This window comes from Thalassophryne amazonica, chromosome 3, assembly GCF_902500255.1.
Source record: "Thalassophryne amazonica chromosome 3, fThaAma1.1, whole genome shotgun sequence".
Lineage (NCBI taxonomy): Eukaryota > Metazoa > Chordata > Actinopteri > Batrachoidiformes > Batrachoididae > Thalassophryne > Thalassophryne amazonica.
In genome coordinates, this window is record NC_047105.1 from 77,363,415 (window position 1) to 77,493,714 (window position 130,300).

The following is a 130,300-nucleotide window of genomic DNA, read 5'->3' on the forward strand; positions in this document are numbered from 1 at the left end:
TGGAATGGAAGCGACTTCATCATCAAAGCTTTGAGAGGTAAATTTATTGTTCAGTTAAACCGTTGTCGTATAAACCAGATATTTGCAGTCACTGGACAAAAAAGTCCCAAAGTTATTGTATTGTTTTCCATGTAATAAACACCATATATACTGTATATATATAGAGGGGAGACGACACATGGAACAGATTTAACAATATTTATTTAAACAAAATAATGTGTACGTGTGAGTCAGTATGTGCATGTGGTGTGTGGAAGTGTAAATTAATCAAATAAACAGAAAAATTTCAAAGTCTATGGCTGGCTTCAGCAAGGCTCCGACTGACCTTACTCTCCCAAGTGGAATCTACGCTACACCACCAAGTCACCTGTATATAGTGATGTTGGCAAGCAGACGGGGGAGATAAGTCAGAGAAAAACCAGCTGCAGCAGAAAAAAAGAGCACTCTAACTGTGTAATCAGTATCAATATTTTTATCTGTATACGTTTTCAATGCATTTTCTCAATTGATAAAGAATGTGGCAGTCATCCACAATTAACAAATGTGACAAGTTTAAGAATCTGTGATGGTGCCTGGAGAAACAGGGCAGAGTCCAGAGGTGTCAAGTAACGAAGTACAAATACTTCGTTACTGTACTTAAGTACACTTTTTAGGTATCTATACTTTACTCCATTACTTATTTTTCTGCCTACTTCTGACTTCTACTCATTACATTTTCACACAAGTATCTGTACTTTCTATTCCTTACATTTTTAAAACAAACAGCCTCGTTACTCTTGGCTTCAGTTTAATGTTTATATATATATATATATATTTCACGTCATGTGCGCCTGTAATCAACTTCTCTGCAGCACGGCTTTGCTTTTAACCGTGAACCAATCGAAGCAGTGGTTCGCAGATTGAAGCAATGCTTCGACCTATTGCTTCGTTTATTCTTTCTTTTGCTTAATTTTCCCCCGCTAAAACCCTAAAGAGCATACTTCTGTGAGTATTATTTACCTTTTCTGTGTTAAACCGACCTGTTATGGCCTTCTGAAACAGTTGATAGATGTATTTTATAACTTAAAAACGGGAGCGACGCTAACGCGTTAGCATGTCTATGGCATTTTCAATGTTAAAAGTTAGCATTAAGCAATTGCAGCTCTCATCACGTTCGGGTGCATTTGTTTTCAAATTGTAATATTTCTTACATTTATTTTTGTTTATATATTAATAATCTAATGATTATTATATACAATTTTAGAGAGGCAAAAAGAACCTGAATAGAAACACAATAGAAAATATAAAAGCAACTAACAATGAACATACATAAATAAATACATACATAAATGTTTCCCCTATGGTGTGACTCTTACACCTCCATTTCATCCCTGTCTTATTTAATGAGTTTGTTTCGGTCAAACCATATTTTCAATGTGTTAATTTCTTCAGTGATTTTCTCCAGAACTATCTGCCAAACTAGAAAACTGCTGCATCCTAGTAAGAGCAGAATACTACTGGAATGAATTTGAATAAGGAAAGTTGTGTTTTTTGTTTTTTTCCTTCACTAAATGGATGCTGCACTCACTGCAGTTTATTGTCTGGAATAGTCCCAGATTGCATTTCAGAGCTTCTAGAATTGAAACATTTCCGTGCAGGTGGTGTTGGGGGGTAATTTTGGGTTTTGGGTCTTGGGCCACATGTAGAACGAATCAGTTTTTAAATTAAGCTTTCAATTCATATAGTGGCATCTACCTTTTTTTTTTTTCTTTAAAGGTTACTTTATACTTTTATACTTTAAGTAGGTTTTGGAGCACATACTTTTTCACTTTTACTTGAGTAAAGAGGTCAAGTTGATAATTCAACTTTTATCAGAATGTTTTTAAACTGCAGTATCTATACTTCTACTTAAGTAACAAATGTGTGTACTTTTGACACCACTGGCAGAGTCCAACTTTTATGTTTCTTCACCAGTTACAATTTAATGGCAGAGTGCCAATTAAAAAATTGGTTGAAAAGATGATGTGAAATTTAAGCTGCAGTTTTAGGTGGTTTTGTTTCAGAAATTATACATGAATTTAAATTCAGGGAAAAAAAATCTTACAATCAAAAACAGAAGCTGAGAATTTAGACAATGTGAAAAAAAAAATTACAATCTTCAGAGCAGTGTACTCCTACAGCAAAATTACACCAGTCCCTTAAAAATACGAGTAGTAGAGCAAAACAAAGCTGTGCCAGATGTTCCTGAGCTTCTCACTGATGGACTGACCAGTGTAGATTGAGTACACTTACAATCTTAAACTGCTGCTGAGACTACTTTACTGTCCTTATTCACAGTCACTTTGTGGTTTTCATCCCAGAGGCAGAATTTATTTCACCACCTCCTCTTAGATTACTTTCCAAAAAACCTAAGATCCTCTTCCATGAGTTTTCTTGTGCAGCGGCGTGCGGTGCAGGGTAGCCTCCCCACACAGCAAAGACTGCAGGAGAAAAAAAATGCACACAAATACAAATAAATACGTACGGTGCATCTGGAAAGTATTCACAGCACTTCACTTTTTCCACATTTTGTTATGTTACAGCCTAAATGAAGTAAATTTATTTCCCTCCCTCAAAATTCTACTCACAACACTCCATAATGACAACATGAAAAGTTTTTTTTTTAAATTTATTAAAAATAAAGAAGTAAGAAATCACATCTACTTAAGTATTCACACCTTTTGCTCAGTACTTTGTTGATGCACCTTTGGCAGCAATTACAGCCCCAAGTCTTCTTGAATATGATGCCACAAGCACCACTATCTTTGGGCAGTTTGCCCATTCCTCTATGCGGCACCCCTCAAGCTCCATCAGGTTGGATGGGGAGTGCAGGTGCACAGCCAATTTCAGATCTCTCCAAGAGATGTTCAATCAGATTCAGGTCTAGGCTCTGGCTGGGCCACTCAAGGACATTCACAGAGTTGTCCTAAAGCCACTGCTTTTGATATTTTGGCTTAGGGTCATTGTCCTGCTGAAAGATGAACCGGTGACCCAGTCTGAGGTCAAGAGTGCTCTGGAGCAGGTTTTCATCCAGGATGTCTCTGCACATTGCTGCATTCATCTTTCCCTTAATCCTGACTAGGGATGGGTATCGAGAACCGGTTCTTTTCGGGTATCGTTAAGAAATTATTCGATCCACCGACATCAATAAGCTTTTTGCTTAACGATTCTGTTATCAGTCCTTCAGAGTGGCCGTTGTTTTGGGGGGTGTTTGTCAGGAAAATGATAATTTCTCTACATTGATTACAGACTCTGCAGCGGGTACATAATCAACTTTTCTGCAGCGCGGCTTTGCTTTGAACCTTGAACCAATCGAAGCAGTGGTTCGCAGATTGAAGCAGTGCTTCGATCTATTGCTTCGTTTATTCGTTCTTTCTTTCGCTTAATTTTCCCATGCTAAAACCCTAAAGAGCATACGTCTGTGAGTATTATTTACCTTTTTTTATGTTAAACCGACCTGTTATGGTCTTCTGAAACAGTTGATAGATGTATTTTATAACTTAAAAACGGGAGCGATGCTAACGCATTAGCATGTCTGTGGCATTTTCAATGTTAAAAGTTAGCATTAAGCAGTTGCAGCTGTCATCACGTTCGGGTGCATTTGTTTTCAAATTGTAATATTTTTTAAATTTATTTTTGTTTATATATTAATAATCTAATGATTATTATATACAATATATACTTCATTCATTCACTCATTCATCTTCTACTGCTTAGTCCAATTAAGGGTCGCGGGGGGCTGGAGCCTATCCCAGCAGTCATAGGGCGTGAGGACACCCAGGACAGGACGCCAGTCTGTCGCAGGGCACAATATATACTTATTATATACAATTTTAGAGAAAGAGACAAAAAGAACCTGAATAGAAACACAACAGAAAATATAAAAGCGACTAACAATGAACATAAATAAATAAATACATACAGAAATAAATGTTTCCTGTGAACACCTAGTGACTCTTACACCTCCATTTCATCCCTGTCTTAAGTTTAATGACAGTTTGTTTCAGTCAAACTATATTTTCAATGTGTTAATTTCTTCAGTGATTTCCTCCAGAACTATCTGCCAAACTAGAAAACTGCTGCATCCTAGTAAGAGCAGAATACTACTGGAATGAATTTGAATAAGAAAAGTTTTTTTTTTTTTCTCACCTAAATGGATGCTGCACTCACTCCAATTTATTTTCTGGAATAGTCCCAGATTGCATTTCAGAGCTTCTAGAATTGAAACATTTTCGTGCACGTGGTGGTGGGGGTAATTTTGGGTTTCAGCTTTTTTGTTTTTCTCCACTTTCGTCCCTGAATATGTCAATCGTGTGCGGATTAAAGTTACTAACTGGGACTCCTGTCTTGCTGCGAGAAAGAAACGAGAATCGTCCTCCGTTCTGTTCACACAGCTCCAAACGCTACGCAGCTCTCTGCCGAGTCAAGTTAGAACGATAGAGTCCAGTCGGAATTAATAACTTCAAAGTGAAACACCGTTTTGTTTATTTTTATGTCCAGAGATCAAGGATACAGTGACTAATTTCATATTTATTTACTTTAAGACTCAATGAAATACATAGAAAACCTGTAAAGCCTACTTTTAGTACAAAATTCATGAGGTATCGATAAGGGAATCGATAAGGAATCGGATCGATAAGCAGAATCGATAATGGCATCGATATCGATAAAATCTTATCAATACCCATCCCTAATCCTGACTAGTCTCCTGGTTCCTGCTGCTGAAAAACATCCCGCAGCATGGTAGTGACAGCATCATGCTGCGGAGATGTTTTTATTGAACATTATAACACACATTCTGATTACAGCTGGTACACAATCTTATTCCCCCAAAAGCAATATTTTTAAATTAAACATGGCATTCAAAAAAATAAAAAGTAAAAATAAAAAATAAATAATTAAAACAAACAACAACAAAAAAGAAATAACATTTGCCTGTCTTTTAATTTAAATCAAACAGAATGGCTATACCGTTTCATGTACACAGATAAAATTAGGTCTAGTGATTATTTACATTCCACCAAAAAGTTTTACTATATTACCAGTGTAGTGATGTCAGGGCTGGTGATGGTTTGATGCAAGAAACAGTAGGAGATCAATGCAAACTCGTAGACATGGTTGGTTGTGGAGAATAAGTAGCTTTATCTGATGACCAGGCAGTGGATTTGGTACACATGAAGTCAGACATACAGGCAGAGGTATCAGACATGGAACAGGCAGGGTTGTGGCCAAGAAATGAGCAGGGTTCGTACCAACGGCGTCAAGGAGTATAGCAGGCAGAACAAAGGTAGAGTCAAAAAACAGGCAGAGTTCAGGGCTACGGCGAGGTGGAGGACAGAGTACACAAGCAAGGTCAAAAATACTAGAGCGCACACTGGACAAGACGAGAGGCGAGAAAGTGACCAGAGTCAACAATCAGGCAGTGAGTTGTGGAACTGTGAGGGTTTTAATAGAAGCAGACTAATCAGGGTAATGTGGAGCAGGTGTGTGGAAGGTTCTGGAAGGAGGTGTTGTTTAGTGAACAAAGAAGAGGGAAGAAAGGCAAGAAAGTGCAGGAGGGCAAAGCAAAGCGGTGCAAAGCAAGATAAGTAGGTGACAGAAAAACTAACTGAATAACGTGAAGTGTTCTAGACAAAGAATAATGCATGAGTGAAACAAAAAGGGGAAGAACTAAGAAATATGGTGACAAGTCTAAAGAGAGAAAAAACAAGGAACTTTATATTAAACAAAACTAGGATGAAACAGATACTGGCCGAGACAAGAGAATACAATAAATGATGAAGGCAAAATGACTATGGATTAAACTGCAAATAACCAAAACCCGGAGAATACAGAATAATGCAATAAATAAAACAAGATAACTGATAAACAGAAAATGTCATGAATGACAAATGGAAGATAATCTGATGAGCAACACCAATGATAAAAAATAAGAAGAACATGTGACTAATCATATACAATAAATGTGATGAACTCATGATAAAAAACACAAACTGGCAGGACATAACTAGAATGGAACTGAATCATGACAAAGGAATACAAAGTGACAAAGAGACAAAGTGACAAAGCAAAATGGAACACAGAATAAACACATGATGAAAATAATCCACTAATAAAACAAAGCAGGAGCCGAAGGGGAGGAAAAGAAAGAAGGAATCAAAGCCTTGAACAGGGCCAAACCATGACAATTGAATACAATAAGATACCTTAAAAATAAAAGAAACAAAATGCCAACTGCTGTAGCTATGAACTATGGTTTTTCCCCTACAATGTACGTCTCAGATAAAATCAGACCTAATGGGTTTTATGTACTCTATCCAGTTTTCCCAAATTCCTTTAAAGCTATCCACCACCAGTCTCAAAGAAAATGTTAGCTTTCACATATATAGTGTATTACCTCCACCCAATACTAAACCTTAGGTGCTTCATTCGTCATCCATTTCCTGGTAATTCCTTTGTTGCTTGAAATCAACACTATTATGTAAATGTGTTTGTAACCAAGTCTTGTAAAAGTTATGTCCACTTTACCCAACTATAGTACCTCAAATGTACTTCAGTATTTTTTCCACACTTCTTAAGCTCCTGCCAGTAGCTGCCAATGGAGGGACAGCTCCAGAACATGTGGAAATGGTTTGCTTTATCAGCTCCACATAATCTCCAACACTTTGTGTCATAATATTTTATCTGCGCTGATGTTCTAAAGAATCTTATTATGTTCTTCCAGCCGTGTTCTCTCCGTGATATGGAGCAAGTTGTTCTCCATTGCTGTTCATTTATTTTTTCCCATTCATCCACTGATATGACAATACCTGTTGTGTGGGCCGCTGAAGAGGAGGTACTGCTGGCCCACCACCACCAGAGGGCGCCCTGCCTGGAGTGCGGGCTCCAGGCACCAGAGGGCGCTACCGCATCATGGGAGTAATCTGGGTGACAGCTGTCACCCATCACCAAACACAGCTGTTTCTACTCAGCACCGAGGTATATCAGGAGGACGGCGTCTCCACCTCAGTGCCGAGATATCGCCTAAGACCAAGGTAACATTCTCTGCAGCATATTCTGTGATTGATAAACTTGTTAAACCTTTCAGGACTGGTGACTACTGAGACCCTCCTTCTTTGGATAAGTACTCACCTTCCTGCTGAACTTTGCCAAGAGGTGGGGGCGGCTTCTCCCCTCTCTGTACTGGGTGCGTTCATCCACTCCTGTGTGTTCTTGCTCTCTCCTGCCAGCAGTACCGGATCCGACGAGCGGAGGCAGTGGCCACCTGGGAATTCGGGACTTGGCGGTTCCAGTATTTCCGGGGTTCGGTGGCAGTGGAGATCTGGGTGGTTCCGGTTTGACTGAGACGGACGTCTCCTATCTTCGAGCCTGCCCACACGACACCAGCGGATTCGACCCTAAACATTGTGTTTGTTATACTACTCGTGCTTGTTTCAGTAGTAAATCTTGTTTTTTACTTCCTCCATTGTCCATTCATTGCGCCCCCTGTTGTGGGTCCGTGTTCCTACACTTTCACAACAGGATATCTCGGCCAGCGTCATGGATCCCGAGGGGCGTCAACCGGCTGTTGAACGGCCAATGGAAGACCAAGGCGCAGCGGAGGCTTCGGGAGGGGTAATCGGTGAGTTGCAGCGGATCCTCACCGCTTTCACCTCTCGGATCGATTTAATGACCGAGCAGCACGTTCTCCTAAACCGCAGGGTGGAGGCTCTCGCCGCACAAGTGGAGGCACGCCCTTCGGGCGCCGCTGCGGCTCTCCCTCCCGAGGACCCTGCGCGTGAAAGTGACGTTCCACTGGTCGTTCAACGGTCCCTTCCTCCGTCCCCAGAAGCATACATAAGCCCTCCAGAACCGTACGGAGGCTGTGTGGAGACGTGCGCGGACTTTCTTATGCAGTGTTCGCTCGTCTTCGCTCAGCGTCCCGTGATGTACGCGACTGACGCTAGCAGAGTAGCTTATGTGATAAATCTGCTTCGTGGGGAGGCACGCGCTTGGGCTACAGCGCTCTGGGAGCAGAACTCACGGCTCCTTCATACTTACGATGGGTTTGTACGGGAGCTCAGAACGGTGTTCGATCATCCCAACAGAGGAGAGTCCGCTTCAACCGCACTACTGTCCATTCGACAGGGACGCCGGAGCGCAGCTGCCTATGCAGTCGCCTTCCGCATCGCGGCGGCGAGATCCGGCTGGAATAGCACTGCCCTCCGCGCTGCCTTTATAAACGGACTGTCACTGGTCCTAAAAGAGCACCTGGTGGCTAAGGACGAACCGCGGGATTTAGATGGGCTTATCGATCTAGTCATACGACTCGACAACCGGTTAGAAGAACGCCGTCGGGAACGAGGCGAAGGGCGTGGCCAGGCACGCGTCGTCCCTCTCCCTTCCGGGTCCGATCGAGCTCCGCCCTCCCCACGCTCCTCTGTTCCTGCGCTCCGTGCGCCTATGGCTCCCCCTGCTGACGAAGCTATGGACACGAGCAGGGCAACATTTAGGGCACCTGGAGCACAAAGGAGGCGGGCCCACGGAGCTTGTTATGTTTGTGGCTCGAGTGAGCATATGGCAAACGACTGCCCCGAGCGGTTAAACTCCAACGCCCGCCCCTAGAGACTGGGCCAGGGGTGGGCCAAAACATTCACGTGGGACACACCCACATTGCTACACGACTCCCAGTCACGATCCTGTTCGAGGACTCAACCCTGAAGGCCCCAGCACTGGTGGACACGGGCTCTGAGGGGAATCTGCTTGACAGTAGATGGGCCAGGGAGATAGGGCTTCCTCTGGTGGCTCTTACCTCGCCTGTGCAGGTTCGGGCACTAGATGGCTCCCTACTCCCACCAATCACGCACAAGACACCTCCAGTAACTCTGGTGGTGTCAGGTAACCACCGGGAGGTGATCGAGTTCTTTGTGACTCAGGCCACCTCCCGTGTGGTTTTAGGGTTTCCATGGATGCTTAAGCACAATCCCCGGATTGATTGGCCGTCCGGGGTAGTGGTTCAGTGGAGCGAAACCTGCCATCGGGAGTGTCTCGGTTCCTCGGTTCCTCCCGGCTCCCAAGCTAAGGAGGAGGTCCGAGTCCCGCCCAATCTGAAGGCGGTGCCAGCGGAGTATCATGACCTCGCTGACGTGTTCAGCAAGGATCTGGCTCTCACGCTTCCTCCCCACCGTCCGTACGATTGTGCCATTGATTTGGTTCCAGGCAGTGAGTTCCCGTCCAGTAGGCTGTACAACCTCTCACGGCCGGAACGCGAATCAATGGAGACCTATATCCGGGACTCATTAGCTGCCGGATTGATCCGGAATTCCACCTCACCGATGGGCGCAGGTTTCTTTTTTGTGGGTAAAAAAGATGGCGGGCTTCGTCCATGCATTGATTACAGGGGGTTGAACGAGATCACGGTTCGCAACCGATACCCGTTGCCCTTGTTGGATTCAGTGTTCACTCCCTTGCATGGAGCCAAAATCTTCACCAAGCTGGATCTTAGAAATGCGTATCATTTGGTTCAGATTCGGAAGGGAGACGAATGGAAGACGGCATTTAACACCCCCTTAGGTCATTTTGAGTACCTGGTCATGCCGTTCGGTCTCACTAATGCTCCCGCGACTTTTCAAGCGTTGGTAAACGATGTCTTGCGGGACTTCCTGCACCGGTTCGTCTTCGTATATCTAGACGATATACTCATCTTTTCCCCGGATCCTGAGACTCATGTCCGGCATGTCCGTCAGGTTCTGCAGCGGTTGTTGGAGAACCGTCTGTTTGTGAAGGGCGAGAAGTGTGAGTTCCACCGCACTTCTTTGTCCTTCCTGGGGTTTATCATCTCCTCCAACTCCATCGCCCCGGACCCGGCCAAGGTTGCGGCGGTGAGAGATTGGCCCCAACCAACAAGCCGTAGGAAGCTGCAACAGTTCCTCGGTTTTGCTAATTTCTATAGGAGGTTCATCAAGGGCTACAGTCAGGTAGTTAGCCCCCTGACAGCCCTGACCTCTCCAAAAGTTCCCTTCACCTGGTCGGACCGGTGCGAGGCCGCGTTCAAGGAGTTGAAACGGCGCTTCTCGTCTGCACCAGTTCTGGTGCAGCCCGATCCTAGCCGCCAGTTAGTGGTTGAAGTGGATGCCTCGGACTCAGGGATAGGAGCGGTGCTCTCCCAGAGCGGGAAGACCGATAAGGTCCTTCACCCGTGTGCCTATTTTTCTCGCAGGTTGACCCCCGCTGAACGGAATTATGACGTCGGCAATCGGGAACTCCTTGCTGTGAAAGAGGCCCTCGAAGAGTGGAGACATCTGTTGGAGGGAACAGCCGTGCCATTCACGGTTTTCACTGACCATCGGAACCTGGAGTACATCAGAACCGCCAAGCGTCTGAACCCCAGGCAAGCCCGCTGGTCACTGTTCTTTGGCCGTTTTGACTTCCGGATTACCTACCGCCCCGGGACCAAGAATCAGAGATCGGATACATTGTCCCGGGTGCACGAAGATGAGGTCAAAACGGAACCGTCGGATCCCCCGGATCCCATCATCCCGGAGTCCGCTATCGTGGCCGCCCTCACCTGGGACGTGGAGAAGACCGTCCGGGAGGCCCTGACCCGTGTCCCGGACCCCGGAAACGGACCAAAGAACAGACTGTACGTCCCACCAGAAGCTAGGGCCGCAGTCCTGGACTTCTGTCACGGTTCTAAGCTCTCCTGTCACCCAGGGGTGCGAAGGACCGTGGCAGTCGTCCGGCAACGCTTCTGGTGGGCATCCCTGGAGACCGACGTCCGGGACTACGTCCAGGCCTGTACCACCTGTGCCAGGGGCAAGGCCGATCATAGAAAGACCTCAGGGCAACTACAGCCATTGCCTGTGCCTCATCGCCCCTGGTCCCACATCGGCCTGGATTTCGTCACGGGTCTCCCGCCGTCCCAGGGAAACACTGTTATCTTCACGATAGTGGACCATTTCTCCAAGGCGGCCCACTTCGTGGCCCTCCCGAAGCTCCCTACGGCCCAGGAGACAGCGGACCTCCTGGTCCACCACGTCGTCCGTCTGCAAGGCATACCATCAGACATCGTCTCCGATCGCGGTCCCCAGTTCACCTCGCATGTCTGGAGGAGCTTCTGCCGGGAACTGGGGGCCACGGTCAGCCTCTCGTCTGGGTACCATCCCCAGACCAACGGGCAGGCAGAGCGGGCGAATCAAGAACTGGAGCAGACACTTCGCTGTGTGACAGCCGCGCACCCGACGGCCTGGAGTACCCACCTGGCCTGGATCGAGTACGCCCACAACAGTCAAGTGTCATCAGCCACCGGCCTCTCCCCGTTTGAGGTGTGCTTGGGGTATCAGCCCCCCTTGTTTCCGGTGGTTGAGGGAGAGGTCGGTGTGCCCTCGGTCCAGGCCCACCTATGGAAGTGCCGTCGGGTGTGGCGGGCCGCCCGCTCTGCCTTGTTGCAGGCCCGGACGAGGGCGAAGAAACATGCAGACCGGCGACGAGCCCCGGCCCCCAAGTATCGTCCTGGGCAGGAGGTCTGGTTATCCACCAAGGACATTCCCCTACAGGTTGACTCACCTAAACTGCAAGAACGATACATCGGACCGTATAAAATCCTCAAGGTCATCAACCCCGCCGCAGTGAGGCTCCAGCTTCCGGCCTCACTGCGGATCCATCCAGTTTTCCATGTTTCCCGGATCAAGCCTCTTCGCACCTCACCCCTCTGCACCCCGGGTCCGGCACCGCCTCCTGCCCGGATCATCGACGGAGCACCGGCTTGGACTGTCCGCCGGCTCCTTGACGTCCGTCGGATGGGCCGGGGTTTTCAGTATCTGGTGGACTGGGAGGGGTACGGCCCCGAGGAGCGCTCCTGGGTGAAGCAGGGCTTCATCCTGGACCCGGCCCTCCTGGCCGACTTCTACCGACGCCATCCGGACAAGCCCGGTCGTGCGCCAGGAGGCGCCCGTTGAGGGGGGGGTCCTGTTGTGTGGGCCGCTGAAGAGGAGGTACTGCTGGCCCACCACCACCAGAGGGCGCCCTGCCTGGAGTGCGGGCTCCAGGCACCAGAGGGCGCTACCGCATCATGGGAGTAATCTGGGTGACAGCTGTCACCCATCACCAAACACAGCTGTTTCTACTCAGCACCGAGGTATATCAGGAGGACGGCGTCTCCACCTCAGTGCCGAGATATCGCCTAAGACCAAGGTAACATTCTCTGCAGCATATTCTGTGATTGATAAACTTGTTAAACCTTTCAGGACTGGTGACTACTGAGACCCTCCTTCTTTGGATAAGTACTCACCTTCCTGCTGAACTTTGCCAAGAGGTGGAGGCGGCTTCTCCCCTCTCTGTACTGGGTGCGTTCATCCACTCCTGTGTGTTCTTGCTCTCTCCTGCCAGCAGTACCGGATCCGACGAGCGGAGGCAGTGGCCACCTGGGAATTCGGGACTTGGCGGTTCCAGTATTTCCGGGGTTCGGTGGCAGTGGAGATCTGGGTGGTTCCGGTTCGACTGAGACGGACGTCTCCTATCTTCGAGCCTGCCCACACGACACCAGCGGATTCGACCCTAAACATTGTGTTTGTTATACTACTCGTGCTTGTTTCAGTAGTAAATCTTGTTTTTTACTTCCTCCATTGTCCATTCATTGCGCCCCCTGTTGTGGGTCCGTGTTCCTACACTTTCACAACAATATCTGCCTTCCTCTCCCACCTATTTTTTACATACACCATGTTATTTCCCTTTAAGTCTTCCACTCCCTTATATAGTTTTGAAATTAGCTTTTCCCCAGTTTTGATTCATATACTGAAGTGAACTTCTTAATGACTATCCCCCTCCCCTCCATGGTTCCCCATCTTGTTTGCTCTAGATAATGCCTTAATTGCACATACCTGTATTGATCTTGATTTGTTAGACTATATTGGTGTTTTATCTCTTGACAACTTTTATTCGCCTTCTTTCTTAAGAGCTCCCAAAATATAGTAGGTCCCCTGACCCAATTCTTAAAACTCTTAAATGTTCTAGTTGGAATGAATTCAGATGGTACCTAATCCATCTTAATAGTCTACTTTGTATTCTGAAGTAATTTTTCACAAATAATTCAAACCAAATCTCCAGTGATGTATCCAACCATGGGTTTGTCCCTTCTCTAATGTGTTTTCTCAAGTTGATGTTGTCAGGGAGTGTGTTTGATCTGCTTTTATTTCTTTGCTTTGATCTGTTTTTGTCTGTTTGGTTGCTTTCCCATTTGTTTTTTTTCTTGCTTGGGTCTTTCTGTCTTGGTGGTGAGCATTTCTCTCTCTCTCTCTCTCTCTCTCTCTCTCTCTCTCTCTCTCTCTCTCTCTCTCTCTCTCTCTCTCTCTCTCTCTCTCACTCCCTGGTCACGCCCTTCTTCTGGTGCTTTCCATGCTCACCTCCTCTCAATTTGCAGCTCATTACTTGGGTGTATATATACTGCTCATTTTACTCTGTTTCTTTGCCAGATTGTTGCACCCTGTGCCTTCTTTCCAGCTCTTGGTTTTGTATTCCATAGTCCTGCTTGCCTCATCGTGTTCTCGATCTCCTGCCTGTTTGTTCTGACTTCAGTTAAGCCTGATGCTTATTGTACTAATGCTGTGTTTTTTGGACTGCCTTCCCGTGTAGTGACCATTGCTAACCTCACCACTAAAGTCTTTCAACCAGAGCTGTTTGTGTGAGCCTTGCAACCCACATGTCAGATGTCCCTGATTATAGCCTGTATAGGAACCCCATCTGTTGTGCTAGCTTCAACGTCTTTCCATCTTGCTGAGTAAGAAGGACTGTATACATTCAACAGTATTTTTATTTGTGCAGCTTGATAATACCACTTCAGGCAGGGAAGTGCTATCTGTCCTTTATTTTTAGATAAGTGCAGCGTTCTGTACCTGATCCTCTGTTTCTGCTCCTGCCAGATATATCGAGAGATCATTTTATACCATTCCGTGAATTCATTTTCTGTTGCTTCCGCCAGAAGACTCTGGAACAGGTACAAATGGATACATTAATTTTTATCACCTCCACTCTTTATGTAATGTTCATATATGGTATCAGATTCCATCTGCTATCAGATGGAATCTGATTTAATCAGATTTAATTCTATTAACGGGTCGTAGTTGATGGATTTTAATTTTCCTAAATCTTGAGGTAGATTAAATGCCAAATATTTTAATGATTTTAAGGCCCAGTTGATCTTGAACTTGTCCCTAATCACTTGGCTTGGTCTATAGTTAAAAATAATCTGAGTTTTTTGTATATTTATTTTATAGGCTGATACATGGCCACAGTCTCGAATGCTGCGTTTACACATAAGCAGGACGCATAAAAAAAAATCCTCATTTTGCCTCATGTCGTGAAGGTCGCAACTGAGCGCGTTGATCCATCTTGATTAGTGGTGATCCTTAATAGAGCGTGACAGCATTCTTCTCTGATGTGCGCACAATTAAACCCTGCTGCACCGCATTCAGTTTCATTGCTGAACTATGCTGAAGAAGGACAGTGACATCAAGTCGGCTAAAAGTTTCATTTCAATGCTCATCAGCGTGGTCCTACAGGTGTACCACCTGCTGCTGCTGTGCCTGATGTTTGAGAAAACGAGCGAGGTGAGAGCTGCGTGGAGCCACACATCGGGCTCTCTCCATCTCCTCCTCCTCTCTGCGCCACTCCATGGCACAACTAAGCATGCAATCACAAAGTTCTTCTGCTGTGGATTTTGAGGAGCAAACTGGAGCGATTTGAATTGTTCAGCAGCTGATGGATGAATATGGGTGTGTGTGTGTAGACAATTCACCTTATTCACAATGTGACAGAACGTGACAGAACTCCACTCACAGAAAAACGACTTGTAAGTTCAGGACTGTGTTGTTGCACATCATGGACACTGCAACCACAAATGCCCTCATCTAGCACCGTGAGATAAGCAGTGCCAAGCAGGTGCAGCCCATGGTACACAAAGACTTCATGGTGGAGATGGTGAGTCAGCTTTGTGGCATGGACAAGACAAGTGTCCCCAAGACCAAGTTTCTTTTTTTCACAATAAAAAAAAAAAAACTTTTTCAACTCGGATTTTATGTTTTTGTGTGACTTTAGGTCCATAGTGTTGCCACAGTATGTCAGAATGAAAGAAAAACTGTAACGTCACATACGTGATGTTGTGCTGAAAAACAATTACACAAAACAAAGCAAAATTAACAGATTATTAAGGTAAAACCAAAAGTAGTTTAAAACGGTCAATTACACCCTGGACCCCAGAGGGTTAATTATTTGTTACATAGTTTGTGGTGCTGCCATGTGAGGCCATTCAATATTGATTACATTTCAGAGGTGCCACGTGTGGAGTCAATATGTGTCATATTCATTACAATATGTATATATCTATCTATATACGAGGTCTATTAGAAAAGTATCTTACCTTATTATTTTTTTCAAAAACCATATGGATTTGATTCATATGTTTTTACGGCAGCCAAGCTTGAACCTTCATGCCATTCGAACCATTCGAAAAATTGATCTGGCTTTCAGTGAAAATTTTACGGGCTTCACAGAGAATAAGGACTGTTACTACAGCTTTAAGGACGCCCCACAATGGCGCACGGTGCGCCGCACTCCGAGCCGCCATTGAGAGGCAGAAAACACCACATCATTTCTAAATGGATGGCTGTGTGGAGCCCAGCTCTCCACAATTTCTCTTATACTCACTGGGCTGGTAAGCATTGAAAGCCGAGATATGCATGTCCCAACTTGTCCCCTGGCACTCCGTAACGGAGGTGTTCCTTTGTCTCGCTCGATCAGCGAGTCGGTCCTGACACGCGAAGCCTCCGCGCGGCTTTCCATGACAAAATCTCTTGTTAAAAGTGAAATCTACCAGAAAATGGCTGATGTGCAGCTCTTGTGATAACCAGAGAAATTGCTCACGACGGTCCCAGCTCCACAAAGCCATCCGTTTAGAAATGATGTGGTGTTTTCTGCCTCTCGATGGCGGCTCGGAGCGTGGCGCCATTGTGGGGCATCGTTAAAGCTGTAGTAACAGTCCTTATTCTCTGTGAAGCCCGTAAAATTTTCACCGAAAGCCAGATAAATTTTTCTAATGGTTTCCAGCTGCCAGTCTCTAACAGTTTCTGAAAAAATTCTGATGGGAAAAAAAGCCCAAATCATTCTGCCATTTCCTAACAATGAAAATCCGACGAGGGTGCTGGACCACTCCTCCCACAAGGCGTGCACACAGGCGAATGACACAACCGACAGGCGTAGAAAAACTCACGCATGCGCACGAAGGTTCAAGCTTGGCTGACGTAAAAACATATGAATCAAATCCATATGGTTATTGAAAAAAATAATAAGGTAGGATACTTTTCTAATAGACCTCGTACACAGAAAGTGTTAATGTGACAATTACACAGCAGGATAGGAGTAAATTAAATCCAGGCTTAGGATAAATCTCACGTTTTTTTGGTTTGATACTCCACAGCGAGATTCTTGCACTGGGTGTGTAAGGTGGCTCAAGCAGATGACCAGCCCCAGGGTACGTCACACGGCTGTACAGGTGTGATTTTCCTGCAGCCCGAAGGGTCTCTTCAACCTGAAGAAAAGACAAAACATTGCTACTAACCCTACTCCAATATATTAATTTATTTTATTTCACAACATAACATTAAATTACTTTCATTAACATTTGCAGCAGAAAATCAAAACTGGTCAGATGCTGCACTAAGAACAGCCTGAATAACAAAAAACAAAACAACAAAAAAAACCACTGTAAAATGTAACACAATTGACACAAACATTTTACCAACTTTAGACAATAAATGCTATCAAACTTGAAAAAGCAAAAATCATATATATATTTATATAACTTACCACATTTGCATTTTCTGTGGCACTACAACTGAGGTCATCTTCACTCTCTATGTACATTAACGGGCAGTCAATGTTCTCTAACTGACGAGAAAAAAAAACAATTCTCTTACTGATCCGAAATAACCAGGGGCCTCATGTACAAAGTGTGCTTCCGCACAAAAACCTGGCGTACCTCCGTCTCCACACCAAGGTTCAGATGTATCAAAAGTGATGTGAGCGTGGAAATGTGTGGTGCGTCACGCAAAAATCCTTGCTGGTGTACACACGTTTCTACAGCTATTGTTCTACTGTGGACATGTAAAGGTGATGCTGGGAACCGTTAATAGTGTGAAAACAAGAAGTCATCAGAGTGATGTGCACAACAGAGACACTGTGATGGACAATTAAAGCACCCATGTGTTTTCATTTATATGGATGGGTATAAAAGTATGTGCAAAGTGATATGTAAAATGGCACCAACAATGGCTGTGTTAGCGTTGTTAAAGCACCTTGCAAATGGGGCAATCCGATGTGAGTGTGTATTCAGGGAAAGCAAGGATTTACTTGCAAATGACGATAATTGACTCATACACTGATTTTGATTACCAAGGCCACAGTTAACTGGAGTTGCGCACAGAACTATGGCTGACCCAGAACGCAATATGGTGAGGAGCCAGGGATTGTCTGTGCCCACACAGGTGCTGACCACGCTGGGCATCCTGGCATCGGGGTGTTCCAGCATGAGCTGGCTGATTGGTCAGGCATGTGCCAGTCAATCCTGAGCTGAGCCATGACAGCTGTGTGGAACGTAATTGGAGATTTGTATTGATAAGATTTTATCGATATCGATGCCATTATCGATCCGATTCCTTATCGATTCCCTTATTGATACATCTTGTGAATTTTCTGTCTGCTAAATGTACGCTTTACAGGTTTTCTATGTCAACAACATTTTAAATTGGACACTGGATCCTTGATCTCTGGACATACAGTAGTGTCCAGAATAATAGTAGTGCTATGTGACTAAAAGATTAATTCAGGTTTTGAGTATATTTCTTGTTGTTACATGGGAAACAAGGTACCAGTAGATTCAGTAGATTCTCACAAATCCAACAAGACCAAGCATTCATGATATGCACACTCTTAAGGCCATGAAATTGGGTTATTAATAAAAAAAAATAGAATAACAACATATAGAATAAAATTTTAAAACGACACATAAAAAGAACAAAAATAACAGAACATGTCACCTCCCCACTAAGTGTTAAAAGCCAGTTTAAATAAATAAGTCTTTAACTTAGATTTAAAAAGGGCTAGGTCAGGAATAGTACGTAACTCAAGAGGTAGCTCATTCCACAGTCTGGGGCCAGCTACCGCGAAAGCATGATCACCCCAGCGTTTATATCTTGGCCTTGGAACATCTAAGTAAAGCTGGCCAGACGCCCTTAATGTCCTACTGTAGGTGCGCAAAGTTAAAATTTCAGACAAGTAGGGAGGTGCAAGGCCATAAATAGCTTTAAAAACAAACATTAAAATTTTAAAATCAATTCTAAAAGGAACTGGAAGCCAGTGGAGTGAGTCTAAAAGTTTGTTAAAAGATGAGCAGCAGCATTCTGCACCAACTGGAGACGTGCAAGAGACGACTGATTAATGCCCGAATAAAGTGCATTACAATAATAAAGTCTGGAGCTGATGAAAGCATGAATGGCTGTCTCAAGATCACGTCTACTGAGAAAGTGCTTTATTTTAGCCAAAAGGCGAAGTTGGAAAAAAATAGCTTTGACATCAGAGTTTATCTGTTGATCAAACCTCGAACAGCTGTTAAATATCACTCCCAAATTCTTGACAGCTGGTTTTACATAGTTAGCCAAAGCACCAAAATTTGGTGTTACCACATTTGGTATGCCAGAGCGCTCAAACACCATGATCTCAGTTTTACCATCATTCAGGTAAAGGAAGTTTTGGGACAGCCACTGCTTTACATCACGAATACAATTAAATAATGATGACAAAGCATCACTCCCATTAGTCATCACAGGCAGATAGATTTGCAGATCATCTGCATAACAATGAAAGGACAGGTTGTGCTGGGTTATAACTGACCCCAATGGCAGAATGTACAAAGAAAATAGAATCGGCCCAAGGACAGAACCCTGCGGCACTCCACAGCACAGAGGAGCAGTTGAAGAGGAAAGGTCCCCAATCATGACAGAAAAGCTCCTTTCAGCCAAATATGATCTAAACCACTTAAGTGCAGTACCCTGAATGCCAATAAAATGTTCTAACCGGGAGACAAGTACTGTGTGATCACAGTATCAAAGGCTGTTGTGAGGTCCAACAGAACCAGCACAGTGGGATTCCCTGCATCCACCGACAGAGTAATATCATTATGAACTTTTAAAACTGCTGACTCAGTGCTGTTTCGTGATCTAAACCCAGATTGGAATTTTTCAAGGATGAGATTGTCTTCTAAAAATGATTGTAACTGTAAAAAGACAACCTTTTCTAAAACCTTAGACAGAAATGGCAGATGAGACACAGGTCTGAAGTGGTCTGAAATTAGATAAAACTGACGAGTCCAGGTGAGGTTTTTTAAGAAGAGGTCGAACCACAGCATGTTTAAAAGCAGCTGGAACAGACCCTGATCTAAGACAAGCATTGATAAAAGTTAGGAGACCCGCTCCAACTGTATTAAAAACCTCCTTCAGCACCTTAGCTGGAACAACATCTGAAGGACAACTTGTAGATTTTGTATGTTTTATAACATCAGCAAGAGATGCAAAAGAAATGGGCTCAAACTGCTCGAGCACAGCAGAATGTGCACGAGGAGCAGACAACTCAACATTACAGTTCTGATCAGTGTTCTGTCTGACTGATGAAACCTTGTCAATAAAAAACTGAAGAAACTCCTCACAGGTTGTGGTTGTAGCGTCCATCAAAACAGAGGTGCGTGGATTTACAACTGAGTTTATTGTCTGAAGTAACACACTGGGACGATGACAACTGCTCGAAATAATATGAGACAAATATTGTGCTTTTGCCTCCTTCACAGCCTTCTGATAGTCAGTTAGACTGTCCCTCAGAAAACCCAGAGACACCTGTAGTTTGTCCTTTTTCCATTTTCTCTCTGCCCGTCTGCAGTGTTGCCTGAGGGCACGGGTTGTGGCATTTAACCAGGGGTCGGATTTTGATTTCCTGGATTTGCAGCGCATCGGTGCAACAGAGTCCAAAATTACTGTGCATGTGGAGTGGAAAGAAGAGAGGATGTTATCTGGGAGTAATGGAGAAACCAGTCCATTCATGGCATAAAACTGAGAGTCCATGAAGGCAGCAGCAAAGTCCCCCGCTGTTGAGGAGGTGACCAAACGGTGGCGAGAGACAGGAACAAGTGGCTTACCAGCAGATGGAGGAGCAGTAAATTCAAAAATAACAGGAAAGTGATCTGAAATAGCAATGTCTGATATGTCCTTAAGTGAAACTGAAAGCCCACAAGAAATGACCAGGTCCAAGGTGTGTCCAAGATTATGTGTTGGTCCATCCACAACTTGTGTTAGACCAAATCATCAGCCAGCTGATTATAAGGACAACAGATATGAATATTAAAATCACCACAGACCAAAAATTTGTCATATTTTGGGATAAAATCTGCCATAAACTCAGAAAACTCCTGAATAAAATCCTTATTAAATTTTGGTGGACGGTAAACAACAGCATAGAGCACAGAACAGTAAACCTCCATCACAAACAACTGAAGTTCAAAAGTGGAGTAGACATTAGAAGATAAAAATTGTCATTTAAAGCTGTCTTTAAAAACCGTGGCCACACCCCATATATAGTTATATAACCACAGTTTATCACGATGTCTTCACATCTGCGAGGCATTAATTTTGTTGGTTTGGAACCAAGATTTTGCCTGTTTACTAGTGTGCTTGGGGTCATTGACTTGTTGAAATACCCATTTCAAGGGCATGTCCTCTTCAGCATAAGGCAACATGACCTCTTCAAGTATTTTGACATATTCAAACTGATCCATCATACCTGGTATGCGATATATAGGCCCAACACCATAGTAGGAGAAACATGCCCATATCATGATGCTTGCACCACCATGCTTCACTGTCATCACTGTGAACTGTAGCTTGAATTCAGAGTTCGGGGGTCGTCTCACAAACTGTCTGCGGCCCTTGGACCCAAAAAGAACAATTTTACTCTCATCAGTCCACAAAATATTCTTCCATTTCTCTTTAGGCCAGTTGATGTGTTCTTTGGCAAATTGTAACCTCTTCTGCACGTCTTTTATTTAACAGAGGGACTTTGCAGGGGATTCTTGCAAATAAATTAGCTTCACACAGGCGTCTTCTAACTGTCACAGCACTTACAGGTAACTCCAGACTGTCAATGGGTGAGCCTTTGCCATTCTGGTTATTCTTCTATCCATTTTGATGGTTGTTTTCCGTTTTCTTCCACGCATCTCTGGTTTTTGTCCATTTTAAAGCATTGGAGATCATTGTGTTGTGAAAGTGACGTGACACGGACCCACAACAGGGGGTGGTAATGAACGGACAATGGATAAGCCAAAAGTAACAATTTAATGTTGTGAATCGCACAACGACGTACAGACAATAACAATATGGTGGACTGTCAATCATACATCAGGTGACGTGTGGGCAGGCTCGACGATAGAAGACGCCTGGCGAGAGAAGAGCTGGATCCCCACACAGCTTCCACCACCAACGGAGCTGAAGAACACCGGAGCCGCCAAGCCCTGTGCCCCAGGTGGCCGCTGTCTTCAGCAGTCAGACCCGGTACTGCTGGCAGAAAACAGAGACAGTCCTGATGAGTGTGAGTTCGCACTCAGTAATCCCACAGTCAGGGTTCAGTAAAGGAGGGAGAACCTCCACCTCCAATCACACACTCGTGCAGCTCCTGTCTAACCACTTATCTGATTGGAGTGTGAAGCGAAGCCGTCGCTGATCACACCAAACGCCAATCCCACAGATAAGGCAGACACCACAGGATAACGGCTGCAAAAGAAGTTCAGATTATTACTCAACGTTTTGAGTCAGCAGAGAAAGTACCTGAATGGTAGCTGATTTCTCGGCGGGGAGGTGGAGTTGCAGTCCGGCCTTTATGGTGGTGATGATGAGTAGTGGATGAGTCACAGCTGGTACGGATGATGAGTGACAGCTGTCACTCCTGGTCGCTCCGATGCCCTCTCGTGCTTGAAGCCCGCACTTCAAGCAGGGCGCCATCTTGTGGTGGTGGGCCAGCAGTACCTCCTCTTCAGCGGCCCACACAACACATTGTAGATGAACAGCCTATAATTTTTTGCACCTGCATATAAGTTTTCCCCTCTCCAATCAACTTTTTAATCAAACTACGCTGTTCTTCTGAACAATGTCTTGAACGTCCCATTTTCCTCAGGCTTTCAAAGAGAAAAGCATGTTCAACAGGTGATGGTTTCATCCGTAAATAGGGGACACCTGATTCACACCTGTTTGTTCCACAAAACCGACGAACTCACTGACTGAATGCCACACTACTATTATTGTGAACACCCCCCTTTCTACTTTTATTTACTAATAGCCCAATTTCATAGCCTTAAGAGTGTGCATATCATGAATGCTTGGTCTTGTTGGATTTGTGAGAATCTACACTCAAAACTTGGATTAATCTTTTTAGTCACATAGCACTACTATTAATCTGAACACTGCTGTAAATAAATAAAATCTGTAGTTTTTGTCAAAAGCATTTCCTTTCAGACATTTTGGCATGAATGTCTTTCCGTACCGCTGAGCTGAGGTCAGCCGGCTGCTGCACATCAGCACAGGATGTCTTGTTTTGGGAGGAAAAAAACATTTTGATTGATTGCAGTTTGTTTGTATTACAATGTTTGGAAAGAGGTGTCATTTGATTTAAACGGTGTTTCGCTTTGAATTTATTCATTCCGACTGGACTCTATCATTCGAACTTGACTCGGCAGAGAGCCGCGCAGCGTTTGGAGCTGTGCGAACAGAACGGAGGACGATTCTCTTTTCTTTCTTGCAACAAGACAGGAGTCCCAGTTAGTGACGTTAATCCTCACAAAAGTGACTCACGATTGACATATTCAGGGATGAAAGTGGTGAAAAACAAAAAAAAGCTGAAACCCAAAATTACTCCCCAACACCACCCGCATGAAAATGTTTGAATTCTAGAAGCTCTGAAATGCAATCTGGGACTATTCCAGACAATAAACTCAACGGGTTCTTTGTGTCTTTCTCTAAAATTGTACTGTAGCATTATTAGTCATTATGAGTTATTATTACTGTTATTGTTGTTGCTATTATTATATTAATAAAATAAAATAAAAAAAAATCATTTGACTCCTTTACGACAACGAACGTTGAGAATGATTATTATTCTGTATAATTATTATACAGAAAAGAAATGCACACATATGTGCTGACTGAGACACGAACAGCTTAATGCTAACTTTAACATTGAAAACGCCATAGACATGCTAACGCGTTAGCATCTATCCCGTTTTTAAGTTATAAAATACATCTATCAACTGTTTCAGAAGACCATAACAGGTCAGCTTAACATAAAAAAAGGTAAATATTACTCACAGACATATTTTCTTTGGGGTTTTAGCGGGGAAAAATTAAGATAAAGCAAAATAAAACAATGAATCAACGATTCGCAGATTGAAGTACTGCTTCGATCTGTGAACCCCTGCTTCGGTTGGTTCAAGGTTCAAAGTAAAGCCGCGGTGCAGAAAAGCTTGGCCATTAAATAATTTATCTGTGTAATTGTTCCCAATGAAAACCAGCACGGACACATTTGGGTAGGTGCGCATTCAAATGTTTTTTTTTATAATTATTAGGATTAATATGTTTTCCCTGATAGTGGAACGAGAGATGAGCCTCTTAACAAGCCCCCGACTGTGTTCAGTATTTGTCAATAAAAGCGTGTGTAATGTTAATGTCACACACTGTCAGCCGCCATGCACCAAATATCTTTTTACTTCAGTATGTGTGCGCAGCTCAGTTCAGCATTTACACACACAAACGTACGTCTTTAATTTCCATTTTACATAATAGCGAGCTGAGCGAACAGCAATCTAACCACAGCTTTTGTTGTTTTTGCATGCTGTCTCTGAAAATTCCTTAATTTTTTACACATAACACAGAGACAATGGCGGGCATCATCAAACACACAACACTCCATGCCGTCAGCACAACACAACCAAACTATTTGAATCCATTTGCATATTCAGACAGAGGAGTGGGTGGCCAGGGAGGAGATTGGTGTGTGTGCAAGTGTGCTAAATTCCACGTTCAGAGGGATGTACAAACCGAAAGTGTTTGATACATCTGAATATATTTATGCTTATACCTGATTTAGGGTTTTGGCATACGCCAACTTTTAGTAGAAAGTCAATGCAAGTCTTTGTACATGAGGCCCAGATGGTTCTTGAAAATTCTTGAGGTGTGTGCTTTGTTGTTGTTACCTTTAATGTGTGCTCCGGGGGGAAATTAACAGGCAAAGAGGTATCTTTCAAAATAACATAGCCCTGATTGTCGAATTTCCAAAATCTTTGGTCACTAAAAAAGCAATGAGGAACATAAATATTACCATCTTTTTAAATTTGCCATAACAATATTTTGGTAAAACTGTTGATTTATGTCTGATGCTGAAAATTCAGCGGAACAGTTAAGCTCAAATAAATTAATGAGGTCTGACAGCTACCCTTATTCTCACAGCTCATATATATATATATATATATATATATATATATATATACACACACACACACACACATACAGAGTGCATATGGAAAGTATTGAAAGCAGAATTTTTCCATATTTGTTATGTTACAGCCTTATTTCAAAATGGAGCAAATTCATTTTTCCCCTCAAAATTATACTCACAACACCCCAATGACAATATGGAAAAAATGTTTTAGAATTTTTTGCAAAGTTATTTTAAACTAGCTGAATTATCCATTCCACGCATGGGTAATAGAGAAGAATTTTAGCCATGTCATTGTATATTTCATGTCACTTGGGTTAAGGTATAGTAAGTTGCATTGCACTGTGTGTATGTTGGCATCATTAATTTTCATAAAGCAATTTGTGACATTCATAAGACTCAAGCCGAAGACAGCACGTACATTTTAATTGGAAAAATGTGCTTTAACTCGCACGCGGTGCACAGTGGCCTGTTTGGATTATAAATAAAGTGCACTGTATCCAGCCGCTACTACGTTGTAAGTACAGTGTGATGCTTGCTACCTGACCTGAGTATCACGTGAACTGTGAGAATAAGGGCTCCAGTGAACAGGTTGTGATTTTAATTATAGCGCACTTATGTGTGCTTTTTTATGTGTCCCAGCTTTTTTGAAATGTGTTGCAGGCATCCATTTCAAAATGAGCAAATATATGCACAAAAACAAAAAAGTCCTATCACGTTTGAACATTAAATATCTTGTCTTTGTGGTGTATTCAATTGAATATAGGTTGAAGAGGATTTGCAAATCATTGTATTCTGTTTTTATTTACATTGCATACAATGTCCCAACTTCAGTGGAACTGGGGATGTATTCAAATCATTAAAATGACAGGGGTGCCCAAATTGATGTACCTCCCCAATTTTGCTTAAATAATTATTGCACACTTTTTGTAAATACTAGAAACTTCATTTCACTTCTCAAATATCAGTGTGTTTGTCTGCTATATGATATATTTAACTAAAATTTCTGATCCAGACTGTTGTGAAAGTGTCGTGACACGGACCCACAACAGGGGGCGTTAATGAACGGACAATGGATAAGCCAAAAGTAACAATTTAATGTTGTGAATCGCACAACGACGTACAGACAATAACAATATGGTGGACTGTCAATTATACACAAAGTGACGTGTGGGCAGGCTCGACGATAGAAGACGCCTGGCGAGAGAAGAGCCAGATCCCACACAGCTTCCACCACCAACGGAGCTGAAGAACACCGGAGCCGCCAAGCCCTGCGCCCCAGGTGGCCGCTGTCTTCAGCAGTCAGACCCGGTACTGCTGGCAGAGAACAGAGACAGTCCTGATGAGTGTGAGTTCGCACACTCAGTAATCCCACAGTCTGTATACAGTTAGGAGGGAAAACCTCCACCTCCAATCACACACTCGTGCAGCTCCTGTCTAACCACTTATCTGGTTGGGGTGTGAAGCGAAGCCGTCGCTGATCACACCAAACGCCAATCCCACAGATAAGGCAACACCCACAGGAAAACGGCTGCAAAGAAGTTCAGACTATTAGTCAGTGTTAAGTACAGCAGAGAATATTACCTGAATGGTAGCTGATTTCTCGGCGAGGAGGTGGAGTTGCAGTCCGGCCTTTATGGTGATGGTGATGAGATGAATGAGTGACAGCTGGTGCTGAGGATGAGTGACAGCTGTCACTCCCAGTGGCTCCGGCGCCCTCTCGTGCTTGAAGCCCGCACTCCAAGCAGGGCGCCATCTGGTGGTGGTGGGCCAGCAGTACCTCCTCTTCAGCGGCCCACACAACAGGACCCCCCCCTCAACGGGCGCCTCCTGGCGCCCGACCAGGCTCGTCTGGGTGCCGGGCGTAGAAATCGGCCAGGAGGGCTGTGTCCAGGATGAAGCTCCTCTTCACCCAGGAGCGTTCTTCGGGTCCATACCCTTCCCAGTCCACCAAATACTGGAACCCCCGGCCCTTTCGACGAACGTCCAGGAGTCGGCGCACAGTCCAAGCCGGCTCCCTGTCGATGATCCAGGCAGGCGGCGGCGCCGGTCCAGGGGCACAGAGGGAAGAGGTGTGGCAGGGTTTGAGTCTGGAGACGTGGAATACTGGATGTATCCGCAGCGAAGCTGGCAGCTTCAGCTTCACTGTGGCTGGACTGAGGACCTTCACGACAGAGAAGGGTCCTATAAATCTGTCCTTAAGCTTCTGGGATTCCGTTTGTAGAGGTATGTCCTTTGTGGATAACCAGACCGCCTGCCCGGGCTGGTATGCAGGGGCCGGGGAACGCCGGTGGTCTGCATGGGCCTTAGCCCTCGTCCGGGCTCTGAGCAGGGCAGAGCGGGCGGTACGCCACACCCGATGGCACTTCCTCAGATGGGCCTGGACCGAGGGCACCCCAACCTCTCCCTCCACTAGCGGAAACAATGGGGGCTGGTACCCCAAACACACCTCAAACGGGGAGAGGCCGGTGGCAGATGAAACTTGGCTATTATGAGCGTACTTGATCCAGGCCAGATGGTTACTCCAGGCCGTCGTGTGCGCGGAGGTCACGCAGCGGAGGGCCTGCTCCAGTTCCTGGTTCGTCCGCTCTGCCTGCCCGTTCGTCTGGGGGTGGTACCCAGACGAGAGACTGACGGTGGCCCCCAGTTCCCTGCGGAAACTCCTCCAGACCTGGGAGGAGAACTGAGGACCACGATCCGAGACAATGTCCAATGGAATCCCATGCAGACGCACGACATGGTGGACCAGGATGTCTGCAGTCTCCTGGGCCGTCGGGAGCTTCGGGAGGGCCACGAAGTGGGCCGCCTTGGAGAACCGGTCCACTATCGTGAGGATGGTAGTCATGCCCTGGGACGGCGGGAGGCCCGTGACAAAGTCCAGGCCGATGTGAGACCAGGAGCGATGAAGCACGGGCAGAGGCTGGAGGAGGCCTTGGGCCTTGTGGTGGTCGGCTTTGCCCCTGGCACAGGTGGTGCAGGCCTGGACATACGTCCGGACGTCGGCTTCCATAGACGCCCACCAGAAGCGCTGCCGGACCACTGCCACGGTCCTTCGCACCCCTGGATGACAGGAGAGCTTGGAACCGTGACAGAAGTCAAGGACCGCAGCCCTGGCCTCTGGTGGGACGTACAATTTGTTCTTCGGACCTGTCCCCGGGTCCGGGTTCCGTGTCAGGGCCTCCCGGATGGTCTTCTCCACGTCCCAGGTAAGGGTGGCCACGACAGTGGACTCAGGGATGATGGTTTCAGGGGGGTCTGACAGCTCGGTCTTGACCTCCTCTTCATGCACCCGGGACAGGGTGTCAGATCGTTGTTTTTTTGTCCCGGGGCGGTAGGTGATCCGGAAGTCAAAACGCCCGAAGAACAGCGACCAGCGGGCTTGCCTGGGGTTCAGACGCCTGGCGGTCCGAATGTACTCCAGGTTCTGATGGTCCGTGAAAACCGTAAATGGTACCGATGCTCCCTCCAACAGATGTCTCCACTCCTCAAGAGTCTTCTTCACTGCAAGAAGTTCCCGATTGCCGACATCATAGTTCCTTTCAGCCGGGGTCAACCTGCGGGAAAAGTAGGCACATGGATGGAGAACCTTGTCGGACTCCCCGCTCTGGGATAGCACGGCTCCTATCCCTGAGTCAGAGGCGTCCACTTCAACTACGAACTGGCGATTAGGATCGGGCTGCACCAGAACTGGTGCAGTCGAGAACCGGCGTTTCAACTCCCTAAACGCGGCTTCGCACCGATCCAACCAGGTGAAGGGGACTTTTGTGGAGGTCAGGGCTGTCAGGGGGCTAACTACCTGACTGTAGCCCTTGATGAACCTCCGGTAGAAATTTGCAAAACCGAGGAACTGTTGTAGTTTCCTACGGTTTGTTGGTTGGGGCCAATCTCTCACCACCGCAACCTTGGCCGGATCAGGGGCGACGGAGTTGTAGGAGATTATGAACCCCAGGAAGGACAAAGAAGTGCGGTGGAACTCACACTTCTCGCCCTTCACAAACAGCCGGTTCTCCAACAACCGCTGTAGGACCTGACGTACATGCTTGACATGGATCTCAGGATCCGGAGAAAAGATGAGTATATCGTCTAGATATACAAAGACAAACCGATGCAGGAAGTCCCGCAAGACGTCATTAACCAACGCTTGGAACGTCGCGGGCGCATTGGTGAGGCCGAACGGCATGACCAGGTACTCAAAGTGACCTAACGGGGTGTTAAATGCCGTCTTCCACTCGTCTCCCTCCCGGATCCGAACCAGGTGATAAGCATTCCTAAGATCCAATTTCGTGAATATTTGGGCTCCATGCAGGGGCGTGAACACTGAATCCAACAGGGGTAACGGGTATCGGTTGCCAACCGTGATCTCATTCAGCCCTCTGTAATCAATGCATGGACGGAGTCCGCCATCCTTCTTGCCCACAAAAAAGAAACCAGCACCCATCGGGGAGGTGGAGTTCCGGATCAACCCGGCAGCTAACGAGTCCCGGATGTATGTATTGATTCGCGTTCCGGACGTGAGAGGTTGTACAGCCTGCTGGACGGGTACTCAGCGCCCTGGATCAAATCAATGGCACAATCGTACGGACGGTGTGGGGGCAGCGTGAGTGCCAGATCCTTGCTGAAGACGTCAGCAAGGTCATGGTACTCGGCTGGCACCGCCGCCAGATTGGGGGGGACTAAAACCTCCTCCTTAGCAGTCACACCGGGTGGAACCGAGGATCCTAAACACTCCCGGTGGCAGGTTTTGCTCCACTGAACCACAACCCCAGACGGCCAATCAATCCGGGGATTGTGTTTCAACACCCATGGAAAACCCAAAATCACTTGGGAGGTAGAAGGTGTTACATAAAACACAATCTCCTTCCTGTGATTCCCAGACACCACCAATGTCACTGGCTGTGTCTGGTGTGTGATTAGTGGAAGAAGGGTGCCATCTAGTGCCTGCACCGACAATGGTGACGGTAAGGCCACTAGAGGGAGCCCAACCTCCTTTGCCCATCTGCTATCCAGCAGATTCCCCTCCGACCCCGTGTCCACCAGTGCTGGGGCGTGAAGGGTTAGATACCTGCTCAGGATCGTGACTGGGATTCATGCAGATCTTCGGGGTTTCCCCGCGTGGGTGTTGTGACCCACCCTTAGCCCAGTCTCTAAGGACGAGTGCTGCTGTTTTGACCGTTTGGGGCATTCTCTCTGTGTGTGCTCGGTTGAGCTGCAGAGAAAACACTCTCCACGGATCAGCCTCCTTTGTCTCTGATCTGATCGCTTTTTGGCCCTGCTCGTTTCCATAGCAACATCAGCAGGGGGAGCTGTTGTCACGTGGAGAGCCCTGGCAGTGGAGCGTGGGGAAGACGGCTCCCTTTCTGACCCGGGAGGAAGAGGGACGGCTTGTGCCTGACCACGCCCTTCGTCTCGCTCCCGTCGGTGTTCTGTTAATCGGTTGTCTAACCGTATAACCAGGTCGATAAGCCCATCTAAATCCCGCGGCTCGTCCTTCGTCACCAGGTGCTCCTTAAGGACCAGAGACAGTCCATTTACAAAGGCGGCGCGGAGCGCAACAGCATTCCAGCCGGCTCGCGCTGCCGCGATGCAGAAGTCGACTGCATACTTCGCTGCGCTCCGACGCCCCTGCCGTATCGTATCGTAGCAGCATGCTTGAAGTGGTCTCGCCTCTATGAGGGTGGTCGAACACCTGTCGGAACTCCCTCACAAACTCAGTGTAAACCGTTAGGAGCCGTGAATTCTGCTCCCAGAGCGCAGTAGCCCAGAGCGCAGTAGCCCAGGCGCGTGCCTCTCCTCGAAGCAAATTTATAACGTAAGCCACCCGGCTAGCGTCTGACGCGTACATGACGGGACGCTGTGAAAAGACGAGCGAGCACTGCATCACGAAGTCCGCACACGTCTCCACACAGCCTCCGTACGGCTCCGGAGGGCTTATGTATGCTTCAGGGGAAGGTGGGGGGGTTCGTTGAACAACCAGCGGAATGTCTGTCTCTGGCACACGGTCAGCAGCAGGAGGTGCTGCAGCAGCGCCCTGAGCATGCGCTTCCACCTTGGCGGTGAGAGCCTCCATCCTACGATTGAGAACAATGCTCTGCTCGGTAACTAAGTCTAACCGAGCGGTAAAGGCGGTTAAGATGTGCTGCAGCTCAGCCAACACGCCTCCTGCTGGCGCCTGTGCACTTCGCTCTTCCATTGGCTGTTCAAGCGATGGTTGACGCCAAGCCCTGCGCCCCAGGTGGCCGCTGTCTTAAGCAGTCAGACCCAGACAGTCCTAATGAGTGTGAGTTCGCACACTCAGTAATCCCACAGTCTGTATACAGTTAGGAGGGAAAACCTCCACCTCCAATCACACACTCGTGCAGCTCCTGTCTAACCACTTATCTGGTTGGGGTGTGAAGCGAAGCCATCGCTGATCACACCAAACCCCAATCCCACAGATAAGGCAACACCCACAGGAAAACGGCTGCAAAGAAGTTCAGACTATTAGTCAGTGTTAAGTACAGCAGAGAATATTACCTGAATGGTAGCTGATTTCTCGGCGAGGAGGTGGAGTTGCAGTCCGGCCTTTATGGTGATGGTGATCAGATGAATGAGTGACAGCTGGTGCTGAGGATGAGTGACAGCTGTCACTCCCAGTGGCTCCGGCACCCTCTCGCGCTTGAAGCCCACACTCCAAGCAGGGCGCCATCTGGTGGTGGTGGGCCAGCAGTACCTCCTCTTCAGCGGCCCACACAACACCAGACAACCATTGATTTATAAAGGAAAATCATGAAAATTATCAGGGGTGCCCAAACTTTTGCACACAACTGTAGGTGTTGCCACTGTGTCAAACAAGAACTGTGAATTATGCTTGTTTTTGTTAATCAAATCAGAGAAATAGGCCCGCTTTGTAGCCAGTAATACAATACATGCTGATCGCACCATTTTAGTTCTAGACCTCTTGCCTTATGCTGAGGCCACGCAATTAATCACTGAACCATGGCAACTGTGTTTTTTTGGGGGGAGGGTGGAACTCGGAGCTAAACTGCCTGATATCTTAGCGTCAACTGAATGGTCATTTTCCAAAAGTGAAGCTAAGATATCAGGCAGTTTAGCTCCGAGTTTAATCACAGTTGAATAGCTGATGCTAGAGGGCACCACAATCTTTACGAAGCTGGATTTATGTAATGCATTATCATTTAGTGTGAATCAATCAAGGGGATGAATGGAAAACAGCCTTCAACACCCCCACTGGCCATTCTGAGTGCCTTAAATGGTAAATGGACTGCATTTATATAGCGCTTTTCCATCTGCATCAGATGCTCAAAGTGCTTTACACATCAATGCCTCACATTCACCCCGATGTGAGGCTGCTGCTTCAAATCCCAGACTGGGATTTGAACTGAGGATCCTCTGGTCTCAAACCCAATGCTTTAACCACTAGACCATCACCTCCCCACCTACCTTGTCATGCCATTCAATTTAATTAACACACCTGCAGTATTTCAAAATCTGGTCAATGACATCCTGCACATACTGAAATAAGTTTGTATTCAGTTTTAGGAGTTCTGTCAGTTTATATCTCAGTTTTAGGTGTTCTGTCATCTGCTGGGGGTCTCCTCCAGGATTACCTCGGGATATTACCCACAAGCAAATGGACAAACAGAAAGAGTTAACCAGGAGAAAAGGAAAAGGGCCTTCAAATCCACGCATCTCAGCACCCGGCCACCTGGGCCTCTCAGTTATTATGGATTGAACTTGCACATAACTGCTTGCCGTCTGCATCCACAGGTTACTCCCCGTTTCATGTGTTGCATGGATTTCAACCATCTTTGTTTCCCTCCACAGACTTGAACTCTTGTGTGCCCTCTGCCTTGTCCCTCATCCTTCGCTGCTGACGAACCTGCAGTGGGCCCGGCGGACCCGGCAGTGTGCTTCATCCGCCTATAAAGTTGCAGCCGATAAGAAGAGGTCTCCAGCACCTGCTTACACCCCTGGTCAGACAGTCTAGCTCCCCATGTGTCACCTGCCCATCCAAGGACTGCCCAGAAAGCTTACTCCCAGTTTCGCTGGTCCATTCCCCATGTCCAAAGTAATTAATCCTGTTTCTGTCCATCTACGCTTGCCCAGGTCAATGAGAATTCACCTCACTTTCCACATCAGCCATGTGAAGCCTGCCCACACTAGTTCTTTGTGCCCTCCAGACGTTCCCCGCTGTTTGTCTGTTTAGTTTTGCTTGTTGTTTCAGTGTGTGAGTTCTCTTGCTGGGTTTTTCCTGCTTGCTTTGTTTGTCCCTATCTCTCTTGTCCAACTCTCTTGGTGCTTGGTGGTGGGCGTCACATTCTGTTTGGGCCACACCCTGGTCTGGATCTTTCCACACACCTGCTTCTAATCTGTAGCTCATCACCTGGGTGTATTTAACACACACAAGGCCAAGGACTGGTCAAATGACCAATCTACCTCTAAGGCCCACAGGAGAGTCAAATCACCCCAAGATCCCCTGTGGAGAGCTACTTCTGTTATGTAAACAAGGAAGTCTCAGAACACCTCAGGGGAGGGGCTGACTTGGCTAGCCACATTCTTGTGTTTGCATATTTGCTGTCTGTGTGCCTGCTTAGCTGAAAGGGCTGCTGAAATGTACCAAAAAACACACCAAAAGAAAACTTTGTTTTCTGGATTTTATTGAAATGTACCAAAATGTACCAAAAAACACACCAGAAAACCAAAATATATACAATAGGTACAGGTTACAGTCACTCACAATGACTAACAGTCCCCACACTGCCATGGAAGGTTTTCTGTGCATTTGCCACAAGTATATCTGTCGCATTTCAATACAATTCAGAAAACAAAATTTCATCTCTCCCCCAGGGTAAAGTTATTTATCCACCTAAGCACAAATCAGCAGCTCTTTCAGCTAAGCAGGCACACAGACAGCAAATATGCAAACACAAGAATGTGGCTAGCCAAGTCTGGGCGTCTGAGTGAGGTGTTCTGAGATTTCCTTGTTTACATAACAGAAGTACAGAACAGTACGTAACAGAAATAGCTCTCCACGGGGGATCTTGGGGTCATTTGACTCTCTGTGGGCTTTACAGGTAGAAGAGAAAAGCTTGGACCTCCCAGTGTTAAGCTCCAGTGGTTGCTCTAGTTCCCCGCCAGATTGATGCACCTTGTGCCTTTGCTTCCAGCTCTGTGTTCTATGTTTCCAAGTCTGCTACCACGCTGTGTTTCAGCCACCTGCCTGTTTGTACCGACCACACCTTATGCCTGATGTTTTGGATCTGTTTGCTCATCTTTGACTGCCTTGCTGTGTACCGGATCCCACTGAATCCTTCAGTAAATGTTTTGTCTAACCAGAGCTACTGTGTTGAATCCTGCAGCGGTGTCCAGATGTTTCTGTCCATCAAACCGTATAGTAGCACAGTTGATTATTATTCTTGTGATCTTGGCTATATGTAGTGTTATGGGCAGAGGGGAGACTCAGACAATCAAACAAATTGTAATTTTGGCCCCCAACAGCTTGTACCAGATTTATAAATTAGAGCAACGCCCCCACCTTGCTTCATATCACGCCGGACATGACTAAATGTGTACACTCGTGGGCAGTCCTCATTTAAGGGGAGGACGGTAGTAGGTTTAAGCCAGGTTTCACATACACCAATCATATCTAAGTGGTGATCTAAGTGGTTAATCAACAATGATTTTGAGGACAGTGACGTTACATTATTGCGGCCCAGACTAAGAACCTCGGTGGGGTTGACAACTGGGCTGTTGAGATTTGGGGTTGGTTCCAGAATAGCATATATAAGATGCCTAGAAGTAGGTTTAGGTTTAAGAAATTCCTCATGGACTGTAGGTAGCAGACACAAAATATTTGATATTGCAGGAGCAGCCAGCAGGCCACCCTCAATTTTAACGTCATCCAATGCAGTAATGGGTATTAAGTTTGCAAAGCATAGGGGGAGGTGATGGTCTAGTGGTTAAGGCATTGGGCTTGAGACCAGAAGATCCTCGGTTTAGATCCCAGCCTGACTGGAAAATCACTGGGGGCCCTTGGGCAAGGTTGTTCATCCCCTATTGCTCCTGGTGTGTAGTGAGCGCCTTGTATGGCAGCACCCTGACATCGGGGTGAATGTGAGGCATTAATTGGAAAAGCGCTTTGAGCATCTGATGCAGATGGAAAAGCACTCTATAAATGCAGTCCATTTATTTACTATTTGCAGGGTCTCTAATCACCTGCTCCATCGCCTGCTGTAAAGTCCTAATGTTACCCTCCCTCTAGAGCTCTATCTATGTTCACAGACAAGATGGCAGCACCTTCAATGGTAGGGTGAAGGCCACCCAGCATCAGCAAGCCATGGCGTCCCCAAAGCGAAGCCCAGTTATCAATGAAACTAAAGCATTGCTGTCTACAAAATTGCGCCATTTGTGTCAGGCAGTGCAACATATCTCCTTCTCGTAGAGTTGATCAGGTTGTTGATTGTGGCCTGTGGAATGTTCATCCACTCGTCTTCAATGGCTGTGCAAAGTTGCTGTATATTGGCAGGAATGTCCAATATCCTGTAAATTGAATGTTCATTTCTCTACCATAGGCCATCTCCAAAGGCGTTTCAGAGAATTTGGCAGTGCATCCAACTGGTCTCACAACCTCAGGCCATGGGTAACCACACCAGCCCAGGACCTCCACATCCACCCACCTGGACAGCTGCTGCAATAATTGGTTTGTAGAACCAAAGTATTTCTGCACAAACTGTCAGAAACCATCTCAGGGAAGCTCATCTGCATGCTCGTCATCCTCATTAGAGTCTCGACCTGAATGCAGTTCGTTGTCGTAATCAACTTGAGTGGGCAAATGTTCACATTCAGTGGCATCTGGAATGTCGGAGAGGTGTTCTTTTCATGGATGAATCTTGGTTTTCACTGTTCAGGACAGATGGCAAAACAGCATGTGTGAGCAGTTTGCTGACATCAACGTTGTGGATCGAGTGGCTCATGATGGCAGTGAGGTTATGGTATGGGCAGGCATATGTTATGAACAACAAACACAGGTGCATTTTATTGATAGCATTTTGAATGCACAGAGATACCGCAACATAAAACGTGCCAATTCAATGTGCAGCTCCATCTTGGATTTGCTGTGGCGACCCCGAGTGCAAACAAGGGAGCAGCCGAAGGGACTTACTAGAGATACCGCAACAAGATCTTGAGGCCCACTGTTGCACCATTCATCCATGACCATCGCCTCATGTTGCAGCATGATAATGCATGGTCCCATGTTGCAAGGATCTGTATACAATTCCTGAAAGCTGAAAACATCCCAGTTGTTGCATAGCCTACATACTTACCAGACATGTCACCCACTGAGCATGTTTGGGATGCACTTGATTGGCATATACAACAGTGTGTTCCGGTTCCTGCTGATATCCAGCAACTTTGCACAGCCATTGAAGAGGAGGAGACCAACATTCCCCGGGCCACAATCAACAACCTGACCAACTCTATGTGAAGGTGATGTGCTGAACTGTGTGAGGCAAATGTTGGTCACACCAGACACCGACTGGTTTTCTGACCCCCCACCCCCAAACTGCCCTCCTCCCAACACAGCAAAACTGCACATTTCAGAGTGGCCTTTTATTGTGGCCAGCCTAAGGCACACTTGTGCAATATTCATACTGTCTACTCAGCATCTTGATATGCCGCACCTGTGAGGTTGGATGGATTATCTCGGTAAAGGAGAAGTGCTCACTAACAGATTTACACAGATTTGTGAACAATATTTGAGAGAAATAGGTCTTTTGTGTATACAGAAAATGTTTTAGATCTTTGAGTTCAGCTCATGAAAAATGGGAGCAAACACAAAAGTGTTGTGTTTGTGGAAGTTCTGATCATGTCAGGATCACCAGTGTTGAATTTGTGTTGGATGAAGGAAACAAAATTTCCTAATTTTGGCAACGCAGGTGGGTGCCATTTATTTCACTCATTAATTCTACGTGTTCATCGTTCAGTATCATCACCGTAGATGCTTTATTTCACAGAATTCACAGACCTTACATACAGCTCTGTCATATGTACAGCAGGGACACACAAAGCAGACAGGAAACATCAGCATGCAAGACAGCATGTCATATGGATAGAGCACATGTTGGCAATTACAGGAAACAGCTTCATGTGTGCAGAAAAGAGAGCAGACGATCGCTCGGCCCCCTCGCATGGGTCCTGTTGCCAGACATCGATTTGCACATCCTGCATGGGCACTGATGGTAAGTCATCATTATGCGAGGCTCAGCTTCTTCGCACATGTAAGGCAGGGAGCAAAGACAGGAACAACATTAAAAGAGGCTGAGAGGCTTTATTTGTATAGCTGGAAACAAAGACCTTTGTCTCGGTAGAATAGACATTGCATGCCTCGGTGTGTTAACACATGCGGGACATGGGACACTGTCTGCATTCCACACATGTTAACAGATCAGAGAACAGAGAGGGGATCACTTGGTGAATATTGTCTAAAACGTGACGAATGATCGCTGCAGAGGTCCCCCCAGAATACACCATAAAGAAACGAATAAATGTTATGGAGGTGCGAGTGAAGAATCTGACTGCAACCGTTCGGCAGCACTGGAGCATCGGGGGGCCCTGAGGCAAAAGGGAGACACAGACGTCCACTGTGGGGGCCCATATTGAGTCGGGCTGGAGTGAGGTGGTCCTTCAAAGTGCGCCCAGCTTTGCAGCCTGTGTCAACCACAAAGTTTTGTCCTCTGTTTCAATACGCGAAACGGGTCGCCATGGAGAGGCTGTAACGGACCTCCTCAAGCGTCATGGCAGAATAAAACATACTCCGCTGGGCCATCATAGGGAGGCTGTAGCGGTCCTCTGTGAGTGTCGTGGTAGAATAAAGCGCATTCTGCTGGGCCATTGTAGGGAGGCTGTAGTGGTCCTCCGTGAGCATCGTGGTGGAATAAAGCTTAGTCTGCTGGGCCGTTTGTGTTCAAAGCTCTCCTCTGGGAAGGGAAGCGAGCCAGGGGAGATTTGGAGCAGCAGTGGATTTTGGAGTGCAGACCATCATCACAGGGGTCCGTCTAGTCGCTGACATCCATGTTGAGCTTGCTGTGTCCATTCAGTGGGGGCAAGGAGCTGTGGCTGACCTGTGCAAACATTGTGGAGCAGACTGTCTTGTCCATGTGATAAAGAAGAAATGTGGCTGCCTTGTAGAGGCGGCACAGAGCAGCCTGTTGTGTCCATGCGGTGAGGACGAAAAGACGTGACTGACCTGTAGAGGCGTCGTGGAGCAGCCTAGCACTGCTGTGGCCACTATATTCGAAGTGGCCTCAGCTGTTTGCGATGAGCAAGTGCTGATCCATCCTGGGCTGCTGTTGCTGCTGGTTTTTCCCCACTCAATCCATCTGGTTTGTGGCGGCGATGGGCTGGTGCGGTGCTACGCTGTCTGCCTGGTTCGTGGAGGCAGTGGCCTGGTGCTGTGCTCCATCAGCACCGGCAGTTCTGCCCTCCTGGAAGCTGAAGGTGTGCACCCGCTTCAGGTGTCGTTCTGGTATTTGGTAGGGAGGGAGGCGGCTGCTGAGGCATAGGCGGACAGAAGCAGGAGTGGCTTCGCAGTCTCAATCATGATCATGTAGAAATGTCCTTTAAAAACACTGAAATTGAGACAACTTAGAGTGTCAGGAAGGTAGATCTCGAGGACCAAACTTGGGCACCCCTGCACCAGACCATCACCTCCATCACCTTAACCACTAGCCCATCACAAGTAATATGCAAGACACTGAGTGAGGATGAATTTCTGGATGGTGGCAAAGAGCTTGAAACCAGAAAAGAGAACTGGACAGATGAGAGGGACAAGAGGATGTATCAAAATGAGATAGAAGTGTGGCCTATTGGCCCTGAGACACCTGTGTTTAGCTACAGATTCTATAGCGTGAAGTGGATGAGAGAGTATGTCTACCTCTCGATGGGAGCCAATTAGCCAAATTGAACCCAGGTCTACATATTGGTAGTCCAACTCCTTATCCCACTTAAATTGCTTATGGAGAATTACCTTTGTATGCTGGTGAGCTCGTATGTGTGTATTAGTGTTCTAGTGTTGTGGATATGAGTACCTTTCAAAGCTATCGGTCCTGCCGTCTGCATCTCTGAGCCTGACATTACTTCCCACTCCTCCATTGACACAAATTAAACAGGATGGCTGGAATGGAGAGTTTAAACTGTGACTCCAACTCCATGCTAATACAGTGTTCCACAGGGTACAAGGAGTTCAACATACTTTGAGACCAGATTTAATGGCAAGCCGCAGAGTGAGGTAGACTCCAAAGGAGAGACCGATGATCCCAACTCGCTCAGGACAGACCTGCTGATGATTTTGAAGCAGCTGGAAAGCTGACTGTTCAAAAACAATAAATGTGACGGTTTGAAAGAATGAAACACAGTCCTCTGTGGAAGTACAGGAGAGGCTTGGCCAGTTTCTTGTTACCTCCACCAATGTGGTTGTTTTCGCTCCTGTTTGTTTGTCTGTTTATTTGTGAACAGCCTGGAGTCCCCAATTTTTCATGTATCATTATGAATTTTTTTTTTTTTTTACTGAAGATTCATATTCGAGTAGGCAAGAACTGATTCAATTTTCAAGGTCACAGGTCAAAGGTCAAAGCTAGGAAAAATCATGAAAAATTGGAAAAATCCCTATCCTTAAAGCCCCTATCACACATAGCAAGAATTTGCAGCAACCAGGCCAACACGGCATAAATGGCCATAATCCAGGCGCAGTCGGGAGGGAAAGAGGCGTGTAGACTGTGGGCAGAACCCGTCCAGACTACTACGTCTAAACCTGCATAATCGCATCAAAAGCGTATTTAGACAACAGCTAGATGACAGACTGATGTCAGCCAGCCAGAAAAGGCGCTGAAGACTGCCCGATGTCCAAACATCTGGATGGCAAACCCGGGACCGGAGTGGGAGGGAGTGCTCTGTTCTCCCTTTGCACAGAACCTGCTGGTACTGGACATCGGAGTACAACCAAAGTATGGATCTGACTCATGCAATATGTGTCCAAGATGGCATCAGTCTGGTCACTCACTCACTCATGCAATCACATGTACACTCATCCTCCCCTTCCCAGCGCTCACTGACCTCACGTGCGTGTGCATGTGTAGAACAAGTGTTGAAATGTCGAATCACTCAGCTGTGTGTGTTCATAACGACTGAATGAGTCACTACTCGTGTGCGGCATGCCGCTGTTAGCCACTGGGCAATGTTTGCTGCTAAACTTTGCTGCATGCACTGGGCGCATATGCGAATGTTCACTGGACGTATTTGCTGAAAGTTTGCTGGCAGCGGGCCAAGCTTTCCCACCATTCGTCAGACGCAGCCTTTCCAGGGAACTTTAATTTCTTTTTTCTTTTTTGCTGACTTCAGCACAATGCAACTCTGTACGCGGTGATGATCGGTTGAATTATCACATGGGATTTATTTATGGCATGGTTATTTACAGCACACAGCAGCCGGATGAGGGTTTTTTTTTTCACCACAGGCTGTGGTCCTGGCTCCTGTCCGCCCTGCACAGTGGAACACTCCTGGTTCCATGCCGGAGGTGAGATTCATGTTTAATAATGTTGTCATGTGCTGGCAATACAGTTCCATGTCAGACCTCCTACAGAGTTTAGATGGTGAGAAAGTAATAATATATACGAGGTCTGTTAGAAAAGTATCCGACCTTTTTATTTTTTTCAAAAACCAAATGGATTTGAATCACGTGCGATTGCATCAGCCAAGCTTGAACCTTCATGCGCATGCGTGAGTTTTTTCATGCCTGTCGGTTGCGTCATTCGCCTGTGAGCAGGCTTTGTGTGAGCAGTGGTCCACCCCTCTTGTCGGATTTTTATTGCGAATAAAATGTCTGAACGATTTGGAGCTTTGCTGCATCAAATTTTTCCAGAAACTGTGAGAGACCTCCAGGTGGACACCATTCGGAAAATTCAGATGGCTTTCAGGGACGATTTTATGGGGTTTACACAGATTAAGGAGTGCTCCAGCCGGTTTAAAGACCGCCCACAGCGTCTGAGAGCATGGCGCACTCCGAGCGCCGATCGACAGGCTGAAACAACCAGATCATTTCCAACGTGAAGGCTTTGTTGATCCGGGACGTCGTCTGACTTACAAAACAATGGCAGAAGACGTGGACATCAGTACTTTTTTGGCACATTCCACTGTTACTGGAGTCTTTTTCATGGAAAGAGGAGCGGAGGGATGCGCCACTGTGCCGCTCATGGCGCGGCACAAAACCACCTCCGTGTTGGTCTCACAGGACGGCTTTCAGACGGCTTTTCAGTCGTGTGACTATCCGAGAAATTGTGCATGAGCTGGACATGCCCCAACATGTCCTGTGAGGCTTCATCACGGCGTTGCTTTGCGCCATGCGGCTCCACCGCGACGCACGGAATTCCTCCGCACGTCTGTCTCAATGTGCCGAAAAAGTGCTGATGTCCACGTCTTCCGCAATTCCTGTGCTAGTCAGACGATGTCCCGGATCAACAGAGCGTCCAGTTTGGAAATGAACGGCACATTCCACTGAGACCAACACGGAGGTGGTTTTGTGCCGTGCCATGAGCGGCACGGTGGTGCATCCCTCCGCTCCTCATTCCATGAAAAAAACTCCTGTAACAGTGGAATGTGCCGAAAAAGTACTGATGTCCACGTCTTCTGCCACTGTTGTGTAAGTCAGATGACGTCCAGGATCAACAAAGCCTTCATGTTGGAAATGATCTGGTTGTTTCAGCCTGTCGATCGGCGCTCAGAGTGCGCCGTGCTCTCAGATGCTGTGGGCAGTCTTTAAACTGGCTGGAGCACTCCTTAATCTGTGTAATCCCCATAAAATCGTCCCTGAAAGCCATCTGAATTTTCCGAATGGTGTCCACCTGGAGGTCTCTCACAGTTTCTGGAAAAATTTGATGCAGCAAAGCTCCAAATCGTTCAGACATTTTATTCACAATAAAAATCAGATGAGAGTGGTGGACCACTGCTCACACAAAGCCTGCTCACAGGCGAATGACGCAACTGACAGGCGTGAGAAAACTCATGCATGCGCACGAAGGTTCAAGCTTGGCTGATGCAATCACACGTGATTCAAATCCGTATGGTTTTTGAAAAAAATAAAAAGGTCGGATACTTTTCTAACAGACCTCGTATATTACAGCTGGGAGATCTGTTCAGCTCAGAGCCTCTGATGCGTGCAATGACGCATTAATGCGCATGAAACCACAAAGAGGCGCACCTGCCCATGGTATCACAGATATGATGGGCACAATATTTCACATTATTTATGTCTCCCATGGGAAGGACTGGAAATATATCTGTACTGTAAAATCTATTATGGATATAACAGCCTGTTCAGATATGCGGCGGCGTGCGCTATGCGACGCACTGACCTGCAGTAGCACAGGGTGCTTTTGGTTTGACTACACACTGTTCACATCCACTGCACATGATGTATGCGTGCCACATACATGTTATTACATATCAACATTTCCTTTGCCCTCCCTGACCGGGGTCCAGTGGAGGTGGACATATGTGGTACAACATGCCGACAGGCTTTGCTGTGACTCAGAGCTCAATCAACTGCGATCACATCCTTTCAAATGCTGTTAGGACACCGTCAGAATATGTAGATTAAGATCAGATGATGCACAAACTGCGCATGGAAAGCCATCAGATATGCGTCCCAGCTCGATGGCACCAAGAGTGTTTTGAACTGTGTAACACACTCGGGACAGCCGAGCAAATGGGACCAACTATGTCGACTGCTCAATGATTGCTGCCCGTCTGTCTTCAGACAGCACCTCAATACCTCCCAACTGTGGCTGGATGTTTCATTCTGACGCAATTCGGCCTTGATCGGCGTATGTGTGATGGAGGTATAAGATTGAACGAATTTTCAAACATTCATAACTGTCAAAACGATATTTGAGAGCATTATGTAGGAGGATATCCTTTACTGACTGACAAAGTTTGCACACGATCTGATCCAGATTACAGATTTTGTGGCCATTTCAGTTTAACATTGAAAACCCAATTTAATGCATATTTTACATTATATCTTAATCAAACACTACCCAGTCACGCTCATATCTGAAAGTGAGGTGCAGACTGGCACTCACTATCATTTTGATCTGGATCTGATCCAGATTGTGGATTTTGTGGACATTTGAATTTAATATTGAAAAGCCCATTTGCTGTAAATTTTGCATTATATCTCAATCAAAAGTACCTCAGCCACTCTCATTTTTCTGTTATGAATTTACCCACACCACCAAAATTGGATGTAGGTTCTTATTTTATGCCTGTTTGTCTATCTTCCAGTCATCAGTAGGAAACCAAGTGCCAAAACGCAATGACAAATTGTGTATAGCAGAGATAACCAATGTTCTATGAAAATTGTCTGAAAAATAATTCAGAAATCAAAAAAATTGGGGAAAAAAAAACCCTCTGATTCAAGTGCATGAACGAAATACATACTCCTGGCATTTGATCACATTTAATATAGATTATGAAAAGCCACTTCTAACTGAACTTTGACCTTGAAAATTTTTTCCAAGGTAAAATTTTGTGTAATTGGAAACTAGTGTAAGTGGAGGTTTGTGCTCTGTGAGCACGATGCTCTAGTTTTTGCTTGATACGGACACATCTTACCTTGAAATAGGCATCACCAACGTTGATGCGGTCACGTGGACCAGGTAATCCTTCATGCTTAAAATAAGCAAGTGCAAAACTTGCATAGCCCCTGGATGCTAAGAGGGCGGCTCGGTACTCTGTAAGTCCTCCACCCATACCCCACAGGTCCAGCATGGCTGGGAACGGGCCCGGGCCTGCAGAGAATCAGTATAGCAAAGTGCAGCTCATAAAGAGTCCTTTCCATGACCAATCTCACATTATTTACTGACTTCTTGTCATCATGTGCTCACCAGAGGGTAAGAATAACGTCCCTATGATTCCATTCTCTCGGATAATAATTCTTTTTACACCTGGTGCCATGTACCAACGCTCAACAATGGTGGCAGCCAGCTCGTTACTCTGACTCTCACTGGGTGTCACATGGCCGTCCATTAAGGATATGTGCACGATGTACGGAGTCTCCACATTTTCTTTCCTAAGCCTGTGTTTAAACAAACACACACAATTCAATTTGGATGCTTATATAAGAAAAAATATCATTATTTTCAGGAGAAAAAAAATCATTTCATAATTGCAAAAAATTTAAATAATGTCAGCCATGGAAGTTAGAAAAGGCAGACTTTTCCGTAGCACATCCTCCACTTTGACTATATGTTAAAATAAAATGAAGGCTGATAATAACTGATATGGTGAACGCTGAATGCCCTGTTCCCTGATGTTTGAGCAGCAATACAATTTACAAAAACTGATGTTAAAGTTGATGCCAAAATAAGAATCGCAGGCCAGAATTAAAAATAAGAAAACAGGAGGATGAAGCTTGGCAGAAATTATTGCACAGTCATCATTAAGTGGTATTGTTCAAAGAATGATGGAGAAAATAATCCACCAAGAAATATCAGCCAGAAGTAATTTATTTTACAATTGTTAAGATATTCTTTATTAGTCTCACATGGGGAGATTTGCAGATGATAGTTTTTAAGATGATAATGGCAATTTCTTGTGTTTTTTTAAATAAATGATTGCAATTCAAGAACAAAATTTTATTTCAATAAAAATACCATTACTTCTTGCAAATGTAATTTAATTAGGATTGCTATCTGGGTCATTTATAAACCCTGTATGTCAATTCAATACGCTACCAATTAATAAATTAAAATCAAAAACAGATGTGTAGTTTTGTAGCAGTAAAAATGATTGGGACTGACTGATCATTTGTAGGCCAATACACAATGTAATGAAAGTCAAAACTGTGACACTGCAATATGCTTTCTCATATACGAAGGTTGAACGTCATTGGACTAGGTGCATTGAAGGAAGACTATGTTGAAAAATTAATGTAAAAATAATGTTTCTCCTGTGCCATTCACTGGGTGAGGCTGAGAACGTTTTGAAGCCCCCTCATTTATTTCCAGGTAAATGGTAATATGATGCTGCAGCATTGGAGAAAGCAAATTTTCTGGATACCAGTCAAATATCAGCTAGGACTGAGTGATGAACAATGGTGATGCTGAAAAAATGAAAACAAAATCTTTTTGCATGGACCACTTTTAGTTAAGTTGTGGCCATATGCATTGGAAGGTGTATCAAATCTGACTTTAAATTTATTCTGTGCCCCGCCATCCATGTGATGGTTTGACAAAACGTGAACAGAAATGTTGGTCTTCGACACAAGTGTGTCATTATAAAGACTGACTAAGTCACTCACTCATCTTCAACCGCTTATCCAGGATCGGGTCGTGGGGGCAACAGCTCCAGCAGGAGATCCCAGACTTCCCTTTCCCGGGTACACTGACCACCTCTGAATGGGGTATCCCAAGGCGTTCCCATGCCAGTGTGGAGATATAATCTCTCCACCAAGTCCTGCCCACCCAGAAGCGAACATGTGCAAACATCAAACAAATGTTCATAGAATGTTTGTTTACTGTTCAGCAAGTTTGTGAATGTTCATGTAATGTTTGTGATGTTTGTCTAATGTTTGCATGGAGGCGAAAATTTGCGAACATCAACTGAACGTTCATAGAATGTTCATTTACTGTTCAGCAAGTTTGCGAACATTCATATGTTTGTGATGTTTGTCTAATGTTTGCATGGAAGCAAACAGACAAACATGTAAGGAAACATTTGCAAAAATCAATCAAATGTTCATAGACTGTATGCTTAATGTTCAACATTCACATAATGTTCATGTTGTATGTGTAAAGCTTGCCTCTAAATAAAAGTGTGTGTATATATATATATATATATATATATATATATATATATATATATATATATATATATATATATATATATATAATGTGTGTGTGTGTAAAATTTCACATTATAGGAAAACATTAAATATCATTTACGGCATACAGAAAGTTAATGTTGGACTCCATTTAAATTATGTGTGCAAACATAGGTGGAATGAATAATAGGAAATAATTTAAGCACTCTACCATGGTAATCAAGAATTTGTCGATTTATGATTTATTCATGCCTACTGAATATACTGTATAATTTCAAGATTACTGTAATAAACTGACAGAGGTAACTCCGAAACATGTCTTTGTGCAACTTGCATAAACATGCACTCTGTTAATTGGAATATTAATTTTTGCAAAAATAATTTACATCACTACAGACTGTGATTGTCAGCTACCAAAATATGTTTTTTATGGAAACAGATTGCAATGGCATCTTATTATCCAGACGTCTCACAGACCTGAGTTACATACATTTTGCCAAATTTAAAAAAAAGGCTATCTTTAGCATTTTTGTAAATAAGGAAAAATACATTAAAGTTATTAAAAATTGATTTACAAAATAATGTTTTCAACATGCATGAGCAGGAAGCATTGACATTTAAATAAAACATCTCACAGACAAATAATATTTTTTACTGGTCACTTCACAACTTGCAGTTCAAACATGTTTTTAAACAAACATGCTGAACATGAGATGAATATAACAGTCACACACGTTACAGTGGCAGAAATCAACTCGATTTCACATTTCCAGAATGAACATTTGTCCAGGGTTTAGTGTTTCGCTCAGGCCTCATTTGAGGATGACTTCATGTCACAGTCGAACAGTGTTTGGTGGGAATTGTTACCACATAATTGTTACAACATATTTCTTGCTTTCTGATTCCTTTAATATCAGCTGCTTAATTCATGTTTGCAGTGAGGCATGATATTATAATTATGCAGGGTAAAACATGTACATTGTACACAATATAATTGTAAGACCTGGATACAATCATTTCTGTATGTAAAATGCAACATACTCATTCTGGTAAAAAATAAAAATAAAAAAGCATCAGTGATCATTGTGTATAATTTCCTGTAATCACATTATACATTCAAGTATTGCCAATTAAGTTAACAAATTTCTAGCATAAGTGTTTGGTTCCTTCGTGGTTAAAGGTAAAGCCAGAGCAGGTTTATCAGCTCAGAGAAATGCTGTCTCACAAAACTACTGTAATAATTGTGTCAGAACGTCTGAAACACTATAGTGCTTTATTTTAAAACATGTTTGACCAACATTATCAGAGGATACAATTCAAATGAATTCATTTTATTTAAAGTAGTTTGTGTACATAGATGTATTTACTATTAAATTATTTTGTTAATATGCTTGCTGCTTCACAGTTGCTTGCAGTGCTGCTCACGCACCAGTTGGTGGCAGTAGTGCACCGAGTTGGGTTAAAACCCGCTGTTTAACAGAGCAGAAGAAGAAGACAGCTGAGTTGAAGCACTCAACTCCGTTCTGTTTTAGCAAATAGAAGTTTGTGTTGCACAAGTTAATTTGCTTGTTCAGTCTCTATATTGTGATTAAGAGACCACTGAGAGCAGAAGAGGAGACTAGTGATGGCAATTTCGAGGCCTCATGAACCAATGAGCCACTTCAACACAACTGGCTGAAAATCGACACACTGCTTCGAGGCGTTTGATACAGTTTGAAAGGTGACATCTGCTGGATTGTTTTGAGAATTACCCTGAGCGAGTGCTGTGACAAATGCTTGCAGTAATTCATGACTGATGTGGTTTGTCCTTGAAAAATACTAATAAAAAATGTCATCTTCATTATTGTGTCTTTCTTAATGTAATAAATAGTCCCTACAGATGCACACATACTGGTTATGAAAGCCTTATTGTAGACTATATGTAGATTCATCAGTCCTTAAATAATATTTGGATGGAATGTGACGGGAAAAGTGAGAAAGGCATGTGCTTCTGCAACTTGTGCTTATGATACTGTAATTTGTAAATTAGAATAGAGGGGATAGGAGACGGTGATTGTGCAACTATCAACAATTTTTATTAAAAAAAGGAATCATTTCAACAGTGCTGGGCTTTAATCGGCTCCTCTTCTGCCTCACCACCTCTCCAGCTTTGGAGAAGACCCGCTCGCCAAAATCACAGCTCTTCAGTCACTCAGCTCAGTCTCTGATCTACCTATGAATATATAGTCTAACCTATAACTTGTGTTGATGTACTGTGTGGATAAATGTATATGAATGGATGCCTGTTGTGTGTGGTTAGGTCCTATGTGTATGTAGCTAACTATACTAAATGAACTCTAAACTAGACCTAAATATAAACTAATGCTGTCCCTGTCACATAGTAATTGGCAATAACACTGTCGCTAGCAGTCTCCTCCTCTCACAAACCCACAGTTTGTGCCGCGATTCAGATCTCATTTAAATACTTGGCGGGTCGTATTGACACACCCAGATTATTCGACTTTCCCGTGAAGCTCGACACGTGGTGTGACGTAACAAGGCCTCGCTCGCAGTGGTCACGTGATGGGGCGTGCTCGAAACGCTGCTCACCGACACTTCTGGTTCACAAAGCTCGATGCTGTGTCGAGCAGCCTGACTCGAGCTTAACATCACTAGAGGAGACTAACGCTGGACGCTCGTCGACTGGGATTCCTCACAAAGAACCACCACATAGCTACCCATGAGGTAGCAGCTAGCTTCAAATGGCTGGGCCTTTGTGCCGTGATATCGACGCTGTGAATATCAAAAGAAGGTAATGGAACCTGATGTGAGCACAAATTCGTTTTAGCCACAAATAAACCTTGCTTGAAGCTTGATTATGCCAGCCATAGCTTAATGGGAACCAAACCAACACATTTTTGACTAGCACAGAGCTAACGTTAGCCACAGAGAGGCACAGGCCTAATTAATATTTTGACTAAAACATGACTAAAATATATACTCTCTTTTATTAGGTGTTGATGCATTTGAAATTTAAGTAATGTCAGTGCCCAGAAAGAGACTTTATGAAGATAAGCTTGTGATAATATTTTTGGATTATTGCTTGTTTCCCCCCCAACAGCAACCATGTCGGCTACCATAAGAGTTGTTGAATCAGTGAATCCTCCAGTGGGTTGAGTGTGTGCCTGCAGCCCGATTATCCAGAGGTTTGTACTATAATGGTTAAATAAGATTGTATAGTGTCTTGTGCCAGTAGATTCTAAAATTCATGTTCAGCAAGCAAAATATTCAAACATTTCTGGCAAGAAATACTCTGTTCTATTTTGGATATAATTTGAAAATAGTAAAATCTGTCAGTAATTAAGTTGTATATGCTAACTTTCCTTCCTTAAATAAATAATTTACAGGCCCTGTTACTCAATAAACATATTTATTTATTGCTGATATAAAGTTTCAGAATTTCTTATATAAAAAATTCTGTGTCCCTTGCATAATGTTTCATTTGCATAGTGTGTGCATACTGTCTATGGTACCATACACTTGAAACAGAAGGACCTGAGGTTTACCACCTTTCTGGTGGTGGAAAAACTGACCTGTGCCAACAAAAAAAAATATTTTTTGAGATTCTTTTGGAATAGACCTGAGTAAGCACCAGAATGCATTTGAGATTTCACATTTTTCTTGGGGACAACCACCAGACCCCGCCAGGGCCTTTTCAAGATCTTTCAAGTTTTTTTTCCATAGCTCACTTTCATCACTCAGTTCATTCACAGATTTGTCCAAGCTCATGACGAAAGGTCAACAGCATTGGCTTAATCATTTGTGAAGCATAGGATTTAATAAAAAAGTGGGAACTTCTGTATTAAGGTTGTAACATGTGCATCTATATGCATTTTGTGTTCCAGGAGAAACAGAATGACATCATTCACAGTATCGAACAGCTGAATGACAAAGTTGATGCACTACATCCTTGGACCATCCCTGAAAGTGTCGGTTCCCAGACATACCAGGAGAGAGAACAATGTGGACGCTGCTGACATGATTATCCGAAGGTTGGCCAGTTAAACCAGAAGTGTCTGCTTGAGCCAATTACAAGCAGTGCCTGGAAGTAATGGGCCTTCCAGTAAAGTCACTCAAAGAAGTGAGTTTATGTTTTCTGTTTGTTAGATCCTCTTCAATAAAGTTTTGCCTTTTTTTTTTTTTTTTACACAGTGTATTATAAACATGCTGTATTTATGGAAACTAGTAACTAAAGGGCCTTTCACATTGCATGCTTTATACGCGTCAGGCAACAACTCCCAATGTGTCGTCAATCATGTTGTGTCAACGCCTCCCTACGCCCTGATGCGACGCATGCAGCGCGGGGGGGAGGGCAGAGATTTTCACTCTGATTTTTTTTTTTTTTTTTCCAGAGGAAAGCTGAATGATCGCCATGTTGGATATGTGTCAATGAACCAAGAAAAAGCTTTAATATAGCAATTTGATTTCACAATCAAATTAATTTTTGGGTTAAAAAACATTTGCAAGGATTTTTCTTCAGAAAACTGCTCTGTATAAATGAGCAGTCCTGTGACACGTTTCTGTTTTGTAGAGATCAGTGGTTTCTTCCACGAGTCTTCCATGTTTGGAACCAACACGTTTCTATTGGACTGGGTTGAACTTTGAACGTCATTCTGTTGACAAACAGGAATGCGCACACTCCTGGTAGAAGCATCTGTTTAGCTCAGCTTTTGACGCGACACTTCTAACGCCTGTAAAAAGCTACGTGTTTCATTGAAAATAATGCTTTTTAGACCGATTTGTGATGCCTCTGACACTTCCAAGCGTGCGGTGTGAAAGGCCCTTTACACAAATAGCGTTGGGTACAGAGGATTAATCATTTTTGTCTGATCTGCTTTCACCTGTGTGGTATACCTTGTTGATAACTAACCTGAGGAAAAATTCTGCAAGCAAATAAACAGGTTGTTAAAAATATAGGGCCTGTCCAATAAGGAGTTGAGTTGAATACCAGTTATGACCATGCCGCTCAAATTATACAGTAGCTGAACAGGAAAGTATATATTATTGCTTATGACTAACAATGGAAATGTTCAACTTGCAGCTCAAGAGTGCTAATGACAGACTTGATGGTGAGGACAAGTGAACCAGGCACCAGAGGAATGCCCTAATCAATGCCTTGACTGCATACACCCCTGGAATGGAACAAGGGAAGAATACGGTAACGAGCATTGTCAGGGGCTGCTTGTACGCTACAGCTCTCGTTTATCTTTGGCAGTGCTTCAGCAGTCAGGGCAAGTCAGGAACTGTCAAAGGCAGCCTTGCCAGGGACGTGCCACAAAGTTAGTTGTTATGGAGGCTTCAATAAATATCACAATCATCATTTCTACAATTGTGCCATAATCCGAAGATGTCCTATCCAAGCAGAAGAAGTATAGACCGGACCATCCTGAACTTCTTCCTGACCCAGATTACAGGTTTGAGAAACTAACAATCTCGCAAATCTGTCTTTTTTTTTGGGGGGGGGGGGGGGGGGGGGTGACACAGTCACAGTAGAGAGGCACCGTGACGTCTAGTCTCTGTCTGGCTGCTAATGCAACATGGCAGAATCTGCTACAAAACAGATTAATTTCTGTGTAAATCTAACATGTCTATCATATATTATGTAAAAGCTACTGAAAAACACTTCGAAAATGGAAAACGCTGTTTTCACAACCTGATAACACAAGACATCTCGCAGACATCAGTGTGCGCACACATCCTGCAGTCGATGGTAACTTACACATTTTTCAGAAGCTCATGCATGTACACACGCATGATCTCCTTTGGATGCCATTAAAATGTCATTGAGTTGGTTGGTGAGTACTTGCAGCTGGAGACTGTACTGAACCCTTTTTGATAAGTACTCACATTTTCCTGACAAGAGGTGGAGGTGGTTTTTTTCACCATCCGTGTTGCTGGGTGCAAACGCACCCACATCTAACTGTTTTTGTTCCTCGCCAGCAGTACCAGATCCGACAAGCGGAGGCAGTGGCCACCTGGGAGTTCGGGACTTGGCGGCTCCAGTATCCCCGGGGTTCGGTGGCGGAGGAAATCGTGTGGTTCCGGTTCTGCTTTGGACAGACGTCTTCTATCTTCGAGCCTGCCCACATGACACCTTTGTGAATTGACTTTATTATTTTCTATTGTGATCTGTCGTGCTTGTTGTGCTTATTTCACAACAGTAAAAGTGCTATTTGACTTCCTCCATTGTCCGTTCATTTGCGCCCCCTGTTGTGGGTCCGTGTTCCAACACTTTCACAACAGGATATCTCGGCCAACGTCATGGATCCCGAGGGGCGTCAACCGGCTGTTGAACGGCCAATGGAAGAACAGGGCGCGCAGACGTCCGCAGGAGGAATGATCGGAGAGTTGCAGCGAATCCTCACCGCTTTCACGGCTCGGTTGGATTTAATGACCGAGCAGAACGTCCTCCTTAACCGCAGGGTGGAGGCTCTCGCCGCGCAGGTGGAAGCGCGCCCTCAGGGCGCTGCTGCGGCTCTCCCTCCTGTCGACCCTGTGCGTAACAGTGACGTTCCACAGGTCGTTCAACGACCCCTCCCACCTTCCCCGGAAGCATACATAAGCCCTCCAGAGCCGTACGGGGGTTGTGTGGAGACGTGTGCGGACTTCCTTATGCAGTGTTCGCTTCTCTTCGCACAACGTCCCGTCATGTACGCGACTGATGCCAGCAAAATAGCTTATGTGATAAATCTGCTTCGCGGTGAGGCACGCGCTTGGGCTACAGCGCTCTGGGAGCAAAATTCACGGCTCCTTCAGACATATGATGGGTTTGTGAGGGAGTTCAGAACAGTGTTCGATCACCCAAATAGAGGAGAGACCGCTTCAGCCGTGCTGCTGTCAATGAGACAGGGGCGCCGGAGCGCAGCTGCTTATGCAGTCGACTTCTGCATCGCGGCTGCGAGGTCCGGCTGGAATAGCACTGCCCTCCGCACCGCCTTCGTAAACGGACTGTCGTTGGTCCTAAAGGAGCACCTGGTGGCTAAGGACGAACCGCGGGACTTAGATGGGCTTATTGATCTGGTTATATGATTAGACAATCGGTTAGAAGAACGCCGTCGGGAACGAGACGAAGGGCGTGGCCGGGCACGCGCTGTCCCTCTCCCTTCCAGCTCCGACCGAGCTCCGGCCTCCCCACGCTCCACGGCCCCTATGCTCCGTGTGGTTACAGCTCCCCCTGCTGATGAAGCTATGGACACGAGCAGGGCCACATTTAGACCCCCGGATAGACAGAGGAGGCTGGTCCGCGGAGCGTGCTTTGTTTGTGGCTCGATAAAGCATCAGGTGAGGGACTGCCCCGAGCGGTTAAACACCAACGCCCGCCCCTAGAAACTGGGCTAGGGGTGGGCCAAGACATTCACGTGGGACACACCTATATTGCCACATGACTCCCGGTTACAATCCTTTGAGGATTTAACCCTTCAGGCCCCAGCACTGGTGGACACGGGCTCTGAAGGGAATTTGCTAGACAGCAAATGGGCTAGGGAGGCAGGGCTCCCTCTGGTGGCACTTACTTCACCTGTGCAAGTACGGGCACTAGATGGCTCCCTACTCCCTTTGATCACACATAAGACACCACCAGTAACTCTGGTGGTGTCAGGAAACCACCGGGAGGAGATCGAGTTTTTTGTGACTCCTGCCACCTCCCGCGTGATTCTCGGGTTCCCCTGGATGTTAAAACACAATCCCCGGATCGACTGGCCATCCGGGGTAGTGGTTCAGTGGAGCGAGACCTGCCATCGGGTATGTTTAGGTTCCTCGGTTCCTCCCGGTTCCCAGGCTAAGGAGGAGGTCAGAGTCCCGCCCAATCTCGGGACAGTGCCGGTGGAGTACCATGACCTTGTGGACGTGTTCAGCAAGGATCTGGCCCTCACCCTTCCCCCGCACCGCCCGTACGATTGTGCCATTGATTTGGTTCCAGGCGTTGAGTTTCCGTCCAGCAGGCTGTACAACCTCTCACGACCTGAGCGCGAATCAATGGAGACCTACATCCGGGACTCATTAGCTGCCGGGTTGATCCGGAATTCCACCTCCCCGATGGGTGCAGGTTTCTTTTTTGTGGGGAAAAAGGATGGCGGACTACGTCCATGCATTGATTACAGGGGGCTGAACGAAATCACGGTTCGTAACCGATACCCATTGCCCTTGTTGGATTCAGTGTTCACGCCCCTGCATGGAGCCGAAATATTCACCAAGCTAGATCTTAGAAATGCGTATCACCTGGTTCGGATCCGGAAGGGAGACGAGTGGAAGACGGCATTTAACACCCCCTTAGGTCACTTTGAGTACCTGGTCATGCCGTTCGGTCTTACAAATGCCCCCGCGACGTTCCAAGCATTAGTTAATGATGTCTTGCGGGATTTCCTGCACCGATTCGTCTTCGTATATCTGGATGATATACTCATCTTTTCTCTGGATCCTGAGACCCATGTCCGGCATGTACGTCAGGTCCTGCAGCGGTTGTTGGAGAACCGAGTGTTTGTGAAGGGCGAGAAGTGCGAGTTCCACCGCACTTCTTCGTCCTTCCTGGGGTTTATCATCTCCCCTAACTCCGTCGCTCCTGATCCGGCCAAAGTCGCGGCGGTGAGAGACTGGCCCCAACCCACCAGCCGTAGGAAGCTGCAACAGTTCCTCGGCTTTGCTAATTTCTACAGGAGGTTCATTAAGGGCTACAGTCAGGTAGTTAGCCCCCTGACAGCCCTGACCTCACCAAAAGTCCCCTTCACCTGGTCGGATCATTGCGATGCCGCGTTCAAGGAGTTGAAACGCCGCTTCTCGTCTGCACCCGTTCTGGTGCAGCCCGATCCTAGTCGCCAGTTAGTGGTTGAAGTGGACGCCTCGGACTCAGGGATAGGAGCTGTGCTTTCCCAGAGCGGGAGGACCGATAAGGTCCTTCACCCGTGTGCCTATTTTTCCCGCAGGTTGACCCCGGCCGAACGGAACTATGACGTCGGCAATCGAGAACTCCTTGCGGTGAAAGAGGCTCTAGAAGAGTGGAGACATCTGTTGGAGGGAACGTCCGTGCCATTCACGGTTTTCACTGACCACCGGAACCTGGAGTATATCAGGACCGCCAAGCGGCTGAACCCCAGGCAACCCCGCTGGTCACTGTTCTTCGGCCGTTTTGACTTCCGGATCACCTACCGTCCCGGGACCAAAAACCAGAGATCGGATGCCTTGTCCCGGGTACATGAAGATGAAGTCAAAACGGAGTTGTTGGATCCACCGGAACCCATCATCCCGGAGTCCACTATCGTGGCCACCCTCACCTGGGACGTAGAGAGAACCGTCCGGGAGGCCCTGGCACGAAGCCCGGACCCCGGAACTGGACCGAAGAACAGACTCTACGTCCCACCAGAGGCTAGGGCTGCAGTCCTGGACTTCTGTCACGGCTCCAAGCTCTCCTGTCATCCAGGGGTGCGAAGAACCGTGGCAGTTGTCCGGCAGCGCTTCTGGTGGGCGTCCCTAGAGGCCGACGTCTGGGACTATATCCAGGCCTGCACCACCTGCGCCAGGGGCAAGGCTGATCATCGCAGGGCTTCGGGACTGCTCCAGCCGCTGCCCGTGCCTCATCGCCCCTGGTCCCACATCGGCCTGGATTTTGTCACGGGCCTCCCACCGTCCCAGGGCAACACCACCATCCTCACGATAGTGGACCGATTCTCCAAGGCGGCCCACTTCGTGGCCCTCCCGAAGCTCCCGACGGCCCAGGAGACAGCGGACCTCCTGGTCCACCACGTCGTCCGGCTGCATGGGATTCCAACAGACATTGTCTCCGATCGCGGCCCCCAGTTCTCCTCGCAAGTCTGGAGGAGCTTCTGCCGGGAACTGGGGGCCACGGTGAGTCTCTCATCCGGGTACCATCCCCAGACCAACGGGCAAGCAGAACGGGCCAATCAGGAGGTGGAACAGGCCCTGCGTTGCGTGACGGCCGCGCACCCGGCGGCCTGGAGTACCCATTTGGCCTGGATCGAGTATGCCCATAACAGCCAGGTGTTGTCAGCCACCGGCCTCTCCCCTTTTGAGGTGTGTCTGGGGTACCAGCCTCCCTTGTTTCCGGTGGTTGAGGGAGAGGTCGGTGTGCCCTCGGTCCAGGCCCACCTACGGAAGTGCCGTCGGGTGTGGCGTGCCGCCCGTTCTGCTTTGCTGAGGGCCCGGATGAGGACGAAAGCCCATGCAGACCGTCGGCGGACCCCAGCCCCTGCGTATCGGCCAGGGCAGGAAGTGTTGTTGTCAACAAAGGACATCCCCCTCCAAGTGGTCTCCCCAAAACTGCAGGATCGGTACATCGGCCCATTTAAAATCCTCAAGGTCATCAGTCCAGCTGCGGTGAGGCTTCAGCTTCCGGCCTCACTGCGGATCCATCCCGTTTTCCATGTGTCCTGGATTAAGCCACATCACTCCTCACCCCTCTGTACTCCGGGTCCGGCACCACCTCCTGCCCGGATCATCGATGGCGAGCCGGCTTGGACTGTGCGCCGGCTCTTAGATGTCCGTAGGATGGGCCGGGGCTTCCAGTATTTGGTGGACTGGGAGGGGTACGGACCCAAAGAACGCTCCTGGGTGAAGAGGAGCTTCATCCTGGACCCGGCCCTCCTGGCCGATTTCTACCGCCGCCACCCGGACAAGCCTGGTCGGGCGCCAGGAGGCGCCCGTTGAGGGGGGGGTCCTGTTGTGTGGGCTGCTGAAGAGGAGGTACTGCTGGCCCACCACCACCAGAGGGCACCCTGCCTGGAGTGCGGGCTCCAGGCACCAGAAGGCGCTGCCCCCTCACAGGAGCAGCCGGGGTGACAGCTGACACTCATCACCTATGACAGCTGTCACCACTCATCTGATCTGCATCGGTATATCAGCAAGACGTCATCTCCACCTCTTTGCCGAGATATCGTTCTACCGAGGAGGTAACGAACTCAGCCGTTGTGTTGTCTTTCAGACAGTGACTTTGTTGCTTGTGTTTTGACAGTGGTTGGTGAGTACTTGCAGCTGGAGACTGTACTGAACCCTTTTTGATAAGTACTCACATTTTCCTGACAAGAGGTGGAGGTGGTTTTTTTCACCATCCGTGTTGCTGGGTGCAAACGCACCCACATCTAACTGTTTTTGTTCCTCGCCAGCAGTACCAGATCCGACAAGCGGAGGCAGTGGCCACCTGGGAGTTCGGGACTTGGCGGCTCCAGTATCCCCGGGGTTCGGTGGCGGAGGAAATCGTGTGGTTCCGGTTCTGCTTTGGACAGACGTCTTCTATCTTCGAGCCTGCCCACATGACACCTTTGTGAATTGACTTTATTATTTTCTATTGTGATCTGTCGTGCTTGTTGTGCTTATTTCACAACAGTAAAAGTGCTATTTGACTTCCTCCATTGTCCGTTCATTTGCGCCCCCTGTTGTGGGTCCGTGTTCCAACACTTTCACAACACACAGATAACACAATAAAGGGCATATATATATATATATATATATATATATATATATATATATATATATATATATTACACACACACACACTTTGCACTGGGATACCAATTAAGTAATTATTATGAAGACAATCCTCATACGGCTGAGGGTATTTTAGCATTGTGTTTATATTTCATAATATCAAAGCTTATGAGCAGATTAGCAGCAGCATTTAATTTGCCTTGTACATGGAATATTTTTGATAAAATTTTATTTTACTTCTGGAGAAACTTTTTCTCTGGTGATCAAACATTAAATTAATAATTTTTTTTATTATTTTTGTATATTTTTTTTTATCATGAATTTCCTCAGGAAATTTTATTGTAATGTGTTTGTGTTAAAACTGTTCAATTTTGCTTTAAAAATTGTGTTCAATTATATTGTCATATCTGACTGTCATATTTCTATGTGATTAAAAACTTAGTGTTTTGTCATGTGAATTTCCTCAGGAAATTTATTGATTGTAATGTTTGTGTTAAACTGTTCAGTTTCGCTCTTAAAAATGTGTTCAGCAAGTTGCATTGTCGTATCTGACTGTCATACTGAGTCTTCAAATCTGTGATTAAAAACTTTATATTAATATTTTTTCATAGGAATTTTCTCAGGGAATTTGAGAGTAATGTTTGTTTTAAAACTGTCCACAGTTTTGCTCTTAAATATCATAAAGTATTATTAACTGTATGTAGATGTAAGCTGAATTTATTTTTGCTTTCCTAAAATGTGTAGTTGCTTGTAGATCAATAGATGAATGTTTTTTAGGTTTCATTATTATTTCTCGAAGATTTATTCTTTTGTCTGAACATCTTTTGGAGTAGTGTCGGTGGTATGCCATGTAAGAAATCTTTTGTAAAGTTGAAAATTTTTCATTTTATGTGCTTTTTTATTTTTGAGCATGATGTTTAATTCTGTAAAGATGAATTCCATCATTAAATCTGTAAGTGATTTCAAAAGGTTCTGCATTATTGATTTTATATGTGAATTCCATGAATACATTGCAAGTTACTATTTGAATAAAACCTGTTGAATTTTAAAACATTTATAAAGTTTGTTTTAGTCATGTTTAGTTCTCAATAGGAAAAATCACAAAACAAATTGTAGATATATTGAGCAGGAACATTGCAGGAACATCATATGAACAAAGAATGAGGACAGGTAATGTTAGCATTTGAACATTCTACAAATGTTCATTTAATGTTCTGGTTCAACTGTTCACATATTTGTGAACGTTTGTATAATGTTCATTGAATGTTTGCATGCAAACATTACCTGTCCTCATTCTTTGTTCATATGATGTTCATCCAATGTTCATGCCATGTTTGCAAACATTCTGAACAATGAACATTCAAAGAATGTTCAGTTTCCGGGTGGGTGGGTCTTCCCCGGGGTGTCCTCCCAGATGGATGTTTCTGGAACACCTCCCTAGGGAGGCGCCCAGGGGGCATCCTTACCAGATGCCTGAACCACCTCAGCTGGCTCCTTTCAACGCAAAGGAGCAGTAGCTCTACTCCGAGCTACCCACGGTGACCGAGCTCCTCACTCTATCTCTAAGGGAGACACCAGCCACCCTCCTAAGGAAGCCCATTTCGGCCGCTTGTACCCACGATCTAATTCTTTTTGTCATGACCCAACCCTCATGACCATAGGTGAGAGTAGGAATGAAAATTGACCAGTAGATCGAGAGTTTCGCCTTTTGGCTCAGCTCCCTTCACAACAGTACAGCAAAGCGAATTCAATACCACCCTGCCGCGCCGATTCTCTGGCCAATCTCATGCTCCATTGTCCCCTCACTAGTGAACAAGGCCCTGAGGTACTTGAACTCCTTCACTTGGGGCAAGACCTCATTCCCTACCCAGAGAAGGCTGTCCAACAGCTTCCTGCTGAGAACCATGGCCTCAGATTTAGAGGTGGTGATCCTCATCCCAGGCGCTTCACACTCAGCTGCGAACCGATCAAGTGAATGTTGGAGGTCACAGGCCAATGAAGCCAACAGGACCACATCATCTGCAAAACCAGCGATGACACCCTGTGCCCACCAAACTGGAAACCCTCCTACCCTTTACTCCTTGATATCCTGTCCATAAATATCACAAACTGACTGAATAAGTTTCATATGACATGTTTCATATGATATGATGATGAATGCCTTTTACTGTCACTTATACAAAAGTACAGTGAGATTGAAGCTTAGTCAGTGCCAACATAAAAAAACACATAAAATTTGGCAATAATAAAATCAAATAATGCACATCACTGTGCTATTGCACTAAGTCCAATAGGGCAGAAAAGATCAGGCAGTGTCTGTCAGAGTTCAAATTGCACGAGGGAAAAATCTGTTTTCAAAACTATTTGTCCTTGTCTTCAGGGACCTGTAGCCCCTCCCTGAGGGTAACAACTCAAAAAGTTTATGGCAGGGGTGAGAACTGTCTTTTATGATGTTTCTGGCTGAGGCAGCGGGAGGTGTAGATGTCCCTCAGAGAGGGGAGAGGGCAGCCAATGATCTTCTGTGCTGCCCTTACAACTCTCTGGAGTCACGCCTTATCTGCCACGGTGCAGCTGCCATACCACACCGTGATGCAGTATGTCAACAGGCTCTTGATGGATGAGTGGTAGAAAGTCAGCAACAGGGTGGAATTTAGATTGTGCTTCCTGAGGACTCTCAGGAAGTGTAGCCGCTGCTGAACCTTTTTGGTTATTGCATATAAGTTTCATATGTCCGTAGCATGGCCCAAGCAGAGGGTCACCCCTTTGAGTCTGGTCTGCTTGAGGTTTCTTCCTCAGAGGGAGTTTTTCCTGACCACTGCTGCTCTTGGGGGTTAGTAAGGTTAGACCTTACTTGTGTGAAGTGCTTCGAGGCAACTCTGTTGTGATTTGGCGCTATATAAATGAAAATAAATTGAAATTGATTTGAATCTTGCTTTCATTTTTTGATGTCAATGAGGCTTTGGTATCACATACCTTAAACCTTCTTTTTCACCAGGAACTGGTTGCATTCCCCAGAACAGTCCCATTGGCTCACATCCAAAATATAAACCCCCAAGTGAATGATCCCTAGCCACTGTTCATGGACAAAGAGGATGAAACAAGAAAAATTACCAACTTCCAGGATTAAACTAGGCAAGTCTCTACAACTCTACATGGGGTATGCTAATGGATGTCAACACTGAAAGAAATGGGGATTGCAAACAGGGTGGGATAAACTCAGTGGTGGGCACAGATAACCAAAAAATTAACTTCGATAACAGATAAGATAACTGAAAAGTTAGATAAACCAATAAACCACTCAAAAATGTATCGGAAGTTACAGATAATCGATAAATTCCGGTGTTGTCTCTGGTACATTTGTAATTACTAGGAAGCTGAAATTGATTTTTAACACGATCTCTTTTGAAAACATCAAAAGATCCAAAGTGAGTCAGTATTTCTATGTTTGACCATGCTGCCCCCTGTAGGAAGCTGCACAGATGAATCCTGAGAGCACCCACAAAAACAGCTCTTTGCAAATCGTAATGCTTGGGTCAGGCGGAGGTCTTGAAAAATAAAGTCATACTAACTTATGGTTTTGTGAAAATACTGATAGAATAACTCCATTAATGTCAATTCTGTTATTTGTACAAAGTTAAAATATAACATATATCTTTTAATGTTGAATAATGCACTAATTCTGAGGTTTTGTAACAAACACAGACCGCAAAGCATTCTGGGTAAAAGTGCCTCTGCTAAACACTGATTGGTTCAGTCATTCATTATGCAAACCAACACGTTAATGTGATGTGTCGTGTGTTGGTTTAAAGATAAATGTGCTTTTGTAAAATATTCCATTTTTATTTGTAAAAACAGGCATTTTTACGGAGCCCTGGAAGTGTCATCGCAAAATGTTTTGCATGTGGAGAGAATGTGCGCATGTTTTATTAATGCCGTGCGCACGTTTGATGATGTGTGCATGTTTTATGATGTTGTAAAACGTGCACTCAATATTAGTAAGTAAGTACATTTATTTATATAGTGCCTTTCACAGACATGTCACAAAGCACTTCACGGGTTAAAATGCAATAGTAAATAATAAAAACAGATAAAACAAAGGACAAGGTTAACAATTGGTCAGTTCTGAAAAGCCTTATCTTGACACATAAATGTTGGCTTTACACTGTGCGTGTTTTGGCCATTTTTCAGATGATTTTTCATTCGTGCGAGAATTTTTGGACCGAGTTTCAGGTTAATCGCGCGTCCTTGTTCTGTTTTTAAACTTAATTTGTAAAAAAAAACAATAAAAGCCATTTGTAAAGCCAAAAAGTTGATTTGACCACCATCTGATATAACCGGGTTAAAATAAATAGAACACTGCCATCTACTGGTACCCAGACGCTTAGTACTTGGGGCAAATACTGCCATGAACTCTATTGGCCAGTAGATGGCAGTAGCGGCCTTGAAAACTTGCCAAACAAAATTCCAGATAATCCGTGTCTGCTACATTTAAGATGTGTGGAATTTAACAAACGTAAATACACTAACGTCTATAAACCCAGAGAATATATTCACGAGAGTTTTAGGCACTAGAGTTTAATGCTGTTATCCGTGGAGCCTGAACAGAGTGTCTGAAATGCATTTGTCCTGTCGTGAACGTCTGAGATTACCCTATGCTACCCATAATGCATTGCTGCCTGGCACAGCATGTGCTCACAAAACCTTAAAAATTAGCACATTACTTTAAAACAAAAACATATATCCGATATTTTCACTTTATAAAACTCAGACATGACAGTAATTTTAAATAACATGCCCAAAATGAGTAGGTTAAAATTTGAACCATAAGTTAAAAATGTATGCCTCTGGATGACTTAGGTGATTTTGCGATTATGTCAGTATGGTGTTAAAGGAAATTATTATTTCTTTTGATCACCAGGTCTCCTTTGCTTACAGAGGATAAAGTGGTTTCTTCTGAAAACAGCTCTCTTCTGTTTGAAGAACAACATACCTATTAGAAGAATTTTAACAGGTTGGTCTCAAATGCTTTAAAGTTTTAAAAATGTTTTCGCTGTTCAGCTTGGTTTACTACGTTATCGGTCTAAAAGTTATCGGACGGCAATTCATCGGAAGATAATTAGTCCAATGATGGTTTTTAAATTTATCTAAAAAGATAATCCGATAATGAAAACATTATCTTTGATAATTATCTGTTATCGGATTATCGGAAGTGTGCCCACCACTGGATAAACTCATGCTTCATCATGTCTTACTGGGATTGTTCTTGTAGTAAGATGACTAAAATGCATATGATTGGGGTGAGGTATGGGTAACATTCCATTTCAGTAACTGATTTTGAATCAACATAATCCGGAATTTATCAACTGAGTCTATTTTATGGCCCAGTCACACGGCACTTAACGAAGGGCAACAAAGCCCAAACAGCACAAGAAATCTGGACTTTTGTTGACTTTCGTTGGCATCGTTTACCCTTCGTCAGGATTTTTAAACCGTTGAAAAATCTGAACAAAGGGCAACGAAAACTACAATTCGTCAGTATTTTGTTTTGCTGTCATTCTTGACTTTTTTATCGTTTGCTTAGTTTTTGTAACGTTAGTGTTTAGTTTGACTACATTCAACCAGCAGAATGTTTTCATACAGTACAGAAGCTGGTTTGTGAGCGCTGCTGCTGATGCTGCGTTTACGTACCATTGGAAATTACAGGGTAAAGTCAGCCTGTTGGTTTGGATTTTTTTTTTTTTATCTGGGTGGGGGGGTCAGCTTCACTGGGCTCAGGCACCTTATATAGGCAGAAGTAATCATTTGTGTGGATACAATTAATTATTTTGCCACAAGCAACTGCTGAATTTGAAACAACAAAAAAGTTGTGCAATTTCCGACGGTACTTGAACACAGCATCAGCGACAGCAGCAGCTCCTGCGTGTGCATATTATTTTTTATTAAATATAACTATATGAGTTTAGGAAAAAAACACCTCCGTGTTGGAAGTCTCACAGGACATGTTGTGGCATGTCCAGCTGTTACACAATTTCTCGGATACTCACTCGACTGAAAAGCCATCGAAAGCCGTCTGAATCTTCCGAATGGTTTCCAACACGGAGGTGTTTTTTTTTGTTGTGCGCCATGAGCGGCTCCGTGCCGACGCGCGAATTCCTCCGCACGTCTTTCATTACAAAATCCCCTGTAACAGTGGAATGTGCCACAAAAGTGCTATGTCCAGCTCTGTTGCCATTTCTGTGGTAGTCACACGATGTCCCGGATCAACACAGCATTCAGTTTGGAAATGATCTGGTCGTTCCAGCCTGTCGATGGCCGCTCGGTGCGCCGCGCGCCCTCCACCGCTGTGGGCCATCTTTAAAAAGGTTTTAACAGTCCTTAATCCATGAGACGCTGACAGAATCTTCACCGAAAGCCATCTGAATCTTTTGAATGGTTTCCAACTGGCTGTCTCTTAACAGTTTCTGAAAAAAAATTCATGGAGCAAAGCGGCAGTCGCTCTGCCATTTCCCTGACAATGAAAATCTGACGAGGGGGCTGGACCAGTGCTCACTCAAAGCCTGCCCACAGGCGAATGACACAACCGACAGGCGTGAAAAAACTCACGCATGCGCACGAAGGTTCAAGCTTGGCTGATGCAAGCGCACATGATTCAAATCCATATAGTTTTTGAAAAAAATAAAAAGGTCCGTTACTTTTTGGACAGACCTCGTATTTTTACACTTTTATTTATTCCCCCTTTTGACAGTTTTCTGTTATAAATCAATATATATGGCTCAGTAACGTAATGCAGCGATAGATCAGCACCACGACACACCAGAGTTTTTTTTTTATTTGAGCAAGATGTAGCGCCCAGCATATCATCCAACAGTGAGGATTCTGATGATGGAGATGATCCCTCTTTTCCTCTGGATGAGGAACCAGAGCAGGTGGGTCCACCAACATGCGCACAGATCTCTACAGCTTCTGTTTGCAGTTTCTCCAGGACTCAGGAGCAATGAACTGCATTCCAGCGCTGAGTCCTGGAACTCAGAGATGCAGACACACTGCTCCAGCTGTGGCTTCAGGCACCTTTCGTTTAAAGCGTCGAGATCAACGTTAGCTTTGTTTAGTTCCTCTTGTATGCCTTTCGCACTCTTGCTTCACAGGCTACTCTGTGATAAGGCTCTTTCGTCCACCTTTTCCCAACGAATTGTGACTTTACTTTTTTGCCTTCATTCAGTAATCGTCATGTGCCGTGTGACTGGGCCATTAGATAGACTCTAATCTTTACCTCCAAGTTGTTTTTTCAGTCAGCCATCACTGTGAACCCTGGACTGTTTCCATGCAACATCACTGTCACTGCATCTTATGACAATCTTGTGTTGTGCTTTTTGTTCTGTCTTATTAGTATGGCCATAGCAGATCGCTACCCCACTGAGTCTGGTCTGCTTGAGCAGGTAGCTCGGCAGAATAGGAGTGGAACTACTAGTATGTAGACCTGAGTTCAATTCCCGTTCACACTGTGTCCATTGACAGGGTACTTTACCTGCATTGTTCTCGTCAACCTAGCTGTAAAAGGGTACCGACCTTGGATGGGGAAGTAACTTGTGACAAACTGGCATCCTGTTCAGGTAGAGTTGCAGATGCTCATCTTCTTAATGCTATGGGATAAGCAGCTGCACAAATAGGCCTGAGGGCCTATACAGGACTTACTTCTTCTGGTTAGAATGGCCATAGGTCACCCCACTGAGTCGGGTGTGCTTGAGGTTTCTTCCAAAAACTCAAAAAATACAGAGGAAGTTTTTCCTTACCACTACTGCCATTGTGTCTGTTCATGGGGTCGGTAAGGCCAGGACATTGCTCATGTGTAGCACTTTGAGAAACCATATGTTGAGATTTGGCACTGTATGAAATAAATTCAACTGAAGTGAAAGTCATCTACATATGACTTCTGAAGTCCACAACATTCAACTTGTCATGGATCAGACTGTTAACCCCAGTGCAGAGAGCAGGCAGATGAGCAGTTCTTCTTCTTCTTCTTTCGGCTGCTCCTGTTAGGGGTCGCCAAGCAGAATCGTTTCCACCTCACCCTATACTCTGTAACTTCCTCTGTCACACCAAATATCTGCATGTCCTCCCTCAGCACACCCATAAACCTCCTCTTTGGCCTGGGTCTAGGGTTGCCAACTCTCTGAAAAATAAATAAGGGACACCTCACTGGCAGGGCTGACTGGCCCATGGAAATATAGACTGGAATGGACATGCGCGCCTCTATCTATTATCGTCACTCAGGACAGGAAGGCGCCATTACTAAGGGTGGAAATGTGCAGCTCATCAATAACAAACTGACCGCTTTTTTTGCACTAGCGTCACTATTTCTTAATGGATTTTAATAACTGTAGGCTTGTTTCAAAGCCATTTGAAAGCTCTTTCCAATGCACCTATGCATGTGTGGGTGAAAAAAAAACTTTTATGTAAAATGCAGAAATTTGGGGAAATTACGACAAACTGTGCTGCTTTTCTCGCTCTATTGTCGCTATTTGTTAACAGATTATAATAAAAGTAGGCTTGTTTTAAAGCCCTTTCATTGCTCTTTCTAATGAACCCATACATGTCTAGGTAGAAAAAAATGTTTTATGTAAAGTGTGGAAATTTGTGGAAAATATTCCATTCTGTTCATTTACTGTGATTTTTTTTTTCCTGTCATCATAATTCTCGATGGATTTTTATAAATGAAGCCTTGTAAGTTGTATTCATGCTAATTAAAAGGTCTATCGAACCCATACATGTCTGGATAAAAAAATCCTTATGTATTAAAATATAAATCTGAAGTATGCCTTGCCATTGTGCTCATTTACCTTGCTGCTTTTTCCACTGTAATATTACTGCTAGTCTTTTAATGACAACAACATATATATGATTTTTACTAACATTTTATTACAAGTAGATATAAAGCCATTCAGAATTTATGACTTTTGACCCTCAGTCAGGGTAAAAAGTACCTCCTCCATCCCCTCCAACCACACTGTTAAAATTTAAATGCCTCCTGTGACCACCATGTATATATCATATTAAACAACAGCTGCAAGTATATATATATATATATATATATATAGACATAAATATATTTAAACATTTTTGTTTCCGCATGTGAATGCAGCTTAATGAAAAGAACTTATGGTGCTGAGTTATAGTCTCAGTATATTGACATTAAATTGCGGCATAACGACTTTAAAATAGACATTTGTTTTACATACTCAACAAAAATATAAACGCAACACTTTTGGTTTTGCTCCCATTTTGTATGACATGAACTCAAAGATATAAAACTTTTTCCACATACACAATATCACCATTTCCCTCAAATACTGCTCACAAACCAGTCTAAATCTGTGATAGTGAGCACTTCTCCTTTGCTGAGATAATCCATCCCACCTCACAGGTGTGCCATATCAAGATGCTGATTAGACACCATGATTAGTGCACAGGTGTGCCTTAGACTGCCCACAATAAAAAGCCACTCTGAAAGGTGCAGTTTTATCACACAACACAATGCCACAGATGTCGCAAGATTTGAGGGAGCGTGCAATTGGCATGCTGACAGCAGGAATGTCAACCAGAGCTGTTGCTCGTGTATTGAATGTTCATTTCTCTACCATAAGCCGTCTCCAAAGGCGTTTCAGAGAATTTGGCAGTACATCCAACCAGCCTCACAACTGCAGACCACATGTAACCACACCAGCCCAGGACCTCCACATCCAGCATGTTCACCTCCAAGATCGTCTGAGACCAGCCACTCGGAGAGCTGCTGAAACAATCGGTTTGCATAACCAAAGAATTTCTGCACAAACTGTCAGAAACCGTCTCAGGGAAGCTCATCTGCATGCTCGTCGTCCTCATCGGGGTCTCGACCTGACTCCAGTTCATCGTTGCAACTTCACACAGCCATTGAAGAGGAGTGGACCAACATTCCACAGGCCACAATTGACAACCTGATCAACTCTATGCGAAGGAGATGTGTTGCACTGCATGAGGCAAATGGTGGTCACACCAGATACTGACTGGTATCCCCCCCCAGTAAAACAAAACTGCACCTTTCAGAGTGGCCTTTTATTGTGGGCAGTCTAAGGCACACCTGTGCACTAATCATGGTGTCTAATCAGCATCTTGATATGGCACATCTGTGAGGTGGGATGGATTATCTCAGCAAAGGAGAAGTGCTCACTATCACAGATTTAGACTGGTTTGTGAGCAGTATTTGAGGGAAATGGTGATATTGTGTATGTGGAAAAGGTTTTAGATCTTTGAGTTCATCTCATACAAAATGGGAGCAAAACCAAAAGTGTTGCGTTTATATTTTTGTTGAGTATAATTACATTAAGGCTCTTGTACTGAAAAAGTAAACAATACTTACAATACTTATAGCTGTTGTCGCGCACCTTTTCCCCATTTGCATTATTTTTGCTTTCTTTTTGGTTTTTTGTTTTTTTCGAGGAGGAGTAACGACGTTACAGACATTGCTGTTCGTAGGCATATCTGCAGTGCCAGTGTCGGTGTCGGTATCAGCCATGCTGCTATGGTCGTCCGACGACCGTCGTCGGCTCATGATTCTCGTCCGGGATCTTCTTGCGAGCAGATGTCCCTCGACCAATGAGATAAGAGTGATTCTGTATCGTCAACTCGTGTCTGTCAGCTCATTGGTGAAGAACAGGAGAGAGGCTGGGATCAAATTTACCGTAAGTTTCCATATAAAGCGCCAGACTTTTTGATTCTCACAGAAATACGGGACAAACTGCGTCCCGTTTCAGGTCAATACGGAACGCACACTTTTATTTCCAAATAAGGGACGATTCCGTTTTTCAAGGGACGGTTGGCAACCCTACCTGGGTCCCTCCACTGCACATGTCCAAACCATCTCAATCTCACTTTGGCTTCAAACCGTCCCACCTGAGATGTCCCTCTGATATGTTTATTGTCACTCCTGTTCATTCTTGTCACTCCCAAAGACAATCACAACATCTTCAGCTCTGCCACTTCCAGCATGAAATAAGTATTTGATACAACAGACAAACAGACCTTAATATTTGGTACAAAAACCTATGTTTGCAATTACAGCGGTCAGATGTTTCCTGTAGTTCTTGGCCAAGTTTGCACACACTGCAGCAGGGATTTTGGTCCACTCCTCCATACAGATCTTCTCCAGATCTGACTGGAGAGAGACAGAGACTGGACAGGCCACTCCAGGACCTTGAAATGCTTCTTATGGAGCCACTCCTTAGTTGCCCTGGCTGTATGTTTTGAGTCATTGTCATGCTGGAAGGCCATCTTCAATGCTCTTACCGAGAGAAGGAGGTTGTTTCCCAAAATCTTGCAATATATGACACCATCGATCCTCCCTTCAATACAGTGCAGTCGTCCTGTCCATGATGTTTCCACCCCCATACTTCATGGTTGGGATGGTGTTCTCGGGGTTGTTCTCATCCTCCAAACACAGCAAGTGGAGCTTATACCAAAGTGCTCAATTTTGGTCTCATCTGACCACATGACCTTCTCCCATGCCTCCTCTGGATCATCCAGATGGTCACTAGTGAACTTCAAATGGGCCTGGACATGTGCTGGCTTGAGCAGGGGGACCTTGTGTGTAGGTGACCGAGTCAAGCCCTACGTACCGGCCCGGCTTCTGTGTTCCCAGGGCGCAGGGCTACTTTGTGCCCCTCGGGTGAATAAAAAGTCTGCGGACCACCGAGCTTTCTCTTATTGTGCACTTGTTTTGTGGAATGGTCTCCCTACATCGATAAAACAGTCAGATTCTGTAAAAACTTTCAAGTCCAGACTTAAGACGCACTAATTTTCCCTTTTGTATGGCTAGCATGCGTCCTACCCTTTTAAATTCATTTTATTAGTAAACAGAGCAGGTTGCAGCCTAAACTTTATCTAAAGTCTGGGATTTTTAGTGACACTCAGGGCTAGTGGCTGGCGATCACCTTTGTATTTCTTCTGTTTTTCTTGTTGCTTAATGCTGACAAATTATACTGTATTTGTTGCCTTTCTGCCACCTGATTGTTTTTTCTCTCTCTCCCTCTTTCTCTCTCTCTCTGTTTTAGGTGCAGCTCCATCCAGAAGTGGGAGTGGGTGTCTTCTGCAAACTTCCTGTCTTGTACACCAGCATGGACTCCCAAAATTTCCTCTATATTTGCACTGTCAATTGTATCAGTAGCAGAGGGTCACCCCTTTGAGTCTGGTCTGCTTGAGGTTTCTTCCTCAAATCATCAAAGGGAGTTTGTCCTTACCACTGTCGCCTGTGTGCTTGCTCTGGGGGTTGGCAAGGTTATGGCCCAGTCACACGGCACTTAACAAAGGGTAACGAAGCCCTGACGAAACAAGAAATCTGGACTTTCATTGGCATTGTTTAACCTTCGCGCAGCTTCGTTCCTGCAGCTGGCACTTCGTCAGGATTTTGAAAAATTTGAACGAAGGGAGACGAAAACCTCAATTCATCTATGTTTCGTTTTGCTGTCGTTCTTGACGTTTTTTAATTGTTTGTTTAGTTTTTGTAACGTTATTGTTTAATTTGACTTTGCTGGAGCAGCTGAATGTTTTCACACAGTGCAGAAGCCCGTTTCTGAGCGCTGAGGCTGCTGCTGCTTCATGTACCGTTGGAAATTACAAGGCAAACTCAGCCTGCTTGCTTGGATTTTTTTTTTCTGTGTGGGGGGGGGGTCAGTTTCAATGTGCTCAGGCACCTTACATAGGCCAGAAATAATCTTTTGTGTGGATATAATTAATTATTCTGCCACAAGCAACTGTTGAATTTGAAACAACAAAAAAGTTGTGTAATTTCCGACAGTAATTGAATGCAGCATTAGCAGCAGCAGCAGCTTCTGCATGCACTTATGATTTTGTATTAAATATAACAATATGAGTGTAGGAATGATAATCCAGTCCTTCTGTACATGTGGCAACAGGTAGATGAATCAAAATGATTATATAAAGAGCGCGCGTTCACACGCACTGATTAATTTACTGCTCTGATATATTCAATCATCTTTACACTTATATTTATATTTATTCTCCCCTTTGACAGTTTTCTGTTATAAATCAATATATATGGCTTCGAACATAATACTGTGATACAGCAGTGACCATGGCACACTTTTTTTTTTTTTTAACTGGAGCAAGACGGAGCAATAAGTGTGTGATTGGAGACCACTGACACAAGAGACATGATGTCAATATCTGTGAAAATGATACCGCACACGAGGACCAAATCCAGGGTATTTCCAATGATGTGTATCTAACCCTGAATACAATGCTGGAATCCTAATGGATCCATAATGTCCATAAATGATTTGCAGAGGGGGTCAGAAGGCTTATTCATATGAATGTTGATGTCATCAACAATCAGAATGTTATGTGCACAGTTTGCCAAGTTAGAAACTCCCCAAATTCACCTCATATTTCAGAATATGGGTCTGGGGCCTATACATTATGAAAGCAGACTACAAACTAAATTCGATGCACCCAAGGAGAATAAAAATATAACCTGGAAACATTTGATTTCTGGGAATTCAGGGAAAAATCTCATCATTATGATGATGATTCATGTTCTGTTGAGGCTGTAAAATCAATTTGATTTGTGTAATCTACTTATAGGTGTTCCCTTCTATCACATTATAATTGTTAATAGAAATATCTGTGATAGACTGGCAGCTTGTCCAGAGTACAATCGCTGGGAACTGGTCCAGCACCCCTGTGACCGTTAACTGGAATAAGCAGGTTCAGGAATAGGATAGCTGGATGGATCATACAAATATTACAGTATCATGACACTACACACAACAAAACTCACAGTTGATGGTGCCTTCTGCATCTGTATTATAGTGGGCGAATGACTCCCATAGGTCACCACCATCACTATGCATTAGTGCACGCACTGTCACCGGCCAGTGTGGGGGCAAGAATTTCCCTCCAATACAGACTGGATCGTCTATGAGGGCACGAACTGGACTGGCTGTTAACAGGGGGGCTGGTCTGTATCTGCTGCTCCTTCGAACTGCACCTACACAGAGAAAAAATACTTTTGAAGGCAAGTTCTTTAGAGATGACTCTGGTATTTAAATGTCCCATAGGCGTAGGAGGTGGGGGGGGCTCGGCAAAATGCTCAAATTCGGGCAGATGGGCTGGGAAATTCGGGCATGGGCCATGTTAAGGAAAATATGTTTATGTCTAAAAAATATTCCAAAGGCCAAGAAAAAAAAATTGATGAAATTTTACTCAAAGGGTGGTGACCATCATCAGTGTAGTAGAACAGATGTCTTCAACTCCATAGAATCTGCCAGGGTTTAGGGTTGTAAATGCCAGCATGAAGCCCACTCCTTCAAGTCCAAAGCCCAAGCAGTGCTGCCTACTGGTGGAGAGTAAGAGAACTAAGGGCCACCTGTGGACCAACCAAAGAGGTTATATACAGTGGGGAAAATAAGTATTTGCCCCCTGTCAGTTTTGCAGGTTTTCCCACCTACAAAGAATGGAGAGGTCTGTAATTTTTATCGTAGGTGTAATTCAACTGTGAGAGACAGAATCTAAAAAAAAATCCAGAAAATCACATTGTATGATTTTAAAATAATTAATTTGCATTTTATTGCATAAAATACGTATTTGACCCCCTACCAACCAGCAAGAATTCTGGCTCTCACAGACCTGTTCATTTTTCTTTAAGAAGCCCTCTTATTCTGCACTCTTTACCTGTATTAATTGCACCTGTTTGAACTTGTTAACTGTATAAAAGACACCTGTTCACACACTCAATCAATCACACTCCAACCTGTCCACCATAGCCAAGATCAAAGAGCTGTCTAAGGACACCAGGGACAAAACTGTAGACCTGCACAAGGCTGGGATGGACTACAGGACAATAGGCAAGCAGCTTGGTAGAAGACAACAACTGTTATGATTATTTATTAGAAAGTGGAAGAAACAAGATGACTGTCAATCTCCCTCGGTCTGGGATTCCATGCAAGATCTCACTTTGTGGGGTAAGGATGATTCTGAGAAAGCTCAGAACTACACAGGAGGACCTGGTCAATGCCCTGAAGAGAGCTGTGACCACAGTCACAAAGATTACATTAATAACACATGATGCTGTCATGGTTTAAAATCCTTCAGGGCAGCAAGGTCCACCTGCTCAAGCCAGCACATTTCCAGGCCCATTTGAAGTTCACCAGTGACCATCTGGATGATCCAGAGAAGGCATGGGAGAAGGTCATGTGGTCAGATGAGACCAAAATAGACCTTTTTGGAATCAACTCCACTTACCATGTTTAGAGGATGAGAACAACCCCAAGAAAACCATCCCAACCATGAAGCATGGGGGTGGAAACATCATACTCTGGGGGTGATCTTCTGCAAAGGGGACAGGACGACTGCACCGTATTGAAGGGAGGATGGATGGGGTCATGTATTGCAAGATTTTGGCAAACAACCTCCTTCCCTCAGTAAGAGCACTGAAGGTGGGTCATAGCTGGGTCTTCCAGCATGACAATGACCCCAAACACACAGCCAGGGCAACTAAGGAGGGGCTCCGTAAGAAGCATTTCAAGGTCCTGGAGTGGCCTGGCCAGTCCCCAGACCTGAACTCAATAGAAAATCTTTGAAGGGAGCTGAAACTCCAAACCTGAAAGATTCGGAGATGTGTTGGAGGAGTGGACCAAAATCCCTGTTGCAGTGTGTGAAAACCTGGTCAAGAACTACAGGAAACGTCTGACCTCTGTAATGGCAGACAAATGTTTCTGTACCAATTGTTAAGCTCTGTTTTTCTAGGGGGTCAAATACTTATTTTATGTAATAAAATGCAAAATAATTATTTAAAAATCATACAATGTGATTTTCTGGATTTTTTTTAGATTCTATCTCTCACAGTTGAAGTGTGCCTACGATAAAAAATTAGACCTCTCCATTCTTTGTAGGTGGGAAAACGTGCAAAACTGACAGGGGTTCAAATATTTATTTTCCCCACTGTATATGAGTACGAGAGGCCGCACTTGCACTGAGCCATGTCCCGTCAAGGAGGCGTGGTTGCCATTTTAATTCCGGGCAAGTTAGGAGGCAGCACGCATAGAAGTTCAATTAGTCTCGTCAAGAAACAGGTGGAATATGCCGGAAAGCTGTGCATGTTGGCAATCTCACAAACGGAGGACCAAGGGACACAGTATTTCCTTCCATAAGTAAGTGGTTTTGGTTATTCTTGTCATTTTGTCCCTGACATTTGGTTGATAAACAGGTGTATGTTTCCTGCCCGTGCCTGTCGTCCGAGGACATGGACCATTAACTCTTCACTTACACACCCCACTGACTTCATGAATGAAACTCGGTCAATAAAGGATAATTGTGTAAAAGTAATATATACTGTATTTATAATGTAATGGTTTTAGGAGCTGCGAATTTCAGAAACCCGCTGGGGGTTTCTGAAATTCGGGCAAATTTAGTTTCGCCCCCCCAAATAGAACCCACCTCCTACACCTATGAAGTGTCCTAATATTAACATATGAAAATTAAAGACTGAACACAGATTTGCTCAAACTCCTTTGTGCCCAGTACCCTGCATTCCCGCTTGTATGTCCTTCTGTTTACAAAATAACTTCAAAACAGTATTATTACTAAACTTGGTAGGAAAAGTCCTTGGGTGAATGACAGAAGATTAACGTTTGGGGTAGACTGGTCAAAGGTCAGTGTCATCACAAATACTGCCTGAAAAACATTTTTCAGGGCATCGCCACAATCAACAGAGAGACGCTGTGAAGCTTTTATCAATCAGTAAATAATTTGTAATTAAATCATCAAATCATATCCTAGCCGTGCTTGCGTGGGTTCCCTCTGGGTGCTTCGGCTTCCTCCCACAACCACTAGGTTAGGTGAACTGGAGATGTTAAATTGGCTGGAGATGTGCGTGCGGATGTGACTGTGTTTGTCTGTCTATATGCGACCCTGTGACAGACTGAAGTCCTGTCAAAGTAAGTACCCTGCCTCACTCCCAGTGACCGCTGGGATAGGCTTCCCCTGACGGTGACCCCTAATTGGAATAAATGTGTTTAGAAAATGAATGAACATCATAATTGTCCGAAAAATACATTTTCAAGGACTAAGTAAACTGATCTTGTCTGTGAAATTCCAGAAGTCAACTGCAGATACGAGGTCTGTTAGAAAAGTAACGGACCTTTTTATTTTTTGCAAAAACTATACGGATTTGAATCATGTGTGATTGCATCAGCCAAGCTTGAAGCTTCGTGCGCATGCGTGAGTTTTTTCATGCCTGTCGGTTGCGTCATTCGCCTGTGAGCACGCCTTGTGGGAGGAGTGGTCCAGCCCCCTCGTCGGATTTTCATAGTCAGGAAATTGGCTGATCGACTGCTGCTTTGCTTCATCAAAATTTTTTCAGAAAGTGTGAGAGACAGCCAAGTGGAAACCATTTGGAAAATTCAGATGGCTTTCGGTGAAGATCTTATGGGGATCACAGAGATTAAGGACAATTACAACTGGATTAAAGACGGCCCACCAGGGTTTGCCTTTTAGAATAAATAGTTGTGTGCCTTAAGGGCACCAAAATGTGAAAAGTTTGGTGCCCCTCAGAAAAGTTCGGTACCAAACCTACCGCTACGCAGCATAGCGGCAAAGCAACTAGGGGGGGTCTGGGGGCATGCCCCCCACAAAATTTTGATATAAAAGGATGCAAATTGTGCATTCTGGTGATATCTGGGGCAGATTTGGGGTGAAATTATGGAAGAACAAAAAACGAAAGAGATCCGCACAGCCAGTTAGCTCCCAAACAAGCCTTTAATAACACACCAAAGGTGACGTTTCGGGCCTCGCCCTTCATCAGACAGGATGAAATTATGGAAGGGAATTTTTGTGTTTTTGGAGTAATATTTTCTGAAATTTCGAAATTTTCTAACCTTGTCAGAAGCTGAGATGACCCCATGCCAATATGCACAGGCAGATTGGCATAGGGTCATCTCAGCTGCGGATGTTTTATTAAACATCCAGCCCATTAACAATCATGGCTGCCATGAGTGTTGATTACACTTGTGATTACAGAAAATCTATTATCAGTCATCATGGTCATCTGCCATTCTCTGCAGCACTTCAAGGTGTTCTTCCTCAGAATCAGAATTAAGCTCAGAATCTAAGGCAGCTCTTCCCTCAAAAACTCTGTCATAATTGTGTTTATAAACCAGTCACCATTTGCTTTTATTATACATCTGTGTAGTTAATAAATAAAATAATCTTCACGGATGATTTGCTCGCGCGCACACGTAGAGAAATAAAAAAAAAACTCTCCGCTGGCTACTGTTTGCTCTTCCCTCAAAAACGCTCCATTTGATCTGTGTATAATAAAACGCGGCATTACAAACAGAGGAGAAGAACATTTTTTGATGACGTTTTGTGTGTATGTGTCGGTCTCAGAAAGTCATTCATTTCAAATTTTGTCCAAATTTGAAATGAATGAATGAATGAAATAAAAAAAGGTGGATTCCAGTCGGGAATGCAAGTCTAAAGAGTTGTGTGGTGCCCGCCCCCAAAGTAGGGTGCCACGGGTTCTCGGGTAACCGCTAAAATCGAATCCTGCAGCCCACAGCGGCGGATGGCACGCCGCGCACCGAGCGGCGATCGACAGGCTCAAACGACCAGATCATTTTGAAAGTGAACGCTTTGTTGATCCGGGATGTCGTCTGCGTACCAGAGAAATGACAAGACAGCTGGACATAGCACTTTTTCGGCACATTCCACTGTTACAGGAGTTTTTGTAATGGAAAGAGGAGTGGAGAAATTCCTCACGGAGCCGCTCATGGCGCGGGACGAAAGCGCCTCCGTGTTGGTCTCACAGGACAAGCCCTAACATGCCCAGCTCTTGCACCAATCGGAAAATTCAGACGGCTTTCGGTGGCTTTTCAGTCGTGTGACTATCCGAGAAATTGTGGATGGGCTGGACATGCCACAACATGTCCTGTGAGGCTTCATCACGGCATTGCTTTTTGTTCTGTGCTCTGCGCCTCCGTCCCGACGCGCGAATCCCTCTTTGTTGATCCGGGACGTCGTCTGACTACCACAGAAATGGCAAGAGTTTGACATCAGCACTTTTTCAGCATGAAAAGACGTGCAGAGGGATTCATGCCGAAAAAGTGCTGATGTCAAACTCTTGCCATTTCTGTGGTAGTCAGACGACGTCCCGGATCAACAAAGCGTTTACTTTGGAAATGAACGGCACATTCCACTGTTACAGGAGTTTTTTGTCATGAAAAGACGTGCAGAGGGATTCGCGCGTCGGGACGGAGGCGCAGAGCACAGAACAAAAAGCAACGCCATGATGAAGCCTCACAGGACATGTTGTGGCATGTCCAGCCCATCCACAATTTCTCGGATAGTCACACGACTGAAAAGCCACCGAAAGCCGTCTGAATTTTCCAAATGGTGCAAGAGCTGGGCATTTTAGGGCTTGTCCTGTGAGACCAACACAGAGGTGCTTTTGTCCCGCGCCATGAGCAGCTCCGTGGCGAATTTCTCCACTCCTCTTTCCATTACAAAAACTCCTGTAACAGTGGAATGTGCCGAAAAAGTGCTATGTCCAGCTGTCTTGCCATTTCTCTGGTAGTCAGACGACATCCCGGATCAACAAAGCGTTCACTTTCAAAATGATCTGGTCGTTTGAGCCTGTCGATCGCCGCTTGGTGTGCGGCACGCCATCCGTCGCTGTGGGCCGTCTTTAATCCAGTTGTAATTGTCCTTAATCTGTGTGATCCCCATAAGATCTTCACCGAAAGCCATCTGAATTTTCCAAATGGTTTCCACTTGGCTGTCTCTCACACTTTCTGCAAAAATTTTGATGAAGCAAAGCAGCAGTCGATCAGCCAATTTCCTGACAATGAAAATCTGACAAGGGGGCTGGACCACTCCTCCCACAAGGCATGCTCACAGGCGAATGACGCAACCAATAGGCGTGAAAAAACTCACGCATGCGCACAAAGGTTCAAGCTTGGCTGATGCAATCACACATGATTCAAATCCATATAGTTTTTGCAAAAAATAAAAAGGTCCGTTATTTTTCTAACAGACCTCGTATGTGCTGAATTTTGTGCAAATTGGAGTGGAAAAAAGAGACATTTTTGACCTCTGTGTTATGTGTCGGACGTGGTCGGAGCACCGACCCAGCGTTTGACAGTACCCAGCACGAAATAAGCAGAGCACGGTTCAAAAGATAACAGAATTTAATAATCATAATAAGTGCAGTGATAAACAACCAAAAATGTCCGCGGTCTGGTGAGGTGAAAACACGGCGCGCTCTCAGCAGCGCAAACGGTCCGGAGCCACAGCAGTTCGGACCCAGGGACCCCGCCGACACCCCCCAGGTGGCCGCGACAAACCGAGTCTGTGAAGAAAGAAAACATGAGGTGAGTCCAACACTCTCCACCCAGAGAGACACAGCTCAAAAGGGTGCACACAATCAGCAAACACTTCCTGGCTTAAATATATATCAGCTTCTCACCCTGCAGGCACGGAACAACTCAGTTCAAATCTCCACTGCAGCAGAAGCTGATTAGACAATTAGCATAACGTGACAGCTCAATAACACAAGGTGTGAGGGACACCAAATCCACTGTCATTACTTCATAAAAGTCACCAAAACCAAATTACCTCAGGAAGTGTGCTGAAGAGCGTGAGACCTCACCCAATCCTCCTTCACAGACTGTGGCGTCAAACCTGGAGCGGTCTCTGCGTCCGTAATGGTGAGATTGTTCTCCTGACGTCGATCTCACATGTCTGCTCACAAGGTCGAGTCTCTGGCAATCACACACTGTGCATTCAAGGTTTAAATGCAGCAATCTCTGATCAAGACAGAATACACCACAGCTGTGAGTCCTGATGACCTGCATGTAAAAACAAGCCTCAGGTGTTCAGGGTGAGGTCCTAATGCTCAGCCACTCAGTCCTGAATGCATACCACCTGGTGGGAGAAACAGAAAACAAAAACAAAGCCAGCCAAACACCCCAGCCCACAACAGTACCCCACCCTCACGGGAAGCCTCCCGGCGACCACACGAACCTGGGCCAGGAAAAACACCCCCCTCCAGGGACCATGGCTGGAATGTCGGCTGGGAGCAAAAAAAAAAAACACCTCCTGCAGCTTCAGTCTCAGCTCCGTGTGCTGACGATCCAGCTGGGAAAGCCTGTCTCCAAGAGCCGAGCGTTACTGTGCTCTGAAGACAGCTCCGTCGTCAGCTGCTCAACCTCATGTGAATTTCATCATGCGGTCATTGACCCTCTCAATGTTGAGCCTCTCTTCTAGTTTTTCCTTCAGCTGGATGATACGAGCTTCCAGCCGCCTCTTCTCTGCCAACAGGGAACTGTGTTGAGACTATAGATCTCATCCTTTCACTCCCTGAGCCTGTCTGCAGCAGACAGCTCCTCCTGGATGTGTAACATGTCTCCCTCCATGGCTTTAAGCTTCTTATCACTGTCTTTAGCATTATTAACTGCTTCATCCCCGAACATTCACAGCTCTTCCAGTCCTCTCATCTGGTCTTTCATTCGGGCCTGCAGTTTCTTCAAGTGCTATAAGACATTATCGCGATTTTCAGTAGCATCTTCAAGATGGCCTTCAAGCCCTCCCAGATCCAGCTCCCGTTTCTTCTTGGCAGAGTGGGCCTGGAAACATTACCTATATACATCCTCCAGCTGAATCTTCATCTCCTCCAGTCGCTGCTCCATGGCACGGTTGGACCTCTTCAAACTATGAACTCTTTCCGAAGTCATCCGTCTCGATCTTGAGCACTTTATTAAATCGGTCAAGTTCATCTTTCAGGTCTGTAAGAGTCTTTAACTCTCTTGCCAGGGTCAACACTTTTGTCTCCTCCCTGGCCTCCGCTTCGGCACGATCATACTCCTCTGCATGTAGAGTAGCAATACGTTTCTCTTTGGCCCACATCTGGTCAGACTTTTTTTTTTTTTGCTTCCTCTCCAGATTGGAGACGATCTGCCGAAGGTGGTCCTGGTGCCACCAAGAGGTCATCCATTTCTCTTGCTGCAAACGGATCTCTATCTTATCCAGTTTGTCCATAGGCTGAACTTTTCTACTCCAGCTGCCACTGAACACCGTCCAAATTCCCACTGGGCTCCTTTGAGGCCCTCTTCAGTCCCCTCTACTGACAAGGGCGTTCTATCCTGCCTTTGTCTTTCTTCAGCCAGCTGAGTCTAGAGAACAAAGACGTACTTCTCTACAGTCTTCTTGCTCTCGTTCTCGTCTTTCAGCTTCTCCCGCAAAATATACCCCCCATACTCCATCTACCCTAGGCAGATGGAGAAGGAAGGTGTCTACTGGACTTCCTCTTGGAGCAGCTCCTGAATGTCCTGCAGCTGACACTCCAGTGCAGATATATCTTTTGTTAAATTTGATGGTCTTGCCTACTGCTTCATTTAGCGGACCTATTAGCGTCTCCACCTCTGACTGCATCTTTGCATTCGTTTCTGTCAACTCTTGCTTCTGTCATTCACTTTGCACAGATTTGGCCAGGAGTTCATAAACCTGTGCATTCAGCCTTCTTTCGACCATGTTCAGAGTCTGCCTAGTCACAAAACAAGAAAAACACAAACAACCATACCAACACCCCCCCCCCCCCTCCCCAGAGGACCGTCCCATCAAACCCGGGAAGAGGAGAAAAGAAAAAACAAAACACAAACCAAACTTAAGCTTGCAAAAAAAAGAAAAATCTAACACCCCCTCTCCCCCCGGACGACATGTAGGGACCAACACCCCCCAGAGGACATCCCGCCAGCTCCAGGAGTAATAACCACAGCCGAGGTCCCTCTGGGATCCAAAGTCACCCACGGGGGCTCCTAGCGCCTCCCAGAGGACCGTTCCATCAAACCCCAGGAGACACCCCCCCCCATGACTAACAACAGACCCAGCCGTCTACGGCTAGATGGACCCACAGTCATTTCCCCCCCAGAGGACACCACAGTCACACCCTGAGGGCGGAAACTGGGGGAAAAATAAACAAACAAACCAAACAACAACCCCAACCCCACCCCCTCAGCGCAGGGGAAACTGGAAGTACGTCCAGTGTCACCAACCATGACTATACCCCAAAAGTCAACCGGGAGGAGTGGAACAGCGGTAATGGCGTACGGCACAAGACGGCGCCACCCCTCAGACTTTTAAACCAGCCACCAGCTGCGGGTATATTCCACTGCCCCAAACCTCAGCTACGCCGATGTCGTACGGCTCAAAGGCGCGCTGAAGCCGGAGGTGGAACAGGGAATTAACAAAAAACACCCCTAAACCCCCCCCCACCCGGGTGCAGAGGTTACCTGGGAAACGCCCAGCATAACCGAACTGCACCACCCCAGCAACGCCAATGGCAAACGACACAGAGGCGCGCCAAGGCTGGAGGTTGTAAAGGGAATTAAAAAAAAAAATAAAAATACCCCAAACCCCCCCCCGGGTGCAGAGCTTACCTGGGAAACGCCCAGCATAACCGAACTGCACCACCCCAGCAACGCCGACAACGTACGGCTCAAACGGCTGGGGCCAGAGGAGAAGACAGGGGATAAAAAAAAATAAAAAACCGGGAGGTGAAACCAAAATAAATAAAAAAAGAAAGACCAACAGACAAACATAAAGTCACCTGGGTCAAACTATGTTCCAGACAGCCTGCATTTTCAACTCCACCAGACCACAGACAGTGCTTTAAAACCCACAAAAAACAACAAATTAACCCCTGATAAAAAACACCTCATACTAAAACAAGAAACAGATAATAGACCAATAAAAAAAAACTAACATTGGCCTACATCGTCAAGTGCAAAGGATGGAAAATACGTTTTTCCATTCTTTGAACCTGAACGGTAATGTGACTCTGTCACCAACAGAGGGAGCCAAAGTGCCAAATAAGAAATCCCCGTGGTAACAGAGTAAAAACCAATACACACTGCTGTAAATGACAGCAGGTTATAACAAACAGCTTAAAGTGCAAACTAAATACCACCGGGGCTGCTACAACAGGCATCGGAGCCAGCTGCACGGGAGGAGACGGGGCTACAGCCGTAACAGCGGGGTGCGACGCGACCCAAGCTGTGAACTCCGCCATGCATGCACCAATGCGCACAACCCGGGCGGAGAGCACCCACAACTGATCCCGGATCAACTCCAACATCTGCTGCAGCTTTCCCGGCAAAAACACCATCTCTGCTTCCGCTGGTCCATTGTTAAATGGCCAGAGACTACTGTTATGTGTCGGACGCGGTCGGAGCACCGACCCAGCGTTTGACAGGACCCAGCACGAAATAAGCAGAGCACGGTTCAAAAGATAACAGAATTTAATAATCATAATAAGTGCAGTGATAAACAACCAAAAATGTCCGCGGTCTGATGAGGTGAAAACACGGCGCGCTCTCAGCAGCGCAAACGGTCCGGAGCCACAGCAGTTCGGACCCAGGGACCCCGCCGACACCCCCCAGGTGGCCGCGACAAACCGAGTCTGTGAAGAAAGAAAACATGAGGTGAGTCCAACACTCTCCAACCAGAGAGACACAGCTCAAAAGGGTGCACACAATCAACAAACACTTCCTGGCTTAAATATATATCAGCTTCTCACCCTGCAGGCACGGAACAACTCAGTTCAAATCTCCACTGCAGCAGAAGCTGATTAGACAATTAGCATAACGTGACAGCTCAATAACACAAGGTGTGAGGGACACCAAATCCACTGTCATTACTTCATAAAAGTCACCAAAACCAAATTACCTCAGGAAGTGTGCTGAAGAGCGTGAGACCTCACCCAATCCTCCTTCACAGACTGTGGCATCAAACCTGGAGCGGTCTCTGCGTCCGTAATGGTGAGATTGTTCTCCTGACGTCGATCTCATACGTCTGCTCACAAGGTCGAGTCTCTGGCAATCACACACTGTGCATTCAAGGTTTAAATGCAGCAATCTCTGATCAAGACAGAATACACCACAGCTGTGAGTCCTGATGACCTGCACGTAAAAACAAGCCTCAGGTGTTCAGGGTGAGGTCCTAATGCTCAGCCACTCAGTCCTGAATGCATACCACCTGGTGGGAGAAACAGAAAACAAAAACAAAGCCAGCCAAACACCCCAGCCCACAACACTCTGCCCTCAGTGACCTTGACCATTGGTAAATTTGATCGGACCTGAGCAATTCCAAAGTCTAACTACATATGTGTGGTACATTAGCGAGACAATCAAGTTAAAAATCAAAATTTTTGACTTTTGATCCCCACTGATCTCAAGTCCTTTATGGCCAACTTAGAGCTGTCTGTTATCAACATATTAGTTTGGTGGACCTGAGAGGAGTCTGGGAATAGACAGACAAATGTTCAAATTTCAGTCTGATACTTCCTCAACTAATAGGACTCGAGTACTTAGGGGTCTATACCAAATCACAGAATTGTTGAAGTACCCATATAAGATGTTTGGTACATGCCCCAGTAATCCTGTCCTGAATTTGCAATATATCAGCGTTGGATGTGGCAAGATGTCAGTCCGCTGTTTTGTGCCGCAGTTCTGACTGCTTTCAAACGTTTGGTGCTGTCTCATTGTCTCACAGAGTGGTGACGATGCAATAAATAAGAGCAACACATCTGCTGTGAGTCTTACAACCACATTTTATCCTGTTATTTTCCTTCAAAGTCTGTGCACGTCCTCTGACTCTGTTAGCGAGGCCAGAACAGCAACTAAGAATAGAGAACAACCCCACATCTGCAGAAAGTTAAAACAAAAAACTAATGCCTTGCTCCCCCCAAACACTCACAGTTTGTTTCTGAGGAGGGCACAAGATGCAAGCACAGATCAAACCTTCTCGCCTGTCACTCAGGCACAGTGTATACAAAATTATTCACAGTGCTGCACATTTTCCAGTTTATTATGTTACAGTTACAGCCTTATTCCAAAATGGATGAAATTCCTTTGTTTCCTTAAAATTCTACACACAATACCCCATAATGCCAATGTGAATTTTTTTTTTGATTTTTGCAAATTTATTAAAAATAAAAATAAATAAATAAATCACTTATACGTAAGTGTTCACAGCCTTTGCCATGAAGCTCAAAATTGAACTCAGGTGGATCATGTTTCCACGGATCACCCTTGAGATGTTTCCACAGCTTAATCTGAGTCCACCTGGGGTGTGCCTTTTCATTTGAAAAGTTATCTGTAGGTAGGTGTGTGCCTTTTCATTTGAAAAGGCACACACCTACCTACAGATAACATTTTTAAAACAACCTGCTTTAAAGGTCCCAATCAGCACAATGGCCTCCATCTTCTGTAAATGGAAAATGTTTAGATCCACCAAGACTCTTGCTACAGCTAACTCCATGTCTAAACTGAGTGATAGTCAGGGAGGTAACCAAGGACCCAACAGTCACTCTGTCAAAGATCCAGCATTCCTCTGTGGAGAGAGGAGAGCATTACAAAAGGTCAACCATCCCTGCTGCAATCCACCAATCAGGCCTGTATGGTAGAGTGGCCAGACTGAAGCCACTCCTCAGTAAAAGGAACATGGCAGCCCACCTGGAGTTTGCCAAAAGGCACCTGAAGGACCATGAGAAACAAAATTCTCTGGTCTGATGAGACAAAGACTAAAATCCTTGGCGTGAATGCCAGGCATTATGTTTGTAGGTTAGCCAATACCATCCCTACAGTGAAGCAAGGTGGTGGCAGCATCAAACTGTGGGGATTTTTTTCAGTGGCAGGAACTGGGAGACTAGTCAGGATTTAGGGAAAGATGAATGCAGCAATGTACAGAGACATCCTGGATGAAAACCTGCTCCAGAGCGCTTTTGACCTCAGACTGGGCTGATGGTTCATCTTTCAGCAGGACAATGATCCGATGCACGCTGACGTCAGATTGCACCATTTGCAAGGTCCTCTAACAACGCCACTGTTAGTGCCATTTTACGCATCACTTTGCTCGTGCCTTTATACCCATCCACATAATTGCAAGTACGTGGGTGTGTAATGTTCATCAGTGTGTCTCTGATGTGCACAACATCACTCTGATGACTTCTTGTTTTCACACTATTAATGGCTCCCTGCGTCACATGTAAATGTTGGAGATGTTACAATAGCTGTAGAAACGTGCGTACGGCAGCCAGGATTTTTGCATGACGCACCGCACATTTCCACGCTCAAGTCACTTTTGATACATCTGCACGCAGACGTGGAGACAGGCGTACGCCAGGTTTTTGTGCATACGCACGCTTTGTACATGAGGCCACAGGCCTTATCCAGTCGGAAAGATGATATATATATATGTGTGTGTGTGTGTGTGTGTGTGTGTGTGTGTGTGTGTGTGTGTGTGAGGGGGGTGGGTGTGTATTGCTTCAAATGAAAATAATTAAGGCTTATTCATTTAAAATCTTAGCAATCTACAAACATGTTGGTTGTGATGTAAATTTGGGATAGGGCAAAAGCAAGGGTTCAAATATGAATAAAAGACACATTAAAAATTAACAATCTGATAAATATGTAGTGATCGTATCAGAACATCATTTTCCAAAACCCTTTGCATTTCATGTCTAAATTTCTTTTTCAATTATTCATTCGATACAGCGGTTACATATCAAAATATTTTAGTTTGACAAAATCGCTGACTCTTACATGAACACTGTGTTTCCTATATACATTCTAAGGTTTGAGCACCACAGTCAGATTTTACAATGAGTTCCTGAACATTTGCTCTTACAACAACACTGCTATGAAACCACTGATCTGATCAACAGCAATAACTACTGCAGAAAGCAGCATTAAAATCTGATCTTAATATTGTAACTGAAGGTATGGTGAACAATTTATATAAAATCAATGCTGTAATTAATTTTTTGCTGGATAAATAAACATATAAGACATTATTTCAAATATCCCTGCAAATGTAAGTACAGCAGTGGATTTTTGTCATGCAGAATGCATGTTGCATATTTCAGAACGAAACACAAAAGACGAACTAAAATGTACTTCTTACCCACTGCAGGGTGCAAACATTTCATCCTCCTGAAGAATGGGATCATGATGTCTTCTGTGCTGGCGTGTCTGTGTCCAACCTGTGTCAGTCTCACGTGGTTAATCTCCAACAACACAAAAGTAGACTCAAAGTCAAACACCAACCTGCACAAAATGTAAATATGAAACTAGCTGCCGTTACATTTTAAACGGATCCGGTTATTACAAACGGTTTCTTCTATTGGACGGTAATAACACTGTGGAATTTGTTTGGACTTCACAGCGCAGATATGATTAACACATGCTGATTTATTTTTAGTTTCCTCTCAGCAGTTTCTCCGCACAGATCTGACGTTCTGTCCGGATCCACCAAGAAGTTTCTTGCCATTTTCGATCTTTGTTCTCGCAATAAATATATAAATTTGCAACGTGCAAACTACTGAGGATTCTTACCGGTGTGAGTTTTGTCTTAACGTTCTTTGGAAAAGCTTTTCTGCATTTTCAAAGCCGCTATGACAAGTGGAGACATGACGAGTAAAAAAACAAAAAAGGTCACGTGACTCATGGGGCCATCTTGGTTCCAAAATAGTGTTCGCTGTTAGTCTATCTACATGTAAATCCAGCTATTTTATTTATTTATTCACTGAAAATGCCGGGGTTGTTGTGCATTGGGAGGCACAAATAGACACAACAAGGGGTTCCAGATGATTCCCTTCAGATCTGAACAGAAGAAACATTAGGGAAAATAAAGTCATCCTTGTGGAATGGAAGCGACTTCATCTTCAAAGTTTTAAGAGGTAAATTTATCGTTCAGTCCCATGTACAGTAAAACTCACTTAATCCGTCATTGTATAAACCAGATATTCGCTGTCACCAGACAAAAAGTCCCAATGTTTTTTGTATTGTTTTCCATGTAAAATACACCATATATAAAGGATTTTGTATAATGGATTGGATAAAATGCCCTGTCCGATCGCACTGTATTTCCATTACAAACCCCAAGCAGTCTGGACGTGCACAGTAACAGAGGTACAAATTAAAGTTCAGTGCTTGCCGATTTAAGGAAAGTGGGACCGGAGTCATTTCCCTGGTTAAAAGGCCGACTGTTTATTTTTCACACTGTGCTCAGACTCGGACCCGCAGTCTGGATGTGCACCTGTTAAATCAAACACAAAAGGCTATGATTTGATACTTTTCTGCTTTCACTGCTTCGTCTGCCATCATATTATAATAGTTTTTACAGTGCGCACGCTGATTACACATTTACAGCACAAAATCAGTAAAAGAGGAAATTGTACAGCTTACCTTTGATTTGGAGGTGATGACTAGAAAGAAAATCTTGCTGAGGGTCAAATTAGTCCATAATAAAGCATAATCCAGAGACAGAGAACTTTAAAATTGTCACGCACGCCATTGCATGACACGGAGTTACAGCTGTGCAGCTGCATAAATCAGGCTTTAAATTAATTAAATAAATCATCATAAGTTGTAAATTTATGGAAATTTGCTAGCTTAACTATTTTTATATTTATTTTGATAGCACCTGGGTGTAAGTAAGTAATGTTTATTTATATAGCATCTTTCACAGACAAGGAAAGTCACAAAGTGCTTTTAAAAAGGCACACACAGATAAACATTCTGTGAAAAATACAATTTACATCACAATTCACCCACTGACATTTCAAATCCCGCAAAACCTCGGAAAGGTCGCTGCACTGCGAGATCTCAGTAACATTGAGAACTGCATTGAGATGCTCTGATCGGGCTGCACTTTAACCGCTGCACACAGACAACACCATTAACATCGCAACATAAAACTATTTTTTATATTGTGCCTAAAACTCTCATGAATATATTCTCTGGGTTTATAGATGTTGTTATTGCGTTTGTTTTATGTAAACATGCGAGAATCGCAGGCTGTCTCTCCGTTATTTTCAATGGGAGCTGCTGTGAGCTACACTCGCTTCCTGATCATGTCATTCTGGGGGAAAGTGAAGTTTGCTCTTTAACGTCTTGATTATTGTTCTTTACAACACTGTTTGAGACTAATATATATAATATGTCTGAAATTCGGTTTGCGTTTATTAAATTCCACACAGATTAAACGTAGCAGACACTGATTATTTGTTACAATTGTTTTAGCAAGTTCAGGGTATCATGCATGCAGGCTGTTATTAATGTGATGAAAAGCATAAAAAAAAATTACATTTTTGTAGTATAATATTAATTTACAATTGTCATCATGTGGATTCTCTATGTGGTTTGACTGCAGCGACTCTCTGACGTGCAAGGGATTATGGGATATGTCAATAGGGTGAATAAAATGACCTTAAGACACACACACAGTGGTCATAAAATACCCCTCTCACTACTATGGTTTGAATGCCTGGAGAAACAGATGGATTTTAAGTTTGCTCTTAAAAACATCAACAGAGTCCAGTGAACAAAGAGACAAAGGGAGGTCATTCCAGAGCCTCGGCACAACGGCCTGGAATGAGCGATCTCCTCGGGTCTTAAAGTGGGTACGAGGGACCCTCAGAAGGTTCTGATCCACTGACCTCTGGCTCCGAGAGGGAGTGTAGGGACATAACAGGTCTCTAATGTAGGAGGGAGCTTGGCCATGCAAAGCTCTAAAAGTCAACACCATGATTTTAAAATGGAAACGAAAAAACACTGGGAGCCAATGAAGGGACTTTAAAATAGGAGTAACATGAGTCCTTCTGTTTGAGTAAGATAGCAGTGTTTGATTCAGAATTTTGGACCTGCTGCAGACGGGACAGCTCCTTTTTTGTTTAGACAGGAAAACAAACTGTGTACATTAAAGGTTCATTCAGTAGTTCAGTGCAGTTGGAACCAAAATGGCGCCATGTTCTGAGTTGATGCCACTCTCTCAGTTATGGCGCTCTAGCCATGACCAACCCTGTCGAGTCTCTGCAGACTTAACTTCAAAATAAAAGCACATATCATAAAATGTCCGGTTTTATATCATAAGAAGGAGACGTTGTTTTGAAATGTAAGAGCACAGGAGGCGTGGCTGACATTCACTACCAGAGTGTCATGAGTCAGCAGGTCTGCGACTCAGGACTTTTGGAGCATTCCTTTCCCATAATGCTTCACAGCGAGCCCATCCGGTTTTTGAAGATGATGTGTATGGCACAGATACTGTGAACTTTTCATTTAACAAAAACACATTTCTCAACTGATTTGAGTCTTTCCCGTCGCTGATATTTTCTTCAAACTGGAGTTGCATTCTGTCATGGAAATGAAAGCAAGACGGGTATGGCTGCAGCTTGCAGACTGCCGTGTCATTGCGCTCATCTGGTGAACTTAAGCCACGCTTACATTTCAAAACAATCTCTCCTTTTCTCAGGTGGCCAAATGTTAGAATCCTCACTTTTAAACTGACTTGCGGTTTGCGACAGCAAGTCTTCAGGGTCAAAAGTCTTGCAGCCAGTAAATCAAACCGAAAGGAGAAGACAAGTTCGTCAGAGGAGATGGCGGCACCTTTTTATTTTTTATTTTATTTATTTATTTATTACTATCCATCTAGAAACGGTTAGATTTACCATTTTAACCAGAGCATGATGACAAAATACAAAATTTTAAGGTAGCAGGTGTCAGGGGCATGCTGGGAACATTTTTCAGCCCGGGAGTTTCATATCCAACCGGCCCACAAACCGCCAGCACACAGGGATAATAAGAGTTCTGCTGTGGCATTTAAATCCAGCCTTTATGTGCTGACTGACTGTGAAAATTGGGTGGCTTATAATAGAAAGTAAAAGTTAAGGCGGGCTTACACTGTGCGAGTTTTGGCCCTTTTTCAGCCGATTTTTCACTCATGCGAGAATTTTTTGGATCGCGCCGAGTTTCAGCTTAATCGTGGGTTCTGCATCGTGCAGTCTACTTGGAGTAACGAGCTGCGTTTAACATCTCACGACCTCCTCCCGATCGGGAATCATATGGTCGGATGAATATCAAACCTGTTTGATATTTTGGTCGGCCGTCGTGACTCATGAGGGTTCTGCGTTGTTGAAGCAGCGCTACAAGCATCTACGCACTGATTACCTCGCGCACTGTCCATGAGCAAACACCGGAGAGAGCAAACAGTGATCTCATGTAAAGTCTTGTGGGTTTTTTTATTGCGTTCCCTCGCAATAACCTAATATCATATTAAAGTTCATGCCTATCAGCGCGCACAGTGAGTGGAATCAGGTGGGGGGAGACTGAACGTACACTCAAGAAAAATATAAACGCAACACTTTTGGTTTTGCTCCCATTTTGTATGAGATGAACTCAAAGATCTAAAACTTTTTCCACATACACAATATCACCATTTCCCTCAAATATTGTTCACAAACCAGTCTAAATCTGTGATAGTGAGCACTTCTCCTTTGCTGAGATAATCAATCCCACCTCACAGGTGTGCCATATCAAGATGCTGATTAGACACCATGATTAGTGCACAGGTGTGCCTTAGACTGCCCACACTAAAAGGCCACTCTGAAAGGTGCAGTTTTGTTTTATTGGGGGGGGGATACCAGTCAGTATCTGGTGTGACCACCATTTGCCTCATGCAGTGCAACACATCTCCTTCGCATAGAGTTGATCAGGTTGTCAATTGTGGCCTGTGGAATGTTGGTCCACTCCTCTTCAATGGCTGTGCAAAGTTGCTGGATATTGGCAGGAACTGGTACACGCTGTCGTATACGCCGGTCCAGAGCATCCCAAACATGCTCAATGGGTAACATGTCCGGTAAGTATGCCGGCCATGCAAGAACTGGGACATTTTCAGCTTCCAAGAATTGTGTACAGATCCTTGCAACATGGGGCCGTGCATTATCCTGCTGCAACATGAGTGTTATGTGTCGACGCGGATTGAGGAGCGAACCTGCGTCAGACAGAACCCAGCGCTAAAAATAACCAGAAAGCGGTTCCAACAACAAAAACAATTTATTTTTCACCTGTGCCTAAATAAAATGTACAAAACCAAAACCAACGTCCTTCTGGAGGAGTGACTGCTGGCACGCTCTCCAGCGCCCGCAAGGAGAGAAGTCCGGCGCTCCTGGACCCACTACCACCAGACAAACACCCCCCAGGTGGACACGACAAACTGACTCTCTGTGAAGCAAAGAAGATGTGAGGTAAGTCAGCAGTTACAACAATATCTTTCAAAAGACACACGCTATCAGCAACACATTCAGGTCTGTACTTTTTATCTTTATGCAAATGAGCAGCTTCTCACAACAAGTGGAGGATCACTTATCCTGCACGCCACAGCAGTGAGAAGCAAGCTGCACAATTCTCATCACAATTCAAGTATACTGTGTAACAAAACACCAAGTTACTATCAACAATTAGTCAAATACTTAATTACCTTTAATGTGTGCTGACAGCATGTGTCCTCACCCTTCCTTGCTTCACGGCTCGATGTGTCAAACCCAGGTGCGGTCCTCAGCGTCTCACAAACGAACATCACAAGGTAGAGTTCCCGGCAGTTCTGCTTGAATCACACATGCCTTAAAAGCAGAACGCCATCCAATTATCTGCTTCAGCTGAAAGTCTTTAAGGTTGCATGTGAGCACCAGTCACAGGTGCTTCACATGATGTTGATGAGGGTGAGGATTCTTCAGCCAGCACCTTCTCCACAGACAAATCAGTTTCCATGCCACCTGAGGAGCAAAGAAAAGAAAAGAACACCAAAACATCCAGCCACACCCCCCAACACACAACAATGAGGTGATGTTCTTGGATGTATGGCACAACAATGGGCCTCAGGATCTCGTCACAGTATCTCTGTGCATTCAAAATGCCATCAACAAAATGCACCTGTGTTCTTCGTCCATAACAGACGCCTGCCCATACCATAACCTCACCGCCACCATGGGCCACTCGATCCACAACATTGACATCAGAAAACCGCTCACCCACACGACGCCACACACGCCGTCTGCCATCTGCCCTGGACAGTGTGAACCGGGATTCATCCGTGAAGAGAACACCTCCCCAACGTGCCAAACGCCAGCGAATGTGAGCATTTGCCCACTGACGAACTGGAGTCAGGTCGAGACCCCGATGAGGACAACGAGCATGCAGATGAGCTTCCCTGAGACGGTTTCTGACAGTTTGTGCAGAAATTCTTTGGTTATGCAAACCGATTGTTTCAGCAGCTGTCCGAGTGGCTGGACGATCTTGGAGGTGAACATGCTGGATGTGGAGGTCCTGGGCTGGTGTGGTTACACGTGGTCTGCGGTTGTGAGGCTGGTTGGATGTACTGCCAAATTCTCTGAAACGCCTTTGGAGACGGCTTATGGTAGAGAAATGAATATTCAATACACGAGCAACAGCTCTGGTTGACATTCCTGCTGTCAGCATGCCAACTGCACGCTCCCTCAAATCTTGCGACATCTGTGGCATTGTGCTGTGTGATAAAACTGCACCTTTCAGAGTGTCCTTTTATTGTGGACAGTCTAAGGCACACCTGTGCACTAATCATGGTGTCTAATCAGCATCTTGATATGGCACACCTGTGAGGTGGGATGGATTATCTCAGCAAAGGAGAAGTGATCACTATCACAGATTTAGACTGGTTTGTGAACAATATTTGAGGGAAATGGTGATATTGTGTATGTGGAAAAAGTTTTAGATCTTTGAGTTCATCTCACACAAAATGGGAGCAAAACCAAAAGTGTTGCGTTTATATTTTTGTTGAGTGTAAATGTTTCAAATCTACAGTGATGCTGATGCTGAGACCCTGATCCATGCGTTTATCTCCTCTAGATTGGATTACTGCAGTGTTCTATTTTGTGGTTTACCGCAGTCCAGCATTAGGGCTCTCCAATTGGTTCAAAATGCTGCAACCAGACTTTTGACACGAATCAGAAAGTTGGACCACGCAACTTTCTCTCACTCTCAGCTAACAGCGCTAACAGTTAGCAGCGTGTGCCGCAGGTGTTCTGTCAAATTGTGCATCTCGTCGCATAAATCAACAGTTCTGCATCCCGAAAATACTGCGCATGTGTGCGCATGCATGCATGCAGTTGCGCGGAGGACAGGAATGATATTCCACAGGAATGGCATCTCATCAGAACATGGGTCAGGGTGCAGAATAATACATACACAATAATACATACATATACATCCAAATGTGAAACGGTTGAATATTTTGCCACCGTTACCCCGATATTATACGGTCTGAAACGTCACACGATTACCTAATCAGATTTGCTGAAAAATGTAATTGGATTAGAATATGGGTTTTATGGCCTTGTGGTTCAAAAATGCTCTGTTTTTTGTGTACAGATAACAGTTTATATGAGTGGGCGACTCTTCAAGCCCTCTTGAAAAGTCGGTGAGTGTGGTTGAATGTTATCTAATGTGCCTTAATTGACAGAGTAGCATCACCTCAGAACATGGCGCCATTTGGTTCCATTTTGGTTTTGGAACTACTGAATGAACCCTTTATGTTTTCAATATTTTTTAAATCATTTACCACATACAGCAGGGGTGGCCAAGTTGGCCACCTCTGACGTATAGTAACACATCCAGGTACAGGTGCTATCAAAATAAATATAAAAATAGTTACGCTATCAAATTTACATAAATTTACAATTTATGATGATTTTATTTAATTAATTTAAAGCCCTGATTTATGCAGCTGCTGCTCTGTAACTCCGTGTTCATGCAATGACGTGTGTGGACAGTTTTAACGTTCTCCGTCTCTGGATTATGCTTTATTCTGGACTATTTGACCCTCAGCAAGCTTTTCTTTCTCCAATCATCACCTCCAAATCAATGGTAAGTTGTACGTTTTCCTCTTTTGTCGACTTTGTGCTGTAAATGTGCAGACTTTTCGGATCAATTTTTAATCAGTGTGGGCACTGCAATAAATGATGGCAGACAAGAAGTAAAAAGCAGAAAAGTGTCAAATCACAGCCTTTTGTGTTTGATTTAACAGGTGCACTGGGTATTGACTGGGTATTCTGAGGCAGACTGATGGGAAATGGGTTTGGGACAGAATTTGTGATCTGGATCAATCTACTGTACAAGGAACCTTGCTCCAAAGTTAGAGTTAATGGTTACTGTTCTAGTGTTTCAGGATTGAGTGAGGTGTGGACAGGGGTACTCCTTGTTCTTCCATATTAGTTACCCTAGCATTGAACCTCTGGCAGAGGCAATATGCCAAAATGTACAATTCAAGGGACAAGCAGATGAAGGGGGGGTCAGTTCATAAGATAGCTCTATTCGCAGATGATATTTTACTTTTTGTAAAAAATCCACTTAGTTCCATTCCCGCACTTATAAATGCCTACATGAATATGGGTCAGTGTCTGGATACAAAATTAATGAGACTAAATCAGAAGCCATGATGATTTTGGGTACCTGGTCCACACAATTAAATAACAGTGTCTCTTTCACTGTCCAAACAAGGATTTAGGTATTTGGGAATTATTATTACACCTAATCCCACTCAGTTGTTTGAAGGCAATTACAGCAAATGAATTAGACAAATAAAAAATGATATGACATGTTGGGAGGTCCTTACCCTTTCTTTAATACCTAGAGTAGAGACTGTAAAAATGAACCTATTGCCTAGACTTCTTTTCTTGTTTCAGTCCCTTCCGGTAAGAGTACCTGTTTCCACTTTAAACATGCTAGATAAACTAACCTTAACATTTATCTGGCAAAAGACAAGGCCAAGGGTAAGGTGTGGCATGGATCGGAAATGACTGGGAGGCAATATGGACTCAGATAGAACAGAATTCAGTTAAAGGTGTCCCTTTATCAATACTGACCTTTTTTGATACAAAGACAGTCAATAAATTAAATAAAGAAATGAATGGATAAACACACACTAAAAGTCTGGACAACAGTTAGAAAAAGGCTAGGGGGACCACGGCCAATCTCAAGGGCCATCCTGACAGTAGGACATATAGAATATCCCCCCCGGTATAGGATAGGGGGTTTAGAAGGTGGGTGGACAATGATCTCCTCACAATTAATCAACTCTTTAAAGGAACAGTATTCAAATCATTCTCTCAACTTCAAGAACAATTCCACCTCCCATCAAACGATTTGTATCGACACCTTTAGATTAGACATTATATCACAAGCCATAAAAGAAGAGAGATGGTCAGCAAAATCCCAAATGAAATGGAAGAGTATTTTATCGGTGTTATAGAGAAACACTTCCCAACGAAAAAACACATATCTAATATATAGAAAAGGTTGATGACTGACACTTTACAAAACACGAACCACATCAAGGAAAAATGGGAATTACAATTAAATGTAATAATTAGAGAACCTACATGGACAGACGTGTATATGTTGTCATAAGGGAATTAGCAGCCATTGTGGAAGGAATTTGATTGGAAAGTGAAGAAAGATACTTAAATACTCCCCTGATCATCTCTTCATTTGTGGAAAAAACCCCAATGTAGCATTGTGCTGGTGAAATTTAGGAAATATTGGAGATAACACACACATTTTTTGGGATTGTCCAGTAATACAAGGATTTTGGGACAAGATTAAAAAGGGAATAGATTATCTTGGAAGTAGAGGTCACTCCAGAGCCTGTGTTGTTTTTGTTGGGAGCCATACCTAAAGACCTATATAACGCAGATCAGCGATATATACTGAGGGTCCTATTACTAGTAGCAAAAAAAATGATTACACTGAACTGGAGAGATGTAAAAGCGCCTACTATAGGTCAGTGGATCCAGAGACTGAAAAATGTCTATATGATGGAACGAATGACTGCAAGTTTGCAGCTAACTATGGGTATTTTTTTTGTGGAAAGACGGATTTGTATTTCCTGATACCTGGGTGTTTGATGTATGGGATGATGTGGTAGAACACTGCTGAAAAGAGATACCTACTCGAATTCTTCTTTGGAAAATCTTGCTTAGCCAACAATAGATAGCATCTCCTCTACCTGGCGTTGTTACTAGTGTTACTGTTATTTGCCCTTGCTGCTGATGTTGTGAGTGTGTTGTTGTTGCTTTTAATGTTTCTTATGATGTCACTCCATGTCCTATGTCAAGAAATGCTTCGTAAAAGGATTAAAATGCTAAAATAAAAAGTTTAAAAAAGAAGGATTAACGTTAAGCCTTTTATTTGAAAAATTTCCAGGTTTTGGTTTTTCTATCCGGGTCTTGCTCTGTAACTACTTCCTTGTTTGACCAAGCTTTGGAGATGAGTTGGAGCTTAGTTACTTTGCTTACAGCATATGGCTGTATGATTATTGATATGACAACGCTTTAATGTATCACTGATGAAGTATAAATTAGAAAACAGGAAGCAGACAGAACCGGCAGTCAGGTAGGTGTGAAGCTGTTTGTGCTTTGAGACAACCCAGGCTGCTAACACTGCTAACAACACTGCCAAGGTTCCGTGCTGATCAGACGAAAAATCGATTTAAACATTGCTTTGTGTTGTCCCTTGTCCTCTAGATAAAGTTTATAAAATAAGTGGCTGACATTTTTCAAGGGTGGTAATCAGTTATGCGAAGTTTCTATAATGAGTTGGAATGGCGTGAGTCTACAATGTTTTTAGAACCTCATAGAAGAAGAACTCAGTCCTTTTATTTCCTGTTAATTACGTATTTTTTATGTTAATTTACTGTCTTAATGTATTTATAAATAGTTTAGGTTCTTGTTACCATATACACACTCATATAATGAAGGCAAAGCCTTTGACCGAGCAGCCTTTTTCTCTGTGAAAAAATATATAAGTTGTTTGAACTACTGTAAACATTGAAGATTCAATTGGGTAATATTATTTTAATAATTTTCTTCAGGGGTTGATGATTTCATTAAAAAATGTTTACACAACAAAAGATATGCATTCTTTTGACTTATGTGGTACTGACAACATGTATAACATGTATGAAATTGCAGTTATACTGAGAGACATTTAATGATGATAATATAAAACATTTTTAATTCAATGAAACTAAATACTTACGCTATGTACAGGGTTCTAGCTAGGACCATTTTAGTGCCAGGTAATTTATGTGATCACAGGTCACCACCAGGGGTCCAGGGTTAGGGTTCTATAGGGTTTTATGTCATTAAAACGTTACTGGCAAGCACTATTTTAATTATTTTGAGTGGTTTTAGATGCATCAAAAGCAGGATTAATCGACAAAAAAATGGCATTTATGTTGTAATATTTGTGATATTGAAGTTCTTTTTTGCATGTTTCTGTCAAAGTATTAAGTTAATAAAATAAATAACATTGAAAAGATCATAAATAATGTTCAAAAGGTTTGATGGGCAATTGCACTCTTCCTCAAAAATGACACAATAAACCTTTAATCCAGTTAAGCAAGCAGTTTTTCTGTCATGACAGTTTTGTTTTTATCAACATTTTGAATGGGGTTGCATTACTTTAAAAAAAATAAACAAAAATGAAAAAGTTTCTGAATTATTTTTTCAATACTTTCCTGTTACACTGGGGCTTGTAAACAGCAAATTGCATTGTGTGTATGTTGTCGTCATAAATTTTCACAGAGCAATATGTGACAGACTCAAGTGAATGATGATAAAAGGTGATATCATGTCATATCACTGCAATGCTCTGGCATGCTGTACACAGCAGGTACATTTTTAATTGTAAAACATGTCGCAGGTCATAATCTAATACAACCCCAATTCCAATTAAGTGGGACGTTGTCTGAAATATAAATAAAATAGAATACAATGAGTTGCAAATCCTCTTTAACCTATATTCAGTTGAATACACCACAGACAAGATATTTAATGTTTAAACTGGTAGACCTTTTTGTTTTTGTGCAAATATTTGCTCGTTTTGAAATGGATGCCTGCAACACATTTCAAAAAAGCTGGCACAGTGGCAACAAAAGACTGGGAAAGTTGATGAATACTCAAAGTACACCTGTTTGGAACATTCCACAGGTGAACAGGTTAAGTGGAAACAGGCGAGTGTCATGATTGGGTATAAAAGAAGCATCCCCAAAAGGCTCAGCCATTCACAAGCAAAGATGGGGCGAGGATCACCACTTTGTGAACTACTGCGTGAAAAAATAGTCCAACAGTTTAAGAACAGTGCTCAGGAACACTTCAGAAAACCATTGTCAGTTAACACAGTTCGTCGCTACATCTACAAGCGCAAATTAAAACTCTACCATGCAAAGCGAAAGCCATATATCAACAACATCCAGAAATGCCACCGCCTTCTCTGGGCCCGAGCTCATTTGAAATGGACAGACGCAAAGTGGAAAAGTGTACTGTGGTCTACATTTCAAATTGTTTTTGGAAATCATGGACGTTGTGTCCTCCAGACAAAAGAGGAAAAAGATTATCCAGATTGTTACCAGCGCAAAGTTCAAAAGCCAGCATCTGTGATGGTATGGGGGTGTGTTAGTGCCCATGGCATGGGCAACTTACACATCTGTGATGGCCCCATCAATGCTGAAAGGTACATGCAGGTTTGGAGCAACACATGCTGCCATCCAAGCAGCTTCTTTTTCAGGGACGTCCCTGCTTATTTCAGCAAAACATTGCCAAGCCACATTCTGCACGTGTTACAACAGCGTGGCTTCGTAGAAAAAGAATGCAGGTACTAGACTGGCCTGCCTGCAGTCCAGACCTGTCACCCATTGAAAATGTGTGGCACATTATGAAGCATAAAATACGACAACGGAGACCCCGGACTGTTGAACAACTAAAGTCGTCCATCAAGCAAGAATGGGAAAGAATTCCACCTACAAAGCTTCAACAATTAGTGTCCTCAGTTCCCAAACACTTATTGAGTGTTGTTAGAAGGAAAGGTGATATAACACAGTGGTAAACATACCACTGTCCCAGCTTTTTTGAAACACGTTGCAGGCATCCATTTCAAAGCAAATATTTGCACAAAACAAATAAAGTTGATCAGTTTGAACATTAAATATCTTGTCTTTGTGGTGTATTCAATTGAATATAGGTTGAAGAGGATTTGCAAATCATTGTATTCTGTTTTCATTTACATTTTACACAACATCCCAACTTCATTGGAATTACTGTTGTACTTACCCACTTTGCCCATTCAGAGTTGGCTGGCAGTTTAGTGAAGTGATGAAATGTGTGCTGGTCAGGAGTTGGTAGTGACCGCTGCTCCACTTCTTTTAGCTTCGGGTGATGGCGTAGCATGTGGACTCGAGGATTTGAAGTGTTCCCGAAGTACTTGACTTCCATTTTGCAGATTTGACACACTGCATAGGTCATGTCAAGCTCCTTCTTACCCAGCAAATAATAAAAGCGTCCACCAGGCAAAGCTACCATGGCAGCTCACAAATGTTTGAAGCACGCTGGACCCGCCACTAGCCGGGACTAGACATGGGCCAATAACCGGTTTCATGGTATAATGCGGTGTGAAAAAGCCACGGTATCAAAACCACAAAAATTTTCCGTTATACTGTCCCTATGGTATGAGCGTGTATTGGAAGCAATACTGTTAGCAGTTATCGGTTAGCTGTAGCTTCCGATAAATTATTGAGTGGTTTATCGGTTTAGCTTTATAAAAGATAACTTTTCAGTTAGCTGATTAGCTGTTATCAAAGCTAACTTTTTGGTTAGCTATGCCCACCACTGCCTTCATGCAGGCCTGTCATTAATTTCATACCATCCCACACAGATCTGAGATCAGATTTACTACATTTGGCCTCAATTTTATACTTGTACTGAAATTTAGCCTTATCAATTTCAGCTCGCACAACCTTCCTAATTTCAGCATATGCCTCCATGTCACCACTATTAAAAATAGTCCTCTTTTCCCTCAGCAGATGTTTCAGTTCTTTAGATATCCCGGGCTTATTGTTAGTATAAGAAACAACTGTCTTAGTTGGGGTCACACTGTCCACACAGAGATGTAACTGCACACAGCATATGTCAGTTCATCAATGCTGCTGGATGATTCCTGAAAAATGGACCAGTCGGTACAGTCAAAACAACCCTATAGGGCCAAAGTGCTCTCCTCATTCCACACTTGAACCACTTGAGCCTGCACGTTGTCTCTAGGTAGCACAGGTCTGTACGTGGGGAGAAGATGCACCACATTGTGATCGGATAACTCTACAGGGGGACCAGCAACGAGGTATTGCACTGTAAGGACAGATTAATAGGCTAAGGAACAGTTTTTCGCCAGAGCTGCAGCCTTCATCACCCCACCCTGTCCCCCTCCCAAAAACACAGACATTCAGTAACAGATATCAATGTGCAATAAATAATACAGTCTGTTTAAATATCTAAAACTATCCTACCTAACTAAGCATTAAGCACCTTAATAATTTATTAAGCACTTTTGTTTTTTGGCTATTTTCAGGGCTGTGAAAACTCAGCTGATCCGCGGAATTCCGTGTATATTGTCTGTTGTACTTCATTCACATTGAAGTGTTCTTGCTTTGAAAGACGTATCACAACTAAAACAGGAGTTGCTGTGAAAATTGCTCACAACAGCATATTATTGGGAAATACCGAAATCAGCAGATGACATCAGCAAATCAGCATTGTAAATTTTCATGGACAATATGGAATCCCCACTGTAAGATTCATTCTGCGTTTGCACATAATGACGGCACATCATGAATACCACGAAGTGTACATTCTTGGCCATTCGGGGCAGAGGCGTCAGGTGTCCTCAGAAACTGCTGCAACCTGTTACCACGCGTTACAATTAATGGCACGTATTGCTGAAGAATTATCAGGAACCGTTACGCACGGTCAAGAATAATGTTCCACGTTGTTGCGTGCTGTTGCGCATAACATCATTAAGTTCTGTCACGTTGTGAATGAAGTGAATTGTCTCCACATACACACCCATATTCATCCAACCGTCAGTTGCTGAACAGTTCAGATTGCTTTAATTTGTTCCTCAAAATCCACACCAGAAGAACTTTGACTGCATGCTTAGTTTGGCTCTGTGCCATGGAGTGGCACAGAGAGGAGGAGGAGATGGAGAGAGAGCCAGATGTGTGGCTCCATGCGGCTCTCATCTCACGCATTTTCCCAAACATGAGGCACATGCAGCAAGTGGAACACCTGTAGGAGCACACTGAGGAGCACTGGAAGGACACTTTTAGCTGACTTGGCATCACTGTCTTTCTTCAGCATACTGCAGCAATGAAACTGAATGCAGTGCAGCAGGGTTTAATTGTGCGCACATCAGAGAAGAATGCTGTCACGCTTTATTAAGGATCACCACTAATCAAGTCAGATCAACAAGCTCAGTTGCGACCTCCACGACATGATGCGAAATGAGGGTGGTGCGTGACATTTGTGGAAGATTTTTTTGACAGCCAAAAACATGCTCCACGAGAATCACGAATATCACGCACCAACAAGCACTATTAAGAAACTTATTCAGATGAGTTAAGTCACATTAAGAATGTCAGGAATGTGCCAAGAATGACGCAAATATGACATTCATAACGTGTCTTGCCTATGTGTATATGCACCATTATGTAGGTAAAACCACCACATGTGGTAACCAATAATCAATACATACATATTACAGTAACAATACATATTGACTGTATAGTCAAATAGGTCCATTGCTGCCATAAGCACACATTACTAAACAATTATACATGCTAGTACAATGCATCACATAATACACAAAAAAACAAACAAAATATGCGTAGTACGAGGTCTGTCCGTAAAGTATCGTACCTTTTTATTTTTTTCAAAAACTATATGGATTTCATTCATATGTTTTTACGTCAGACATGCTTGAACCCTCGTGCACATGCGTGAGCTTTTCCACGCCTGTCGGTGACGTCATTCACCTGTGAGCACGCCTTGTGGAAGGAGTGGTCCCGCCCCCTCGTCGGATTTTCATTGTCTGGAAATGGCGGAATGAAAAGGACTTTTTTTCCATCAGAATTTTTTCAGAAGCTGTTAGAGAGTGGCACCTGGAAACCATTCAAAAAATTTATCTGGCTTTCAGTGAAAATTTTACGGGCTTCACAGAGAATAAGGACTTTAACTACAGGTTTAAGGACCCCTTTAAAGGACGGTCGGTGCGCCGCGCTGCGAGCTGCGACGACGCGGCACAAACCACTGGATCATTTCTAAGCTGATGGCTCTGTGGATACGAGACCGTCGTGTGCTCTTTCTCTGGTTATCACAAGAGCTGGACATCAGCCATTTTCCGGCAGATTTCACTTTTAACAAGAGATTTTGTCATGGAAAGCCGCGCGGAGGCTTCGCGCGTCACGACCGATTCGCTGATGAAGCGAGACAAAGGAACACCTCCGTTTCGGCGTGTTAGAGGACAAGTTGGGACATGTCTATCTCGGCTTTCAGTGCTTACCAGTCGAGTGAGTATAAAAGAACTTGTGGACAAGACGGGATTTAGATGGGCTCATCGATCTTGTCATACGGTTAGACAACCGGTTAGAAGAACGTCGGCGGGAACGAGACGAAGGGCGTGGCCGGGCACGCGCCGTCCCTCTCCCTTCCGGTTCCGACCGCGCTCCGCCTTCCCCACGCTCCACGGCCCCTGCGCTCCGTGGGGCCACATCTCCCCCTGCTGACGAAGCTATGGACACAAGTAGGGCAACATTTAGGGCACCAGACGCACAGAGGAGACGGGCCCACGGAGCTTGTTTTGTTTGTGGTGCGATAGAGCACCATATGAGAGACTGCCCCGAGTGGTCAAAACTCCAACGCCCGCCCCTAGAGACTGGGCTAGGGGTGGGCTGAGACATTCACGTGGGACACACCCACATTGCCACACGACTCCCAGTCACGATCCTTTATGAGGACTCAACCCTGAAGGCCCAGCACTGGTGGACACGGGCTCTGAGGGGAATCTGTTGGACAGCAGATGGGCCAGGGAGATAGGGCTCCCTCTGGTGGCGCTTACCTCGCCTGTACAGGTTCGGGCACTAGATGGCTCCCTACTCCCTCCGATCACGCATAAGACACCACCTGTAACTCTGGTGGTGTCAGGAATTCACCGGGAGGTGATCAAGTTTTTTGTGACTCAGGCCACCTCCCATGTGGTTTTAGGATTTCCCTGGATGTTGAAGCACAATCCCCGGATTGATTGGCCGTCCGGGGTAGTGGTTCAGTGGAGCGAGACCTGCCATCGGGTGTGTCTAGGTACCTCGGTTCCTCCCGGCTCCCGAGCTAAGGAAGAGGTCAGAGTCCCGCCCAATCTGGGGACGGTGCCGGTGGAGTACCACGACCTTGTCGACGTGTTCAGCAAGGATCTGGCTCTCACTCTTCCCCCCCCACCGTCCGTTTGATTGTGCCATTGATTTGGTTCCGGGCAGTGAGTTCCCGTCCAGTAGGCTGTACAACCTCTCACGGCCTGAGCGCGAATCAATGGAGACCTACATCCGGGACTCGTTAGCTGCCGGGTTGATCCGGAATTCCACCTCCCCGATGGGCGCAGGTTTCTTTTTTGTGGGCAAAAAAGATGGCGGACTTCGTCCATGCATTGATTATAGGGGGTTGAACGAGATCACGGTTCGCAACCGATACCCGTTGCCCCTGTTGGATTCAGTGTTCACACTCCTGCATGGAGCCCAGATTTTCACCAAGCTCGATCTTAGAAATGCGTACCACCTGGTTCGGATCCGGAAGGGAGACGAGTGGAAGACGGCATTTAACACCCCCTTAGGTCACTTTGAGTACCTGGTCATGCCGTTCGGTCTCACAAACGCTCCCGCGACTTTCCAAGCGTTGGTTAACGATGTCTTGCGGGATTTCCTGCACCGGTTCGTCTTCGTATATCTAGACGATATACTCATCTTTTCTCCGGACCCTGAGACCCATGTCCAGCATGTACGTCAGGTCCTGCAGCGGTTGTTGGAGAACCGGCTGTTTGTGAAGGGCGAGAAGTGTGAGTTCCACCGCACGTCTTTGTCCTTCTTGGGGTTCGTTATCTCCTCCAACTCCGTCGATCCTGATCCGGCCAAGGTTGCGGCGGTGAGAGACTGGCCCCAACCCACAAGCCGTAGGAAGTTGCAACAGTTCCTAGGCTTTGCTAATTTCTACAGGAGGTTCATTAAGGGCTACAGTCAGGTAGTTAGCCCCCTGACAGCCCTGACCTCACCAAAAGTCCCCTTCACCTGGTCGGATCGTTGCGAAGCCACGTTCAAGGAGTTGAAACGGCGCTTCTCCTCTGCACCTGTTCTGGTGCAGCCCGATCCTAGTCGCCAGTTGAAGTGGACGCCTCGGACTCAGGGATAGGAGCCGTGCTGTCCCAGAGCGGGAAGACCGATAAGGTCCTTCACCCGTGTGCCTATTTTTCCCGCAGGTTGACCCCAGCCGAACGGAACTATGACGTCGGCAATCGAGAGCTCCTTGCGGTGAAAGAGGCTCTTGAGGAGTGGAGACATCTGTTGGAGGGAACGTCCGTGCCATTCACGGTTTTCACTGACCACCGGAACCTGGAGTATATCAGGACCGCCAAGCGGCTGAATCCCAGGCAAGCCCGCTGGTCACTGTTCTTCGGCCGTTTTGACTTCCGGATCACCTACCGTCCCGGGACCAAAAACCAGAGATCGGATGCCTTGTCCCGGGTACATGAAGATGAGGTCAAAACTGAGTCGTCGGATCCCCCGGATCCCATCATCCCGGAGTCCGCTATCGTGGCCGCCCTCACCTGGGACGTGGAGAAGACCGTCCGGGAGGCCCTGACACGAGACCCGGACCCCGGAACCGGACCGAAGAACAAACTCTACGTCCCACCAGAAGCCAGGGCTGCAGTTCTGGACTTCTGTCACGGTTCTAAGCTCTCCTGTCATCCTGGGGTGCGAAGAACCGTGGCAGTCGTCCGGCAGCGCTTCTGGTGGGCGTCCCTGGAGGCCGACGTCCGGGGTTACATCCAGGCCTGTACCACCTGCGCCAGGGGCAAGGCCGACCACCGCAAGACATCGGGATTGCTACAGCCGCTGCCCGTGCCTCATCGCCCCTGGTCTCACATCGGCCTGGATTTTGTCACGGGCCTCCCGCCGTCCCAGGGCAACACCGTCATCCTCACGATAGCGGACCGATTCTCCAAGGCGGCCCACTTCGTGGCCCTCCCGAAGCTACCAACGGCCCAGGAGACAGCGGACCTCCTGGTCCACCACGTCGTCCGTCTGCATGGGATACCATCAGACATCGTCTCCGATCGCGGTCCCCAGTTCTCCTCGCACGTCTGGAGGGGCTTCTGCCGGGAACTGGGGGCCACGGTCAGTCTCTCGTCCGGGTATCACCCCCAGACCAACGGGCAAGCAGAACGGGCCAACCAAGAGATGGAGCAGACCCTACGTTGTGTGACAGCCGCGCACCCGACGGCCTGGAGTACCCACCTGGCCTGGATCGAGTACGCCCACAACAGTCAAGTATCATCAGCCACCGGCCTCTCCCCTTTTGAGGTGTGTTTGGGGTATCAGCCCCCATTGTTTCCGGTGGTCGAGGGAGAGGTCGGTGTGCCCTCGGTCCAGGCCCACCTACGGAAGTGCCGTCGGGTGTGGGCGTGCCGCCCGTTCTGCTTTGTTGAAGGCCCGGACGAGGGCAAAGAACCATGCAGACCGGCGGCGGACCCCGGCTCCTACGTATCGTCCTGGGCAAGAAGTGTGGTTGTCCACCAAGGACATTCCTCTACAAGTGGACTCCCCAAAACTACAGGAACGATACATTGGTCCATTCAAAATTCTCAAGGTCATCAATCCCGCCGCAGTGAGGCTTCAGCTTCCGGCCTCACTGCGGATTCATCCAGTGTTCCACGTGTCCAGAATCAAACCTCATCACACCTCACCCCTCTGCACTCCGGGTCCGGCACCACCTCCTGCCCGGATCATCGATGGCGAGCCGGCTTGGACTGTACGCTGGCTCCTGGACGTCCGACGGATGGGCCGGGGTTTGCAGTATCTGGTGGACTGGGAAGGGTACGGCCCCGAAGAGCGCTCCTGGGTGAAGAGGAGCTTCATCCTGGACCCGGCCCTCCTGGCCGACTTCTACCGTCGCCACCCGGACAAGCCTGGTCGGGCGCCAGGAGGCGCCCGTTGAGGGGGGGGTCCTGTTGTGTGGGCCGCTGAAGAGGAGGTACTGCTGGCCCACCACCACCAGAGGGTGCCCTGTCTGGAGTGCGGGCTCCAGGCACCAGAGGGCGCTGCCGCCTCACAGGAGCAGCCAGGGTGACAGCTGTCACCCATCACCTGAGACGAGACAGCTGATATCAATCAACAGGGAGGTATATCAGCAGGACGGCATCTCCACCTCATTGCCGAGATATCGCTCTACCAAGGAGGTAACGTATCCAGCCAAACAGATCATCTTTTGACCATTAAATACTTTTTGCCTTTACACAGAAAGAGAAAAGACAGCAGGAGACTGTATTTTGGATAAGTACTCACATTCCTGCACTCACCTGTATTTTCCTGAGAAGAGGTGGAGGTGGTGTTTCCACCCTGTGTGTTGCTGGGTGCAGCCGCACCCACACCTGACTGTTTCTGTTCCTTGCCAGCAGTACCGGATCCGACGAGCGGAGGCAGTGGCCACCTGGGGTTCGGGACTTGGCGGCTCCAGTATCCCCGGGGTTCGGTGGCAGAGGAAATCGGGTGGTTCCGGTTCGACTCGGACAGACGTCTCCTATCGTCGAGCCTGCCCACACGACACCTTTGGAATTCGGTTACTGCTGTATTTGTAATCTGTTGTGTTTGTTGTGTGGATTCACAACAGTAAAACTTTGTGATTTGACTTTCTCCATTGTCCGTTCATTTGCGCCCCCTGTTGTGGGTCCGTGTTCCTACACTTTCCCAACAACCCTAGGACGAAGGCTCAATACACGTCTTCACTCTAAGGCAGTGGTGTCCAAAGACATCCCAGAAAGGGCCAAGAGGGTGCAAGTTTTCTTTGCAGCCACTGATTCCAGCAGGTGGTTTCACTGATTAAAATCACTTTGAGCAGATGGGATGAGTTCATCAATGGAATCACCTGGTGTTGTCAGTAGCTGCAAAGAAAACCTGCACCCTCTCGGCCCTTTCTGGAACGAGTTGAATACCCTGCTGTAATGCTTGCTGCTCGCAACTGATGTGCTCTGCGGCAGAGAAAAAAATTCATGCATGCGCACAAAGGTTCCCTACACCTCCCCAGCAAATGACAACTCACACACATCATTTGTTACTCAGGGTTTAAATAAGGTCTGACACTTTTTTGTACCTGTAGTACCTGAAGACCTAATATTCTGACTTCTCTAGTATATGAGCTGCAGGTCATGATGACTACATGTAATGTCGATACATGTTGATAAATTATTTTTCACTCATTTCAGAAGACACTTGTATGACTGACCTAAAAGTGGTGCAGTGGCTTTATTGCTATTGAAAAACTAAAATCACACAATTACTGTTGTAGTTCTGTGACATGGAAACATTAGCGCAAGAATGAAAACTGGGATATAAAATATGATCATATTTCATCAAATGCAGCTTTTCCCTTTTGTCTTGCAGGTTGTTCCATCAGAGATGGGTCACACTACATGGACCAGCTGTTAAGTTTTTGAGCCTTGATATTTAACATTGTTCTACAATGGCCGGTCACTTCCGTAGCTACATTTGGGACCCGGTCCTCATTGTGTGTCAGATTGTGTTGATGCAGTGCATCTATTACAGTTTCTTGGGCCTGTGGCTGGCTGGAGTTGACAGTCTGGTGCAAACAAATCGCTCACTGGACCAGATCTTCAGCTATGAAGTAAGCTTGGGTGGAATCTATTTACCTGTATCAAGGCTGCTTCTGTTCCATTGTATGTTTTTAAGATGAAGTGTTTTGTTTTTTAATGACTTTGATTATTTGTCTGGGTACTAAACATACAGCTGAGTGACAAATTGAAGGAAAAACCCACATGAAGTGTCTTAGTTGAGCCATCACGTACTGCCAGAATGCCATCAGTATGGCCTGATATTGATTCTAGAAGCCTGTGGAAGTCTGCTGGAGGGATGGAACACCATTCTCCCCTAAAATATTTCTTCACATGGTATTTTGTTGATGGTGGTGCAGAGTGGTGTCTGATACCTTCGTTCAAAATCTACCATACAGTAGTGTTCAGAATAATAGTAGTTCTGTGTGACTAAAAAGATTAATCCAGGTTTTGAGTATATTTCTTATTGCTGCATGGGAAACAAGGTACCAGTAGATTCAGTAGATTCTCACAAATCCAACAAGACCAAGCATTCATGATATGCACACTCTTAAGGCTATGAAATTGGGCTATTAGTAATAAAAAGTAGAAAAGGGGGTGTTCACAATAATAGTAGTGTGGCATTCAGTCAGTGAGTTCGTCAATTTTGTGGAACAAACAGGTGTGAATCAGGTGTCCATTATTTAAGGATGAAGCCAGCACCTGTTGAACATGCTTTTCTCTTTGAAAGCCTGAGGACAATGGGACGTTCAAGACATTGTTCAGAAGAACAGCGTAGTTTGATTAAAAAGTTGATTGGAGAGGGGAAAACTTATACGCAGGTGCAAAAAATTATAGGCTGTTCATCTACAATGATCTCCAATGCTTTAAAATGGACAAAAAAAAAACAAACAGACGCGTGGAAGAAAACAGAAAACAACCATCAAAATGGATAGAAGAATAACCAGAATGGCAAAGGCTCACCCATTGATCAGCTCCAGGATGATCAAAGACAGTCTGGAGTTACCTGTAAGTGCTGTGACAGTTAGAAGATGCCTGTGTGAAGCTAATTTATTTGCAAGAATCTCCCGCAAAGTCCCCCTGTTAAATAAAAGACGTGCAAAAGAGGTTACAATTTGCCAAAGAACACATCAACTGGCCTAAAGAGAAATGGAGGAATATTTTGTGGGCTGATGAGAGTAAACTTGTTCTTTTTGGTTCCAAGGGCCGCAGACAGTTTGTGAGACAACCCCCGAACTCTGAATTCAAGCTACAGTTCACAGTGAAGCATGGTGGTGCAAGCATCATGATATGGGCATTTTTCTCCTACTATGGTGTTGGACCTATATATCGCATACCAGGTATCATGGATCAGTTTGGATATGTCAGAATACTTGAAGAGGTCATGTTGCCTTATGCTGAAGAGGACATGCCCTTGAAATGGGTGTTTCAACAAGACAATGACCCCAAGCACACTAGTAAACGAGCAAAATGTTGGTTCCAAACCAACAAAATTAATGCCTCGCAGATGTGAAGAAATCATGAAAAACTGTGGTTATACAACTAAATACTAGTTTAGTGATTCACAGGATTGCTAAAAAAGCAGTTTGAACATAATAGTTTTGAGTTTGTAGCATCAACAGCAGATGCTACTATTATTGTGAACACCCCCTTTTCTACTTTTTTTTTTTTTTTTTTTACTAATAGCCCAATTTCATAGTCTTAAAAGTGTGCATATCATGAATGCTTGGTCTTGTTGGATTTGTGAGAATCTACTGAATCTACTGGTACCTTGTTTCCCATGTAACAATAAGAAATATACTCAAAACCTGGATTAATCTTTTTAGTCACATAGCACTACTATTATTCTGAACACTACTGTAGGTGTTTATTTGTTATGAGACCTGATGATTTTGAAGCACGACTGAGCTTATAATTCACAAAATTTTATGTTATTCATCATACCACCCATTGAGTGCTCAAGTCTTATGGATCAGGGCTTTCCTTTTGCTTTTTCATTCTTTTATTCAGGTTTTTTTTTTTTTTTTTTTAACCTTTGTCACCTGTGTGTAGCTCAACATGCAAGACATACAAAATAACAGGAGCGACTCCACAGAGCCGAACCTTAACCTCACCCCAAACCTAACCCAAGTGGGTTCTTGCATCTGTTGTAAAACAAACATATTTCCAGTGGTCATGTCCAGTGGGGTTCAGTTTGAAACCAAACACCTAAAACCAATAACTTAAGTTTATAAAGTGGTAGCATTTCAGAAAATGGACACATTTGTCATGAAGGATGAAAATGCAAGGTGTGTATTGAAAACAAATCCAGCAAAATAAAATTCCACCAACAATTCAGCTCATATTCACCAGTGTTGAAGCCAACAATTTAACCGCTCCAGTGCTTAATCACTGGGTCAGAGGAGATTATTATAGTCTTAAGTAGGACAAAATGTGAGCTTTGACATGCATACACAATTAGTCTTGTGTGATGGGTTAGTCACAGTATTTTTTCCCCTTCATTTTTTTTTACGGTTGTGTTTTCACCCCTTTTTTTTGTTTGCTTGTGAACAGTCTGGAGCCCACAATTTTTCATATATTGCTATGAATTATTATTATTTTTTTTTTTTTTTACTGAAGATTCATATCCTAATAGGCAAAAACGGATTCAGTTTTCAAGGTCAAAGGGCAAAGTCAGGAAAAATTTTGGAAAATTGGAAAAATCCCTGTCTTTAACAATGAACAAAGTCTGTCAAAAAAGATCAAATTTCTTTCACATTTGATAGCATTGTATAAGATGGTATGCTTTATCAACTGACAAAGTTTGATCAGAATCTGATCCAGATTACATTTTGTGACCATTTAAATTTAACTTGGAAACCCCATTAATGTATATTTTACATTATATCTTAATCAAATGTGACACAATCACTCTCATGTTTGAAAGTGAGGTGCAGACTGGCACTCACTATCACTTGACAAAGTTGATGTGGATCTGATCCGCATTTTGGATTTTGTGGACATTTGAATTTAATTGAAAACACCATTTGGTGTACATTTTTGCATTATATCACAACAAAAGTGACTCAGTCACTCTCATTTGTGACAATGAGGTGCAAACTGGCACTCTCAACGAACAGACTAAGTCTGATCTGTATCTGTATCCGTATTGCAGATTTGGTGAATATTTGATTTTAACATTGAAAAGCCCTTTTAATATATGTTTTGTATTAAAGGATTATTAACCAAGCACAAGGTCTGTAAGGGAATACGTATACCAGACCAAGATCTTGACAGTGCAGGACATCTGTACAAAAAATACTGAGGTCTGATATTCCCGTACAGACTGAGCAAGCAAGATTAATTATTTGTTTATTGTTTATTCAGAGCTGTTCTGGGCTGTATTTTCATCTTGTTGGTGTTAATTTTGCATGTCCACTTCAAGCTTGTTTGCTGTTACTTCCTCTGATTCAAACTCATCAGTTTAATAAAGTTCACTCAGAGAATGGTCCTCTTCATCGCTTATAATTTCTTTTTCACTTTTTGTTTTATTTCACTCTGTGAAAATTGTAAACAAAGTTGCAAATCTTATACATGATCTGAACCTATTGTCATGGTAACGGTTTGATATGAGAACATACCAGACCAGAAATCAGCCAATCAGAGCGCGCGTACTGTCGTAGTCATATAATTTATTTTACCTTATGTAAAGCTACTTCTAACAGGACTTTGACATTGAAATTTTTTTTCCAAGGTAAAAATTTGTGGACTTGGACACTGGTGTTGGGGGAGTTTGCGCTCTATGAGCGTGATGCTCTAGTTTGTTTTATTTTTTAAATGCTGACTCTGGTTTCCCAGGTCCTTGGATTTGCCACGATGCAGGGCAGGCTCTCAATGATGGCATTGATCTTGAACTCCCTTACCTGGTAAGAAATTTTGTGTTATTTGTTTGAGGGGGTTTTTTTCTGCATGAACAAAGAGACGAAACAGTCACCATCTCTCAGTACAACAGGGTTGCTAATAGAACCATTCTGTCTCCTTGTTCCTGCAGCGCTCTCGGACTATGGCTCTTCATCCGTCGTGGGAAGCAGTGCCTGGACTTCACAGTTACCGTGCACTTCTTCCACATGATCGGCTGCTGGATCTATAATGCCCATCTTCCAGCTGCCCTGTCTTGGTGGCTCATCAATGTAGCTTGCATGGCATTGATGGCGGTGATTGGAGAGTACTTGTGCATGCGGACTGAACTCATGGCCATTCCAGTCAACAGTGGACCTAAATCTAACCTTTAATTTTCTATTGATTCTCTGTGCTGAACTCTGTGAACAGTTAATGTTTGAACTTGCTCAGAGGAGTCCCTCTGTTGGCAAATGGGAAAATTCACCAATAGTAGAGAATATGTTGAACTAACAGTACTGCTGATGAGCTGCTTATTCAGAAGTGTCTATTAAACATTGCCCAGTTTAAAAACTACAATGTTAAGACATTTTTCAGTGTTTATGACTGCAACTGATATGACTTCCCCTTAATGGATCTCCAGTCTATCATAGGTTACCTCCACAGCCAAGGCTGGTACCCATTTACAGCTGGGTGGGACTGGGACAATGCAGATGAGTGGTCATGTCCAATGGGGAATTTAACTCAAGTCTACATATTTGTAGTCCAACTCCTATCCCACAGAGTGATTTTCATTTTTCTTTCATGGTGAAACGTAGTACACGCATCTCATTATCTTAAGTCTGTTAAAGACAGGTGTTTGGATTTGCTGTATTCAGACCAAACACCGGTGACCTACAAACCAGCCGCTGAGTATTAGACATAGTAAAAATGTGTGTTGTAAAAAGCAGGTGTTTCTTTCTTCATGTTTATTCTGACTGACGACAGTAGTGTGTAATGAATTCACAGCATTTAATTTTTCAGTTGAAATTGTAATCTTTAGACTAATCTGTTTTGGAGCTGTTTTTATAATGCAGCTAAAATGTTATGTACATGTGTCTGGTTTTTAATTCCAAAACATACAAGGTCAAGCTTACAAAAGCAAGTTTATTTTTACTGCTGTTGATGGATTTTGTGGATCTAAGCCCAGAAATGTTTTTGTTCCTTGGCAAGCTGGTGCAGCTTTTTTTTTTTTTTTGCCCAGTTATAGCGCTGTTTGTTTCTGTCTGTTTGTCACAATATATTAGGCTGACTAGGAGGCCACTCGAGATGGTGTCAGCCTCCAGCTGTGTTCTGACAGGAGTGTGCGATTCTGAAAACTCGTTTATGATGATGTCAGGTGGAAAGTCATCATATGTACCACTGCTTCTAAAACAATTTTGGAGCCTCCTATAAAAATGCTCTGCCGTTTGTTATTACTGCCATAATACGCATGCTTCTGCTTTGACATCATTACATGCAGTGCTCTTCACCTCAGCATCTTTGCAGCTTTTTTCTGGCCATGTCCTCCAGCAGTATTCAGATACAATGCCACCTTTGTACTGTTTTGCTTATGCTTATTTTTGGAGATTTATCTAAATGCAAATAACTCAGCAGCAAGTGTTTTGTTCATAGAGGCAGATACTGTTATTTTCTTTTCATGTGGACAGACATTTCTACTGCCTCCTTCACCAGCACTCATCAATGTAAATTACATTCTCTGACCCATTTCTGGTGCTGTAATACCACACACGGCAGACATATTTTCTTCCTGATGAATTAAAGTCTGGTGTCTTTGCACCGGTATTGCACATACTTGGCATATGTCATTTAATTATACATGGCCTGTTCATCTTTATTTAAATCTAAATCTCAGTGAGGAAACTTGGTGGAAAAAAATAATTGACTATTGCAGTAAAGATGTCAAAGTAATGAGGGGCACACCACATTGTGTCTGCAGTTCTTATGAAGGTTTTTACCCTGGGCCCTGAACCCTTGTTTTCTCCCATAACTGCCTGTGCTGGAAGAGGTCCAGATAGAAAGCAGCAGATGGGAACGCACTAACGAGTTCAAAAATGCTTGTTGCCATCCTCATTATCAACACTTTGCTTCAGGGTAAACTAAAAACAGAAAGGCTCCAAATGAATAAGGAGTTGACTCAATCGTTTCTTTGAACCATTTCTTGCTCCATGCTCCACTTTAACACTTTGTTTCCTGAGATCTGTGGAATCCACTCTTTTTGTAAAAATGACACATGAACAGTAGATGTTTTAAACTGGGTGCTTTATTATTACAAACACATTACTATAATGCTTTATACAGATTTGTAAAGAGTGTGCTGTTAGAAAACTGAAAAAGACCTCAATATTGAACTTGGATTTACATTCAGAAAATCTTGGCACATTGAAGGTAATTCAGTCAACCATTTTCATGCTTTCTTCAACAGTACATGAAAAATGAAAGTCGTCTGTTAGATGTACAGTATATTGCTCATGCTTTCACAATGTCACAACTTATAACCGTTTGAATTCCCAATATCGGACACGTGGCAGATGACATAATGCTACTACATGTGCAAAATGAACTAAAGAGCATAGGAACAATCATGCTAACATATGTATGTGTGGGTAAAGAGAAAGGCTGCTGTTACGCCAAGGAGCTAGATTAACGTCATGCATGGAACAAACCTCGATTTTCTGAAGCACTGTCACAAAATTCCTCATGCATTTGTGATATAATACATGACTAATGCCTGCCAGAACCATTAGTATTAAAGCAAATATGAAATTACACTTTGGGAAATAATGCTGTTCCGAAACGTTATTGCAGTCACCACATTTTTGTAAAGGAATCTTTAAATGCTTTTTCTAAAATGACTGAAAAAAAAAAAAAACCACCAAAGTATGACACATTCCTTACAAATAATGACATGCACAATACTTCTACCAGAGTGATTTTGTCATTGGAGAGCAATATTAATTCAAAACAGTTGAATGGAGTCAGTTGGGAATTTGAATTGCTTAACATATAGTAACATTGCGTAGGAGAAACATTATGGTTTGTGATCGCTGGTCTGGTATTAGCAGAATTTGGCTGAAAATCCTCTTGCTGGGACATAGTGTCTAGGGATGTGTTGATAACAATCCAATACTGTTTTTTTTTTTTTCGAATTTACAACTAATACCAACTACTAAATACACTTATGTGGGTGTGTTTTGCTCACCCAGCCATCTAAAATAATAACCCCCCAAAAGGTGTGTGTGTGTGTATATATATATATATAAAGATTTTTTATTAGTAGTAGGAGTGTCTTAATGGTTAGAGGTCTCATCTCTTGTGAGGAAAATTGTCATTTCAAGCCTCAGTTAGGAATGCTGCCTAATGGTCTCCCAGCAGTGAAATGTGAGGACAGGCTGTGTTCACCATGCCATGGCCCATTACTCTTAACTAGTCCATCCTCTGACAGACCCTGGGCCTCAGCAAAGGTTCTAATTTGGCTATTAAAGATGCCACTCTGGATAGTTAAAATTATTCTGTTTTATAGCAGCTTTTTAATGTGTAATGTAGTCAACATAATCTGACAAACATTTGAGGTGTTTTAAAATGTTAAAATTATATAGGAGTGAATTTGATGCTAACCATTGTAACTAATCACTGTGTGGATGTAATACTGTGATCTATAATGGAAATAAATCTCTTATATTTTGCATACTGCATGTGATATATGCTGTTATTGCACCACTATGATGTAATATTTTAGGGCCCCTTCACACATAGTGCAAATATGTACAACTCGGGATGACTCCCTTCAGAACAGCTTGTACCAGCGAACCACACAAACGTGCCGATGGGCAGGCGTGCACAATGCAGCTGCGACGGTTCATGCATGCAGGAACACAGTGCTAGCAGCTGCACGATGTGGCTACACATCGTGCAGCTGCTGTGAAGAAAAAATAAGTAAAATTTAAAATACATTATACTGATTATCAGTCAGAAACTTTACCACTAAGCTACCATCACTGTCCTGTGAAAGGTGAGGGAAACTGCCTGATATCAGGAAGGACATGGACGTATTAAAAAAATAATAATAAAACCACACACCATATAAAAACATTGCATTGTACTGAATCCCTCTTATCATGCAGACAATACAAATATGATCCGTCTGTTCCTCTGTAGATGACCCATGGTCACAGACATACAGTCATGAAATGACACGAATGAGAAGCAGCGTACTCTCATCATGTCCACATCTACTGGTCCGGTGTGTCCTGCACAACATGCATGTCTTGTGGGCGGCGCGCCGCAGGACTGACACCACGTCATGTGGAACAGAGTTCACGTGGGTCACGTGCCATTCAGATCACCCGCTGTGTGTTATGATCTGATGGTCCGTTTCAACTTAGGAGCAGCTTGTCAATGTGCATGCTGTGCGCGCGATCACTCGCCACAGCCCATCGCCACAGTGATATATATGTGTTACGTGTTCCCCAGCTGGGACGTCCAGATCCAAAGATCTCCACAGCTGCTTCTATCAGTGGACACACCCCCTGTCAGTTCAGCGCACACACCAACTGTCACTGTGTCTGTTTGCAACGCCACACTCGTGGGGTACTTAGGCAAATTTCACATCCAGCTCGATAGTGATTGTCTGCAGACTGTTTTCGTGATGATAGTGTGAATGACCACACATTTTTCAAGTGCCATGCGAGCGGTGTTAGATGTTCATGCATGTCACCTGGTATTTGGCCAACACCTACCGCTAGAGGGTTTGATGGGTTCTCACAGCACACACTTTGTCTTTCAGCCACTGGTGTGTGCAAATAATTGTAGCAACAGGTGTACGAGGCAGCTGCAGTTTTACGTGTTTCGCATACAACTCCTGCTTCATGCGCAATTGATGTGCAATTCGACCAAATTTGCACTATGTGTGAAGGGGCCCTTCGCAAGGTGAAGTTAACCGCACAGCTGAACATTCGCACAACATTAGTTTTTTTTTTTAAATAGGTTAGAAGTGTGATGGTTTTATGAAGTGACGCATGCTTTAAAAAAAAAAGAAAGACGTCTGTTTTTGGTGTCTATAGCAGCTATGCAACATCAGCCACAGTGTGCTGAAGAGTCAGGGAAAAGGGGCAAAAAGTTTTAGACGTGGCTAGATTGTCACTTACATAGTTACACGTATAGTACATTTTGAAAAAACAAACCTGAAATGGCCTTTTCACCTATAATATGCTTAACATTGCCTGTTCACTTCCTTTGGTGGAAGAAATTCTCTAATTTATGCCCAGTTTGGTGCTGTTTAAAGTTACAGTGTGTATGATTTAGTGTCATCTAGTGGTGAGGTTGCAGATTGCTTTATCCCATCATCTGTTACCATTTAGTTTCTCTTAACAGTTTCACTTCTTTGTCGATGAGAATTCGTGCTCCCTTGCCTTTCACTGTGATAAACAATATGTATTATTCTTCATTTCTCAAAAACAAGCAACCAGTAGACAATATATAGGGGAGCAACCAGTGGCTTCTCTTCAGTCTTCTGGCTGAACTGCAAAATGTCAAAGACAGAGTCACTATGTTCCTTTTGGACTAATCTATCAACATGCCGGTCCAATAGGCGGTTTCCATGAAGGGGTCACGCTAAAGTTAAGAAAACACACTGCTTTCTTGTTCCAGATAATTATACACTAATCAGCAGATGGTTCTTAATGCTACATTCCATTTCTGATAATAAGCGCCCCAAATCCTATACACTGTAGCTTTATGTTCAAACTCACCTTGCTGTCATTTCATGGTAAAAACTTACAACAATATCAGTATTTTCTAAAAATGAAAAAACTTACATTGGCAAAAAAAAAAGCAACAATTTGGTGAAGTTCTCCTTTTCATGCTTTCCTGTAAATGTGAATGCTTTTCTCATTATAGCTGTGTTTATACAAACTTGACAAAGTGTGCATACTACACAAGGTGGACACCCTATAACCAAAGTACAGCTTATAAATAACCAACAGCTCCCTGATGGTCTGCAGAAAATCCTCACATTATGTGACGTGAGCAGTACCGACAGCATGTTTGTAGCTTTTACTTGTACTTGAGGTATTGTGCCCACCCCGTTTTTTTTTTTTTTTTTTAATTCTTTGCTTTTTTCTTTATTAATTTGTTTATTTTTGTAAACCTCTAGCTGTGTGCCGATCAGACTCAGAGATCCACAGAATACAAAGACTATTCCCTGACGTCTCTCTGGCCTGACCAGGTGGCAGAAATGAAATATTTCACAACTCTTACATAAGGAGTGATCAAGCTGTAGGATTTGAGAGGATTTCAAGAATTATTCATCACAACAAATATTGATTGGTTTACCACAGAGGCCTGCGGCTTTTTATTAGAATAATCCTTGTTAAAATATTGTGCGCTCTGAAATCCTTGGCTTAGTTTTTGAACTGTGCTTAGGAGGACTGAGGAGCCCCCGCCAACAAACACATCACCCACCTCCTCACCTCCCATCTATACTGAGGTCCTACTCATGATCAGTATGGTTGTCAGCGGCAGGAGAAGAGCAACGAGATGTGACCTCAGTCTGGGAGAAGAGCTCTGGCTGCAAAGGTCGAACAGGCTGCCCTGGAAGCTGATCTTCCTGGAATCCTCCCTCAGTGTCTCCCAGATGGAGCTAACCTCCTCCTTACAGTCAGATAGCGCGTTGAGGGCACATGTGTGGAAATCTTCCCAATGGCTGTGCCAAAACAAAGGGTCATTAGCTCAAGGTGGCTTTTTAAAATTCCAAACTACACTCAAAATTCATCCGTGGCTGCGTGCAAGTGTACCCTGACTGTTGTGGAATAAATTTTGTTGCCAGTCATCTATCACTCAGATGACTATGGTTGCTTCATGCAAGTCAAGCTGAGCTTTAATTACCATGGCAACTGCATCAAAGAGCAAATATATCAGATATGAAATTGGAAGTGGGAAATTTCTAGGGTTGTACAGTGCATGCAGTAACAATGACAAAATTGGAGCCAGAATTTCATTACTGCTGCAGCAAAGTCATACATTATTTAGCACAACAGTTTAGTGTCTTGGCACCGTTTATTTCTGTATTCTCCCTCTGACATGGTGGCATCTGCTCATTTTCTCTCCAGCATTTTGCCTTGAGATGCAAAGCTTGTTGTGATACAAATTGGACTTATTGCACCAAAATTGTTCAGCAGGTTTATGCCAACAAAACAAATGAAAGGCATCAGAAGACTAATGCATGCCCTGCATGCTCTCCACACCACAATATGTATCTACAAGTAAATATACATATGTCTGTAATGGTGTTTTTTGACTATGCATGACTTCATCATATGACTTATGTGTGACTTCATTATGAAGTCATCCATACCAGTCAATCACAACTATTTTGCTAATCGATATATACTTTATACATCATCTGTACAAGCTTCTTGGGTTTCGGCATGTACAAAAAAAAAAAGGGTGCTTTTTGGACCATGTTTTGCTTTGCTTTTGACCAAACTATTCCAAAATCGAATCACAACTAAATAACTAAACAAGTAATATTCCCACCAAGTTTGATGGAAATCCATCCAGCTGTTTTTAAGTTACCTTGTCCTTAGAAACACACACACACACACACACACACACACACACACACACACACACACACACACACACACACACACACACACACACACACACACACACACACACACACACACACACACACACACACCAGTGAAAACAATACCCTATTATTGATGTTTCGCTGACTTGCAGCGTAAAGATGTGCACGATATGCTATACATGCAAAACAAATAGTTAAAAATGAACAATGTACAAATGGATGTTGCATATTCTTGAAGTGATAAAGTTATCACCTGCACACAGCTGCCACGCCCCTCGCACTGGTCACATTTTCCTGATAGTTGTCCATGCTGGCTCCCAGCTCCAGGACACAATCTGAAAAGTCCTTATAAATGTTCTCACACTTCACATCTGCAGCGTCTCCAGACACTGTTTGCGACAGGAATACTGCAAAACACACACTTTATTTGATCAGAATGTGATAAATCATCATGCACTGGTATAGTTCATCCAAGCAAAGCTGTCAAATATCATTTGATGTTCCCTATGTGTTCAAGACATTTGATATTTTCTGTGAAAATTCACTGCTTATGATTATTTTTATTGAAATGTGAATGCTGCTAAATGCACGAATAATTTTCTTCTGTGATTATCAAATTATGATTGAGTTGTCTGTTTCGTGAATGTCTGGTTAATCTGTGTTATTAAAAAAAGATGAATTTTACAATCATATCATTTAAACTTTTAGGGAGATAACTGGACAGTGTTACAGCAGAAGATACTGATCCTCACTGTAGTTTAGATATAGTGTGCGCCTCTGGTCAGTTTGCAGGTTCTATTAATTCATCCATAATACAACAGCCTGCAACTAAAAATAGCACTGAATTAAAAAAGGAAAGTAGCACTCATGGGGGAGGGGAGGGGCAGATTGAGTAGTTTCATTTTAAAATGTTATAATCTGAAAAGCATCACGCATCGTGTACGTGGATGGGCGTGTTACTCAGGTTTTACAATCGTGGAAAATCACCAACTATCACCGAGCACGATGCAGATGAATAAAGATTACAGGCACAGCAGAGTCCCACTCATGCCGGGAGACGAAACGACGTTTAAAGCTGATTTCTGCCGCAAGGACGGAAGTGAAAGAGACGATCGAGATGTGATATCTTACCCAAGGCGAGAGCAAAGATTCCTATCTTCGTCGTCATGAAAAATCCCATATCATCCCATTTCAGTCCAGCCGGAGAGCAGCTCGATCCGCGCGGAACATCAAGTGCATCGAAGCGGCGCTAAAGTCACATCTGATTAGCTGCTCTTTAGTTCTTTTTTCTTTCTCTATCTGTGGTTGTGTGTCGGTAATTTAGTACTCGGTAGGTGTGTGTGAACAGACAGTCTTTTGCTGCTGACGTTACCTGCCCCCCAGCGCGCGCGCTGAGCTCATCTTCAGCACCGGACAGCTCCGCGTGCAGGAGCCATAAACCCCGCCCACAAATTTATCACGACTGTTCAAGAAAACTTCAGTGACTTGATTTTCATATTTAGTTATATTAAGATATTTTATCTCAAGTGTTGAACATGTTGTTTAGTTGTCGTCTTTCTTTTATCTCCTTTATATTTCCCAATTCTGGGGAGCGTGTTCTTTATTTTGTGCGAAAAACTAAATAAAAATTGTAAAAAAATAAAAAACAAAAAGAAAAACAAAAACAAATTTTGCGCTCTCTACAAATTTTAACTTTCACTAATTATCTGACACAAAATGAGAAACATTCATGTAATTTTAATCAAATGTTAGCTATAATACGTATGATGTACTCCTCTGTTTATCGCCCCCCCCTCGCCCCGAACACGCACGCACGCACACTCTTCACTTCCCCTATGACTGCATCACACACACACACACACACACACACACACACACACACACACACACACACACACACACACACACACACACTCTTCACTCCCCCTATGACATCACACACACACACACACACACACCTTTTTAACAACTTCATTGCAATCATTAGTTCAGTGGAAATATGTCAAATAAGCTGTTTTTTTTTTTTTTTTTTTTTTTTTTTTTTTTTACCATGGCCAAAGAGTAAGTGCACAGTAAATTTTGCAGAGTAAAAGACACTCTGGCAGGACTACATTTGGTCCCAGTCCAAACAGTGTTAAATATACTCTATCACAGTGCTAAATCAACTCTATCACACTATAAAATCAACTCTATCATGCTGTGAATGACTCTTATTGGAGTTGAAAAACTTGATTTCGCAAGATGGTAGAGTTGATTTCCCTCTACAATAGTGTATTTAACTCTATTTGGGACCAAATGTTATCCTGGCAGAGTTTATTTTACTCTGGCAAATTAACTGCGTGACAGTCTTTTCTTATTCAATCCCAAAACTGAACAAACACACACTTGGCACAGAATAATTCTCTCATACACAGGGACATGCAAGTATGTGCACATACCCATTGTCTCTGTAGCCACCCAACTGTGCGCGAGCGTGCGCGCGCGCACACACACACACACGACAAAACAAAAGGCAAAATCAAACACTGACTCATTTTGATAAACAAACAGACATGACAATGCACTTCTGCCAGCTTCTTTTTGCGTGCACGTGTCCTTTAATTACATCTGCTAATGACTGAGAGGTTACACCATCATTTAATAACAAACAATAGCTGCATTTTCAAAACAAAGAAAGCTGTAAGTGAATATTTGTATCTTTTTGTATGTACTGCTGCCACTGCCCCACTGTTGAGCGAATACATACACTGTAAAACTCAGTTAGTTGAACTCAAACCAATCAGGAAACCGATTGCCTTAAACCATTTGAGTTTGCCAAATTAAATAAAATAATTTTCAAAAATTTAATTGTTAAAGTTTTAGTAACTTAATTTATGGTTAATTAAACTTATGTAAATCTAGTTTATGTTTTTCAATAAAAAAGTGACAAATTTCTGCCTAAAAAATTTCTGTTACATTTTAGATTAGATTTTTTGATGCATTTTTTGGTTTACTTGTTGACTCTGCGTTGTGTTGTTATAACTCTGCCCATTCGCTCCCCTCAGGACACAAACTCACGATCTCCGGTATGGAAGTTGGACTCTCTATCCAGAAAGCTAAAACCCAGGGCTCTTGCCTTGTGACCAGATAATCCTTTTGAGCTGTTGGGCGTGAGGTTTACTAACTACATATGCACAGCGACACCTGCTGGCCTCAGTTACATAAACTCGAAAAAACTGAAATGAGCGAATGGAATGCACTGGAAATGCATCACCAACACTTAAATGCCCCAAAACTTTAAATGCATTTAAAGGACCTAAGTTGTTATGACAACAACTCATTTTTGAGTTATACTCAACAAAAATATAAATGCAACACTTTTGGTTTTGCTCCCATTTTGTATGAGATGAACTCAAAGATCTAAAACCTTTTCCACATACACAATATCACCATTTCCCTCAAATATTGTTCACAAACCAGTCTAAATCTGTGATAGTGAGCACTGCTCCTTTGCTGAGATAATCCATCCCACCTCACAGGTGTGCCATAGCAACTTCGCACAACCATTGAAGAGGAGGTGGACCAACATCCACAGGCCACAATTGACAACCTGATCACTCTATGCGAAGGAGATGTGTTGCACTGCATGAGGCAAATGGTGGTCACATCAGATACTGACTGGTATCCCCCCAATAAAACAAAACGGCACCTTTCAGAGTGGCCTTTTATTGTGGGCAGTCTAAGGCACACCTGTGCACTAATCATGGTGTCTAATCAGCATCTTGATATGACACACCTGTGAGGTGGGATGGATTATCTCAGCAAAGGAGAAGTGCTCACTATCACCGATTTAGACTGGTTTGTGAACAATATTTGAGGGAAATGGTGATATTGTGTATGTGGAAAAGTTTTAGATCTTTGAGTTCATCTCATACAAAATGGGAGCAAAACCAAAAGTGTTGCGTTTATATTTTTGTTGAGTGTAGTTTAATTATGCCTTTTCACCTCACTGTAAAACTCATTGTAAATTAAATAAAAACAAGAGGCCAAAACAAATGGATTGCATAAATTTGTTAATGCAAAGTATAACAAAACAAAGTCATCAGTTTTATATCCAGCTAGTATACTTAAGATGAATACAGGAACATGTAGAAGTCACTGACTATCCATTGGAGCTCATTTAATTCAGTCATTAATTTAGCATATTTCACTGTGTGGTAAATCTGCTTGGAGCACACAGCTCAGAAAAACACCTTTGTGAGTGTGCATGAAGGATAGGGTGTCCCTTATTTTGTAAAGTTTTGACATTTCATACTCTGACCCCCCACAAATTAAAGCTTAACGGTGCCCCAACCCATCCTAAACAGTATATCAAAAGTCCTGACAAATCATCCTGGGACTCACTTAGAAATTCAAGATGGCCTCCACAGGTGATTTTCAAGTTTTAGTTAGGATGGAGTTAATTAGCAGAAAATAGAAAACTTTCAAAGCTTTTGCGCTACCTCTAAAAATTAACTTATACAAACAAAATTTTACACAGCATGTTTTCTCATCAATTGGAACCTGTTCAGGGGGTCAGAGTATTACATTTCAAAACTTTGCAAAATAAGTACCACCCTAATGAAGGAGAATGAACAGCCACCAAGACGGTTGCTCATTAGAAAAATCAGAGATACAAGGCGAGATTTCATGCATTAACAATGCCTTTCTCTGTGATGTAACAGTAAACCAACAGACAAAACATTACAGCATAGAAAGTCTCTCCAATCACAGCCATACTACACTTATTACATTTTTCATTGATTGAGGTAAATGAAGTCCAGGAGATATTCAGTGATCTTATATAATTTTCTGTCTTATTTAAAGCCAAAATGATTAGCTCATTGTGTTATATCAAAGGGTTCACAGTGGAAAAAATATGTAAAATTCTAAAGGCCCCTTCACAGATAGCACGAATGAGCATGAATGAAGCAGAATCAGAATCACCATCCAGTTCAGATGTGTGTGCTGTGTTCTGCAGCTGTGGGACTCATTGACCCGCAGGAACACACCGTGTATTTTCAATTTCATTGCGCAATGTCCACATGTAGTTCACAGGATGTATGTGTGCCACAGATATTACACATAAAAATATCTTCTTTGCAAACCCCAAACGTGATCCAGTGGGTGTGCACATACAGCACAAGCCGGCAGTATTTGACGTGCCTGACCATGGCAAATATTCCTCGAATACAGTCTGGCCAGCCGTCACACTGCACCCCGACCGCCGTACGAGCTTTCACCACTCCGAACGCACCTCAAGAGTGGTGGGCATGTGCTCTACAGTCAGGCTGGGGGCATGATTGTACCTGACTGTTGGGACTGCAGTCAGACTGCTGTCTGAGGACTTTGGAGTGCTCCTTGACTTTGGCCGAGTGTGGGTCACATATCCATTCGGGGGCCATTCGCCCTCTTTTGGCCTCTAGTGTGAAGGCTGGCTCGGACGGGACATTCAGCCAGGATTCGACGTGGCCAAACATTTCATACAGCCTCTTGACCGCAGTCTGAATGCTTTGACTTGGGTACAACTTGCTGTATGAATATTGCGACTGAATTCAGATTGCAGTATGACTGCACTCGACCGGCATTCGATTGCTTTCCAACATGAGCACAACGCAAATGTAGTCTGCATGTGCTCTGGTGGTATGGATGTGCCGACTGCTGTGAAACTGGGTTCGACTGCAGCTCAAATTTGCACAACTGTTGTTCGACTCCTCCTTCAAAGCACCAGTCAGTCTCATTCATGCTATGTGTGAAGGGGCCTTAACTTATTAACACAAGTTTATGTCTAATTCAACTAATCCAATCTGAATGTTTTGAAGTCATGAATGTACAGTGAGGAAAATAAGTATTTGAACACCCTGTGGTTTTGCAAGTTCTCTCACTTAGAAATCTGAAATTTTCATCTTAGGTGCATGTCCACTGTGAGAGACATAATCTAAAAAAAAAAAAAAAAAAATCTAGAAATCACAATGTATGATTTTTTTAATCATTTATTTGTATGTTACTGCTGCAAATAAGTATTTGAACACCTACCAACCTGCAAGAATTCTGTCTCTCACAGACCTGTTAATTTTGCTTTAAGAAGCCCTCTTATTCTGCACTCTTTACCTGTATTAACTGCACCTGTTTGAACTTGTTACCTGTATAAAAGACACCTGTTCACACACTCAATCAATCACACTCCAACCTGTCCACCATAGCCAAGACCAAAGAGCTGTCTAAGGACACCAGGGACAAAACTGTAAACCTGCACAAGGCTGGGATGGACTACAGGACAACAGGCAAGCAGCTTGGTAGAAGACAACAACTGTTATTATTATTTATTAGAAAGTGGAAGAAACACAAGATGACTGTCAATCTCCCTTGGTCTGGGATTCCATGCAAGATCTCACTTTGTGGGGTAAGGATGATTCTGAGAAAGCTCAGAACTACAGAGGAGGACCTGGTCAATGACCAGAAGAGAGCTGGGACCACAGTCACAAAGATTACATTAGTAACACATGATGCTGTCATGGTTTAAAATCCTGCAGGGCAGCAAGGTCCCCCTGCTCAAGCAAGCACATGTCCAGGCCCATTTGAAGTTCGCCAGTGACCATCTAGATGATCCAGAGGAGGCATGGGAGAAGGTCATGTGGTCAGATGAGACCAGAATAGAGCTTTTTGGAATCAACTCCACTTACCATGTTTAGAGGATGAGAACAACCCCAAGAAAACCATCCCAACCCTGAAGCATGGGGGTGGAAACATCATACTCTGGGGGTGCTCTTCTGCAAAGGGGACAGGACGACTGCACCGTATTGAAGGGAGGATGGATGGGGTCACATATTGCGAGCTTTTGGCAAACAACCTCCTTCCCTCAGTAAGAGCATTGAAGATGGGTCATGGCTGGGTCTTCCAGCATGACAATGACCCCAAACACACAGCCAGGGCAACTAAGAAGGGGCTCTGTAAGAAGCATTTCAAGGTCCTGGAGTGTCCTGGCCAGTCTCCAGACCTGAACTCAATAGAAAATCTTTGGAGGGAGCTGGAACTCCAAACCTGAAATATTTGGATAAGATCTATATGGAGGAGTGGACCAAAATCCCTGCTGCAGTGTGTGAAAACCTGGTGAAAAACTACAGGAAACATTTGACCTCTGTAATTGCAAACAAAGGCTACTGTACCAAATATTAACATTGATTTTCACAGGTGTTCAAATACTTATTTGCAGCAGTAACATCCAAATAAATTATTTAAAAAAATCATACATTGTGATTTCCGGATTTTTTTTTTTTTTTTTTAGATTATGTCTCTCACAGTGGACATGGACCTAAGATGAAAATTTCAGACCCCTCCATGATTTCTAAGTGGGAGAACTTGCAAAATCGCAGGGTGTTCAAATACTTATTTTCCTCACTGTATGTCAGTGCATATTAACATAATTTATTGTATTACATAATAAAACACAACTACTCCTAAACACAGCTATTATGGCTTCACAGCATTCATACGAGTCTGTTCCATGGGTATCTAATGAACTTTAACACGTTTACACAGATACGCAGTAATTAAAAAAAAAATCCCTTTGATAGTGAGAGACAGCTTCACTCCTGTTAGTGTTAAAACATTCAGGTCTGACCAGATTCATAGAGTCCCGTGCAGTTGTGTTGGATCCAGCAGACAAACATCTCACATCACCTGGACTGGAAACTAGATTTCACCTGCTGAACCACTGCAAATTGTAATTAGGTTACCGTGATGACACAGAAAGTGAGTTGAGAGCCTGATAGGCAGCGGTGGCTACAGACGGATTTACTGATCCACTCCAGCAGCTCTCTTGTTTCGTTTCCGTGGAGATGTTTTGGGTGATGCTTTGTCTGCAAGACAGTGGGACAATATCAGCTTCACACTACTTCATTTGCACAATCGTTGATATGAGTAAAATAGCAACAACAAAAAGACATTCATGTTGAGTACAGGCACCAAGACAATGCAGGCTGTAATTTGTGACATTTTGGGAAAAAAATTAACATACTCATGACATTGAGGGTTTCCTGCGGAATCCAGCTGATGTCCACATCATTTATTCCAACTGTGCCCTTCTCTACTTTCAAAGAGATTCTCTTTTTCTGCAAAACACAGCATTAAGAGGGAAAAAACCCAATCATTCTCAATCCATTAACCTGTTTCAAAAAATAGTTGGAGAGAGAAATTCATTCACACACACACACACACACACACACACACACACACACACACACACACACACACACACACACACACACACACACACACACACACACACACACACACACACACACACACACACACACACACACACACAGTAGTGTTCAGAATAATAGTAGTGCTATGTGAAAAGATTAATCCAGGTTTTGAGTATATTTCTTATTGTTACATGGGAAACAAGGTACCAGTAGATTCAGTAGATTCTCATAAATCCAACAAGACCAAACATTCATGATATGCACACTCTTAAGGCTATGAAATTGGGCTATTAGTAAAAAAAAGTAGAAAAGGGGGTGTTCACAATAATAGTAGCACCTGCTGTTGACGCTACAAACTCAAAACTAAAATGTTCAAACTCCTTTTTTAGCAATCCTGTGAATAACTAAACTAGTATTTAGTTGTATAACCACAGTTTTTCATGATTTCTTCACATCTGCGAGGCATGGAGTCAACCGACTTGTGGCACCTTTCAGCTGTTATTCCACTCCAGGATTCTTTAACAACATTCTACAATTCATTCACATTTCTTGGTTTTGCTTCAGAAACAGCTTTTTTGATGTCACCCCACAAGATTTAGGTCCGGGAATTGGGCAGGCCACTCCAAAACATTAATTTGTTGGTTTGGAACCAAGACTTTGCACATTTACTAGTGTGCTTGGGGTTATTGTCTTGTTGAAACACCCATTTCAAGGGCATGTCCTCTTCAGCATAAGGCAACATGACCTCTTCAAGTATTTTAACATATCCAAACTGATCCATGATACCTGGTATGCGATATATAGGCCCAACACCATAGTAGGAGAAACATGCCCATATCATGATGCTTGCACCACCATGCTTCACTGTCTTCACTGTGAACTGTGGCTTGAATTCAGAGTTTGGGGGTCATCTCACAAACTGTCTGCGGCCCTTGGACCCAAAAAGAACAATTTTACTCTCATCAGCCCACAAAATATTTTTCCATTTCTCTTTAGGCCAGCTGATGTGTTCTTTGGGAAATTGCAACCTCTTCTGCACATGTCTTTTATTTAACAGAGGGACTTTGGGGGGGATTCTTGCAAATAAATTAGCTTCACACAGGCGTCTTCTAACTGTCACAGCATTTACAGGTAACTTTAGACCGTCTTTGATCATCCTGGAGCTGATCAATGGGTGAGCCTTTGCCATTCTGGTTATTCTTCTATCCATTTGGATGGTTGTTTTCTGTTTTCTTCCACGTGTGTCTGTTTTTTTTTTTTTGTCCATTTTAAAGCATTTGGAGATCATTGAAGATAAACAGCCTATAATTTTTTGCACCTGCGTATACGTTTTCCCCTCTCCAATCAACTTTTTAATCAAAGTACGCTGTTCTTCTGAACAATGTCTTGAACGTCCCATTTTCCTCAGGCTTTCAAAGAGAAAATGTGTGTCGCCCTAGTACCTGCTCCTCTGCTCTCTCTCTCTCTCTCTCTCTCTTCCAGGTGGCATTCCTTGTGGAGCTGATGAGCACACCTCTCTACAATCAACCTGCCTCCATAAAAACCCTGGTCCATCGGCTCATCGGCACCAGAAACTCAGTGTTCACGACCTGGTACCTGGCCTCTCTATTTCTGAATAGAATCTACTGTTTGCATTCCGTCGCAGTTATTTCTGGACTCTGTTATCTACTGTTTTTTTGACACCTGTGCTATTTTGGTTCTGAGCAATTGTACACTGCCACCCTCATACCGTTTCTCCTCCTCTGTAGTGACACCGCTCTCCGTCAGCTCCACTGGGGGCCACCTGGACCACGGACCACGCACAATTCCACACCTTGGAACGCCACCTGCACACCAAATCCACTTGGGCTGCGACCACCGGTTTCCACCGCAACGTTGGCCTGGGTCTCCACTCTGCTAAACTCCAAAGCTGTATTCACCATTCACACTGCATTTGTTATTGTACAATCCTTGTACAATAAATCTGGTTTTCTTTATCCATTCAGCCTCCCTGCATTGGAGTCTAACCCAGATGTTTGGGGATCAAATCCATAATGGAAAAGCATGTTCAACAGGTGCTGGCTTCATCCTTAAATAGGGGACACCTGATTCACACCTGTTTGTTCCACAAAATTGACGAACTCACTGACTGAATGCCACACTACTGTTATTGTGAACACCCCCTTTTCTACTTTTTATTACTAACAGCCCAATTTCATAGCCATAAGAGTGTGCATATCATGAATGCTTGGTCTTGTTGGATTTGTAAGAATCTACTGAATCTACTGGTACCTTGTTTCCCATGTAACAATAAGAAATATACTCAAAACCTGGATTAATCTTTTTTATAGCAGTACTATTATTCTGAACACTACTATATATATATATATATATATATATATATATATATATATATATATATATATATATATATATATATACACACACACACACCAACAGGAGATAGAGTTATGTTCTGTATTAAAATGCAAAGACAAACACATACCGTCCTTGACTCCAGGACATGGTACATCCCAAAGACCACCAGGATCACCAACCCAACCAGGAACACATACATGAACATTCTGCAAACAAAAATGTTAATTACATAGGATTCCACAGCCCACAGGCATTAAAAAAATACACTTCATGAGTAACACACAGCTATTTAACAGGGAAGGATCAAGAAATATATTTGTTCCTTTTCCTTAAATGTAAAGAAGCTGCTGTTGGTCGCATCTTCTTTCTGTGTGGATTGGGGTTGTCTCTTGAGCCTTCTCAGCAGATTGTGTGGGTATGTCACACAGTATCCACTGACACAGTCGGCATTTAAGACAAGCAGGAGTTCAAACGCAGTCTTCTGTGACGTGAAGTGAAAAAATGGTTCACTTCAGGTATAAATTTACTTTACAGCATAACAGCTTCTAGAGGCACAAAGTTAGCATAGTGAGAATCTGACTATATTGAGATTAGATTTATTGTCATTGTCATTACATGTGCAACAACAAAATTGCGTCTACACTCCAAATACCGCAGACAGCAATTAATCCACAATTATTACTTGTTTACCGTAATAATGGCACACTTCAGAATTAAGTGGTGGTGGTTTATCGGTTTAGCATTATAAAATGTAATTTTTTAGTTAACTGATTATCGGTTATCAAAGCTAACTTTTTGGTTAGCTGTGCCCACCACTGCTGCTAATGCACCAGAGTTAGCCGCCCCCCCCCCCCAAAAAAATACAACCATCTTTCATCTGTAGTTCCCGGAGACAGTTAATACATTTTGTAATTCCAGCATCATTCTGGCAACAATCTCTTTGTGCATCACTCACACCTCCTTTACGGGTTTGTTCATGGGCTGTGATCGTGTGTGGACGCTGCAGCTGTGAAAGTGGTGGAAAGCAGTATTAGGTTACACAGCTAATGCCTACTACAGTAAGGGCGCGTGCACATAATCTGTGTAATACTGAGGAGTGTCACTGACACTTTTCAGCAACTGCATGCAACCAACATTCTCATTCACTTACATGCTGTGATAACATGCTGTACAAGTGTTGTGAAATAGTACAAACAAAGCTAGATTTTTTTTATTTGCATTTTCATATACAGTGCTGGGAAGAACAGTGGATTAGTGGTTAGCACTGTTGCCTTACAACAAGAAGGTTGTGGGTTCACTTCCCTCCTGGTTCTTTCTGTGTGGAGTATGAATGTACTTCCTGTGTTTGTGTGGGTTCCCTCTGGGTGCTCCGGCTTCCTCCCATTTCCAAAGACATGCAGGTTAGGTGAATTGGTGAATCTAAATTGACCGTAGGTGTGAATGTGTTTGTCTATATGTGACAAACTGGTATCCTGTCCAGGGCGTACCCTGTTTCTTGCCTAGTGACTGCTGGGATAGGCTCTAGCTCCTCTGTGACCCTTGACTGGAGTGCAGAAAATTATTTATTATGTAATGCTGTGCTAAAGCCTACTTCATTCATATGTTAGGCAAGAGTTAAACATAATTTTTCCAAGTGCTAATTTTAACAATTAGTTCCTGAAAAAAAAAA

The 130,300-nt window shown here is 44.1% G+C and overlaps 4 protein-coding genes across 5 annotated transcripts in view; 1 reads left to right on the forward strand and 3 right to left on the reverse strand.

Annotated features, from left to right (window-relative positions):
- Positions 1-2,212: 2,212 nt before the first annotated feature.
- Positions 2,213-85,114, reverse strand: LOC117507113 (peroxisomal succinyl-coenzyme A thioesterase-like). The gene is made up of 11 exons (XM_034166884.1): positions 84,923-85,114; positions 70,746-70,955; positions 59,891-59,990; positions 43,509-43,699; positions 43,237-43,412; positions 38,822-38,938; positions 38,658-38,743; positions 24,329-24,422; positions 16,855-16,935; positions 16,441-16,576; positions 2,213-2,459 (listed from the first exon to the last, which is right to left on the reverse strand). Exons 1-11 carry the CDS (start codon positions 84,966-84,968, stop codon positions 2,317-2,319), a joined length of 1,380 nt encoding a protein of 459 aa, XP_034022775.1. The 5' UTR covers positions 84,969-85,114; the 3' UTR covers positions 2,213-2,316.
- Positions 85,115-95,040: 9,926 nt separating this feature from the next.
- sys1 (SYS1 golgi trafficking protein) lies at positions 95,041-112,285 on the forward strand. The gene is made up of 4 exons (XM_034166885.1): positions 95,041-95,220; positions 106,352-106,592; positions 110,377-110,444; positions 110,570-112,285. The coding sequence occupies exons 2-4, from the start codon at positions 106,431-106,433 to the stop codon at positions 110,808-110,810; spliced, it is 471 nt and encodes a 156-aa protein (XP_034022776.1). The 5' UTR covers positions 95,041-95,220; positions 106,352-106,430; the 3' UTR covers positions 110,811-112,285.
- A 3,170-nt stretch (positions 112,286-115,455) lies between these two features.
- Positions 115,456-119,366, reverse strand: LOC117507115 (neuritin-like). 2 transcript variants are annotated; one of them, XM_034166888.1, is made up of 4 exons: positions 119,180-119,366; positions 118,302-118,455; positions 116,925-117,157; positions 115,456-115,975 (listed from the first exon to the last, which is right to left on the reverse strand). In XM_034166888.1, exons 1-3 carry the CDS (start codon positions 119,226-119,228, stop codon positions 116,932-116,934), a joined length of 429 nt encoding a protein of 142 aa, XP_034022779.1. In that variant the 5' UTR covers positions 119,229-119,366; the 3' UTR covers positions 115,456-115,975; positions 116,925-116,931. The 2 variants fall into 2 exon arrangements, with proteins under 2 accessions (XP_034022779.1, XP_034022778.1); XM_034166887.1 differs by having other exon boundaries at positions 115,456-117,157.
- A 6,289-nt stretch (positions 119,367-125,655) lies between these two features.
- The window catches only part of LOC117507796 (translocon-associated protein subunit alpha-like), a 36,598-nt gene continuing 31,953 nt past the window's right edge, over positions 125,656-130,300 (reverse strand). Inside the window, exons 5-8 of the mRNA XM_034167593.1 lie at positions 129,689-129,750; positions 128,759-128,837; positions 126,084-126,177; positions 125,656-125,925 (exon numbers count right to left, since the gene is read on the reverse strand). Coding sequence (XP_034023484.1) covers positions 125,861-125,925; positions 126,084-126,177; positions 128,759-128,837; positions 129,689-129,750 — 300 coding nt within the window. The 3' untranslated portion in view covers positions 125,656-125,860. The remainder of the gene's footprint in view (positions 125,926-126,083; positions 126,178-128,758; positions 128,838-129,688; positions 129,751-130,300) is intronic.

What these genes read in the sequence shown, in the direction of transcription:
- LOC117507115 (XM_034166888.1), bottom strand. Translation starts at nt 119,228, where the DNA reads ATGGGATTTTTCATGACGACGAAGATAGGAATCTTTGCTCTCGCCTTG. An exon ending in AATCTTTGCTCTCGCCTTGG is followed by an intron (nt 118,456 to 119,179) that starts GTAAGATATCAC and finishes TGTGTTTTGCAG; the next exon opens with TATTCCTGTCGCAAACAGTG. An exon ending in GGCGTGGCAGCTGTGTGCAG is followed by an intron (nt 117,158 to 118,301) that starts GTGATAACTTTA and finishes GTTTTGGCACAG; the next exon opens with CCATTGGGAAGATTTCCACA.
- LOC117507113 (XM_034166884.1), bottom strand. Translation starts at nt 84,968, where the DNA reads ATGATCCCATTCTTCAGGAGGATGAAATGTTTGCACCCTGCAGTGG. An exon ending in ATGTTTGCACCCTGCAGTGG is followed by an intron (nt 70,956 to 84,922) that starts GTAAGAAGTACA and finishes TTCTCTGTGTAG; the next exon opens with GTGCAGTTCGAAGGAGCAGC. An exon ending in AGGACCGATAGCTTTGAAAG is followed by an intron (nt 24,423 to 38,657) that starts GTACTCATATCC and finishes TTGCTTTTTTAG; the next exon opens with TGACCAAAGATTTTGGAAAT.
- sys1 (XM_034166885.1), top strand. Translation starts at nt 106,431, where the DNA reads ATGGCCGGTCACTTCCGTAGCTACATTTGGGACCCGGTCCTCATTGTG. An exon ending in ACCAGATCTTCAGCTATGAA is followed by an intron (nt 106,593 to 110,376) that starts GTAAGCTTGGGT and finishes CTGGTTTCCCAG; the next exon opens with GTCCTTGGATTTGCCACGAT. An exon ending in ATCTTGAACTCCCTTACCTG is followed by an intron (nt 110,445 to 110,569) that starts GTAAGAAATTTT and finishes TTGTTCCTGCAG; the next exon opens with CGCTCTCGGACTATGGCTCT.